Source organism: Pelobates fuscus, chromosome 4 (genome assembly GCF_036172605.1).
Source record: "Pelobates fuscus isolate aPelFus1 chromosome 4, aPelFus1.pri, whole genome shotgun sequence".
Classification (NCBI taxonomy): Eukaryota; Metazoa; Chordata; class Amphibia; order Anura; family Pelobatidae; genus Pelobates; species Pelobates fuscus.
In genome coordinates this window covers 49,414,264-49,558,442 of record NC_086320.1, presented here as the reverse complement: position 1 = coordinate 49,558,442, position 144,179 = coordinate 49,414,264, and the positions used below count along the sequence as shown (strand labels likewise).

At 41.8% G+C, this 144,179-nt stretch overlaps 1 protein-coding gene across 1 annotated transcript; it reads right to left on the bottom strand.

Annotated features, from left to right (window-relative positions):
- Nucleotides 1-46,912: 46,912 nt before the first annotated feature.
- BAALC (BAALC binder of MAP3K1 and KLF4) lies at nucleotides 46,913-124,193 on the bottom strand. The gene is made up of 3 exons (XM_063450283.1): nucleotides 123,269-124,193; nucleotides 65,452-65,615; nucleotides 46,913-47,438 (listed from the first exon to the last, which is right to left on the bottom strand). The coding sequence occupies exons 1-3, from the start codon at nucleotides 123,459-123,461 to the stop codon at nucleotides 47,328-47,330; spliced, it is 468 nt and encodes a 155-aa protein (XP_063306353.1). The 5' UTR covers nucleotides 123,462-124,193; the 3' UTR covers nucleotides 46,913-47,327.
- Nucleotides 124,194-144,179: the final 19,986 nt, after the last annotated feature.

The following is a 144,179-nucleotide window of genomic DNA, read 5'->3' as shown; positions in this document are numbered from 1 at the left end:
GCCCACTTCCTTAAACTAAACTTGACAAATTCCCCTCAGCACTCCAAAAGGTAAGGAGGCTGGGGGGATTAAATAAAAAAATTAAAAAATGCGTTAGTGTGTGTGTGTGTTACTGTGAGTGTGTGTGTGTTAGTGTTACCGTGAGTGAGTGTGTGTGTGTGTGTGTTAGTGTTACTGTGTTTGTGTGTGTGTGTTAGTGTTACTCTGAGTGTTAGTGTGTGTGTGTTAGTTTTACTGTGAGTGTTAGTGTGTGTGTGTTAGTGTTTCTGTGAGTGTTAGTGTGTGTGTGTTAGTTTTACTGTGAGTGTTAGTGTGTGTGTGTGTTAGTGTTACTGTGTGTGTTAGTGTTTGTGTTAGTGTTACTGTGTGTTAGTGTTACTCTGAGTGTTAGTGTTACTGTGAGTGTTAGTGTGTGTTACTGTGTGTGTTACTGTGTGTGTTACTGTGTGTGTTAGTGTTACTGTGAGTGTTAGTGTGTGTTACTGTGTGTGTTACTGTGTGTGTTAGTGTTACTGTGAGTGTTACTGTGAGTGTTACTGTGAGTGTTAGTGTGTGTGTTAGTGTGAGTGTCAGTGAGTGTGTGTCTGCTAGTGAGTGTCAGTGAGTGTGTTACTGTGTGTGTCTGTTACTGAGTGTGTTTGTGTTAGTGAGTCTGTTTGATGTCAGTGAGTGTGTGTTTGTCAGTGAGAGTGTATGTTTTGTAAGTGAGTGTGTATGTCTGTCTGTCGCTGAGTGTGTCTCTGTCAGTAAATGTGTGTGTCTGTTAGCTAGTGTGTATGCGTCTGTTCATGAGAGTGTGTGTGTGTCTTCAGCACTTACCTTTCTCCAGCGCCGGACTCCCTTGGCGCTGGGGATCCCTCCGCCGCTCAGCTTGAATGCGCATGCACGGCAAGAGACGTGCACACATTCAAACCGCCCATAGGAAAGCATTACTCAATGCTTTCCTATGGACGTTCAGTGTCTTAGAATCGCGGAAGCTCCTCTAGCGGCTGTCAGTGAGACAGCCGCTAGAGGCTGGATTAACCCTCAGTGAAACATAGCAGTTTCTCTGAAACTGCTATGCTTTTAGCTGCAGCGTTAAAACTAGAGGGACCTGACACCCAGACCACTTCATTGAGCTGATGTGATCTGGGTGTCTGTAGTGGTCCTTTAAGTGTGTGTGCATCTGCATGCACTGGTGTACATACCGCGGTCTCAGGCGACCAGGTGCCCGCCGCCATGTGTTGCGGTCCCGGCCTGCGCAGAGTAAGCGTGCGAGGGGGGGCCCACAGATCAATTTTCGCACCGGGGCCCCATAGGTCATGTGTACGCCACTGCTCCTGTGTCTGTCTCCCTCCAAGTCAATGGTGCTATCATCAGCTCCACCACGCAGGCTCGCTGCCTAGGTGTTCTCTTTGACTCCGACCTCTCCTTCAAGCCTCATGTTCACTCTATCGCAAAATCCTGTAATTTCCATCTCAAAAACATTGCGCGCATCCGCCCCTACTTAACGCCAGATGCGACTAAGGTGTTGGTCCATTCCACTGTACTTTCTCGCCTTGACTACTGTAATCCGCTTCTCAGTGGTCTTACGTGCTCCCAACTTGCGCCGTTACAGTCCATAATGAATGCGGCGGCGAGGCTCATCTTCCTGTCCGCCCGCACCTCCCATGCCTCACCCTTCTGTCAGTCCCTACATTGACTTCCTATAAAATATAGAGCTCAATTTAAAATTCTGGTTCTTGCTTTCAAATGTCTACATAATGCTGCTCCCACCTATCTATCCTCCCTTATACACAAGTATGTCCCGTCTAGGCCCTTACGATCTGCTGAAGACTTACGTCTATCTTCTGTCCGTAATCCCACCTCTGATGCCCGTCTTCAAGACTTCTCGAGGGCTGCTCCATTCCTGTGGAACTCGCTTCCCTCCTGCTCACCCAGTCTCCACTCCTTCAAAAAATCATTAAAAACCCACTTCTTCATAAAAGCGTATCAATTAAACTCTTAATAGCTCCCAACTGATTCCTCTTCTGCAACTGTCACTAGTCTAATACTATCCTTACCTTTTGTGTCATTTTACCCCACTCCCTCTAGCATGTAAGCTCATTGAGCAGGGCCCTCAACCCCTCTGTTCCTGTGTGTCCAACTTGTCTGGTTACAACTACATGTCTGTTCGCCCACCCATTGTAAAGCGCTGCGGAATTTGATGGCGCTCTATAAATAATATAATAATAATAATAATAATATGTTGCTGAACTACAACTCCCATGATTCTATGAATGAAAAAGATAGGCTGAGAATCATGGGCGTTGTCGTTTAGCAACATCTGGAGGGCCGGAGTTTGGGGAAGCCTGTCCTAGAACTAACAATAGCTATACTTCCGCCGTAAGAAGAGACAATTACTGGTGGACCATCTGTAGGGCATCAATGTATATATACCTTCCTTATATCTTTAATATCTTCCATCTCATTCCTGTGCTACTGCTATCCAGGGCCGGACTGGGAATAAAAAAAAAATCTGAATTCTTTTTAGACCAGTCTCATAATGGATTGCAATAGTATGTTGTACAAATACATAGGTAGAAAGAAAAAGTTAAAATTGTAATTATTTCTTCAACATGAAGGAGTGCACTCAAGGGATTTCAAACAGACGTGCAACAGCATACAGTCAACGTTTCAGCCCTGTTACCTTGACGTCTTGTGAAAATAGCAATAATGGGATTAAATAGATGATTGTATGCTGTCGCACATCCGCTTAAAATATAGAAGTTATTTTGTTTATTTGTAAATCCCCAGAGTTCCCTAATCAACGGATATATTACACAGCTGGAATTTGATACCAGGTCAACAAAACCTTGGAGACAGACAGAGGTGGTCCCTACTCTTTGATCTCAGAAATCACAAAAAGTAAGTAAAACTGGTGTATTTGTTATATTCTGTCAATCAAGGAACACATCCTTTATTTATATACTCTATATTTTCTCTCTCTATATATGTAATATCCAAGATTTTAGGAATAAATGCACTCTTTGAGAATAACAGGGTTATATACAAACGTGAGAATTCAAGGTGAGTTCAAAATAAAGGTCAAAATACTCGAACTGGAAAAGTTCTCTAAGTAGGTTATGCTTTCAGATCGGCTACTCTGTCCTTAAATTTTAAATTGACTTTGATTTCACTGTGAATTCTTACTTTAGTAAATAGCTCTGCCCAGTGGCCTCTGGCAAAGTTTTAAGATGTTGGGGCGGCAGAATCCTCCCCCAGAATTTACTCATCCCTATACAGCATAGAGATACTCATACTATACAGAGAGCTGAGCATAACACAGAGATGCTCATAAAATAAACATGTGTTTTTATGTGTGCTGTGTTCCTTAGTCTGTATTATGTATGAATTTTGGTCACTACGGCAGCACCATTTCTGCAAAATGCATGTACCAGGTGTGCCATCAATGCCTTTTTGTCTTTTCTTTGTAAGTTTGATATTCAGATCAGTAAAGCACCCCTGTCCAGTCCCCCCTCTCCCCCCTGCTTCAGAGGCTCTCCTGGGGGTGACCACAAGTATATATTTGAAGATGTTTTGGATAGTAATGTCATTTTAATATGATGTTTAGAGAGTAGATATATATGATATTTATTGTGAGTATATACATCAAAGCATTATCACTTTAATTGTTTAGTTTTGACACTGCATTTTTGAATTGCGTTAATCACATTTATTTTGAATTATAAATGTTCACGATGCTCTCACAACAGATTATTTACACTGTAGCTTATTCAGCACTAGCACTATTTAATTTGTCTCCCACGTTGGAATTAGTGTACGGACCACCAATATTGGGGTACTGTAAAGTACTGGTGGGCTTAACATAATATAGCCGTATGGTGAAACTGAATCCCCATTTTTGTTTGCTGAGATAGGTGATTTTAAGAAGCCTTGTAAAATTTTAAAAATAATTTGTATTTGTGCGCTGCTCCTTAATATGTATTACATACAATTAAACAAGCTGGGCACAACATAAAGATATTTCTAAAATACATAGAGCTGAGTACAATACAGAGCTATCGATACGACAATCAGAGCTGAAAAAAAAAGAGATAATACACAGAGCTAGGCACAATACAGAGATACCTATACGATACACAGAGCTGGGCACAACACAGAGATACCTATACAATACACAGAGCTGGGCACAACACAGAGATACCTATACAATGCACAGAGCTAGGCACAAAACAGAGATACCTATACAATGCACAGAGCTGGGCACAACACAGAGATACCTATACAATGCACAGAGATGGGAACAACACAGAGATACCTATACAATGCACAGAGCTAGGCACAACACAGAGATACCTGTACGATACACAGAGCTGGGCACAACACAGATACCTATACAATGCACCGAGCTGGGCACAACACAGAGATACCTATACAATGCACAGAGCTAGGCACAACACAGATATACAGATATACCTATACAATACACATAGCTGGGCACAACACAGATACCTAAATGATTCACAGAGCTGGGCACAACACAGAGATACCAATAGGATACACAGAGCTGGGCACAACACAGAGATACCTATATGATACACAGAGCTGGGTACAACACAGAGATACCTATACAATACACAGAGCTGGGTACAACACAGAGATACCTATACAATGCACAGAGTTAGGCACAACACAGAGATACCTATACGATACACAGAGCTGGGCACAACACAGGGATATCTATACAATACACAGAGCTAGACACAACACAGAGATACCTATACAATACACAGAGCTGGACACAATACAGAGATACCTATACAATACACAGATATACCTATACAATACACAGAGCTGGGCAGACTTCAGAGAATCCCATACAGCAGGTAGAGACGAGTAAAATACAGAGAAATAACAGACAGAGCTGGACACAATAAAAAGTGCAAAATTTTTCACTGTGTCACAGAAAAATATTATAGTAATCAATTTTCACCAATATCACTATACAGTGTTGAAGTGAATATTCAGGTGTTTGATAGAATAAAAGGTGAAATATATATGTATAAAACTTCCCTTTTAGTTATGGATTTTTTGGCAGGGCTGGTCGGCAACGGGGCCGTGCCACCAGCCGCTTCTGGACATCAGGCCCCCGCAATGGAGCTCCACAACCTTTCTACCCGCAACAGTCCTATCCGGATTCGGGTGCAAGACAATCCTATTCCTATTTCCAAAGAGGAACAGATAGAGGCCGGGGAGGCCGCAGACATGCCCGCGCAAGATTTCCCACAGGTAAGGAAACCAAACTCAAATGTGCCTTTATTAACCATGACTGCCGGCCGCGTTTCTCTTTTTTCCCAGAATTGGGCAGGTCTAACCACAGACGCGTGGGTGCTACAGACGGTCAGAGGTTACCGCATCAAACTACACAGTCATATCCCAGTCAACACCGCCCCCCCCTATACTTGGCAGACACGGACGCCCAGCTTATAGAACGGGAACTGTGCGAGCTACACAACAAAGGCGTGATACAACCCGCACACACGCAAGGGGGCTACTTCAGCAACATGTTTCTGGTCCACAAAAAAAAACGGAGACTTCAGGCCGGTGATCAACTTAAGGGAACTGAACGCCCATGTTGTATACCGCCATTTCAAGATGGAGGGCATACACCTCTTAAGGGACTTACTACAATAAAGGGACTGGTTCACGCGTCTGGACCTCAAAGACGCATACCTGTCAATCCCTATTCACAAAGGCAGCCGACCACTCCTTCGGTTCCTATGGCAGGGGTCCCCATGGCAATTCACTTGCCTCCCATTCGGCCTCAACTCAGCACCTTGGTGCTTTACAAAAATGCTGAAACCAGTAGTGGCCCATCTCAGGACTCGAGGCATCAGATGTATCATCTACTTAGACGATATACTCATATTCTGCAGGACAAGCGAAGGGGCTTCACACCACACCGAATACACCATTCAACTGTTAGAATCACTGGGATTTATTGTCAACAGGGACAAATCGTCACTGACCCCCACGCGCACTATGCAATTCCTGGGCTTCTAAATAGACTCCAGGTCTTGCACTCTTCATCTTCCAAATACCAAGGTATCGGCCATCAGGAAAGAGATACGCAAAGTCCTCAAACTCGAGACCATTCCCCTTCGAAAATTGGCATGGATAATAGGTCTGCTATCCTCCTCCATCCAGGCCATTTTTCCGGGCCCCTTACATTACCGAGCCATGCAACGGCTAAAAGCCCGCTTCCTCAGACAAGACCCCACATACAACCAACCGGTACCACTGACGGACGAGGTACGACGGGAACTCGAATGGTGGCTCAACTGCATGCAAGCGTGGAATGGACGAGCCATCTTCGGCAGCCACCCGGACTTCATCCTGGACTCAGATGCGAGCCGGTGGGAATGGGGCGCAACAGATGGGAACGCAGCCACAGGTGGTACCTGGACGAACCAGGAACTCACCATGCACATCAATTGCCTGGAACTATTGGCCGGATCCTTCGCCATCCAAAGCCTGACGAAGGGACAATCCAATTGCTGCATCCTACTGCGGATGGACAACATCTCCGCAGTACGATACATCAACCACCTGGGAGGGACTCGCTCCCAACCACTAGCCGAATTGACGAAGAAGATCTTCGATTATTGCCTTCCACGCAACATTTCGATTCGGGCCGAACATCTCCCAGGAGAATCGAACCTCACCGCAGACTGGTACTCACGACATTGGAGGGATACCAGCGACTGGCAAATAAACACACAAATATTCGCCCACCTGAACGAGATGAGAGGCCCGTTCATCCTCGACCTCTTCGCATCACGCAACAACCATCAACTCCCAAGATTTTACAGCTGGCTCCCGGACCCGGAATGCACGGCAGTGGATGCCTTCACTCAACACTGGCCCAAACAAGGGGCGTATGCCTTTCCTCCATTTGCAATGATTGCGAGAGTACTTCACCACATTCGACGACGAGAGGTGACGCTAACACTACTGACACCACTATGGCAGAGCCAACCCTGGTTCCCGGACCTTTTCGAACTAACGTGCGAAGATCCACTCCTCCTACCGACCGACCCATATCTGCTCAGGGACCCAACAGGGAACCCGCACCCCATGCTTCAGGACGACAGATTAACCCTGGTGGCCTGGACTCTTTCAGGGGTGCCTGGGACACCCACGAACTATTGTCTACAACTAAGGACCTGCTGTGGGACTCATGGGCCCCAGGGACTAGAAAAAGTTACCTATCTGCATGGAGAACTTGGCACAGTTGGTGCATGGGACGGGACTTGGATCCCTTTACAGCTCCTGTTCCCGAGATAATGAATTTTCTGTTTTCCATCTTTGAAGAAGGCAAATCATACCGCACCATCAACATCATCAGATCGGCTATATCAGCAGCCCATGTTCCATCCCAAGGGAGAGCAGTCGGTCAAAACCCTTTGATCTGCCGGTTACTACGGGGCATCAGGTTGAGACGACCCCCAGCACCAAAATACCAACACCTCTGGGATGTGGAGAAGGTACTTACATTCCTGAAGGAATGGCCTCAGAATGAACAACTATCTTTAAGACAAATGTCAGCGAAATTCACTTTCTTACTGTGCCTAGTCTCATTTCGTCGAGTCTCAGACATATGAGCTTTCGAATCAGACGCATTTTCTATCAACCCGGAAGGGGTCACATTCCAAATCTCAAGACGAACCAAAACCGACTCAACATCAATTTTCTATCCGTTCTTCACGTCAGAGCCCCAACTATGTGTAGTTAGGGCTTTGAGAACATACATGGCGGCAACAGAGACACTACGCCAGCCAACCTCTCAACAATTATTGATTTCATACGTTAACCCTCACGGTCCAGTCTTGACCACTACACTATCCAGATGGATTAGATGGCTCCTCACCCTAGCAGGAGTGGACCCGTCCTTTGGAGCTCACTCCGTGAGAGGAGCTGCAGCGTCTTCAGCTTTTTTAGCAGGCGCGTCGCTATCGGATATCTTACATGCGGCAGACTGGTCCCGAGAATCAACCTTCCGGACGTTCTACTTCCGCCAGTCTTCTAACGCCGCTTTTTCTCTTTTGCCGAAGTGTTAAAATTGCAAATACGAAGCCTCCTGTCATGTTATAAAATTGAAGATTATGCTAGCGCAGTGTACTAATAATCTTAATTTTAATAATGACAGGAGGCGAGTATTTCCCTGCCTTTATTCTTCTTGATGTTTCCACCCTCGTCTCAGGTAAGTTGGATTCAGGAATGTGGGATGATTACCGAATTACACCCTAGGTAAGGGTAAATAATACAATAGATGGACATTAAAGTGCCAACCGATAGATAATCTAAATCAGCATAGAGTTTATATAACACTCATAAAACATATGTTTCATACGGTCCATTCCGTATCACTGATACTACTTTCTCTTTCCTTTCAGTTTAACAAGTATGGATTACCGGGAAGACCTAACTCCATTATCGTTTTCTAGTTGGATCAGACACGTTACCTGTTACATTGGAACTTGTGATGTCGCATTAATCAAGAGGAAATGATGGGCTATGCCTGAACTGATATACACTCTGACTCACTGTGATTGGTTCTTTGTTTTACTGTTTTTTTCTTTGCTGCTATGGAGTGAGTAAAGAAAGTTAATGCAAATACTCGCCTCCTGTCATTATTCAAATTAAGATTATTAGTACACTGCGCTAGCATAATCTTCAATTAACTCTTAATGTGTTAATTGTGTTAATTTGAGTGAATCCATAATATAGTGAATACTTAACTTTACCTTATAAAAATTGATTTAATTCCATATTTGTCTTCTAACAAGAGATACAGTTTTGACAAATGGTGATTAATTCGAAGAAGTATACATAGTTAATTCTATGAAGAAAAATTATTATTATTTTTTTTTTTTTTATGAATTTCTAAGGAGATGATTTATCTAAAGAGATATACATACTCAATTTACTGACCGGTATATAAATTAATTTTTAATGTATTGTATATATTAATTCAAGTGGATCCGTAGTGTTGTGAATGTATGACTTTACCTTATAAGAAATCGATTTCATTTAATATTTATCTTTCAATCAAAAGATGCAGTTTTAACAGGCAATGGTTAATATAAAGAGATAACCCATTGTACAGCGCTACGGAATTTGTTGGCGCTATATAAATAATAAAATAATAATAATTATAATAATAATATATGATTAATTATAAAGATTTTTTTTTTTAAATCTTCATTTGATGGATTTTTAAAGAAGTAATTGGTTTAAAGATATACATACTTGAATTACTAGCTAGATTATAAATTAACTTTCAATGTATTGGATATATTAATTTAGTTAAGTTTTTTTTAAACTTTAATTTTAGAGGGGGGTTGACCCCTCCATATTACACATGGCCACGCAGAGAAACCCTCTTGCAATATTATACATGGTTCAATAAACTAAAAAAACTTTTAAAAAGCGCTGGACACAATAAGAATATACTCACAACTATCCCACGTAGCCAGAATCACTGTGATGGATACAAACCTGCAATACAGAGATCCCCACACAGTACATGTCTCGGTATCATGCTCCAAATTCCTCTCTTTGTCTATCTTCCTAGCCCTCTCGTAGTTATCCATCTCTGTCATGTTATCCCCTTCAGGACCGGCCTGTTTTTGCGATGTTTGTACGTTAAGGACCAGAGCAGTTTTAACACTTTTGTGGTGTTTGTGTTTAGCTGTAATTTTCCGCTCTCTCATTTACTGTTCCCATACAAGTTATATATTGTTTTTTTCACGACAAGAAGGGCTTTCTTTACATACCAGTATTTATATTATGTCATATATTGTATTTAAAAAAAATAATAAAATATGGTGAAAAAAAAACAAAAAACATGTTTTTGGACTTTTACTTGAAAAATCTTTTACTTATCTACAAAAGCTAATGAAAAAAACTGCTAAATAGATTCAAAATTTTGTCCCGAGTTTAAAAACACCCAGTGTTTACATGCTTTATTGCTTTTTTTTGCAAGTTATAGGCCTATAAATACAAGTAGGAAATTGCTGTTTCAATATATATATATTTTAAATGTATCAATAGTGACATTGTTACACCGTTATCTGTCATAAATCCCCGAAACACACCTAACATGTACATATTTTTTAAAGTAGACAACCCAGGGTATTTAAAATGGGGTATGTCCAGTCTTTTTTAGTAGCCACCTAGTCACAAACACTGGCCAAAGTTAGCATTTATATTTGTTTGTGTGTTAAAAATGCAAAAAACGCTAACTTTGGCCGGTGTTTGTGACTAAGTGGCTACTAAAAAAGGCTGAACATACCCCATTTGCAATACCTTGGGTTGTCTTCTTTTGCAAATGGTATGCCATCATGGGGCTAATTCTCATTCCTTGGCTACCATACGCTCTCAAAGGCAACCTAACCAATCTGACAAATTTCAATAAAAAAAAAAAAGTAAAATCAAGCCTTATATTTGACCCTGTAACTTTCACAGACACTATAAAACCTCTACATGTGGGGTACTGTTATACTCAGGAGACTTCGCTGAACACAAATATTAGTGTATCAGAACAGTAAAATATATCACAGCAATAATATCCTCAGTGAAAGAGCTGTTTGTGTGTGAAAAATGCAAAAAACTTCACTTTCACTGACAATATCATCGCTGTGATATGTTTTACTGTTTTGAAACACTAATATTTGTGTTCAGCGAAGTCTCCCGAGTAAAACAGTACCCCCATGTACAGGATTTAGGGTGTCATAGAAAGTTACAGGGTTAAGCACAGTGCTAGCAAATTAAATTATCTGGACTTTTGGCCTGGGTTGGCAGGCAGGTCCCTCAAATTGCAATCATTAAAATTACTTAATTAGGTAAAAATATTACATAAATATGCACTTAGAATTTTAATATATATACATATTTATATATTTGACGTCTACGTGTATATTTATGAAATTATTAATGTAATTTTGTATGTGGACATATGTATATTTCGTATTATTTGTATTTATTTATTTATACATAGATATATATATCATTACATTCTAAGTGTATTTTGATATAAATATATATATATCAATATCAAAATACTGTTAGAATAAAATTGAATATATATATATAATTTTTTTTAATTATTAAAAATTATTTTTATTTTTTGTTATTTATTTTTATTAACATATTATTTGTATTTTATAATAATATATATATATACCATATATATAGTTATTATATATATTGTATATATTCGTGTGTAATTTAAATATAAGTGTATTTTTATATTAATATACGTATATATAAATATAAAAATACACTTAGTGTGACATTATATATATATGATATATATACATATATTATATATAGGTATATATAGATATAATACATATATATATCATATATATATACACATATTATAATTTTTTTTACACTGATTTTTTTGTTTTACACTTTATTTTATGATTTTTCACTTGCAGGGAGACTGCCTGTCAGCACAGACAGTCCCCCTGCAGGCAGATACAAAGACCCCTATTGCGGTCATGTGATCGAGTGATCACATGGCCGTGGGGTCCTCATCTGCTGAGGGGGGACTGCCCGGGCAGACAGGCAGTCCCCCTGGACCGGGAGGAGAGCTGATCGCCGCCGTGGGACCGACGGCGATCAGGTAAGTTGCCCAAAACCGTTATGACGGTTCAGGACCGTCAGCGGTCCAAACGCACGTTTTACCGCTGACGGTCCTGAACCGTCAGCGGTCCTTAAGGGGTTATAGGTACGGGAACCCAAAACACCGTGATCTATGTATTACTGGACCTTAGGATGGCCGGGCTTAATATATGAATGATCAGAGAGATCACCAAGGTCAAGGTTAGGAGAAATTAGAGCAAATATTAGACAAGTCAAATATGAGGAATACAGAGAACAGAATAAACAATAATCAGGGTCAGTAACCTGAGATCTGTAATATCACAAAATCATTATTTGGCTAAACAAGAGCCACAACAATGCGATTGGGGTGAGAAAGGCAAGGTTTTAAATATGTGTGGCTCTATTAGGATTGGACCACGTCATAGATGAGCACCAGAGGATGCAAGGTCGGCGGATTGCTGATTTCATGTTATTAGTGACTTTGTATGTGTGCTCCAATTAGGCGCTCTGAGCCAGACCATTTGAATGTAGGCACAAGCGCATAGAAATAGATGAGGCCCCAGGGAGAGTGCACAGCTTAGCAGACAGGGGCACATGTGTGACGAAGTGCCCTTCGCCACTTTGTCCTGGAGAGGCCTGCTTGCCTGCCTCCTCCCCTGCGACTATGGCCCTGGAAGATTGGGCCCTTTAAAAACAGTATTCGGCCCTAACAGAGTGCATGTCACTCATTCTGGCCCTTTAAATACAGTGGGGTCATTCGGTACTTTCCCTGTGTGAGCGGTGATACCCCAGATAGCTATGCCATGGAGCCTATTCATATAATGAAAGACTATAGGAAAGACTTTAGCTCCATGGCAATTGAACTGTATGAATAGGATCTGCGCGCTATTCGGTAGTTTTGTGCACTCAGATCCCAGCTATCTGGGGATATGTGAAATGTCTGTGTGTTATGTGTAAAAGGGGACTTTATGTATTTTAAAGTGTTTTATGTCTTTTTGCAACCATGTGCTCAATGGAGTCTGTCTCTGCCCTGGGAGGTAATTGGATTACTTCTCCAGGAGAGAGGGCTCTGTAAAACCGGTCTAAGCCGGAAAGCCATGCTTCATTTAGTCACAAAGGACTTTCCCTTAACTTTTGATCCCCTGGTCTGATTCGTGCCATTTTTTAATATGTTGTTCCCCTGAATGGATTGATTATAAAAATGTAAGTTTTATTCATGTACTATGTAAAATCATAAAGTTATAAAAATGTATAAAAATGTGTAAGTTTTAGCTTGGAGATAATTGAGTAGATATAGTAGGAAACTCAATGATCTCCCAAGCAGAGGGGAGGGAAACTGTGGGCTGTACTATTATGTTATTGGTTGTTTTATACCTCCCCCTGGGTGTGTTCTGTTTGTACCTGACTGTAATAAAAACCAGGCTGGGTGTGCCAGCACCTCAGTTCTTCTTGACCCTTCAAAACGTAGCCTTGTCTCGTTATTGGAGGGAATTGCTGTATCACACTGGGGATTGCTATGCTCTGCATATTCCCCTGAGCTTTAATCACTTAGCTCTTTTAAGAGCTTGTTCCGGATACGCTCTCCTGGAGGAGAGGTCTTCTCCACACGGTCCTGGAGGACAGAAACTGATCCAGGGTGGAAGGAAGACGGCGCGGCTCCAGTTAAGCTACGGCGGTTGTGGAGTGTGCGGTGGTTGTGGTGTCCAGTGCAGTGCTTGTGGTCCTCGGTGCAAGCTAGGAAGCGTCCATCAACGGAGGGTACTCGGTCGGAGTACACGGAGCTCCGTTACATTGGTGTTAGCGGTGGGATGGCTTCCCTAGTGCGAGGAGCAGCATCCTGGGAACACCAAGCAAAACTGGAATATTGGTATAGTCACGTACGGTTTGACGCTATGCTGAAGAGGCGGTTGGCTGTCTACGGGCCCCACCTAACAGAGGAACTTGTACCGAAAGTGAGGAGAGAACTGGCAGAGTATCTGCAGATGGAAGCAGAATATCGGGCAAAGATAGCGAAGTATTCCGTCCTTGCGCCCCAGCAAAAGCGTGAGTTACAGGGGGCCGAAGGTGTCGTCCTTCCCCCCCAGCGGCAGTGTGTACCCCAGGGGGCCGAAGGTGTCGTCCTTCCCCCCCAGCGGCAGTGTGAACCTCAGGGAGCCGAAGGTGTCGTCCTTCCTCCCCAGCGGCAGTGTGAACCCCAGGGGGCCGAAGGTGTCGTCCTTCCCCCCCAGCGGAAGTGTGTACCCCAGGGAGCTGAGGGTGTCGTCCTTCCTCCCCAGCGGCAGTGTGAACCCCAGGGGGCCGAAGGTGTCGTCCTTCCCCCCCAGCGGCAGTGTGTACCCCAGGGAGCTGAAGGTGTCGTCCTTCCTCCCCAGCGGCAGTGTGAACCCCAGGGGGCCAAAGGTGTCGTCCTTCCCCCCCAGCGGCAGTGTGTACCCCAGGGAGCTGAAGGTGTCGTCCTTCCTCCCCAGCGGCAGTGTGAACCCCAGGGGGCTGAAGGTGTCGTCCTTCCTCCCCAGCGGCAGTGTGTACCCCAGGGGGCCAAAGGTGTCGTCCTTCCCCCCAGCGGCAGTGTGAACCCCAGGGGGCCGAAGGTGTCGTCCTTCCCCCTCAGCGGCAGTGTGTACCCCAGGGAGCTGAAGGTGTCGTCCTTCCTCCCCAGCGGCATTGTGTACCCCAGGGAGCCGAAGGTGTCGTCCTTCCTCCCCAGCGGCAGTGTGAACCCCAGGGGGCCGAAGGTGTTGTCCTTCCCCCCCAGCAGCAGTGTGTACCCCAGGGAGCTGAAGGTGTCGTCCTTCCTCCCCAGCGGCAGTGTGAACCCCAGGGGGCTGAAGGTGTCGTCCTTCCTCCCCAGCGGCAGTGTGTACCCCAGGGGGCCGAAGGTGTCGTCCTTCCCCCCCAGCGGCAGTGTGAACCCCAGGGGGCCGAAGGTGTCGTCCTTCCCCCCCAGCGGCAGTGTGTACCCCAGGGAGCTGAAGGTGTCGTCCTTCCTCCCCAGCGGCAGCCTGTGTTTCAGGGAGAGGAGCGCAGCACCCTCTCTCCCCAGCGGCAGCTTACCCTAACAAGGGGAGACACCAATCTCCCAGACGGCGCAGATGGGACCGTGGTCTCTGTGCCTGACCTACAGGGATGCTGGACAGCATGTCCAGATCTCCAACTACCCTCACAGGGACAACAGGAGGAGGGGCCAGGCTATGTTCCCAGCACCCCAGCAGAAGAGCTGGCAGCTGGGCAGAGTGCAGTCGGCCTCTGCCCTACCTTTGTTTCTGGTCCAGAGCCTGATGTCCTGCAGGCTACCCAGCAGAAGAGCTGGCATCAGGGCAGAGCGCCGCTGGCCTCTGTCCTTCAAGTCCCCTCAGCGTGTTACCCCATCACCACAGCAAAATACCCAGGTGCAGTAACTGTTTGTTGTGGGTGGGCTGCTCTTGTACTTTGTTGTTGTGGGGGGGCTACTCTGACATCTGTTTATTGTGGGTTGGTGGATCGACTAACGGAGGCACTGACCGACAGAAGGTCAGGTGCCTGGTTAGTCTTCCCCCCAAAGGGGAGATGTGTGACGAAGTGCCCTTCACCACTTTTTCCTGGAGAGGCCTGCTTGCCTGCCTCCTCCCCTGCGACTATGGCCCTGGAAGATTGGGCCCTTTAAAAACAGTATTCGGCCCTAACAGAGTGCATGTCACTCATTCTGGCCCTTTAAATACAGTGGGGTCATTCGGTACTTGCCCTGTGTGAGCGGTGATACCCCAGATAGCTATGCCATGGAGCCTATTCATATAATGAAAGACTATGGGAAAGACTTTAGCTCCATGGCAATTGAACTGTATGAATAGGATCTGCGCGCTATTCGGTAGTTTTGTGCGCTCAGATCCCAGCTATCTGGGGATATGTGAAATGTCTGTGTGTTATGTGTAAAAGGGGACTTTATGTATTTTAAAGTGTTTTATGTATTTTTTCAACCATGTGCTCAATGGAGTCTGTCTCTGCCCTGGGAGGTAATTGGATTACTTCTCCAGGAGAGAGGGCTCTGTAAAACCGGTCTAAGCCGGAAAGCCATGCTTCATTTAGTCACAAAGGACTTTCCCTTAACTTTTGATCCCCTGGTCTGATTCGTGCCATTTTTTTATATGTTGTTCCCCTGAATGGATTGATTATAAAAATGTAAGTTGTATTCATGTACTATGTAAAATCATAAAGTTATTGGAAGGTCATCTTGGCAGGCGCCAGAGGTGTCCAGTTCGGATTTCCCCTCTATACGGACGCGGCTGGCTCTGTCTGATTGGGGCGATTCTGGGATCACACTGGTGTGCTGACATGGTCGGCGGCGTGGTCCGCCTCCAGCTTGACCAGGAATCTTGCCTTCCTGGAGCTTTCCCATTGTGGTGGCATTGGATTTGTGGGGTCGGGAGCTACAGGGCCATCGGGTCGTTATTCACTGTGCCAACCTCGGGGTTGTCTGGGTGATTAGCCAGCTCTCGGCCCCCCTTTTCTCTTTTGGTACTTCCCCTGCTCCAGCGCCTGGTGTTCCAGTGCCCGTGTCTTCATGTGTCGTGTAGGTCCGGTTCCTCTTGGGCCAAAGTACTCCAGGGTATGGGTGAAATGGCAGGCGCGGGAGTCAGAGGTGGGTGTATTTGCGGGTTCGCCTGCTCGTTACAAGGTCTGTTGTGACTGTTGGAGCGCTGGGTTTCGGCTGATATGTCGCCCTCCGGGGTGTTCTTGCGTGTGTCCAGTTTAGTTTTCTGGTTAAGTCCCAGGGTTGGGTGGCTGTCACCACGGAGTTTTTGGTATGGCATGCGGTGTAGGGCCCGTGCAGGGCTCGGTTTCTGTGGATCCAAAGAGGCCGGTTTTGGGGGCCTATGGGCACAATTGTGCCAGGTGCTCCCAGATGTATGCCTCGTCATTTCTTCATTTCTTTTTCTTTCCGCATTGGCGCTGCGACGAAGGCCTCTTGGCTGGGTATGCTGATTCAGGATGTGTGGAGGATAGTAGGGTGGGACTCTAGGAGATTTGTTCCGTTGTGCGGGACGCTGGTTTGCTCCGTTTGCTTTTTTCTTCTCGGGGCGGATGATTGAGCACTCGATGGTGGAGGTTCGGTGGTTCAGCGCCGGGGGTGTCATGAAGTGGGTCTGGCTCCTCCCGGAAGTGGTCAGGTTCTCTCACTTGCGGGGCGGGGGGTGTCATTGGTTCTGGTCATTCCCCCTGGGGGGGGTACTCGGAGACTTGGTGGACATAGGGAAGCGGGACTTGTCCCAGATCCTTATGTCATTTCCGGGGGGTTTTTGCATGGTGTGGTCGGAGGTTGTGGCGAGAAACTATTTGCGACAAGCACACATCTGGAGTGCGTTGGAGCGCTGCCGCGAAGGGTTCAACCGTTGGGTTTCGCGGTTCATTATAGGCGTTTTAAGGGAAGCCCATTTCATCATGTGTTGAGAGGGAGGCGACTGATTTGTTGTGGCCGGATGGGGTTCATTTGACTGAGGTCGGGCTCGACCATTTTAATCTGGCCATTCGAGAGACGTTGGAACAGGCCATGGTTGCTTTGTTTGGGGTCCCCCGCTGATTTTAGGCTTAAAACAGCGGGGTTGTGGTGGGGGTGTGTCCTTGCCAAATAAGGGATGGTTTGGTAGATTAGATGAAAAAGGGGGATAATGGCCGGGTCTCATCCTCCCCCTGTCACTTATGGTGAACCTGGAGGAGGTACCAGGTTGGACGTGTCCCCACTGGGTTGTAAGTCGACCAGTGGGGAGCATTATGGTTGGGCCCCACCGAGTTGGTGGAGAGCCCTGAAAAGGAAGATGTTTTTATTATGCCGAGGGGGGGAGGTGAGAGCCTTGGGGAAGTTAAATTAGACAGTTTCTTTGGTTACTGTATGACTATATGCAAATTGTTTGTTAATTTATGATATTTAATATTTCGTTATATGTTAAAGGAGTTATACAGTATTTGGTTGTGTTAATAAATGCTGTGGCCTGTTTTCTCCAAGAAGTTGTCTGTCGTTATTTGAAGGGGAACGTTATGGTTTTATGGGGGATGAAAGGAATGTTATCCAATGCCCACTACGTACATACATGAACGAGCAGCGTGCGGCACATGAATCATTGCCAGAGTGGCAAGGGAGAGCCCTGAAATCAGTAAGTATGACACTCTTGTGTTCTCATATTCAGTAGTGTTCCTGCTATGATATCTATAGTTTTTTATTAAATATTGCTGCTGTTATGAAACATGTCAGGTACTCCGTTAGCTCTCAGCACACAGTGTGCACATGGTTAAAGCATCAAAATACTGATACACTCCAAATATAACAGCTACTCCTCACAAATAGCTCTCAGCACAAAACAGATTAAAATCAGGATCAGATCAGTCCTCAGAGTCACAGCCCCAGTCCTGCAGTTTTTCAGGTAACCACAGCATGAGTGTCTTAGATCTCAGCTATAGAGAGTCTGAGCACTTTAACCCCTTAGTGACCAGATCGTTTTTCAATTTTCCTACTGTTAACATTTCTGCGGTGTTTGTGTTTAACTTTGATTTTCCTCTTATTCATTTACTGTATCCACACATATTACATACGGTTTTACTTGCCATTAAATGGTCTTTCTAAAGATACTATTATTTTCATCATATCATATAAATTACTATAAAAACAATTATAAAATATGATGAAAGAATTAAAAAAAAACACTTTTTCTTACTTTGACCCCCAAAATCTGTTACGCATCTACAACCACCAAAGAACACCCATTATAAATAGTTTCTACATTTTGTCCTGAGTTTAGAAATGCCCAATGTTCTTCGTACATGTATTCTTAGATTGCTATTTTTCTTTTTAAAATTTGGCATAGATTGGTGGTAAAATTCTCTCTTTTGAGTCAGAATAGCACGTTTTCCCCTGTATAAATCCACCCCACAATCAGGGGCCCTGTCCCTAATCATGTCTTTGTTTGAATCTGCTGGAGAGTGTTGACTGTGCAATTGAAGACCCTTATGACTCTCCTGCAGACCCTAGTTAGGCACGGCCCCTAAGTCAAGATGAGAGGGTTTTTTGCTTTAATGCTTGTATAGCACATGAAATAGTGCAGCCTGCAATGACAAAGGCAATACATAAGAGGTAAAAAAACAATCAAACCAGTCTGTAAAACAAAGTATATACATAATGAGGTCAGTCCGTAAAACGAAATGAATATGAACAAAACAAAGTATATACATAATAAGGTCAGTCCATAAAACGAAATGAATATAAACAAAACAAAGTATATACATAATATGTTCAGTTCATAAAACAAAATTAAAATAAACAAAACAAAGTATATACATAATAAGGTCAGTCCGTAAAACAAAATTAATATGAACAAAACAAAGTATATACATAATAAGGTCAGTCCGTAAAACAAAATTAATATGAACACAGCAAAGTATATACATAATAAGGTCAGTCAATGTACAACATACACATTTCATTCTAAATGATTCAGCTAGATTAATACCCAATCTGATTCTACTAAAGTTCAGAGTTAATTAACCCCAGCTTATTGTATGATTAGTGTATATAGTATGAGTAGTGGATATAGAGGACAGTTTTAGTGATAAACAAGGCACATTTTTTTTAGACATTCTAGGAAATATTTTGCAATAAGGATTGAGCTAAGTGTTTTATTAAGGAGCCATTTAACAACATTAGAGGAGGTGAGGTCCTAGGCATGGTATAAAATAACAATAATACTAGATTGGTTCAATGTATTTGCACTGAGGGTCCCCCTCTATTTCACAAGCACCAAGATCATGGAGATTTTTGTAATAGTCTTCTTGCTCCTTAAGAAGAAGACAAGAGTGAGACTTGGAATGCAGATACCTTCATTGCTATAGTAGAAGGAGGTGGTAAGCAATAGATACTGAAAGCTGGACTAATGATATCAGTGTACTATAAAACAATACCACGACGAAAAGTTCACCTAGCTTGGTATTGTATTCCTAAACAGTGTTTTATGATCACAGCAAGGGTGGACTTGTAGATTTGGTTTCATCTGATTCACAATTCAGAGGTCAAATAGTAAATAGAAAAACCTTGTTAGGGTTAATCACGTCACTGCAGCCACATTAAGATGTAAAAAAAAAAGATCACTATGTTTGTTATAGGTGAGGTATAATTCCCAGTATGGCCTTCATGTGCTATGCTGTGAAGTAGAAGCTTGTCCCCAAGCCCGTAGCCCCTACAATTCTACATACCACCCATCACCCTAATAATAGTAAGGGGGCCCAATTAAAAAAAAAAATCATACTTACCCATTCTTCTGAAGATAGAAAGCCCAAATAAAAAGCCATGATAACAAAACAACATTATTAAAAAAAAACAGCAAAAATAAAACAAGATGCAAAAAAAAAAAAAAGACTTCAAGTGAGCCCTGTGAGAGCTTCATGCAAAAAAAGCTTTTAAGACGGGAAGCCTATAGATTGGGCCTAATCACCTCCTGTAGGTTAGGGCTGGAAGGGCACTGGCATATTTCCCCATTTTCTGAATTATAGCCCCCACAATATAGGTGGAGGCAGCAGGAGAATTTTTTTGTGTTTCCCTGTTAATGTTTAAAGCTCCCACCCTTTACTCATGGATGGGTGCTGAAGGGGACTTCAGTATGTCTCCAATGTTTTGTTTTTTTGCAGTGGCCTACCCTCTACCTATGGGCTGGGGCACGGGGTAGTTAAGTGCCCCACGCACCCATTGTTACATTTTAGAGACGTCACCCATGGGTGGAGGCTGGAGGGTGACTGGTATGTTCCCCCCTGTATTAAATAATAAAAATCAATTTTAGAGACGTCATCCATGTGTGGGGGGCTGGAATGGACTTTAGTATGTACCTTTCCACTGCCTATTGTTTGGGCTAGTGGGGGACAGTTTAGTGGCCCTACGGTTATTGTTTAGAGCACTCATCCACCACCTATGGATGGAGGCACAAGATTTGGAGACTAGAATGCTACCCCATTTATTATGTAATAGCCCTGTCAATTGCCTATGGGTTGGGGCAAGGGGGATAGTTCTGTACTACTCACATAGAACATTACTATACCTCATTATTTCTGGAGCAAAAGGGAAACAGTGATGTTGGGTGGAAGGGGATAAAAGAGTGAGTTTATTGAGTAAAACTAACTATACTGAAATCTAAAGATCAGTAGAAAACCCCTAACCCACACATAGCACTAAATATGTGGGTGCCTAGCTATTAGCTTTCAAACTATGACAAAGTGGGAAAAGTAGAAATGCCTGTTTTCTAGAAGCTTCCATGTCCAGGTTTTACATCCTATCTCTTTATTTCCAACGTGACCATAGAGAAGGAGATCTGCATGACACCTGATAACAGAATGATTCCACTGACTGATACATGACACATCTCTGGCTACTGAGATTTAACTAAAAGCAATACTGGCACTTTATAACATGGGGTATTTGGGCATGAAAATTTTATCATCCTAATCTGTGATTTCTATTTAAATAGAACTCATTCGGAGATTCTCTATTTGAGAAACAAGTTTAGGTGAAAAAATGTATATATTTTATATTACATTGCTTAAAGTGCTTCCAAACACCATGACCCCTTCAGTGGTTTGATGCAATCCCTCGGCTGCTGGAGGTGTAACTCCACCATTGGCAGCATCATTGGGGTTTTCATCAGCTAATGTTAATTCTGTGCAAATGTCAATGAACCGAATGTCAGTCATTGGCTGAGAATGGTCAGCTGACACTCTCAGACAATGAATGTTGACAGCATCAGCTTCCAGCTTCTGCAGCTATGCAGAAGCCAAATGCACGGCACTGCGGCACAAGACCACCTTGAACCCCAATGGGGACCTAGTTAATTTGCAAAATAATTTGCCATTACCTAAGGACAAGGCCATGGTACTCCAGGCATCATAACCACAACAGCAGACTTTAAATATCACCTATATCATTAGGAGCTCAATTTATTTAATAATGATTGGCCGAATTCTGAAGACGTTCAAGAGCACAAAAGCGTATACCCACGTTTATTTCAAAGCCATAAACACATTTTACTTGTATACTATTACAGTTAGTCTGTGCCACAAGTCTATACATCAGACGACAGAAGGGAGGGATCAATTCAAATGTGAACAATTATGATGTTACACATTTCTTTTTCTTTTTTTGTGTTACCATATATTTATTTCCTTACAAATAGAAGACGGGCAAGCCAGCTGCTTATATTCCATTTAATTTTCTTTTCCAGAGAAGCAGTATTTTTACAAGCTCATTTTTTAATTTTTTTTTATAATTCCACAGTTTCAATTAAAAATTGTTTCACCTATCAAGTATATCAGTTTTCTATCCTTAGGGGATAGTTAGACCACTAGAATGCAAGAAAAAAGATTATAGAATTTGCATATCCATCTAGTGGGCTTCTCACACTCCTGTTTCCAGGCTTCTTGTAAAACCTTTTTTGTTGCTATAGTAACTAGACTTTATACTCCCTTTTGACATGGATATTACTATATGTTTTGACACACAAACTGTCCTTGCGATACTTCAAGCCAGCTTGTCACAATACATTTACTGAAACCTGAGCTATTTCCATAAAAGTATTTTGAGTTGTGCGCCTTGGTTTTCCCTTACACCTTTTGCAAAAACACAAATGAAAACTCAAAGAGTTTTAAAATGACGAGTCAAAGTCTTATTTTGTAAACGTGGACTGCATAGAATTTTGTGTAATGCATGAATGTCAAATATTTATTGCATCTGCCTGAGAGGCCTCTCTTACTAACGATCAATGTACAATTACGTATTAACTATTGATTGGTTTGGTTTGTCCCAAAGTCAACATTTCTGTATGCCTTCTCACTCCAAGACAAACATTAGTTGCTATGACAGTCCATTAACGGAGAATGTTGGCAAGACCGAGAGCTCCAAGAGAGGCAATCAGAATGCAAAATGAAACGGAACAGAAAGCTGCAGATTAGATGTCCACGTGGACCTAGGACCTGCAGAACAAGTTCTAAACTCATGGTTTGAATAACCTTCCCTCCACTCATTGCAAGGATAACAAACAGTCTACTAACGTTACCATTCACATTCTCAAAGAATGTTTTCTCTGTATCAGAGCCAAAGTCGGAAATACTTTAAATGCTTATTCACTAGACTAAGAGAATGTCATTTCTTAATGAAAACGAGCTATTTGCTGTGAACGTATCTTGTAATAATCATTAAACAGTTATTGAAATTCCAAACCGTGGGAAAGTGAATTTTGTCTTTGTAACTCGATTTGGGGGCATTTGTTCAGATCAGCAGACTCATTACCTATACGAACGCAGCGAGTGCAGTTAGGTTCAGAGTTCTTAATGGGCAGAGAGAAGCAGTTTGCATACACTTTGATTCCCATTAATATCACTAGGTTCAGTTAGGTGGCATGGTCACCAGTGACCTCTTTGTGTTAATATACAGGTTATTTTTTAATGGGTTTCTGAACTGAAATATTTGCTGCACATCGTGTTAACTTACTCACCCAATGCACACTCTATTGAGTTACTCACCTGATGCACACTCTGTTTAATTACTCACCCGAAGCACACTCTGTTGAGGTACTAGCATGATGCACACTCTGTTGAGGTACTCACCCTATGCACACTCCGTTGAATCACTCACCCGATGCACACTCTGTTTAATTACTCACCCGAAGCACACTCTGTTGAGTTACTCATCCAATGCACACTCTGTAGAGTTACTCACCCGATGCACATTCTGTTCAGGTACTTACCCGATGCACACTCCGTTGAATCACTCACCCGGTGCACACTCTGTTGAGGTACTCACCCGGTGCACACTCTGTTGAGCTACTCACCTGATGCACACTCTGTTTAATTACTCACCCGAAGCACACTCTGTTGAGTTACTCATCCAATGCACACTCTGTAGAGTTACTCACCCGATGCACATTCTGTTCAGGTACTCACCCGATGTACACACCGTTGAATCAATCACCTGGTGCACACTCTGTTGAGGTACTCACCCGGTGCACACTCTGTTGAGGTACTCACCCGGTGCACACTCTGTTGAGGTACTCACCTGATGCACACTCTGTTTAATTACTCACCCGAAGCACACTCTGTTGAGTTACTCATCCAATGCACACTCTGTAGAGTTACTCACCCGATGCACATTCTATTCATGTACTCACCCGATGCACATTCTGTTGAATCACTCACCCGGTGCACACTCTGTTGAGTTACTCATTCGTTGCACACTCCATTAAATTACTTACCCAATGCACACTTTCATAATGTACACTCTATTAAAATATTCTAGTAGTAGCAGAATATTAAGCTCGCTATTGTAATGAGTACTGAATAAAACAGTGTAGTTAAAATAATAAACTTTAGACTTTACCGCTTTATGAGACTGAAAAAATACACTTTGTTTTCCTTGTGGTCTTGCAAATTTAGCTGTTGAAGACAATAAAATAAATTACTTTATTCTTTATGTGAGAATGTCGCTTTAGACTTCCCATCGGTATTTCTACAAACAAATCACACAGGGCACATACAGAAAAGGGTAAATCAATATTTGAACGTCTGTTCCACACACTAGGACAATATGTGCCGTCTGTATATTTGTAGGTAGTTGGATATTTGAAAGCATTTTAGCTCTTAGACAAGGAGAGAATGGTTAACATGTAATTTAGTGGGTCATGTACAATAACAGGTGCATAAACTACATTTATTTATTAAGTAAGTGTTTGATAAGTAATTATATATCGATATCTCTCTAGCAAAAAATAAAATAAAAAATAAAGTTTATAAAGGAAACCAAACAGACCTCACTTGCCATGTTGTATGACGTATGAATTGGCCCCAGCAGCACCCTTATAGTGTATGCATGTTCATGTGAGTGCAGGAAGAGGAGGGTAAGGACCATTAGGGGAGGGGGGGGGGGGGAAGCAAGGACCATTAGGGGAGGGGGCAGCAAGGACCATTAGGGGAGGGGGGAAGCAAGGACCATTAGGGGAGGGGGCAGCAAGGACCATTAGGGGAGGGGGGGGAGCAAAGACCATTAGGGGAGGGGGGGAGCAAAGACCATTAGGGGAGGGGGGCAGCAAAGACCATTAGGGGATGGGGGAGCAAGGACCATTAGGGGAGGGGAGGGGAGGGGGGCAGTAAGGACCATTAGGGGAGGGGAGGGGGGAGTAAGGACCATTGGGGGGGAGTAAGGACCATTAGGGGAGGGGGGAGAGCAAGGACCATTAGGGGAGGAGAGGGGGGGCGTAAGGACCATTAGGGGAGGGGGGGAGTAAGGACCATTAGGGGAGGGGGGAGCAAGTACCATTAGGGGAGGGGGGTGTAAGGACCATTAGGGGAGGGGAGGGGAGGTAAGGACCACTAGGGGAGAGGAGGTGAGGTAAGGACCACTAGGGGAGGGGGGGGAGTAAGGACCACTAGGAGAGGGGAGAGGAGGGGGTAAGGACCACTAGGGGAGGGGGTAAGGACCACTAGGGGAGGGGGGGAGTAAGGACCACTAGGAGAGGGGAGAGGAGGGGGTAAGGACCACTAGGGGAGGGGGTAAGGACCACTAGGGGAGGGGGGAGTAAGGACCACTGGGGGAGGTGGGGGGAGTAAGGACCACTAAGGGGGGGGGAGGACCACCAAAGGGTGTAAGGAGGGAGGACCACTAAGGAGAGGGGAGGAGGGTAAGGACCACTAAGGGGGGGGAAGAGGGTAATGACCACTGGGGGGATTACCACTAAGGGGGTGGGGGAAGAGGGGAAGGTTTACTTAGGGGTTTGGGAGAGGGAGGACCACTAAAGGGTTTGGGAGAGGGAGGACCACTAAGGGGAGGGATGGAGGACCACTAAGGGGGAGGGGGGGTAGTGAGAAGACCACCAAGGGGGGACTGCAGAGAGACAGGGGGCCAAGGGAGAGCACTAAGGGACAGAAGGGGAGAACACGGAGGGACAGGAGGGAAGGGGACATCAATAATTGACAGGAGGGGAGAGCACTATGAAAATGTTTTTAAAAAAATAGAGCTGCTCCCCTCTCAGTCCCTATCCTACCCCTCAAACCCTCTCTTTTATACTACACACACACACACACACACACACACAGAAACATACAATGCATTCCTACTCACACAATACATCCCCTTACATTCAACAAACACTCATTCTCTTACACACAGAAACAAAATGCATCTCTTACACAATCAATGCACCCCTTACATACACACACTGCATTCAATTACATATACAGAAACACACCTTGCACCCCTTACACACACAAATTCACACACAGAAACACACATTGCATCCCATATAAACACACTACATCCCTTACACAAATTGGCATCCCTATACACTACATTCTATAAGAACACACACACATTGCATCCTCTACAATAACACATAAAACATCCCCTACACACATACACTCCACTTCCTGTGAGAGAACTCATGGGTGGGCCATGTAGGTATTTATGGGTGGGCATTGTAGGCATACTCACGGTGAAGCCCTGGGGGCCCAGACCTTAAACTGTGTAAGAGGCCCTAAAAATGGAGCTGCTTCCTGTTTGTTAATTGTTGTGAGCACTGTTAAAAAACAGTCTCCAGAGAGCCACTTCTACACCAGACCTGTGGAGCCAGACTGAGCCCATCATCAGCCTCTTGTCCTCATCTGGTGGTAAGTAGGCAATCCAATATATTATTAGTGGCACTAATCTCACATTAAATGGATACTATAGTGGTTCTGGTGTCTATAGCCTGTGCCTGTAGGCTTTTTAATGTAAACACACTGTCTTTTCAGATAAAAGACACTTTGTGAAGACTGGCGTTGGCCCATATGGCAGAGCAAATTTTTTTTGCCTAGGGCGGCAAAAATCCTTGCACCGGCCCTGCCCAAACCCCCAGTGAGAGTGCTGGATGTTGTATGTTTTTTATATTTTTATAGTCAAAGTCTTATTTTTTAAAAGTCGACTGCATAGAATTTTGTGTAATGTATGAATGTCAAATATGTATTGCATCTGCCTGACAAGCCTCTCTTTTTAACGATCAATGTACAATTACGTATTGACTATTGATTGGTATATATATGTGAGTTATTCGTGTTGGACATCATAGCTCAATTTGAAAGAATAATGGATCTGAGAGAATAATAATATTGACTTCTAACATCAGAAAAACATACTTTAATCCTTTAACGTACCTTGAAACTTACATTTTTAGTTTTACTTCAGTAATAGAATCAAAAGCTAAAAAAGTGTTGGAATCTCAGTGGTGCATAATGGAAATGTATGTTAGTAGACATGTGGTTTCACACTGACTGCCACATGCTGATCCTGCTTATCGTGTATAGTTAGTGCAAATTCATTGTTTATCCAAGCCAATCAGAAGTGGTAATCCACCAGGTGGTAGTCATGTACAATTTTGTATCTCAATTTTTTATCTCAGACAGGTCTTCCTTTTTAAATGAAATGGCACTGAGGATTTTATTAAGGTGCCGTCCATCTATGTCATCATCTATAGTAAGCAGGGAGGGGATATCAAAATTGAGACATATGGCATAATAATTGTTTACCTTTTTCTGTAACAGGGTAAGTACAAGGGTGATGGATTTCCCCTCCCCCGTTTATTTTGTAGACAATATTAGGGACATGTTGTCTCCCAAGTCTCACCCAATGAAAATGTATCATATTTGCCATGAATTATGTGAAGTGTGCTCTCTCAGTATTTCCATATTAAAAGGCTCCTGATATTTGGGTAACTACAATCACTATTGTTGGGCATAGGTAATGCATATCAATGTATTTCAATGTATCTTTCTCCATGAAATTAGATACAGGTATACATATAAGGTATTTTTCTTTTTGAAGCCCTTGGCTTCATTATTCTGATGTAGATGGTCGCAGAACATAGAGCTCAGATATCGGAATAAGAACCACTAAGTATTATAAATACCTAGATTGTAAGTAAGGTTTATACATACACATTACATAAGCACATTACATTTTCTTATATTCAACTATATGTAAGTAACTGTTTCTAGTTGACATTGTGGACGTGGTAACATGTTTGTATAAGTTTGGGTAAGTTTGTTATGTTATTGAAGGGAAAATAATCACACTTGTACCCATATACACCACAAAGGTGGATTTTGTACTTCATTATTTGAATGGTTCACAGAGAACAATTATGGATATAGTTACATAGTTACATAGCTGAAAAGAGACATGTGTCCATCAAGTTCAGCCTTCCTTATTTGTTTTTTTCTGTTGATCCAAAAGAAAGCAAAAAACACAGTTTGAAGCACTTCCAATTTTGCAACAAACTAGGAAAAAAAATCCTTCTTGACCCCAGAATTCAGTCAGATTTATCCTTGGATCAAGAAGCTATTACCTTACATAAAATTCTATAATTGAATACACTGTTTTTGCAAGTATGCATCTAGTTGATGTTTGAACATCTGTACAGACTCTGATAAAACCACTTATTCAGGCAGAGAATTCCACACCCTTACTGTTCTTATAGTAAAAAAGCTTGTTCTTTGCCTTAGACAAAATCTTCTTTCTTCCAGTCTATATATATATATATATATATATATATATATATATATATATATATATATATATATATAGACTGGAAGAAAGAAGATAAATATATATATAGATATGGGACATATTGTCTCCCCAGTCTGTGTGTGTGTGTGTGTGTGTGTGTGTATATATATATATGTCATGGTATTTATATCGGCAGACATTTTGTGCTATGATAGAAATTAAAATGTATATTGTCAGAGTCACTCTGAACAGAGCAGACTCCATTTTGTTATGTTCAAGCTAACAAAAGACACAATATTTCTATCCCTTCTGTAAAACTAACCACTTTGCAAGAGCTAAGGAATGTTTGTATATACAAACCAAGTGATAAGAAATGAGAACAGGGGATGGACAGACTGTCTAAATGCTAATGGAATAGAATAAATTCTAAACCCAGACATTTGTGACAGAGAAGATTAAATATTTTAATGTTACTTTCGATATTGTATAAGGTCCCATTGTAATTTAGAGGTCATATTTAGTTTATAACTGTCATATTAGAAATTATAGCAGCAATTGCTATCTGGAAGGTAACCACACCTCCAGTTTTCTATTGGTCTATCACCTAGTGACGAACAGATAATTTTTCCCTTTAAAAAAAGGAGTAAGCAAGGGGAGAAAAAAAAAAGGGAAGCAGGAAGCAAAGGAGTGAGCAGTCGAGGGGAAAAGTCAAAGAATCGGAAGCAGGCTAAGAAAGAAAAGCAGAGTCAGAGCGAGAAAGAAACATTCCTTGACACTTAGCTAACTGAGAACATCTGATGAGAATGTCTACTCAACTGGTAATTATACTGGTTTCATTTAATTAATCTAAATTAATTAACATTTTTCTAATAGCACGATATATGACTGGATAAATCACGATCAGATTTCGATATTTAAAAATCTTAGTTAACTAAGAAGTATATAGTTATAACCATTCCATTCTGCAGATGGAATTAGAATAATTATGTATTTATGTGATTTATCACGTTAGCATACCGTGATATTTATCCAGGTGTATTGATTTGCTCTAAAATAAGATAAAATATCTGTTTAGGCAAGTTAAAATTCTGCTTATAGAACATGGTAGATTACTCTTATTGGATGCTTCCAGGAAATAACTAATGAGCTGGTTTAAATGTTATTTTATTTAAAATTACATGAGAATAGATCTTAATTACCTAGGAGGTCTAGCCAGCATTGAAAGGGTTAGTCTAACTGTTAGCTAAGTTTTATGGCCTTACACTGCAAGCTCTGTGAAACACCGTCATAAATCTTGTGTGACAATTGCTATGTTAAATAGTGGGCAATTCTCAACTGTTTACTATTATCATCCCATAAATATCCCCACTATATATATATATATATATATATAAAAGATAAGCTAAATAATGTCATATATATATATATATATATATATATATATATATATATATATAGTGGGGATATTTATGGGATGATAATAGTAAACAGTTGAGAATTGCCCACTATTTCAATTCTCAGATCTTTGGGATATATATATATATATATATATATATATATATATATGACATTATTTAGCTTATCTTTTATATATATATCCCCACTATATATATATATATATATATATAAAAGATAAGCTAAATAATGTCATATATATATATATATATATATATATATAGTGGGGATATTTATGGGATGATAATAGTAAACAGTTGAGAATTGCCCACTCTTTCAATTCTCAGATCCCAAAGATCGTTATCATGTAAGTGAAATAGTGTCACGAGTCGGACTAAAAAGGCAGGCGTCTGATGTCAGACGCGGAGGCAGGGTGATCGGCGAAACCTGAAAGTGCGGGAAGGGGATCGCTGATTGCGTCATGACTGAGACAATTTTATTAATTGAGTTGCAAATTAGGATCACCAAAGTTGGACTGTTTGTAGAAAAAACAAATCCACCAGTTATTATCTTAAAGAACACTTCAGGTACTACAACATGCTGCAGTCGTTATGGTTCCACCATAATACAAATTAAGTCTGATATACAAATCAGACTATTTTTTTTTTAGCACCAGAGGTGGAACCATAACGACTGCAGCATGTTGTAGTACTTGAAGTGTTCTTTAAGATAATAACTGGTGGATTTGTTTTTTCTACAAACAGTCCAACTTTGGTGATCCTAATTTGCAACTCAATTAATAAAATTGTCTCAGTCATGACGCGATCAGCGATCCCCTTCCCGCACTTTCAGGTTTCGCCGATCACCCTGCCTCCGCGTCTGACATCAGATGCCTGCCTTTTTAGTCCGACTCGTGACACTATTGAATCACTCACTCATTTTTGATTCCAGCGATTCAGTATTGCTGTTTGAGCTCAATACTTACCAACTGTGCCTGTGTACCAAACCTCTGCTGGTAACCTTGTTTCTGCCATTCTCTCCAATCCTGACCTCGGACTCCAAGACACTTCTATTGCTTATAAAACCTATAAAATCTTGCTCTAACCTAAACGTAAAGCCTTCATTTATCCAAATCCTGAATTAAGTGAATAAGAACTAAGTGCGTGTTTATTGGTTCTCCTTCTGCATATAGACATCCCAGTAATACAAAGACTTTTACTTGGAGTATTATTTCTATAGGATACTTGCACCTTTTGTTTAAAAGGACTTTTTTTTACTATTGAAGGAGGCCACGTTGTGTCTACATATCATGAACTGATTTAAAGTGATATTCCATTCCCATTAAAGAGATTCTCTTCCTCCCTAAGCATTCTAAAGTTACTGGAGACTGTTAACATACTGAGAATCTAGTCTACCAAATTAAAGAACAACTGCTTAAAAGTGATAGTCAGATAGTCAAAGTGTTGCAAATTCCTAATCATCTTTTCAAGCTGTCTAAATTGTATATCTATCTATTCAAAATTGTTACGTTTTCTGCCACAGCCTCTCAAGAAATTTAAAGTGAAATGATACATATCTAATTTCTTTAAATTAAAGAAATCTTAAAGATACAGATACTAATTCTCTACAATTCACGATTTTATTCTGTTCTTGTTAAAATTTCCTCTTCAAGTGACACATCAAAGAGTTGAACTTGCAGCAGTGTTCCAGTTTTTCATTTATATACTCAAAAGCCTAACAAAAATGCCTTTTATTGAACAAAAAGTAGAATTTTCTAATTACAATAAGAGAAAAACATACTTGTTTGAAAGTAGCCGTCTGACTCTAGTGTGAAAAAAATAAAGTCTGCTATTAGTTTCTGTTTATTTTTTATTTAGCCATAGCTGGGCAATTGCTTTATCGAAATAATACCATGTTATATTGCTTGGTGTATGTGCAGAATAGGCAATTCAAACATTATTTTCTACATTTTGTTAAAATAACCTTTTATTGTTTTAAGCCTCAGATGGAAATCAATGATTTCCAAGGTTACGTAAATCAAAAACAATTGCAGCTTGCAAAGAAAATCTATTAATCACATGCACCCGTCCTTAACCACCAATGGCATATAGGTCTTTGACGTAATGGTTGCCACCATGATAGTTCAGTCACAATCTTTTGTTATTTTTACAGCTCTGTACAGAACTTAAACTCAAACTTAAGAATGTTAGAGCATTATAGGAGTTGTAGTATCGCAAAACACTTGGGATCCTACATTTGGGGAGACTCCACTTACACCATCCATCCCGTTCCTTCTTTTATTTCTGTTCTGATACAGTTGCCAAACCCTATGGAAGCACAAAATCATTGGAAACTCTTGTCAATAACCTTTTTTTATTTACAAAATGTTTATTTGTTAGCAAAACTTTTCCCTGCAGGATGAACCCAGTGGGACAAAAAACAATATATCTACAGTTCTGCTTTTTTTTTTATAATTGGGAAAGTCACCTAACCTCCTATTGCTTTCAATCATACCTAGGCAACTCACATCATTGATTTGTTAAGGATTCATTACGAGAAAATAAAGTGTATCCAACATTGTTCTATTGTCACCAAATATATAAAAATACCATGAAGACAACCACTGAAAAAGAAAGGGAAAAAAACGCTTCACACCAGGATCCAATTTCTTTATATTTTCATCCTTGATGTTCTTATGGAGGTGCAAGTGTCATTTGTTGTCACGTGTACCAGATGAGATTCTGTTTCCTAAGACACATGGGACAGTTTTAAAAACGATCCAATATTTTCCTAAAGCTCAGTAAGAGGCAAAGAAGCGTGCTTGTTTTATGATTTTATGCTTGTTATCATCAGAACAACGGGGCTCCTATTACTTAGTAACAAGCTATTACTAAACTGGATATGTAATCAATTCATCACTTTGAAAGCAAATACAAAGCACATATACAGCTTCACAATTGGTTTAGAGTTTGTTTAAATGGGTTTCTAAATGTTTATCGGGCAAAGATAATATTTACATATGAAACAATTGTATTATCTCTAAAGCATATGACATGGACATATATATTAATATACATGTGTCTGGGTTTACGAATATTTGATTTGGTCTTTTATCACTATTGAATTCACCTGTAACAATTGATTAGTATTCCCATTTAAAGGGACACTATAGTCACCTGAACAACTACAGCTTAATGTAGTTGTTCAGGTATGATCTATAGCTCCCTGCAGGCAATCTAATGTAAACACTGTATTTTCAGAGAAAATACAGTGTTTACATTGATTGACAGGAATACCTCCAGTGGCCGTCACTCAGACGGCCACCAGAGGGACTTCCTATCATGTAGGGCCCTAAAAAGGCCCTGTATACGTCAGACATATTAAAATACGTCTGACGTGTGCAGGAGAGAGAAGGCACTGTGTGCGCGCCTTCTCTCTCCAGCCTGTCAGCAGAGGAGGGGGGCGGGCAAAGACCGCAAGCTGAGCTGGCAGTCAGAAGCTGAGCTGAGCTGTCAGTATGAAGTATGTGCGCATGTGTGGCTAGGCACAAGGGAGCAATGACGCTTGCAAATGGAAGCGTCTGATTGCTCGCGCCCGCCTATTTAGTCATTTTGACAAAATAGGGGGCACGGCTTCACGAGGCTCCCGGCACTGGAACCAGGTGAGTAAACTACTCTGCCTGGAGAGTCCCTTTAACCAATTTCTTCTTATCTAGACAGAAAGCTAAGATATAAAAACACTCATATTTAGAAAATCTTGCTGCACAGTCTATGTGACTCCCTATACTCACTCTAGTGACAGAATATTATTTTTTCATCGCTACTGATAGCATTCTCGTTAGCAACTGAGTTAAAACAAAAAAAACAACAGATTAGGAAAACAAAATAACATTTAACGTTCCCCCTTTACTTCACTTACCAAACATTTGATCTCTCCAACGTATACTTCGGTCCATAGGTCTAACTAGAAACCACCTCATTCTCACCTCAACATGCTGCCTGATTTAAGACGAGCAGTTAAAGTCTTAGCAATAAACTGATATTCTCAGCCAGTGAGCTAACTGAAGCTTCTTACAGGAGCTTCTGATTCTAAGACTGGAAAATAAAGAGGCAAGAATCAGGGTTAGAAAATGGTTTGAATAAGTACATTGAGAGAGTGCCTGGGCACTTCTGCCATTACAACCACTACTTTGTGCCTCAGTGGTTATGGTGCTTGGAGTGTTCTTATAAACATTGAATATAGAAAGCAAAAATAAATAAATAAACAAAAAAAATGTAACCTATATCAGCGGGGGAAGTTTTACGTAAACCATTTGCATTATAAAAACGAATTTGAACAAATTCATAATATATGCTCCAAGCATATTTCATGTTTACTCTTTAAATCCGTTCCGGTTTCACACAAACGCCTATAGTACATTGTATCTATACAAACCAGAAAGAAAATTAAAATTAAATAGCATGTTACCCCCACAGGCTGACTCATTCAAACTAAGATCAAACTGTTTTGTGCAAAATGTTCTACATTTATAATTCAATTTCGGCTTTTAAAAGTGTTTACTCTTTGAAGAATTACTAAAGTTCCACGACGAGCAAGATATTTTTAGGCAAAGTCTAAAAATGCTATAGAACTGTGTGTTTGATTACACAATTTAGTTAGTGTTCTAACGAAAACAGACACATATTAAAGGAATCTCTTTACTGTGACTTGTTAAAAGAAAAGAACCTTGCCTAACTATAATTGGAAAAGGAAGTAAAGACAATATAAATTGAAGTGTTAAAGTAAAATATTATTTGAGCTTTTTTATTGTTTTATACATTTTTTTGTTTTTTTTTAACATTTACAGCAATTATATAGAAGGCGTATGCCTGAAGTTGTGGGAGGGATTTTATGCCTATTTAAACCCAGCAAACCCTTACTCACCTGTCTTCGACGATTTCGGAAATTCCCTTTCCGCTTCCGGTGCACGCAGACCTCTGACGTCAGATTTCCGCGACGCACCTAAACCGACGGTCAGCAGCTTCACGCGGGAATTTGTAAGTTTGAACAAACGAACGGGCTAGTCGGCGGTTTCCACACAATTGTAAGTCTGACAACTTCTTTTCGGTTACATCTTACGATTACGCATACGTTTACATTCATTTGTTTTAGTCGTTTAGCTGACACTTCGTCCAGACCATTTCACCTAGTATGGCTGCTACACAAATATGAAATAATGACTGAATTTTCCGAGTGCAAATTATTGCAGTGGTATTATTAAACGTGTTAACCACTTCAGGGCAACATTGTGTCAGAGCTGTCACAGTAACTAGGGGGTTTTCTGACCCCGGCCCTGAGGTGGTTAATTAATTGGGTGAGCTGGGGTCCTTGAAGCTCCCCCACGCCGAGCGGTGTCAGGAAAGAGGCAGTCTGTAGTCACGGCAGTCCCAGCTTCCATTCACAACCCGCCAGCAGTCACCAGAAGCACATCGCAGTGGCTGTTCCCATGGCTTATCATCAGATCGTGGTACAGAGATGGTTTTAATGAGGCTACCTTCTGTGTATGTGAATGTCTTATTCCAATTAACCAACATGAATGATGATCTATAACATGTCCACACATATATAGCTTGGAACTGCCAACTTTAGGGACGTTTAACATCTCTCCGTTTTACAGTGCACCTAATATCTTCATACACAAATTTCTACACTCTCTTCATTTTCCTACCCCACTTTTTCACAATTTTCACATTTATGCAGATACTGAATAGCGTTAGTAACAGTGCATTCAATGTTTCTTTGGTTATTTTGTTTGATTACCAGTGCTATAACTAAATATCACTTTCTATAGAGTGTAAGCTCATGTGAATAGTTTTTGCTTCTTGTTTAATTTGTTTTACTTGTTTTCTCGCTACGATCCGCAGACGTCATTTTCATGTTGCACAGTGCTACAGAATATGTTGCATTTATAGTAACCAATAACTACGGTATATCCAATGATTATAATATTACGCTGTATGTTCATTTGGTGAGGTGAAAGAGAAGTGTTCATTTTTAGGAATGCTACTTGCTGTGTTGTTGTTACATAGTTGCACAGCAGTACAAGCTGTGTGAGCATTATGGGTAATGTAGTTCACGTAAACTGTAGTACCAGGGTTGGTGAACAATCACGCAATTGTTTCAAAGGAAGTACATTTAACTCTTCCTTCCAACTCACAAGTTTGTCATCCATCTAGGTACCAGGAAAAACATTCTTGACACCAGCTCGATATCTTTGTTATTTACTACTCTTTTCTACAATATCTCAGTATAAACGCAGATGCCCCGACTGTTATGCACATCTTACATTCATCAGCTCACGCTTGAAGGAACACAGCTATGCATACTTGACAATTATGCCGCGCATTACATTACTAAACCTATTTAAAGGTCCTGACGTTTTCAGCGTTGCATTAAGTCCTATCGTTGCCTGTTTCCCTTGCCTTGTACACCTGCGCAGACAAGCACATATGTTACCAGACAAGTACGTTTAGGTTCACACTGCGGTTCTGGTGAACAAGCCACGGCAAAGGCATGTACGCGTTTTTAACAGTACTATGAATGAGATCCGTATAAAAATAAATAAATAAAAAAAAAAAAAAAAAAAAAAAAAAAAAAAAAAATAAATAAAATGAAAAACTCTTATTACATTACAAACAAGGCTACGACGTGGCACCACGAGCCCCGAGGGCCATGCATACAATCATACACGCATTCTAGTTCATACGTCCCGACCGTCTGGACCCCGACATGCTCACAGGGCACTCCAGTTTTGGTCAAGCTGTACGATCCTAACTCATTTCCGCCCACGTTTCGTTCCGTGGTATACCCTCTCACTAACTGACCTTCCCTCTTAGTTAGCAACGGCTGGCTGTCAGGTTCCTAGGTATCCACTAGTTATTGTTCCCCCTGGCTTCTTTGCCATAGGTTAGTGGTCCCGCGAGGCCAACACCCATCCTCATACTTGGAGGTACTACGCCCCTCGGGCCAAATCATAGTTAGTCGCCTCGCATTGTGGCATAGAGAGGGCCTCATCTGTCACTCCCATTCTATCTTATGTTTAACTTTCACCGAGAGGCCGACACCCCGCCACAACGTTCAGTGGCCACACTGCCCCCTCGCGCCAACGCATAGATAGAGCCTCTCAAGCCACTTGGCAAATAGCAGGGCCTCACCTGTCACCTACCTAGAGTAATCGTTTCGCCGCTTTGCGGCACTAGCTAGTCAGCCAGCACGCACGCACACTCACACTCGCACTCCTAGTAAGCTGGGGGGAACGGCACGCTGCAGACCCATCACGCATAATCACTATGTTTTCGATCCTATATCCAAGTCAGGTATCCTGGCACTTTTTCCCGCTTTAGTTTCAATGGTGAGTTAAATACTCTTACAGTCATACAAACAGTTCATCAGAACTGTTGTACTAGGCTAATCCTGTGCTTTCAATACGTTATCTCTTTCGGGCTAAGGGTCCGCTAGGTACTTAGTTATAGCAGTACGAGGATACCAATATACATATTACCCCAACCTGTCACTCGCTGGTGATCCTTAGGTACCACATACACTACGTGCCCAGGCCAAGCTAGCAGACACCATGACCAGCGGTTCCTCCAACAACTTGTCTCAGGCTTTTCTTACATATATTCGGTTACATACGTATGTTGGGTCTCACGTTGCCTTTCACGCTACACGTCGTACAGGTTTGGCCTTGCATTGGACCATCGTCAGGTCCTCCAGACGCTGACATACATACAGTGACTGCTTCCAGACTCATGTATTAGTTATACTATTTGTTACTTCACAACATATTGGGGGGCATTTAGTACATTGAGTTCTAAATTATCATTCGTCGACTTATACTATCACTTAATTTTCACGTATAAGTCACTTATACAAGCAATGCAGGATAAGCTTTAGCAATTCGATTGGACCGGGTAAACAGAATTCCCACTTGTTTCATATCAAACATCGAGGCATCACTCTGCCTCCTTTTCGACAATCGAAGCCATTCAAATCCTTAATCTACTAATTAGGGACTTATCTGCGCGCTGGGCGTTCACAGGGTCCTCCATGCGCATTCAATTCATTCATCACACATTTGATGTTGTTCACGTTTCACTTTATTTGAGTTTAAAAAGTCCATCAGGAGTTACTTTCGGTCATGCTGGATGTTTCGATTTAAGTTGTAACGCCTTACGCATCCTATAATACAAACTTTTATGATCTTGCGCCTACCAAGTAACTGTTATAGGGTACTTGCTATACAAACACATATCGTCTTCGAATTGATACTACAGTCGAAGCTCCTTTTCAGGTTCCTCTCCTGTGCAGATATTTCCCTACGGGAGTCATGGCTATGCATTCTATTCTTCGGTTCACATCACGACAGTTTCATTAGGTGCCTGTTACAGTCCTTTTTTGCTTTGGTTTACTGCAGGTAATCACACGTGTACGGTCAGGTTAACGCTCGTCCACAAGAGGTTAATACCCTGCCACGCGTAGTTGGTACAGATCCACTTGGCCCAATTCATAGGTAGGGCCTCTCTCAAACACAGGGCTACTGGCACGGCCTCAACTCTTACGGGATAGTCCTTATCTTCGCCTATTGGTTCCCATTAGCTAGCAGCTCTACTACACGAGAATTTCAATGGGCATCTGAGTCTTGCATACTTTTAACTTTTTATGTTTCCTTCCTCCTCACAGCACGCTACAACAACTAGCTCCAGGTTTCGTATTATCTTTAATAAACGCTAACCCTGTCGTCTCAAGTCCCCCGCAGTATCCTCCGCTTTAGCCACTTCCGAAGTCCTGAAGTCGGACCTTGCTTAAATGTAACGGTTGAGATGAAAGAACACGCAGCCCAGATTTCCTCTGCAGGTCAAAAAAGGTATCGATCATGCCTGGAGTTAGAGTCTTCGCAGGTAAGATTTGTCCAATAATAATAAGCAAACGTACTCTACGGCATACCATATGTGTAAGTATTATATGTGGTTCAAGATAATACATGCGTTCCGATTATAATGGTTGCTCGTACAATTTTTGCCACATCTCTCAAACAGTTTCATGCTATACATTCGCTCCTTGTTTATTAGTCTTGGCCTCAATCCAAATTCCCACTCGGGACATACTTTCTGTTTTTGGGGCCGCCACTGCAGCCTCAAATTGTCAAGTTCCAACTCGTGTTGTAGAAGAAGATGGGACGCTCGAAGTCCTCGGCTTACAACCGGTACGTTCCAAATCCAGAGCAGTAATCAGGCTCGCTTTCTATAATATGTCTAAATGATGTTGTTGTGATAAATAAATGTTCCATACTTTTTGGCCCTCTTTTTACAGGCCTAACCTCGCGTCGGTTTCGGCACACCTCAACCGACTTTTATATATAAAACTACACACACTTTAATGTGCGCCCCTTCCATAATCCCGTACACAAATAGAAGGCGTATGCCTGAAGTTGTGGGAGGGATTTTATGCCTATTTAAACCCAGCAAACCCTTACTCACCTGTCTTCGACGATTTCGGAAATTCCCTCCCACCACACCCTCTTTATATATCATTATATCTGGGTGGGCCCTCTTTTTACAGGCCTAACCTCGCGTCGGTTTCGGCACACCTCAACCGACTTTTATATATAAAACTACACACACTTTAATGTGCGCCCCTTCCATAATCCCGTACACAAATATTATTTATTAACTCTTTAATTCCAGGCATCGGCGATCCTATTGTGAAATTCTGACGTCATCAGTTCTATATGAATAATATAAAAGGCATTTAACTAGTTCCCCATTCTGAACAAATAATAGTCTCAACACAGCATTGTACTGTTGTGACCACAGATAATACATGAATGGACTCAACTCTGAGTACCTACCTTTTTTAGTGAAACCGATATTTTAAAAAGTGGCGTAATACAGTGACACTTTGGCATAAGTGTCAAATACTATTCAAATACGGGAAGCAAATAGGTGTAGGTTTTTTTTCAAATTTCTTTATATCGAACAAATTAAGCAGACTACGGCTTTGCAGAGTACAAGAATATTTATTGGAAGATAACAAAAGCATTATATATGAATGATTGCAACTTTTAGAGATACAGCCCACATCATAATTGCATTTATTTATATAGCAGCCCTGTTAAATTACCAAAAGGGCATTCATTAGTCCGAGTTTACAGGCCATGAACATGTGAAAAGTAAAGTATACACATAACGACAGACAAGACCATGAATAGGAGGAATGTCATATGAGGTAAGGAAAATAATATAATGGAGAAAAAAAATAATCATATTTATTAGCCCTTCAAAAATAGTTGTTTAACCCCTTTGGTACCAGAGGGGATTGTAAAAATGGATACAATGCAGAAAGCTGTGGTCCCCAGAACCAAAACTAGAAGTTAAACAAAATGACAGTGGTTAACACATTGGATATCAAAAGAATTACATTAGTATGCTGAGAGAATCAACAAAGACTAGTCTTTATTGCAGGCATGATCTCACCACGTTGACTGGATCAATATCTTGATTTGGGAATCGATATCAATAAAGAACATCTGTCTTGCAAATATGACAATACAGAGTATACAATTTGACCCATGCAGTTTGCTAGTAAGGTTGCTAGCACATGTATAGATGAAATGTTATTTTAGTACTTTATTGTGTGTGTGAGTATCTGCCAACAATCCGTATAGCAAGAAAGGAGCCATGCCATCAATGGACAATGTAAGGTACAACAAAATAAGGGATGTGTCACCCCATCATATGTGCACATTAAAGATCTCTCAGATGGTGGAAAATGATTGGTAATTATCGTGTCCAGCTCCAAGTGTGTAGAAGGACACCCTCGTGCAGTGCATTAGGATGTCATTCTCTAGTTTCATAATTTAAGAAGACAGGGTGGTGGTACACAACTAGATTTTAAACTAGGACTATTGAGAGTTATCTAGGGGACAACTATGGTAATTATTGTGTGCAAAACACACAAGAGAGGCCCAGGTTCAGAATTCAGGTAAATATAACATTTAAGCTTTACTGTGTCTCCAGATTTCGCTGCCACGATCTATAGTTACCATATGTGGATCTTTTTGTCTGCACTGACCCACTCCGAATTACAGGTGAATACATACCTTGCATGTGTCCCTGTTTAGAAGGGGTAGTCCTTATTTTGAGCTCAAATCCATCTGTCCCTCTTTTCTAGGAGCATTATATTGTTGGTGCGTCTGAGTCGGTATAACAGAGCTCCTTAGCAATAATACAGTAATGTGTCTTTGAATTACAATAAATGTGTTTAGAAATCAGTCTTTATTTAAATAAGAATCATTGAAGTTGCATACATTGTTATAAGTAACCTACATTTTCTCAGAGCAGCCCACCCCTATTAACTTCCCCTGCCCCCCCCCCCCTAATATTAAAGTACCCCTGTTTGTACATTAGAAATGTTAGGAGGTATGGGTGAGAATATTACTCAAATACAGGGAAATGGTCACCACTTTTAATTACTACTGAAAAAGAGTTCATTTACTCATATGTATACAAATTATACAATAAACAGGAACTAAAAACATTCTATGCTTGATTTTAAGCAATTAAAATAAATGATGACCGTTTTCTGTTAATAGAATATTACTTAGCTAAAGCTGACTTTTTCACGCACACATTTTGGGCATGATGTCGTTAATGTCCCATTAATATTTTTACACAGTATGGACATTTGTCTTGCTACTGACTGTTGTCAAATGTAACTGTTATATACTCACAGAAAACATATTATATTCCTGCCATCATTACATCCTAAATTCCTCTCTGATTCCACACTCTACACATACACGTCACACGTTACACGCACCGTGTGAAATGTATGTGCAGTGGATTAAAACCAGCTAGTGTCATTAACTTGCAAACTTGTCACAGTGATACGGCCAACCTGTGCTTGAATTCTCTGCCATCATCTACCGTATTTATTGTATAAATAACTAGTAAACAGACCAATACAACCACAGGCTTATTCACCAAAATGTAAACTGTTAGAGTGAAATTTACATTTATAAGCCAACATTTCCAAAGAGGAAAAAAAAATAATATCCCAGTCATCTATGTTTTTAGTAAGGCTATTAAAAAATTTAAATTCATTTTGAATTTCTGAAAGTTGAAATTTTTGTTAATAATTGTAAAAATAAAATTTTCTTTGTAACATTGGCTCCATAAGCAAACTGCTCTGCATTCTCCATATATGTCTGCTAGCAGCTGACTTAGATCCCTGTGTATGCTCTGGTATGGACTACTTTTCTTGCAATGCTCAACCAGCTATTCAGTTGACTGGGCATCTTGGGAAGTGTAATCCAGAATTGCACTGACATAGCTAAGTCGATATTACCCATAGACCAGGGGTAAGCAACCTTCTGCAGTCCAGAGGATGTGGACTTCATCTGCCATAATGCTGGAAAAACTTCACAGGTGATTGAGTCCATAACATCTTGAGTGCTGAATTTTGCTTACCCCTGACACAGACCGTCAAGAACATTACAATCATATTTCTTGTATATCAAGCTTTTATTTTGTTATGAATAGAACAGAGTTAAAGATCGTCAAAACATACAATCATATTTCATCTTCATTTGCAGCAGGGACTATAACACCACACTGGGTTAAATCAGTGAGTTATCGTAAACTGAGACCCAATTCGGAACATTTAGGCCCAAATAACCCAGGGTAGAAAAAAAAGCACGTAAAATTACAGTTTTTTGTGGCCTATATATTGTTTATTTAGGAAATAAACCTGAGAGAGCAGTGGTGAGTTGACAGTCAATTACTGAAATTTAGCCCTATCCCCAAAAATGGCCTTCATTATTTTAAATTCTATAAGTTGGTTTCTCAATTCGCAACATCACTACTTAGTGAATAGACCGTCAGGAAGTGGGTGCTGCCGCCGTTGCTACCTTTACGCTGAACGTTATGGCTTTGCATTTAGCAATATAGAGATGGGATTTATTGCATGCAATGGTCACGTCACTGAAACATATACAGATACTTGCAGGAGTTTTAAGCTACAAATACATGTCTCCTTATATATTGTTAAATATTGTTATTGTTAAAGGATAGACATTTTGCTTTTAAACTTAGTATAAATAGAATGTTACAGTACTAAAGGTGTCCTTGTACCTGAAAGAGTTAAAAAAAAACAACAACCAGACATTCTCTCTCTGCCTCTCTCTTTCAATAATCCCGAACAGTTCCTCTCAGCGGCTATTTTTAATGCAATGTATTGAAGGTGTTATACTTTAATGATCAAAATCATGGCATAGACAAGGTACATTATTATTATTATTATTATTATTATTATTATTGCCATTTATATAGCGCCAACAGATTCTGTAGTTGTAGTCACATATTACAAAACATGCTATTATTTGCTAGTATAGGTAATACCTGACTCCCTATGGAAGTTGCCCGTCTTCAGTAGAAGTTGCCTGTTTTTTTAGAATCATACCAATAACTGGGGTTGTTACATAGTATTTTGAATCAAGATTCTTTATTAACAATCTATACCATTAACCATCCCGAAATTAAAAATGAAGTGTGGCAGAGAGGGGCAAATGGGTAGCCTATATTAGATCTTAGTAATTCTCGGATTGAAATTTACTGCAGTCTGATGTCCATAGATCACCTAAGGCAACTTTGCTTTACCCCTTAGGGACACATGACGGAAATGTTCCGTGTTGGCATTTTACTTCTGAAGCTGTGTTCTCAAGGGCTAAGCTAATCATATAATTATAATTGGAGATTGTCCAATTTACTTCTAGCTGTTATTTACAGAGCAAATGATAAAAAGAGGTTCCCCCTAAAGTCTACAGTCCAATATCCAAAACATTTGTAAGTAACCATATACATCCCAAATGTCCCTAATTCATCAACACAGTCTTGATATCTCTTTTTAGTTCTGCCAATTTGAGTTGATATTCTAGCGTCCCCTTCCGGGAGCACTTGAGACATATTTCCAGAAAGGCTCAGGAGGAGTGTGACATTAATCGCACTAGATTAAAATTTGCTAATCCATTTAAATGCAAATCCTACTTGCTACTTGTTAAATGTCTGCTGATTCGTGTAATTCTGGCACAGGATGCAGTTTGACGAGAGTAGGATTGCACCCCAGACACTAATCTTACACTTTAATAGGAAAATGTGCTGTATATGATATTGCAAATATGACACCCTGTATATAAATGTGTAAACTAAGAAAAATAATTGTAGTGAATTGGAATTTGAACTGCAAACGGTAGGCAAAAAGTAAAGTACTGATATTGAAATATTCTCCTATTTAGCCGATCACAGCTTGCATTTTGCTATTCAGTTTTAAATCCATTAGAATTAGGTATTTAGTAAATGTACATCTGTGTGTACTTATGTACATGTGTACTCAACTCCTTGAAGGTCATTTATAGTCTATTAATTCACAACAATCTTATTCCAAAATGAAATATATATCATTCTATATGTGTAAACCACACTGCAGAATATGTTGGAGGTATATAAATTAGAATAAATGTGTTCATTCTTGTAGCAAAACAAATCTATGTGTCGTTGATAATGTCAAATAAACAGGTTTCACACTAATATCACACGCCCAAGGACCAGTTAGAAATGATGCCAAGTCATGGCATTGGTCCTGTAGAGGTTTTTGATTTCTAAAAATATCATTGACATTCCTTGCCCTCGTGGCATGCTAGAGGGATGCAGTCCAGATTTGTCAAAAATGATTTTTATATAGTGACCTTATCTAAATTAAATAATATGACTATCTAGTTGGTATGTTGCTATATGGTCAGGACATTTCATAGCAGAATATGTGTTTAAAGGGGAAATTGAAGAACAAAAAATCGGTTGTACACCAGGATGACATAACAAGTATTACAAAAACAAACAAACAAACAAAAAAAAAAAACACTCTAAGTATAATGGTACTTAAGACCTATTCACTGAAGTGAGAATTTCCAGCAACGTGAAGTAAATTCAAAGTGGATTTTAAATTTAAGGCCATATTAGCCAATCTGAGTTCAGAATTGATCCGAAGAATTTTTCAAATTGGAAAATTTTGGCCATGTATTTTTAATAGTATTCTGACTTGTTATCTAAAGAAAACAATTTGTTTTCTTGTGGAAAAAAAAGTTCTCAAGAAATCAAGTTATCTTGAGAAAACAACAACAGTCAGAAAGTTTTTAAAAATACAGTTATCCCAACGCACTATAGAATATCTTTGCATGAACCCTAACTCCTACCATGTTACAGCTCGGTCCAGAGTAGTGACCTTTTTGATCACATGGTCGAGCTTTACGTTTTAAATAAAGTTTTATCACTAAGAACATTTAATAAGGAGCCAACCCTTACAATAACAGACAGCATCAATTCAGTATAATGTATAAGCCCATTGTGTTTGTGCTTGCGTCTATTACTTTTAAAAAGTATTGCTACATATATAGTCAAAAAGATTCTGTACAGTTCTCATTTACACAATAGATTGGTTTTGTTAAACAGAAAATTATATTAAAGGGACGCAGTCATCTTTTTTTTTTTTTTTTTTTTAGAGTAGAAAATAAGAGTTTGAAATGGAATTGCAGAGAGAAACAAAACTGCAAATTTTAGGCCAACATATGTAATATGAAAAAATAGCACAATTGGAGATTTTGCTTTAGGCAATGCAGCCATTTTGGCCTTAAATGTGCACTTCAGTTTTCAATTCACTGCAGTTCACCATTTAATCATCTTTTTTCCTCCTCAAACAAGTCAGATGGTTATCACTACTGTGAGATACTTTCATATCATTAAGGGCTTTTGAAGCACTGTGGTCTGAGTCCGCTTTTAGTGAAGTACATTGCACTTAATATCATGGCTCGATGACTGAGCTACCAGAGAGATCTTTGGTCGGGTTAATGGTCCTGACTGAAGATAGCAGCTTTCTTGGAACAAATGTGAGCTATGCAGCATGGTTAATCTATCCATAAAGCCAAATATGCAACAACAACAAAAAACAGTTGAAAAAAAATAATATATATATAGTGTACTTTAAATAAATATGGAGGCTTTGGTACTTTAGGGAACAAAGAGTATAAATATGAGGCACGTACAGAGTTTAAATGGTTTTTGTTTTTTTGCATCCTTACGTTCTCTTCTGGTTCACCAATAAATGTCCTGTTTAATTTTATTTTCACACATAGATTGTGATATGTTTAACTAGTATATTTTCTGAGTTTTTTTAAATTTGTTACAACTTCTAGAGAGTGTCAGTTATTTTACTTTTTGTTTTTGTACAACATTCTTAAATATAACATTTTAGATTTTAACTAAATAAGTCTACATTTACAATACAGCCCTGAATTAAGCTTTTTTTTTTTTTTTTTTTTTAATGAGCATGATTAAAATAATGATATGAAAGTCATGCCCTATTTAACCTGTAAAAAAAGGATACTTTAAACAAAATAACCAGTTGACCACTACACGCTAGATGCCACTAAAGCGGTTCTGTCACTTTTTGTGTATTTATTTCATAAAGAGATAATCTTTGCTAATGCTGATTGCATTTGACCTTGATTTAAATTGCAAAGTAATCTAAAGATTTCATAATATAAAACAGGGGTTACTTTGTATTTTGGCAAAACATGCAGTTGGCAAAAGTTTACAAAAGGAGGAGCTATGCTTTCAACGTTTGCCTTACCCTAGCAGCCATCACAAGGGATGGCTGTGAGGTTCAGGCATTGTATTTCTCATCACAAGGCGTGATCTATGGAGGCTCACGAGATCCTCCATAGGACTCAGTATTGTACTGTCTGATGTGGCTTTTGGCAGAATCGTAAAGCAGCTTAAGATGGACCTCAGGATGAAGATGGCAGCAACTGTGCAGGACAGCTTCAGGTAAGCAAAATTACCTTTGACTGCACTTCACAGCCATCAGGCCATAACCAGAGATGTCACTTTCAGGGGTCTTTGCATATTTTAACAGATCCGCTTTAAATTGTGAGATGACACCAGGACACTCTAAGCAATGCAACCACTACAGCAATCTATATTGGTTTTGTTGTTTAGAGTGCCCTTGTAAGAAAGCTATCATAGAGTGTTATCCCTAGCCTGTATTTAACAGTTTCAGTATCAGACCGCTCACCCTAGAGGACATAACAATGAACATTCTTCTAAGCTTGTCTAACAGATGGCTAGATTAGAACAATTATTATTATTATTTTATTATTTATATAGCGCCAGCAAATTCTGTAGCGCTGTACAATGAGAATTGCCTCTCCTAGCAAAATTACACCTCATGTTTGTTCAATAGCCCACATTTTATAAATCTCAAACAAGAGCACTCAAAATGGCTGCCTTTTAAAAAAATAGTTCAGTGATAGAGATTTTCAACACCAAAACGAAAAAATCTCTGATTTAGGCTAATCTTTCATAGTTTGCGGAACGCGTCTCCTCACATGCACAACCATTTTTGCTTCATGTAAGACAATGTCTGTCAAGGCACTCCGCAGCAAAGAGATTTTTGTTTTCACTTATTTCCCTTCTGTGTTTTTCCCTACTTTTGACTGCCATTTCCTTCGAGCGCAATCAACATTCCTGCAAAATGTTATGAGAATAAACCTTTCAATGATTTATATTTCTCTGTGGCAACCAACTCTTTAATTAAAGTGCACAAATGATTTTTTTTTTTTTATGATGTCCTTCTGAGCTTATCCCATTCCTTATTAATTGACGCAGCTCTCTGTTATTCGTCCGTCGCTATCCATTGATTTTATATTTTTTGTTACATTGATTGTGACTTCTTTCTTGGACATTCTTTTGCTTTCCCGTTTAGGCTAAAGATAAAAACACAGACAGTGGTTAATTCATTTCCATAAAAGTAACCATCTTCTTTTACAAACTGTTTTTATTTTTTTATTACAGAAGCTCAGATGTAAAATTTTGGCATTCCCAATAAATATGTATGCTTGCCAATCAAGATATCTCCACGTTTCTACACTGTTTTCCAGAAAGGGGGTCAGACATACAGGAAATGAAAGTGATATGCCACTCCCTCACCTGGAACAGCATCTTTTCCAATGTACATTTATAAAAAATGTTTTAAATGTTTTCAAATGTATTTCATTCACCTCAAACCTGTGTTAGCAAACGCAAAAGAGATGTGGGATAAATTTACTCAAGACAGAGTACAGATAATTTAAAATAAAATAAAAGAATACTTTCCCCCAACACGAAATCCCACATGAAAAGCAAAACTACCATCTAAACTAGCCAGTCAAAGGGAAATAAAGATCTGAGTGGTTCCAGAGTTGGTGGGGTGGGCTCCTGAAGCAGGCATCCTCATCCTCAATACTCCCCTCCCTCCTCTCCCCACTCTGCTCCCGTTCTTTTTTCACTGCCCCCCTCTACAATTCCTGTACTCCTCCCCATCTAGGTTTCTTCATCCCCCCTTCTTCTTTCTTTCTTTCTCTTCTACATTCAGATATCCCTATAACAAGGAAATAGTTTTTTTACGATAGACATGTGTGCTCCCTGATTTGTATATGGATTGCTCAGTGGATAAACTGCAATGTACATTTTGATACGGTGAGCCAAACTAATCTGCTGTAATTCAATCTTAACCAATAAAAATTGTCAATTTGAAAAAAATGTGGTTCATTGACAATTGCAAGCCCCTGATAGAGCCCAGAATGCTCCCTCAATGAACTGGAAGGGCTGTAGGCTCAAGCCCAGACAGGGGCTGACCGGCTCGGGCCTTAGGTGAACACTTATGCCGCCTAATGGGTAAATTTATTTTGTGTACATTAAACTCCGGACACAGTCACTCTTGACCTCTGCATTTGTAGTCATTTGTAGTCATTACCCCAATGCTATCAGAAATGACTAGGACAAGGGGTAGTATTACCTATCGGTGCAAGGTGCTGGCCAAGGGAATGGTGAACTGCGTTGGGTTTCTCTTATGACTATGTCTTATTATTATGTATCAATAAGTCATACTTTGCAACACTACGTGTTATTATGTATAAATGTGTACTAGTGTCCCTTTAAAGTGGATTCAAAGGTGCAGGTGGGAATCCATATGGGGTGTACCTAGGACAGCTTGATCATCTATTAGTGTATGACTGTGCACAGCTGATGCACAGTACTTGTGCTTGCCTGATTACTAGCAATTAGACCAGCACAATGTATACTGTAGGTGAAATGATATTCTCTAAAAAGAGATGTAATGCTCTATTTGACATGGCAGGTTCAACTTGAGCTTGTTTGAGCAGGCTTTTCATCACGACTAAATACCATTCTATATTTGTAAGATGATGTGGAATATGTTGCAGCTATATAAATATTAATACTAAGAATAATAATTTAACAGATCATTAAAATATATTATAAATGTATTTGCTTTAGGAGATGTCACAGATTTACTTCCCATCCTGCGAACCTGCGACACCTTCTTCTAGGACTTTGAACTATTGTGAAGGGTTCCTACCGTTAGCTCCTGGTTTGGGAGGAACCGTATATATTTTAATTTTGCTAAAACAATGTGCACATGACTAATTTCACATGCTTTTTTAAAAGAGTATAACTCATTGCACCGATAACTGTAAAGGACCACTATAGGCACCCAGACCACTTCAGCTTAATGAAGTGGTCTGGGTGCCTGGTCCATCTAGGATTAACCCTTTCTTCTATAAACTATGTTTACAATAGGGCTAATCCAGCCTCTAGTGGCTGTCTCATTGACAGCCGCTAGAGGGGCTTCTCACTGTGATTTTCACAGTGAGAAGACGCCAGCGTCAGGGATGTTTTAGCCGCGAGGCAAACAAGGCATTTGCCTTGGGTGGCATTTTCCAGGGGGCGGCAAAAAAAGCCACCCCCAAATGCCCAGGGCAAATGTCTTGTTAGCCTTGCGGCTAACTGACATGCTGGGCGGGCGGCTGGCGAGGGAGCACTTCCTCTGAGCTGTCTTCTCAGCTCCCTCGCGCGCCGCAGAGTGAGGCTGGGAGCCGGAAGATGACTGTGGCGAAACCGACCTCGCCACGTGTCCTTGGAGGGGGCTGATTGCCCGCCTCTTGCCTTTGGACTGCCTTTGGACTATGGACCAGACTTTATGGGAATGTGATACCCCAGATAGCCATACCATGGAGCCTATTCATATAATGAAAGACTATGGGAAAGACTTTAGCTCCATGGCAATTGTACTGTGTGAGTAGGATCTGCGCGCTATTCGGTAGTTTTGTGCGTGCAGATCCCAGCTATCTGGGGATAGGTGAAATGTCTGTGTGTTATGTGTAAATGTGACTTTATGTATTTTAAAGTGTTTTATGTTGTTTTGCAACCATGTGGTTAATGGAGTCTGCCTTTAGTCCTGGGTAATTGGATTACTTCTCCAATTAACTCCAGGGCAGAAGGGAGGAAACCAGGGTGCATTGTGGGGATGTTTTTCTGCCAGCCAGAAAGGAACAAAAGATACTTTTAGTAACTTTTGAACCCCTGGTCGGATTCATGCCATTTTTTAATATGTTGTTCCCCTGAATGGATTGATTGTGGATATGTATTTTTATGTGAATGTGATGTATGGTTTTAAAGTGGTTCCTATTCAATGGTCTACAGCATTCATACGCTTGGGAGAATTTAAAGGTTTCTCGGATTCGGTGATTATGGTGTCTGCCAGAGTGCTTGGAGTCCTCAGGAAGCACTAGGAGCATCCATTAACGGAGGTGCCCGGTCGGGGTGCCAGGTGATCCGTTACAATGACGTAATCTTCCGGCTCTCAGCCTCACTCTGCGGCACGCAAGGGAGTTGAGCAGACGGCTCAGAGGAAGTGCTCCCTCGCCAGCCGCCCGCCAGCCCAGCAGCCCAACGGCAGCCCCACTAGACCCCAGGGAGAAAGAGAACCCCCCCCCCCCCAGCATTCCCAAAGGTAAGGAGGCTGGGTTAATAAAAAAAAGTGTTGATGTGAGTATGTGTGTGTGTGTATGTATGTCTGTCAGTGAGTGTGTGTGTGTGTGTCTGCTAGTGAGTGTGTGAGTGTGTCTGTTAGTGTGTGTGTGTGTGTCTCACTGTGTGTGTCTGTTAGTGAGTGAGTGTGTGTCTGTTAGTGTGTGTGTGTGTCTGACTGTGTGTGTCTGTTAGTGAGTGAGTGTCTGTTAGTGTGTGTGTATGTTAGTGTGTGTCTGTTAGTGTGTGTGTGTCTGTTAGTGAGTGTGTGTGTATCTGTTAGTGAGTGTGTCTGTTAGTGTGTGTGTGTGTGTGTGTGTGTCTGTTAGTGAGTGAGTGTGTGTCTGTTAGTGTGTGTGTGTGCCTGACTGAGTGTGTCTGTTAGTGAGTGAGTGAGTGTGTCTGTTAGTGAGTGTGTCTGATAGTGTGTGTGTGTGTCTGACTTTGGGTGTCTGACTGTGTGTGTGTGTTTCTGTTAGCTAATGTATGCGTATCTGTCAGTGAATGTGTGTGTGTGTATTTAGAAGGCGGGGCGGGAGGAAGGGTTGGGTGGGGGGAATGGGGTGCCTGAGTTTTGTCCTGCTTTGGGCAGCACAAATCCAGGATACATCACTGGCCAGCGTCCATAGGAAAGCATTAAGAATGCTTTCCTATGGACTGGCTGAATGCGCGCGGCTCCTGCCGCGCATGCGCATTCAGCCGATGACAGCGATATAGAGGAGGAGAGGAGGAGAGTTTCCCGCCCGGCGCTGGAAAAAGAGGTAAATTTAACCCCTTCCTCCCCCTAGAGCTTGGCGGGAGGGGGGCCATGAGGGTGGGGGCACCCTCAGGGCACTATAGTGCCAGGAAAACAAGTGTGTTTTCCTGGCACTAAAGTGGTCCTTTAAAGTTTGAAGCTGAGATAATCTTAATGACTATAAATGAACCTGAAAATAAATGTAAACATTGTAACAATACTATGAAGCATTGCAAATAATGGATATATGCTCTTCTGTTCTGTTACAGCAATCTTTCCTATGATATTGCTAGCTGTATATTGATTTGTGGACCCAGGACATACTTGAAAACGGGAGAAATCTCATTGTATCTTTCCTGGTAAAATATTTTATAAATAAATATTGTGCTTGTTGCAAGATCGCTTCATGATTGCAGCACTATTTGATAGAGTGCAATGACAGTTCTACACTGCTGCTGTTTCATGTCAGGTTGTAAATTGGCTGTTGGGTCACCATGGGAGTTACTTCTAGATCACTGAACACAGAATTCTAAACAGAATGTCACAGAACTCTTCTCCCCGATGGATTGTTCCTCTAATTATTTGCCCAGATTTGACAGCTTCAGAAATAGTCAGCCAGGTTTCAATTCCCAACTTGTTCCACCTCACAGGAGCCGGGATTGTTATAAAAATAATGACATTTCATTTGTTTATACTGTACTGAAGACAGAAAATTAGCCATAAATGCAATCATTAGGACAAAAGCACATTTATTCTACTGGTTTTACGTACACGCATATCCTCCTATGAATTACCCTTTGCGCATCTAACATACGCACAGACTAGTTTTGTAAGGTTGTACATACCTACCAAGTGTACATTTTTCGGAGGCAAACATCTGTAAATAAATATAAACACGGTAGCTGCTATATACAAATTAGGCCCCCTATACACTGAAATCATTACAAAACATAATAAAGTAACCGGAGCTTGTCGGAATATTTCACTTGGCCCCCAGCCGGAGGTGAAATTAGATACTCTCTGTCTGTTTAATGGGATGGTGAGGTAAATCTCTGATTCCCCCTTTGGTCCATACAGGGACTTGGTTACTTCTTTGGGCTGCACTCAATGAGCACAGGCCCTGCATGAGCCAGCCGGGAAAATCTTTTGATCTCCCTGGTCAGTTTCGGCCCTTGGCCAGTTTGGGCCTGCCTCTGAACGTATACTGTAGTATTTGCCACCAAGACATTAGCAACAGATCCTTTAAGTCCTGCAAGTTGGGGCCTCCATGGATAAGATTTGTTGTTCAAGCAAATCCCACAGATGCTCAATTGGATTAAGATCTGAGGAATTTGAAGGCCAAGGCAACACCTTGAAGTCTTTCTCATGTTCCTCAAACGATTCCTGAACAATTTTTGCAGTGTGGTAGGATGCAGTATCCTGAGGCCACTGCCATCATACCATCGCCATGAAGGGGTATATGTTATGTTACAAACTGCCATTTGTAACTGGCCCTTTAAATTACAAATTGCCCTGCTTCCCTGGGTTGTGGAGAAGCCTATTTGCCAGCCTCCTTCCTCATGACTATGGCCCCTGGGAGATTGTGCCCCTGAAAACTTATGGACTTTTATTGGGTGTGTATGGCCCTTTAAGAACCGTCTGGGGACATATTGTGACTTTGTTGAACAATGCCCCTTTAAGACGGTGTCCCCAAACCTTTAATATACTGTGTTCCTGGCTTTCTCCTACTTGGTTCAGTAAATGGGGCTTACTGAACCAAGTACCACACAGGCGGACCACCCAGAAGTGGAAGTGTGCAGGCAATTTACCTCCCAGGCTGGGAGCCTGCTATAGGTAAATTTCCGACCGCTCGGTGGCTGCCGTTCGTATGGGTAATTTTTCTGTGTAAAATAGACCTGCCGCACAGCCCAAATCTATGGAACTGTTTTGGGCAGGAAAATGTGCTTGCGGTCGGTCATAAAGGACTTCCGTCTAACTTTTGATCTACTGGAGGGATTTGTATGATTTCTGGTTATGTTTATATTTAAAGTATGCTGATTCTAAATATGTAATTTTATATTGTAAATATGTAATTTTTTTATGGAGATTGGATGTATGGTTTTAAAGTTATGTAACTGTATTTTTCCTGCCTGTGATAATTATGTTAAGTATTGTGTACCATAATTATACCACAGGCAGAGGAGGATGATTTTGTATGTAATTGCTGGGAGTGTTTTCTGTAATGTACGTGTGTGATTGGCTGTTCTGTAAAACCCTGTGGGTGGTCCTATCTAAGGGAAACCTGCATAAAAGAAAGCCCTTTGGGTGCCAATAAACAGAATGACTTGACCCTCTAACTTGCAGCCTTGACTCATGTTTGTAGGAGACAGCTATAATCACTACAGGGATTGCTATGCTCTTCATACTCCCTTAGCTACTGAGCTCTTGTAAGAGCTCTTTTTCCTGATCCTGCTTCGCTCTACAGAAGGAAGAGGTTCACCTACTGGAACCTGGAGCCTGGTCCAGGGCGCAGAGCAGACGTCGAGATACCAGCCCAGCAGCGGTGGTTCGTGGAGCCTGCAGTACTTATGGTGGCTACGCAGTAGTTATGGTGTCTACGGTGCTGATGGTCCTTTGGTGAGCGCTAGGGGCATCCTTCCTATGGTCCAACTTCCAGCCCGCCTGGAGGCAACCGTAACATTTGGTGGCAGCGGTGGGATGGCGTCCTAGCGCAAGGAGCAGCACCCCAACAGCACTGGTATCGTATGAGAGTTATTGAGGGCAACGCTAGCCACTGCGCAGTGCCCCTACCTACAGCAGCATGGAGCCAGTGAGTCCTTGCACAGCATCTGAGAGTTTCCTCGACCGATTGCATGGCTTCCTAGCCCGGAAGTGTTGAGCGGTTTCAGAAGAGGAGATGTTGGGGTACAGAAATGAGGTCAGAGCCGAGCTGTGGGAAGAAGCCTTAGAGGAGGTCCAGTGTTGGCGAGGTGATCATAGTCTCAGCAGAAGGCAGCGAATCCAGGCTTGAATGGCAGAGTGGATGCCCCTCCTGGGCAAACAACCCCTTCCAGTGTGGGTGGCTAAACTAGAGGCTCTAGTATATAGCAAACTGTGGTTTGACAACGCATACCAGGCGCTACAGTGGTACGCGACTCAGCTTGATTCAGAGATGGCTGAGTATGAATTCCCTGAGTGTGGGGATTACAATGGCCCTGGTCTATTCTGGGAGAATATAGACGATGATGACTTTGGAAGGGCTACAGACTCACGCTTCTGGGACCTGTATGACGACCGGGAAGACGTGCTGGGTCTCCCTAGAGCTATTGACCTGGAGGCAGTCCTGCGGTACCTAGTCACCCAGGAGTGTGACCTAGAGTGGAAGTACCAGCACCTCATCAATGGGTCCCGGGAAGAGACAACCGGTCCCCTTTCTCAACAGCATCCAGAGGTCCCCCAGGAGAGCACAGCAGCAGAGCCAGGTCGAGAGCCCTTCAGCTGGAAGGATATCGTAGAGGTATACTGGGAGGAACCTCTGATGGCAGGTAGAGATGGGACTGAGGTCTCTCTACCGGCCCTACAGGAATGCTGGGCAGTCGGCCCAGATCCCCAACCCCTGGGTGAGTTACAGGGAGCAGAGAGCATCGACCTCCCTCCCCAGCGGCAGCCTGAGTTACAGGGAGAGGAGAGCAGCGACCTCCCTCCCCAGCGGCAGTGCTTCGTGCAGAGGGAAGAGACAACTGGTCTCCTTCCCCAACCACAACCAGAGGTACCCGAGGCAGCGGGCCTCATAGACTGGTCCTGGGAGGACCCCCAGCAGGCAGGTGGAGATGGGACCGCAGTCTATCTACCAGCCCTACAGGGATGCTGGGCAGGCGGCCCAGATCCCCAGCGGCAGACCCAGCTACAGGGAGAGGAGAACATCAACCTCCCTCCCCAGCCGGAGTGTGCCTTCCAGGGAGAGGAGACAACTGGTCTCTCTCCCCAGCCGCAGCATGTTTCACAGGGAGCGGAGAGCATCGACCTCCCTTCCCAGTGGCCGCAGGAGTATCAGGAGGAGGAGGTAAGTCAATTCTCCCCTCCCCAGTTAACACCTAACTTGGGCCCAGGGTTAACAGTGGAGATGTTAACCCCCACTGACCACCATGTTCCCTTTGCCACCGGGCAGGACTATGCCCCAATTCCTCCAGCAGAAGAGCTGGCAGCTGGGCAGAGTGCAGTTGGCCTCTGCCCTCCCTTTGACCCTTGTACAGAGCTTGACATTCTGCCGGCTATCCCAGCAGAAGAGCTGGCATAAGGACAGAGCGCCGCTGGCCTCTGCCCTACCGACCCCCTTGTTACAGGACTGGCCTGCAACCCCCTCACCCCAGCAGAAGCGCTGGCATCAGGGCAGAGCCCGCTGGCCTCTGCCCTCCAAGTACCACCAGCTATTTGCCCAGCTGCACCAGGAAGGCAGAGGATGCTGCATTTTCATCTACAACCTGGAACCTACAGGCCAGTACTATTTATTGTGGGGGGGCTACTTTGCTACTTGTTATTTGTGGGTGGGCTGCGAGACTAACTTAGGCACTGACCGACAGGAGGTCAGGTGCCTGATTTGTCTCCCTCCAAAAGGGGAGATATGTTACAAACTGCCATTTGTAACTGGCCCTTTAAATGACAAATTGCCCTGCTTCCCTGGGGTGTGGAAAAGCCTATTTGCCAGCCTCCTTCCTCATGACTATGGCCCCTGGGAGATTGTGCCCCTGAAAACTTATGGACTTTTATTGGGTGTGTATGACATATGTGGTCTACAATATTTAGTCCAAAGCATAAAACTGCCTCCAAAGTCCTGTATTATTTCATAATACATGCTGCTTCCATCTTTTACCCAGTTAAATGACGCATCTGGCCATCCACTTAATCGAAAAGAAAATGTGATTCATCAGACCAGGCAACCTTCTTCCATTGCTCCATTGTCCAATTCTGATGCTTTCAGTGGTGGACAGCGGTCATCATGGGCACTCTGACTGGTTTGCGGCTCGGCAGCCCCATACACAGAAAACTGTGATGTGTATTCTGACATCTTTGTATCGTGGCAGCTTTTCTTCTGTGTGATTGGACCAGATGGACTAGCCTTCGCTCCCAATGTGGTTTAAGAAATGTTGGGTGCCGATGACACTAACACCAATTCACCAGTTGTCCTTTCTTGCACTACTTTTGGTAGGTATTAACCACTGCCTAATGGGAACACCCACAAGACTTGCCGTTTTGGAGATGCCATCATTATTTGGCCCTTGTAAAAGTCACTCAGATCTTTTTGCTTGCCAATTTTTCCTGCTTCCAACACATGAAATTCAAGAACGGACTGTTCACTTGCTCCCTAAAATATTCCCCACCCTTGGCAGCTGCCATTGTAACGATATAATCAATGTTATTCACTCCATTTTTACTTCACCTGCCAGTTCTTTTTATGTTGTGCTTAATCAGTGTATGGCATATCATCATACTATTTACAAATCTCAAGCAATGTTCAAAATTACCAGGAAACATATGTAAAACAAAACACAATCAACAGATAATAAAATTGCAGTTAGCTACAGAACAGCATAATTGCATAACAAGTAAATTAACTAAGTAATTTACATTTAAATATTGTAGTTTAGTTTGACAGATTAGCCGGAAGATATCATTTTAGGTCAATTGTGTCCATCAGGTCTGCCACTATCATAAACTAAATAGTTATAAAATATTTTTTTTTAACAAATATTAAGAAGCACGCCTGTTGTGTTGTAAGGGTGACACGTCTACTACATTCCCATTCTGTGATATAAAACATTTACTATTTTTTAATAAAAACGGGTTATTCTTTCGTTGGAAGTTGCGTTTTAGGCCAACAATTCCAGACTTCTACAATGTCTGCTGTGTTGAAAAGTTTTTGTAGAAACATCTCACTAACTGCATTTTTTGAGAAATCTATGGGAGTGATGCACTTCTCCTAATACTCAACATAGCAGTTCTTAATGGAAGAGGTATACAAGGGTTACATTACTATAGTTCTACTAGATGTTGTTTTTTAGAGTTTCTTTAAAAACCTTGCATCCGTCATTTTGCAAAAAAAAAAGAAACGGGGGGGGGAAACAAGACGATTATCTCTGATGCTTCATATCTGCAGAATATGTTCTGCTACAGTAATATAGGAAATGATCTGCTGTAAAAGGTCTTAAATCACATGTAGCTGTTGCAAGATGTGAAATCCACTTATTAGCTATTAGTATAATGATCAGTCCATCACATGATTCTATAATTAGAATAAACTTGTGTATTTACTACATTTCTGCTTAATTAGCCCATTATTGTTATACATTTTTAATTTAAAAATTGTTATTACTATTTTAGTCTATATTTTATTTTTTATTTTATTACTATTTTAGTTTATATCAGCCAAAGAAGACTGTTGTACATTGAACATAAAGCACAGTTTGGTGCCGTATAGTTATATTAACTACAGATGGAGTAAGTGCATAAACATACACAATGTCCTGCACACCCTTCTGTTAAATGAATATGATAGACATGAGATGCCATCTGACAAATTTTCTGTTTAAATCATGTTAACCTCATGTGACTTGACCGGCTTTACACCTGGCTTGCAACGTTTTAACAGATATTCTGTTTTAACACTTGGAGTGCTCCTTTAACCCATTACATGACAGGTCCCCTGACCTCCGGAGTAAAAAGAGAAAAAAAAGTTTACTAGACGTGCATTTAGTTTTGGACAAATAGCAATTTGTCCAAATTTTGGACGACTGGCGATTCATCTGAAATTCTGAATTCTGAAATGGCCAATTGACATATTATGACATATTAAACAAATGAAACTGCTGATGGACAAAACAAAAACTTGATGTTTATTGGAGTTTCCTTTGGACCCTGAAACACTACATAAGACTCAACATGACATATCGTTCTACCAAGTTTTATCAATAAGTACTTGTCCGGTTTATGCTTCGGTTATTTTGGTCACTTTTGAAATACAGTATTCTTTTAACTGCATTTCGTGTCTCTTACCATTTTGCCTAAAGGTTATCACTGATGTTAACCAGTGCAATTACCAGGATTACCGAAAAAATTGATGTGTCTCTGTGAAAGGGCAGTAATGGATTCCAAACTTGGAGCCATGCTGGGTCTCTGATAAATGTGAGTGACACAACAAAAACCCAATTTTTAATAGTTACTAACGTTTTGTACTATGCACACAATACTAGAATCTGCAACATATTTTCAGTTTTTACCATTTATGCCTTTTATCACAGAGTATTTTCTCATTAAGTATTACATGCGCTGTACTCTTTTTCAAATTTTTATTTTCCATTATCATTTTCTCTAGTGCCAAGAAGTTAATGGAAATTTTAAATAGAATGTTAATGATATGGTTGGTATTATTGACCTATGAATCCTTTTTAAATCCAGACAGTTATTATTATTTATGAAGCTGTAATGTGTTCTGTGTTGTATACAGCAACAAAATTACAAAGAAGCCAGCAGTGAATAAGGTACGTAGTTTCAGCCTTGCTTTAATCCTTTAATACGTGATTCTGAACTTTTCCTGAGAAAGCACACGAGAGATGTGTCTGTCTATATCAGTCAAACGTCCTGGGGAAGTGAAAATCCATTGATAATGAAATAAGCACATGGTTGCAATGTATTGCAGACAATCAACATGCTACGTCTTATGTAATCACTGTTAACAAAAAACAAAGCTTAGCTTGCACGAACAGAGATGATAGTTCATCCGGTTCATTACAAATCCTTTCATGTGCAAATATAATTTTGTTAATTAGTAACCACATTGCTACACTTTTCCAAACTACCTATTCTGGGGTAAACTTTTCAATTTCTTTCTTTTTACATTTTTTTTATGTTTTATTTTTACTTTACCACAATTCACTGATTAGTGAACATATTTCTATTGCTATATACGACTGATACAATAATAAAGACTGACCATTAGTGATGTCGCGAACGTAAAATTTTCCGTAAATGTTCGCGAACGGGCGAACCGGGCGAACCGCCATAGACTTCAATAGGCAGGCGAATTTTAAAACCCACAGGGACTCTTTCTGGCCACAATAGTGATGGAAAAGTTGTTTCAAGGGGTCTAACACCTGGACTGTGGCATGCCGGAGGGGGATCCATGGCAAAACTCCCATGGAAAATTACATAGTTGATGCAGAGTCAGGTTTTAATCCATAAAGGGCATAAATCACCTAACATTCCTAAATTGTTTGGAATAACGTGCTTTAAAACATCAGGTATGATGTTGTATCGATCAGGTAGTGTAAGGGTTACGCCCGCTTCACAGTGACAGACCAAACTCCCCGTTTAACGCACCGCAAACAACCGCAAACAGTCCATTTGCACAACCGCAAACTCCCCATTTGCACAAGGTTGGATACCAAGCTAGCCATGTTCCTTGTCCTCACTGATGTCATTGAAGGTCTCTTCCGCCACCCAGCCACGTACAACACCAAGGGTCCCCGAAAGGTGACAACAAGCCCCCTGTATTTATTTATTTTTAAATGTACACTACTGTTACACCAGATATGAGTTGCACTGGTGTGACACTGTGCCCTGGCAGGCCCTGAAACGCACACGTGTGAAGGAAACTGACTGCTATTATATTACAGTCAAAAAAGTTTTGTTTTTTTTAAAATGCAAGCTATTGTGACACCAGATATGAGTGGTGGCACTGGGCAAGTGGACACAGTATACGCTGTGAGCCTGACACACACGCTGGCAGGCAGGCAACTGCAATTAGATTACACAGGAAAAAAAAAAGCAGACTGATGTTCTAGCCCTAAAAAGGGCTTTTTGGGGTGCTGTCCTTACAGCAGAGATCAGATGAGTCCTTCAGGACTGTAGTGGACACTGAATACACTAGCCTAGTTATCGATTTCCCTATAAAATCAGCAGCAGCTACACTGTCCCTCCTCTCACTAAGAATGCAGATTCCGGGGGGCAGGGCCTAGCTGTCATGGAGGAAAGACGCACTTTGTGTGAGCTCCCTCAATATCTCACTTTAAGCACCTATCAACAAGCGAAATTCACCCCAGAAGGGGATGACCCAGCAATGTTGCTCCTACCTGACCGACCCGACATGCTTAATAGCGGTCAGCAACTCGACAGAGTCTTACTTACCTCCGCGTGGCAAATGTGGCCTGGTGCTCACCGGGCGGGAGAGGCGGCCGATCTCCCGATTCTTGGATGCCCAGGAGCAGCTATGTCCCGGCAGGAGCTCCGTTACCCCCCCCCCCTCGGACTGGTGGGGGTTATCCCGGTCCACCCCGAGAGGCTGTCTGGAGCTAATGGACACACAGAACACAGCCGCCCAGGATGACATACTCATCTGCGACTCTCCCAATATGGCGGCAGCCGCGTGTCCTCCTGGTACCAGCAAAGCATGGCAGGATATTGAGTCTAAGCTGGACAGAAATCAATTTTGGGAGCAAATAACAAGCAGAAAGCCCCAACAAGCTCCACCACAGCCCCCAACAAGCTCCACCACAGCTAAGCGAAGCAGTCCCCATTAAAATCCACCAACGCAAAAGGCGTCGAAGACGGGACCGGAGGCACAAACAGAAATGCAGATCCTGGCCCACGTCAAGCACTCGCCTCCACCTTAAGCCACCACAATCCCGCACCGGACGTGAAGCACCACCGGGACAGATCCGACCACCCGACAAAACAAGCTTCCACCACCTCAAGCCGGCACTCAGCCAGAGACTTGCCTTTGTTGTTCCAGGTATCAGGGACTCCCAGGGTCTGCACCTGGCGCCCAGAAGGGATCGGATGAGCACAAGCAGTAAACAGCAGCCTGCCAAGCATGTCCCACTATAGCCGATCCTCCACACCATGCCTTTGATCACATGAACTGCTCTCTGCACATTAACTAATCGTAAAGTAGCAAGCGTTTAAACATGTCATTATTTCACCTCCTAAAGAGTTTATTGTCGTAGTTCCTTACATGCCTTTACCTTAACCGTCCATGTATTATGTTATTCACTAGTCTCATCTCATGGGGCGACTCACACTTGATTTATAACTAGTGGTGGAGCTGCTGATATAAATACACAGTTGATAACGTGCAAGCTACACCCTAAACATGACAGCCATCTTTCACAACAATGTACTGCTATATACTCATACCCTCAGTGCAACTAGCCATGATATACGCACGTTCAGCCTAGCATGCTCAAATATAACACACTTCTGTCTAAAAAAAAAAAAAAAAGAATGCAGCTTCCGAATGAATCTAAAATGGATGCTGTCCAGGAGGTGGCAGGGTCTGGGAGGGAGGGTCTGCTGCTGATTGGCTGGAATGTGTCTCCTGACTGTGAGGTACAGGGTCAAAGTTTACTCAATGATGACGAATAGGGGTCGGACCAAACATTGCATATGTTCGCCATCCGTGGCAAACACGAACAAGCTATTTTGCTCTTATTGATTTTTAACCAGTAAAACCTTTTTTACTTTACTTTATTCTGCTGTTGTCCTTTGTGGGGAGAGAAAGTGCCTTATCACCAAGAACCAGTGGAGATAGCTTGAATAAGCTCATTATTCACATGCCTTTACAGCCAGAGCCTGCTTCCTAAGGCTCTGCAGATTGTGAGTGACCCATTACCTTTGTTTTCACTCTGCTTATTAAGTGTAACAGTATTATACTATGCTTTTTTCTTGAATTCCAGGTCAAAATCAGGATTCACTGAATATAAGTATAATCTGTTTATTATTTATTTTCTGTTGCACCTCCCAAAATCCAATTTGCTATTTTCTACGAACAAGCTATGTTCGCCAGGAACTATTCGCCAGCGAACCGTTCGGGACATCACTACTGACCATGTACACTGCTCTTTGCATTTATTACTCTGCCCATCTAACTATCAGGTCTATTATTATTATTATTATTATTGCAATTTATATAGCGCCAACAGATTCCGTAGCGCTTTACAATATTATGAGAGGGGATTTAACTATAAATAGGACTTACAGGAACAATAGGTTGAAGAGGACCCTGCTCAATTGAGCTTACATTCTATAGGAGGTGGGGCGTAAAACACATTAGGACAGGAATTTGCAATCAAATAAGGTGGACTGTCCTTTAGGAGAGGGCAAGAGACAGGTATGTGAGGTATTGGTTAGTCTTGGAGGCCATAAGCTTTCCTAAAGAGATGGGTTTTAAGGCACTTCTTAAAAGATGCAAGACTAGGGGAGAGTTTGATGGCGGTAGGCAGGCTATTCCATAGGAAGGGAGCCGTCCGCGAGAAGTCCTGCAAGCGCGAGTTGGCCGTACGAGTGCGGACAACGGACAGGAGGTGGTCACGGGCAGAGCGGAGAGACCGAGAAGGGACATACCTATGGATCTGTGAGGAGATATAAGAGGGGCTAGAGTTGATCAGTGCTTTATAGGTGTGAGTTAGTACCTTGAATTGACTCCTATAGCATACAGGAAGCCAATGTAAGGACTGGCAGAGGGGTGAGGTGTGAGAGAAACGACTAGAGAGGAAAATCAGTCTAGCAGCAGCGTTCATTACGGACTGTAGGGGTGCAGTACGGCTTTTGGGAAGACCAATCAGGAGAGGGTTACAGTAATCCATGCGGGAAATTACTAGAGCATGGACAAGCTCCTTGGTAGTATCTGGTGCAAGAAAGGGGCGGATGCGGGCTATGTTTTTAAGATGGAATCTACAGGATTTGGCAACATGCTGGATGTGAGGCTCAAAGGTGAGACCAGAGTCAAGTAGGACGCCAAGACAGCGCGCTTGCAAGGATGGACTGATGTTGGTACCACAAACTTGGGAGAGCGAAAGAGGAGGATCAGTATTAGGAGGAGGAAAGACAAGGAGCTCAGTTTTTGAGAGATTAAGTTTCAGAAAGCGGGAGGACATCCAGTCAGAGATGGAAGAAAGGCAAGCAGTGACACGTTGCAGGACGGCAGGGGAGAGGTCCGGGGAGGAGAGATATAGCTGGGTGTCATCAGCGTACAGGTGGTAGTGGAATCCAAAAGAGGTAATAAGTTTGCCAAGAGCGGCAGTATAAAGAGAAAATAGAAGGGGACCAAGGACGGAGCCTTGGGGGACTCCAACCGAGACAGGGCGAGGGGAGGAGGTATCATTAGAAAAGGAGACACTGAATGAGCGTTGGGAGAGATAAGAGGAAAACCACGAGAGGACAGAGTCACAGAGACCAAGCGATTGAAGAGTTTGAAGAAGGAGAGCATGCTCAACGGTGTCAAAGGCCGCTGAGAGGTCAAGAAGAATTAGTATGGAGTAGTGGCCTTTGGATTTAGCTGCGATTAGGTCGTTAGTGACTTTGATAAGGGCAGTCTCTGTAGAGTGGAAAGGGCGGAAGCCAGATTGAAGGGGGTCAAGGAGAGAGTTGGAATTGAGGAAATGAGACACACGGGTAAAGACAAGTCTTTCCAGAAGCTTTGAGGAAAAAGGGAGCAGGGATATGGGACGGTAGTTAGAGAGGGTGGATGGGTCGAGGGATGGTTTTTTTAGTATAGGTACTACAGTGGCATGTTTAAGGTCAGCAGGGACGATGCCAGAAGAGAGCGAGCAGTTGAAGATGTGTGTTAGAGAAGGCACGAGACAAGTGGAGAGAGATCTGATAAGGTGAGATGGGACAGGATCGAGCGGGCAAGTGGTGGGGAGAGAGGAGCAAAGAAGAGCAGCCACCTCTTGGTCAGTAGCTGGGGAGAAGGTCTGAAGGGTAGGAAAGGCATGATCTATGTGTGATTGAGAAACAGAAAGGCAAGGAGGGGAGAATTCTTTCCTTAGCTGTTCAATCTTGTCAGTGAAGTAACATGCAAAGTTATCAGAAGTAAGGTTAGTTTTGGGGGTGGCCACAGCAGGGCGAAGAAGAGAATTAAAGGTGTCAAAGAGACGCCTGGGGTTGCGGGAACATGAACTAATGAGAGAGGAAAAATAGGACTGTTTGGCAAGGGCAAGGGCTTCTTTGTATCTACTCAGTGACCCCCTTTCAAGTTGCCATTCAATTCTATTTCACTCTCTTTTCCCTGTGTCTCTCTCCTTGTGATTCCCCATCTCTTTCTTCCAGTCTCTTTCCCACTCCTTATTAGCCAGGGATGGACCCTATGTAGTGGCTATAGGGATTCACCTATTTACTACTCTCCTATCCTGAGTTATATCTGTCTTGTCTATTATTGTTATGTATTTTTGGCCACCTGACCTTGGGCTTGATGTGTGAGTAAGTAGGAAATAATTAATTAAGTAATGACATTCTAAGGACTGGTAATGTGAAATTATACCTCTTTCTACCTTTTTCTGTCTTTAATGTTAGGGTAATTACACAGCCTGACAGCTCTATGACATCCAACAGATGTGTAAGTGATAGAAAATAACTCAAGAAACCTTGATTCCAAGCCATGTGAAATTTGAGACATGCAATTGCCTTGGTTTAACCTTGGCTATATTTGGGTTAGTATGGGGGTTAACATAGACAATGTCTTTTCATTGTGGCCATGTGGCACGAATATAATGTATGCTCCTGGCGTGGATAAAAACTGTCTACATGTGTGGTAGCTGCAGTGGACACGAGCAATCCTACACCTGTAATCCTGTAAGTAGCAATCTGAGCTGTCCAAAATGCCCATCAGGTATTGCACTGATGTGTTTATTATGTGTGTAGTAACCACAAATGGAGAAAATACCAAAACTTCAGGTACCTATATAGTCTACATGCACACATAATGATTATCATAATGCAGTACAGATTAAATAATTAAATGTGAAGTGTGTCTTGTGCTGAAGCAGGTGCAAAATTAATATGTGGAATGGAAGATTTTAGTAAAAAGGCTGCAAAGACCGCATTCTTTACTTAAAAAATTGTAACTCAGTGAGGATATGATAGCACTGCACAAGTATATACAGAGGCTTTCTGGTAACCTTTTCATTAACCATAATGTACAACGTACAGGGAATTATCCATTGAGACTCTAAGACAGGGGATTTTACCTAGAGCAGAGGAAAGAGTTATCTAAGTAAGAACAATAGAAATGTGGAACTCTGACTAAAGAGGTTGCCTTTTACAAAAAAGAATGAGGATTTCAGGGGCTTTGCTACCATTTCATAACTTGGCAATCGTTTAGAAATTTGCACTTAGATAAATATTGATTCACATTAAGAACTTACATCTGAAGACCTGGACACACTCTTTTGCTTCTGGCTCTTGCTTCCAGTGGAATAGACAGTGGGCTTTCCACATTGAGTCCCTGAATTTGTTTTCTTCAGCCCCTCTTTGCCAGTACATGACACAGGGACACATGTCTGTGTTGATTTACCATCTTCAAGAATGCCTTAAAGTGGAAAAAAAAAAAGTCAGAAATGAGTCTATTCGGTCTTTTTTGCTACAATTATTTAACATTTTGTTTTGTTTCTATGTAGTTCCAGAAACTAAAAATACATTTATTATTTAGAGATTATGGAGGGAGTCTAGAGCACACTAGTAATCCAGCAGCTGCTCAACAAAACTGGGAAATATAAAATCTTTCATTCACAGCTGGCAGTAATTTATAGCATGTCTTCCTCTGAATGAAGTCCCTGAACACATGATATCAAATATGTCATCTGCCATCATACATATTCAACTGGGGAATAGGAGGAAGGCTGATGCTCACTATACAAATGGAGTGGCGTAGGCCGTCTGTTACCTGCCACTCCACTTGTAGTAAACTTAAGCTCCCATCATGCTTTGGAAGTGTCAAGAGGCTAGCAACCTGTGACACTCATCTATTCTGAAAAGTCTATCATGCCTAGTTTTTTTTATCAAAGATTGATGTGAGAAAGAATCTTCAGAAAGGTATCCTCATGCATTTGTCCAAACCTGTTCAATATACCATATATGCACACACACACACTCATTCACACTTTCCTTTCCTATCTTCTGTTATTACAAGAGGAAACTGGTACCTGATAGATTACTGTCCTATGAATGCTATTCCTTTGCCGTAGAGGTGTTAATCTCATTGTGAAGTGTGCTAGAGGTTTATGGTTGAGAGTGGCTACAATAGAAAAATTACATTGTGATGACATTTCACACGAAAGCAATTACAGTAAAAGACATGCCTGCATTTAAATGTTCTTACGGATCACAAAGAAGGGGATCCGTAGGATGGAAAACAAAAAGCAATAATTTTGTACTTGACAAAATGAAAGAGAGCATGATTGAATAACTAAATTCCAATAGGATTGAATAATAATTTATTATAGATGTCTTACATATGGTATATAACACAGGAAATAAAAATCTCTTGTTGCATAGTAGGGAATTTCTTTTAACCAGTTTATCTGACTATCTGTTTCTTTAATTTAATGAGAAATTAAAACTGTTTGAGATCCAACTATTTAATTTCAAATATTTCGATTGATAATATTATGTGTTATTTTGGTGATTTTTTTTTTAACTCTGCTGTTTTTAAATGATGCAAATATGCTTTAACATTCGACAATTAAGTTAGACACAAACGAATAAATTGTATAAATAGGAGGCTCTTGGAGAATGAACAGATACACTTGGGAAAACTCCAGTGGGGAGTGCGAAACGCATAGTGAGTGAAGTCAGTGTTACTGGAACTAAGAACAAGTACGCAAGAGAGATTCCGGCAACACACGAGAATTGTTCTAGAGCTGCACCACTGTAGGATACTCGCAATTTATTGACTGTTTCACGGCTTACTAATTTGAGTCCAAGTTGCTTTTAATGTCTTTTTATGGTATTATTCTGTATTTGGGGAATTGGGTGATTAATTCCCACTTTAGTTTTTGGTGGCTCCTTCATAGCGTCAATTTATTGCACATTCTTTGTTTTTTCTAGATAAGAAAATTAAAAAATACTGAAAAATGATCAAAACTCATTCCATTATGCAATTATACTTTGATATGTCTCCTCCATCATGTCACTGAATTTACTACTGAATATACACAAACTGTGTTACAATTCAGGGACAATGTACAAAATGTGGGCCAACCAGCAGGTATAAGAGTTCTGCATTGAGTTTTGAACAAAGCGCAATTTGTCTAAAATCGCCAGGTTGTCTGAATTTTCGAACTCTGCACCGCCAAATTGACGTATCATAAAAAGGTGACCCGCACCACGTACAATAGTTGTGTTTGTTTTGTGATTTTGAGTTTCATCTGTGGCACAAGAATTTGTTTTATTTTTTGGGTGGATGGGGGCAAATAAGCAACTTAGTTTTCCATGATGGAAAAGAGGTCTGCCCAATGATGCGGGCTGCATCTCCTGTTTAATCAATTGGTGAAAATAAAATAAAAAAACCATAGCTGGTTAGGTGACAACTATCAAATGTTGATTTTATTTAAAGTTCAAGTGCAAAGAGGTCAACAGAGAGGAAAAAAAAAGAAACAGTAAAAAAATATATATATATTTACATATGATATATTTGATGAACATATAATATATTAATATAAATAGATTACTGTCCTATGAATGCTATTCCTTTGATTCTCCTCTTTTTTTCTTCATTGGTTACTTCGCCTCACTTGACCTGTGTACCGAATGGTGTGTATATATTTTGCAGTGAACTGCAAACTATATACTTAATATTTATAATTTGCAGTAAATGTATTGGCTAAATCTCGTACCTATCTAGTTCGGCTGAATCTTGTCCAAGAATATTTTGCATGGACAGTATTCGGATGAGTCGAACCGCCACATGGACACATAACGGATAACCTGAACAACATTTTTTTTTTCAGACCAATTGATGTGGCCAAATCGAAATTTTCTGCCATGCACAAGAGGTGTGTTCCATGTGTTACCATGGTTTCTAACATAGCGCTATATATCACAAGTGCACTTTATACATATGACCCTGAATATCTGATGCAAAATAAACAGCCTCAAAAATAACCTACATACACGTCTAAGTGCAGTGGTTTATATGATTATGCAGTTTATGATTTCTTTGAGTATAAATTTAATTAATACAAACAAAACATTTTAATTAACTGTACTTTCATTATTCATTAAAATGAGATGGTGGTCATTTTATTTTGGCAATTGTTGGAAGCTCAGTTAGATATTGCATGGATCACATAATTAAAATAAGTATAGCATTCCCCTTTTTTCCCTTTTTATTGTGAGAAATAAAGATAGATGCAAAATAAAATATGTAAATACAATTATCCGTAACACGTTGAAAAGTGGTTATTAAGACAATGAAAACCTGCATCAAAGTTCCATGTTTAGGATTAGCATAAGATATCACAGTATCGGTTTAGTAGAATTCTAAGCTTTTTGTATAAAATGGAGTGTTTCCGTTATAAATGTCCCATTTTTTCTCTTCTCATTAACATGATTACGAACTGAAGGAATCATTTGACTAGAAAGTATTATTAATTATATACCCCCATTGGTTGGTGGTGAGTTAACTGCAAGGAGACACTATATACTCAATATTATTTTAGAAGAATATTGAGCATATAGTGTATTATACTGAATATTATAAACTTTTAACAAATGTAAAGGCTGTCTGTTTTTAAATGTGCTCGAACCATTAGACACAAAAAGAATGACATTTGACACTATAGTAATGCTAAATATAAGGCATATATACCTTTCTTTCTGAAGTCTCTAGTGCTATACTGTTATACATACTTTAACCCACATTTTCATTATATCTCTTATCAGTGTCATGGCCCACCTAAATATGAACTCAGTATAGCTATTCGGAAGAAGTTATCTCTAAATTCCTCCTCTCCAGCCAAAAATAACCATATATCTCAACCCCTCGTAACTGTTATATTGCCGGAAAGGCAACAGCAAATCTACACTTAAAATTATTCATATAGCGCCAACATGTTCCGCAGTACTATACAATAGGAAACAAGACAAACATTAAATTCTAACAAAACGTGTGTGACATACGGGAACAGTAGATGAAAAGGGCAAGAGCTAGGTAAAAAGGGCCCAAAGAAACAATATACAAGAATGAGAGACAAATACAGAAAGGTATTAAAATTATCTGTATGTACCTGAAGGATGGGAGAGGAGTTTGGGACGAGTTAGCACAGTACACGGAAGATGACAGAGGAAGGTTAAATGGGATGAGAGGTTAAGGGGAAAGCTGCCTATCTAATTTTCTCTTATCCAACTCCGCACAATCCATGGTAACTCATGTCCTTGACACAACCAAAACTAAAGTCCACTTCTTGCTTCTTATCCTTCTGGATCTTCCTCCTGCCATTGATCACTAGCGATAGTTGTATAGTGTCTCAATTTTGTTGTATTGTTATTTATTCTGTGTAGCTGAGCTCTTGACGCTACAACCCTTGTCGTTTCATATGTACAGTTCCAGTGTGAAGTGACAATATGCCATCATGATAATGCACTAAATTGAATTTTAAGCTTTAGAACAAAAAAAAAGCAAGTTTTTCTGTAGGACTATTTTGGTCTAAAAAAATTTTATTGAAAAAAGTCTGCACAGACTGAAATGTTGACTATTGTGTTTATCACTGTGTTTGCTTAATAAAGCAGCAGTTTGAATTTACTTTATCAAGACTCCAGAGTGCTCTCTACTATATATATATTTTGGTTGGAGATTGTGCACCGGAGCACAAAAAGACCGGGAACATCGAGTGCTGGCACCTGGAAATATATATATATATACATATATATATATATGTATATATATATATATATATATTTCTTTATTGATTATATTTCAGCTACATTAATAACAGATAAATAGCTACAATTTTTTATACATAAATGTTACCAATCTAAGTTTTCTAACTCTTTAATGGCGTCATTCTATCTGAATAAACATTTTCTGTAATGTCTGGTTCAACTGCTCTAGTTGAAAAAAAAAACATGGTTCTGAGATTCTGACCTTTTGATACATCACAAAGCCATGGTGGAGAATGGCAGCTCAACCTTTCATTGTAGCTAAACATGTCTGAGTTAAAAAAAAATAAAAATACTGTTTGGTTTGATTTTCCCATTTCAATAACAATTTTAATATCTTAAAACTAACCTATTTGTATTTGATCGACTGGTTTATACCTCAAGGATTGTTGTTGAGGTAACTTACAAAAAATATGAAGTATTATCAAGCTGACTCTAAAAGCAGAAGTGGCCTGGTGGTGGTTGGAGTAACCTTTTAATTTAAAAAAAAAAAACACTAACAGTGTCATGTAAAACAATACTTCCACCCTATCCACAGAATCCAGCCAGGCCCTGGCAGAAGTGACAGTAGAAGAAATGACTGTTGCCCTTCGATCTTTTAAGCCCAACAAAAGCCCAGGCCCGATGGATTTGTTCCGCAAGTCAGACCTCACCTTCCTACAGTCTCCTATAAACAATTTTATATGGAGTAGTTCAAGGCCCAGGGTTCACCGGGAAACTCTGTATGTCCCCAGAAAATCAGGAGGCCTAGGCCTCCCCAACCTACTACACTACAATTACGCAGCCCACCTAGCCCAAATACAGATGTGGCAGTAGCCACCCTCAAAGAAAAGATGGGTAGACATTGAACACTCTATCTTTAGATGGGACTACTCCTCCCTATATATATGTGGCTCCCAAGGCAATTACGACCCCTACCCCCACCAACAGCGCCCACAATTACTCCCTCCCTATATCTATGGGACAAACTACACATCAAATTCGACCTATCCTCATACTTACAGCAGAAAGGCAGCGGGAGATTAGAGAGGTCAATGCGTGGCTGAAGTCTTGGTGCAGGAAAGAGGGTTTTGGGTTTTTGGAGCACTGGGCCGATTTTGTGCTTGGGTACAACCTGTATAGTCGTGATGGATTGCACCTAAAAGGAAGAGGGTCTGCTGTGCTGGGGGATAGGATGGCTAGAAGGTTGGAGGAGATTTTAAACTAGTAGTGGGGGGGGGGGGGGGGGTCAAAGCAATCTAGAAAATGGAGATAGGATAGAAAGGAGATGGGCTTTAGCTCAGAACAAAGGGGGTAGAGATGGGGGGAGGGGAAAGCTCAGAACAGAGGAGGTATGTAATATTGATAATTCACAAAAAGTACAAATGACTCTTGGTAATATTAAATGTATGCTTACTAATGCAAAGAGCCTATATAACAAAATGGGGGAACTAGAGGCAATAGCATACACCAAACAATATGATATAATAGGCATAACAGAAACATGGTGGGATGAGACACATGACTGTGCAGTTAACTTAAATGGGTACACGTTATTTAGGAAGGATAGGAAAAACAAGAAGGGTGGTGGGCAGGGCCGAACTGGGGATACGAAGCAGCCCTGGAAAAAAATCTATCAGGATCATGATGAAAGTCCACAAGAGGGACTGAAACGTTGATCTTCTCTTAAATATTTCAATAAAAGTTAAGTTTTAAGGAAATCTGAGAGCGCAGCCAACTGTTTCACTTGCCTGGATACTGGAGCCCTGGTGATGCACCCGGTCATACAACTTTGAAGCCTGAGTGCAAGGTACAACAGTTTATATATATATATATATATATATATATATTTGTTTTTTTGTTTTTTTTGATACGTTTTTTCTTCTAATTCAAAATATTAGTTCTTTCAGGGTAATTAAATTATACAGTAAAGCATGCGCACATGCAGACACAGACAATCTTACGGATGCACACAAATAGGCTCATTGACAGACAATCTCAATGACACACACAGACAAGGTTACTGGCACACACACAAATTTAGTACAGACAAACTCTGATACACACACAAGCTTACTACAGACAAGCTCACTGTCACACACACACGCTCACTACAGACAAGCTCACTGATGCGCACACACTCTCCCTACAGACAAGCCCATTGACACACACATGCTCCCTACAGAAGAGCTCACTAACACACAGATTCACTACAGGCAAGCTCACTGACACACACAAACTCACTAGCAGGCGCACACACACAGAGGCTCCCTCACTAGCAGATTTGCATGCACACACACACACACACACAGATGCCTGCTCGCCGACTCACTAGCAGATGCACACACACAAAGGCAGACAGTCACTGACACCGAGGCAAACATCCACACATACAGAGACAGGCAGACAGTCACTGACACCGAGGCAAACATCCACACATAAAGAGACAGGCAGACAGTCACTGACACCGAGGCAAACATCCACACATACAGAGACAGGCAGACAGTCACTGACACCGAGGCAAACATCCATACATACAGAGACAGGCAGACAGTCACACACACAGTCACACACACAGGCAGACAGTCACACACAGACAGTCACACACACACGCAGACAGTCACACACACTGACAGTCACACACACTGACAGTCACACACGCAGACAGTCACACAGGCAGTCACACACAAAGGCAGTCACACAAACAGGCAGTCACACACACAGACAGTCACAGACAGTCACACACACAGGCAGTCACACACAGACAGTCACACACAGGCAGACAGTTACACACACAGTCGCACACACAGTCACACACACACACACACAGGCCTGCTTCTTACCTCCACATCCCTTGGAGCTCCTGGAGGCTGGGTGTTGGGGAAGCAGGGACTCCTTCCTGCTTCCCATGCTGCATTTAGCCAGGCCCCTGCCGCATGCTAAGCTCCGCCCCTGTAGCACAGCAAGCTCTGCCCACTAAGCCCCGCCCCCGTCACAATTTTTTATTTTTATTTTTATGATCCCGGCCGGCCATGTGTGAGCTGTGCCGGCCGCCTGGCTCCCCCTGCTCCCATGGGACCCTATGCGGGCGCACAGCTCACACATAGCTGGCCAGGATCACAGGAGCCTGAGTAATTATAAGGGCTGTCAGCCCAGCCCCAGGTGCCGCGGCCCACCGGGAAATTTCTCGGTATCCCGGTGGGCCAGTCCGGCCCTGGTGGTGGGGAATGTTTGTATGTCAGCCATGAGTTAAAGTCAAATCTTAGGCATGTGGAGTGTGACGAGGAAAATGTGGAAGGTTTATGGGTAGATATCTGCTTGGGGCAAACAAAGGGAAATAAATTATTGGTTGGGATATGTTATAAACCACCAAATGTAAATATTAATGAGGAAAAACTGCTGTTAGAGCAAATTGGGAAAGCTGCAAATCGGGGTAACATGTTAATGATTGGAGATTTTAATTACCCGGACATAAATTGGGATAGAGGGACTAGTACTTCAGCAAGGGGAATCCGGTTTTTGAATGTGTTAAATGACACCTTTATGTCACAACTGGTACAAGCACCAACAAGAAAGGATGCTTGTCTGGATCTCGTTATAACAAACAATATTGATCTTTTAACCAACATTCAAGTAGGGGAGCATTTGGGAAATAGTGATCACAATATGGTAACTTTGAAATAAACTCAAAAAAGCAAAAGCACGTGGGGTATATTAAAACGTATAATTTAAAAAAAGCCAATCTAATAAGATTAGGGCAGCTCTACAACATATCGACTGGCATAAACTCCTTAGTGATAAAAACACTGAGGAAAAATGGAAACTATTCAAACAAATATTAGAAAGGTACATTTCACAGTATGTACCATTTGGTAATAAATATAAAAGAAACAAATTAAAACCAATGTGGCTTAGTAGAGAAGTAAAACAAGAGATTAAAAATAAGAAAAGGGCATTTAAAGCATTTAAATCGGACAAATCAGAGGCATCCTATATAAGATATAAGGAAGCCAATAACACTTGCAAAAAGGCAATTAAAGTGGCTAAACTAGAAAATGAGAAATTGATAGCCAAAGAATGCAAAACCAACCCCAGCATTTTTTTCAAGTACATCAATTCTAAAAAAACAAAAAATGAAAGTGTAGGTACACTGAAAACAGAGATGGGTCTGTTAGTTAATAAGGACCAGGAAAAGGCAGAAATTTTAAATAACAATTTTTCTTCAGTATATATTAATGAGGATCCTATGGCAAGAGACAAGCAAATGATTGCTGCAACAAACTTGCAGATAACTTGTAATTGGATAACTCGAGACAAGGTGCTACAGCTATTAAAAAAAAATTAATGTAAATAAAGCTCCAGGGCCTGACGGCATCCACCCACGAGTACTTAAGGAGCTAAGTGGGGAAATAAGTGAACCTCTGTATTTAATTTGTCAAGATTCTTTTGTTTCAGGTATTGTACCAGAGGATTGGAGGAAGGCGGATGTTGTTCCTATATTTAAAAAGGGTTCAAAATCCTTGCCTGGAAATTATAGACCTGTGAGCTTAACTTCTGTGACTGGGAAATTATTTGAACGGCTATTAAGGGATAATATTCAGGATTCATTGGGAAGAACTGTGTTATTAGCAGTAATCAGCATGGTTTTATGAAACATAGGTCATGTCAAACTAACCTAATTGCATTCTACGAAGAAGTAAGTAGAAGTATAGATCAGGGTGTTGCAGTGGATGTGATCTACCGGTACTTGGATTTTGCCAAGGCATTTGATACGGTTGCTCACAAAAGGTTAGTCTTCAAGCTAAAAGAAATTGGTCTAGATGAATATTCTTGTTCTTGGGTAGAACATTGGCTTAAGGATAGAGTACAACGAGTTGTCATTAATGGTAAATTTTCAAGCTGGACAAAAGTGGTGAGTGGTGTCCCTCAGGGTTCTGTTTTGGGACCGCTTCTATTTAACATATTTATATAAATGATCTTGAAATGGGCATTGAAAGCCATGTATCAGTGTTTTCAGATGACACAAAACTTTGTAAAGTAATAAAATGTGAGCAGGATATTGCCTTACTGCAGAGGGATTTGGATAGATTGGGGGACTGGGCACTAAAATGGCAGATGAAATTTAACGTAGAGAAATGCAAAGTTATGCACTTTGGGGTTAAGAATGCACAAGCAATTTAATCCTAAATGGTAGTGAACTAGGGATAACCACACACGAGAAGGATTTGGGAATTGTTATAGACAACAAATTAGGCAGCAATATGCAATGTCAATCTACCGTTGCTAAGGCCAGTAAGGTTTTGTCATGTATAAATAGGGGCATAAATTCTCGAGATGAAAATATAATTTTGCCTCTTTATAAATCGCTGGTAAGACCACACCTTGAATATGCTGTGCAATTTTGGGCACCTGTTCCAAAGAAAGATATCATGGTACTAGAAAAAGTGCAGAGACGAGTTACAAAATTTAAATCTCTTTAGTTTGGAAAAACGGCGCCTGAGAGGGGATATGATAACATTATACAAATATATTCGGGGCCAGTACAAACCATTATCTGGAAATCTATTCATAAACAGGGCTATACATAGGACACGAGGTCACACATTTAGGCTGGAAGAAAGGAGATTTCATCTAAGGCAAAGATGAGTTTTCTGTGTATGTAATGTAATGCAGTGTGTGTCTGTAAGGGGTGCATTGAGTGTGTGTAAGAGATGCATTTTGTGTCTATGTGTGTGTAAGAGAAGCAGTGTGTGTATGCGTAAGGGACACATTGTGTGTTTTGGTGTGTCTGTGTGTGAGTAGGGATGCATTGTATGATTCTGTGTGTGTGTGTGTAGGGATATGTTGTGTGTTTCTGTTTATGTGTAAGGATGCATTGTGTATGTGTGTAGTGTGAAAGAGAGGACTTGTGGGGTAGGTTAGGCACTGAGAGGGGAGCAGTGAGCACTTCCTGTCAGTTCGGCTGGGTACAGGAAACAGACGCTCCTGAACCACGGTCCGTGCCGCCTGGCCACGCTACATTAAGTGACTGGCAGAAGAGAGCGATGTGCGCTTCCCTCCTGCCGGGTCACACAAATCTGGTGGCCCCCGGCCTGGTGCACCCTAGGCCACTGCATAAGCTGCCTAAAGGACCCACTGGTCCTGTCCAAACATATCTAACATCAGAAGAACATTTACTTTCTTTACAATTTAACGTAAAATCGTTAACATTCCGAATTAACATCACAAATCAGTTTATTTCAATGTGATATTTATTTTACTGCCGAACCAGAAACATATTGCTTGTTATATAATATTTTGTTTGACGGAAAAAAAATAATCTGTTATTTTAGTATAAGTAATTTCAAATAAACCTGTTATTGCTACAACACTCATGCAATTCCATGAGAAAGAAAAACAGAGGAATCTGCTGCATCCATATGTTTCTTAAGTATCATTTGCATTATCATTGAAACTAGAAAATAGATGGCAGAATCTATTATTTTGTTAGAGATATACACCACTATGTACATCTTTTTTGTTTCTTGTTTCTATATAGCTGTTCAATAGATATTTAAGGTCTAAAGGCTTAACAAAATAAAATGCAAGTATATTATATTTTGTTTCTACTTACACATTTTAATTTTATTTTAGTTTTATGTTTTTAGTTATATAATTCATAGAAATGGTGCTTAAGCACAGACTAGATTCACTAGAACATCCACTTAAAGGTCCCAGTGGTAAGGTTAATCAATACTTATGGCATGATGTTTTCTAAATGACCAGTCTTTTCAGACAGAACGCACTCTTGATCAGTAATGGTTCATTTTAGCAACCTGGATGTTAGCAAACTATTTTTTCCTTGACGTTCTAGGCCATTGATGCCCAAAGGGTAGATCCCCAGATGTTTTAAAACTACAGCTTCCACAATGCTTTGCCATTCTAAAGGAATTCCAAAGACATGCAAAGCATCAGGGGAGATGTAGTTCTCCAACATCTGGGGTCTACCTTTTGGGCACCCCTATTCCAGGCTATGTTCACACCATGGGGAATGTATGATCCTTGTTGAAGGACATTTTTGGATCTTCTCTTTCCAAGTCTATCTGTATTACTATCTTAAAATAATGTACCTTTCCCTTATCAACCCTTCATCATCTTTCTATGCTCACTCTCTGTAATACATTGTACAGCGACCACGTCATTCATCTGAGTTCCAGTTTCCCAGTACTACCCAAATCAAATGATCTACTAGCTGTTCCAGAACCCCTACCAACGCAGTCCTCAAAGTGAGTTGGTTACAGCAGGACGGCCAGATGTAACCGATGCCATGGCTTGAGTTGAATTTAAAGAATATAAGAATTTTTTTAATGGATTCCTTCTGTAATAGACTCTATATCCAGCTCACAATGAATTACTTTAATTGCTTCATTTTGCCTGAACATCTAATCATGTATTGTTTCCAATTAATTGTAGGCTGCCAATTTACAGGATAGCAGGTCTGGCCGACGGTCAACTTATTAACAATTGAAAACTAATATGCAAATACTAAAACTGCATTAAAGTACAGACCATTTGTATGTATGGTTGGAATTAGGAGTCCACACAAAGAACAGGGGCTGCAGTATTTATTTATTTGTTTCAAAAAGCCTACTTTCGAAAAAGCATACAATCGCAATGCATATATTTATTGTATTTTCTATATTTCTCTCTCTCTGTCTTCTACACGCCTGCCTAGAATATGACTTGATTGACAGGATGATTTTAACTTGCGAGCATATTCTCTCTAAATGTTTAAATAATTATAGCTTTAAATCGGAAACATAAAATGTTAAATTCATGAGGCTGAGATATCTGACACCACACTGTGTTTCATAGATGAGAGACATCAAATTATTAAGTTAACCCCTTAAGGACCAAACTTCTGGAATAAAAGGGAATCATGACATGTCACACACGTCATGTGTCCTTAAGGGGTTAATATACATATTTCCTCCAAGACATTAAATTGTCACTGTCATTTGTTTGAACACAAAATGTTACAAATAATTAAGTTGTGCAGTACCTATAAAAGTGCAAAAATACAATGTGCCCTAGGTTGCATTATTATGCCTATAAAATAATGCAGTAATGCTACAAAGAATGACAGTTTTTTTTAATTGTTAGTTATCAACGGATTCTGAAAGGGTTAGAATATCATCAGTAAGAATAAATCTGCTGCTGAACCAAAATAAAATATTGACTTTTCACTTTTCTCAAGGTTGTATGTTACTTAATTATAAACCACAGTACATTCCCATCCTGTTTTCACCTGCCTATTTGTGAGGGTCTTTGACCAAGAATAGTCCTGTTGTCTACCCTTCTGAAGGCCTTCGACCTATTTCTAGTGAGGAGTAAAGAATAGAAGTATAAGGGTTGACATGTAAACATATGGAAGTAGTTATTTTTATATCCTGATAGAACACTTGCCAATGCCTTGTTTCACTGGACACAATTAAACCTCAAGGCTAACCTAACTGAACATTCTTTTTATCTTAAAAAAATTTTTATCTAACGGTTTTAAACAAATTGACAAATATTGTAACTCCTTTATTCTTGTGTGTATCCTTTCAAGGTTAAGAAGCTTTTGTCCACATTCTGTTGCAAGCCTATACAAACTGTATACTTACACATAATTGAAGTAGTGACTCAGCGTACCTGAGTTATTGCTTCCGGGCGCTCAAGGATGTGGCACAAGCAAGTTAAGCTGCAGATGATTAAGTCTTCCCAGGTCGAGAACAGAAGTCCTGCAAAGTTGTGGCATAGGTGGGATCTCCAAGGATGCAGAGTAGATATGTTTATAATCCTTAATCCTTACCATCTCTGGGTATATACCTTAATTTGGGTTTTAAGGTGTGACCCAGACTCCTCCAGCGTCAGTAAGGGTTAGAGTCGCCCAACTGACAGGAGGACGGCTAAAGTCCCTCTCAGCAGTAGGAGAGTACACCATTCAGGCTTGATTACTCACCCGAAATTTAAGTTTTTGTTTTATTCCTAGAACTGTGGTAACAGCATCTTCTAATTTGCTATTTTGCATTCTTAAACTCTATTGCTTGCGACAGTCTAATTTAGTGCAGTGAAAACGAGAACAGATGATGGTAAAGATTGTAACAAGAAGGGAAGTGAATTTAGGTTAAGTATCAATTCCATTGTAAAATATGTAAAAGTGCATAGGCAATATCTAAAAGTACAGGAAGTTCTAGTGTAAGAGTGACTACGTTGTTTCCACTTCCAAGGGAAAACACCTAGGGTATTTGTGAGTCGAATAGTTACCCTTTTGTAGATAGAGGCCATGGAAGACCCTAATCTGTTTCCACAAGAAGGTGCCTTATGTCAGTAGAAGAATGTGTTTGAGGTAAAGTTTATAACTAAGTAACAACAGCGGAAATGGACCATGGTAGCACAAGAAATTACCAAATGTAGGGGATGCATTTTACTAAAGGCGAGAGTGAAGTCTTATGAAGTTGGAGTTATCACAGGCTTTGTAAATTGCTGAGGGTTTTCTAATCTTACATGGCCATAAAGGTCTATTCATTTTTTTAAATTATTGTCAATACCAAAACCATGCATTCTATGTAAACTATTTGCATGGCACTCTTTGAGCAGCAGAAGGCTTGTCTGAAATAAAGAGTTACAAAAAAAACATTGAATCAATTAAATTAAACTTGGCCCCATATTTATTTGAGAGCTGCATTGCCTATATTGCTCAATTCTTGTAGAGGCCTAAATAATTTGACCTTTATGCTGAGAGAAGTGAGATGGTTTAATTCATAAAATTTCACTTCCAAGAAAGACAAATGTTGGACAATGTATTCACTGTAAATATTAAATGCTGTTTAAATATATGATAAAAGGGGGCAGGGCCTCATATTTACGCTATTTGGTAAAGGTTCAGAGTCAAAAAGTGCAACAAGCCCAGCAGACAGACCACCAAATAAAAGAGATAAGGAGTGTGGATACAGCGCAGGTACCATGGGAGTGTTCTCTGTCTCATCTTTTGTGTGCCTACAGGGGAGTACTGCAGAAATCAATTGGTTTCTTCCCCTTAGAGCTTCTACATGGGAGCAGTGGGTGTGGCCCAAGAGATGTGACCAGAGAGCAGTGGGAAATGGAAACAGGAAAATCAGGCATGTGTGTTGTGGATATGGCGTAAGGACTAAAGGCAAGCCTTTTTGGGGGAGGTGTATGTTTTTCATCTTTATTTTTGTATGCACTGTGACTATTTTTTGCTCTCAATAAACATTAATTTATTAAGTTCTTCCTTTGTGTCGTTAAGAATCACGTTACCTGAAAAGACTAATTAGTATTTTGCAATTACATAGATATTGTGCTAAGTAATATTTGGTGGATTTTTAGTATTGATTTACCTGGGGGACCAATTCACCCATTTCTAAATTGTCTTGGTGGTGGTAGCATTAAAATAGTAATAGTTATATTATTATTTTTAAGTGTTGATGGTGCTAAGGGGGATTTTGTCATTAAGTCCGGTCTAGTGCAGACAAATAGTGAGCTGTAACCCTTTTTACCACCCCAACTACGTCACGCACACTCTTGAAGTAGGGTGCGTTCATGACAGCTTCCCTTGCCTGGTTTCACCCAGGTATCCCACGAACAGAGGCAGTTACCATTCAGGGGGATCCCTGAGATTGGTGGGGACACTCTTTTGTGGACAATGGTGGTTTTGCGGGATTTCTGGGCCTGAGAGGCCAGGAGGCAGGAATCTTTCCCTCGCTGGGACTCCCAGGCACAGATGGTCCTGGGAAGAAGGCCCCTTGGCACGGAAGTGGGAAACCCTATATTTGACTAGGAGAACTGGAGACAAAGGGACTAGAACACCGGTGTAACGCACAGGACCCTGGAAGGGGGAGGACCCTGAGAGGGGACACTGAGTGGTGGGAACAAGGGACAAAGAGACTGGGGTTCCGGTTCCGTTGTGCAACCCCTGAGAGGGGGAGGACCCTGGAAGGGGACATTGTTGTCATGTGTGTTCCTCCCCTTGCATGGGGAAAAATATATGCCACCTGTGGCCAATAAAGTTGTTGTTGTACCCCTGGAGCTGTGTGTCATCCAGTTACTGGGGGGGAAATTATTCTCTTTCTTCCTTACTAGGAGGTAACCAGCCGAAATACCCAGGGCCCGCTACAACTGGTGGCAGTGGTGGGATCCCATGTCCCTGTCAACAGACCCATGGAATATAGCAATCTAAAAAGACAAACCCAGAGGACTTGCTGGAAGCAAGAGGGAAATCGTCAGGCAACTGGAAAAAGGCTGAGCTGATTGCCGACCTTATGGATGACGATAAGCAGAGACAGGAGTTGGCTACCCCACAGCCAGAGGGGGAGGAACAAGCTTTTGAAAAGGCAATAAAGCAGCGCTTGGCCTTTTTTAAATAAACTGTCAGGCTACCCCTGCATGCAAGCCAAAGCTGCCATGCCTTCAAGGAGTTTCGGGAAGCCAAGGAGGGCATTGAAGACTACTTGCAGGACTTTGAGCAGCAATGTTTCCTGCTGGAAGTCGACCAGGGAGACTGGGTCGCCATCCTGGGCAGTAAGCATTGTTGAAACTACTTTAAAACATAAAATGTGCAGTGTTCAGATATGCCAAACAATTGTCTTTAAATGTTGACCTAACACTGGCAATAGCTGTTGGCTTCTCTGTATTGTGCACGCACGACAAAATAAAGAATAATAAAAATAAAAAATTAGACTGTTACTACTAAGAGTCTGCTCTATTAAGCTGTGTATATCATAAGTAATGTCAAACTTCCTTTCTTTATTCTGAACCCTCTAAACCTAAAGTCTCTATAAAATAAAGATTGACAAATATATATATATATATATATATGAAACATGGGGGGATGGTTGCACTCACCTAAACATGCTTAAATGGGGTGCTGCTGGGGGCCATATTATACAATAAACAATACACAAGATCCAGCGCACTCTCCTATCTACTAAACAGCAACTTCAATGTTGACAGATTTTATTAGTTTTTAAAAGTTTTTTTAAAAACACCTAATCTAGGCAAAAAAAATAATGGGGATTTAGTTACATTATATGATCATACATTGCATAAGCCTGCCACAATATATATATATATATATATAATAAAAGTATTGAAGATGGGAAGTAGGACAAACCAGTAAAATGTAACATGAAAAACAAATGAAATGAAAATGTTTTCCTTGAAATTCACAAAGTCTTCTGGTGGAAACATGCAGAGCAGAACATGAAAGGAACAACACTTAAAAGGATGTGTGGTAAAATGTGATAAGTACATGACAGCTCTGTGATCCTGTAATCAAGGCGCCATATTGTTAGCAGGTAGCTTAGCAGAAAAATGCAATGATGTTTCTTAAAAGAAATACGTTTGAAATTGGTTGTGGATTAACATAAAAATGTTATGTAAATTTAAGGAAGAGGTAAAAGTGTATTCTTATTCATAGCTGAATTCTCTACATTATATGTGTATATACATTTTTATGTAGGTTATATTGGCTGAGTTCCTGGTGCCATGCAATATTTAGGTATATAAGGTCTACCTCTAGGTGTCACTTGGGAACTAGTGATGATATCTACCGGTTTGACTCCTTAGATATTCAGCTAATGATGACCTTGAGAGACTTTTTTGGGGGGTGGGGGTGGGAAAGGGGGTAATTCTCCAGTTTTGCCCAATGAGTTGATTTACAGAAATTATATTGATGATCCCAATTTGACTAGAAATGGTAACATTTCTGTAATGATATGGTGAGCTAATGGGATAAATTTAGACGGATACCGACCAGACAGTTTTTTCGTTAGTTTGAGACATAATGGTTCTGATGATTTTCATTACTTATAATATACCTTAAGAAAAAGTTTTTACAAAGGTGTTTCCCCTTTCATACGGTAGACAACACCTATTTTTGGAGGGCAACATATAAATCTTTGAACGTTTCATGTCCTCGCCTTCATAACTGGTATATAGTTGATAATTTCATGACATCCTACACTTGAGTTTGACATGGTCAGAAAAGACACAGAATCAGACATGACTTAAATATTTGGGTAATTTCAAATTTGTAGCTAGAAAGTGTAAAACCTCTTATTTTTGGTTCACAGACCAGTGCACAGCTAGTCATCTTTCACAGTGGTTTTCATTTCTCCTCAGTGGAACTGAGTATGAGTATCACAGGCTCAGCTCAGAGGCCACTATAAAAGCTGCCTATCTGTGCCCTCCTCACTGGGCAATGTCGGGTGAAGTAATCTGAATGCACAGCGGGCAAAGAGATCTTGGGTCACACTTGATGCTGACACAAGATCCCTCAAATTGGACGCTCAGGCGGAAAAAATAAGTTTGTGTAAGAAGAAAGTGACAAAACAAAAATTTACTGTGCATGATTAAATAACAAAAACACTTCATAAAATGAAATTAAAAGCATCAAACTTAAACAAAAAAGATATAATAAATGGCATAATTAATTTCAATTAATAACATGTCATGGCAACCATCACCCAAATAAATATATTCTGGAACATATATAAAATAAACATAAAGAAGCGTTAATATTTTGCACCTTGTCTGGTTTATTTTAAGAATATCTAAAATCCTTAATTTATCAATAACTCAGATTTGTCTTTGGTTAAAAATAACATTCTTCTTTATTAAATCTTAAAACTATAATTGATCTGTTAAAAAAATGTACAGAGATGATTTAATTGTTACAGAGCTGCATGTTCCTTGTGAAAAATCTGAATATCAATAATCAGAAAAAAAAATAGAAAAGCACTTTTCATGGTCATTTTGCATTGTATCCACATTGACAAATCAGCATCTGGCTTTTTAAAAGCCAATTTATATCATATATCCTTCCAAGGCTAGATTCATAAGTGTAATATGCCTTATCTGAATTACGCTATATGCAGATGTCCTTTGAGTTATCCAATCTGCTCTCCAATGTCTCATAAAGTTAAGTACGTTACGAGTATTAAACATTAAAGAGCTAAATGCATGTAGACAGACACTGCATGTAATGTGTTTGCTTAAAAAAGTCACATTATTTTTTGTAAGAAAATCTACCTACGTTAGACATTTTATGTGCTGTTCTAAAAATATATATCAGCCTCAAACCTAAAACCACTGATAGGTCTAGTGAATAACACTGATTATATAATTTCAAGGGGTGGGATAAATTAGGTAGCTAGTGACCAGTCAGTTCATGAATTTCATGTTTTGGACGTAGGGAAGATGGGCAAGTGTAAAGATCTGAGTGACTTTGACAAGGGCCAAATAGTGATGGTTAGACGACTGGGTCAGAGCATCTCCAAAATGGCAAGTCTTGTGGGTTCTTCCCAGTATGCAGTGATTAGTACTTGCCAAAAATGGTGCAAGTAAGGACAACTAGTGAAGGCTCAGGCTCAGGGTCAGGGTCATGGGCGCTCACTGATTCACGTGGGGAGCAAAGCCTAGTACGTTGCTGAAAAACTTATTTTTGGCCATGGTAGAAGGGTGTCAGAACACACATGGAGATGTTACTTAAACATGTACAACATAGCTAGAGATTGTTGCAGATCACATCCCTTCATGACAATGGTGTTCTAATTCCTGTACCCAGCCGGACTGACAGGAAGTGCTCTCTCAGTGAGCACCTCCTGTCAGTCCAGCTGGTTATAGAAAACAGAAGCTAGAAAACAAAATGCTTGCACCGGCCCAAATGGGAGTTATGATATACGAGTTACATTAGTAAAAAGAAAACCCCAAAAAACACATTATTAAGGGGGTTGGGGTGACACCGTGAGTTACAGGTCTGCTCCGCTCGGCCAGGCTACACTGTATCAACTGTTGCTCGTAGCGTATCACTGGCTGCCTATTGGGCAGCCTGTGGTAGGCTAAAAGCATCAAATGGGCTAAAGTACGAGAGGAAGCATGCTGTCTAGCACCAAGGGACCAACATTTAGGTTAAACCATTGGAAAACATTGAACGGTAAGATGATGCCCTGACACTGTTGACTCTATAGCAACTTCGTTGAGATGAAGCTTTTAACCCCTTAAGGACACATGACATGTGTGACATGTCATGATTCCCTTTTATTCCAGAAGTTTGGTCCTTAAGGGGTTAAAGGGTGAGAGTGTTCCTTTAAAGAACTGGCTATTAAACTTCTCTTCCCCTGCATCATCTACCATCTAAAGGGCCGGGTGTAAATCTGTGGTTAAGGCCACAGAAAGTTTTTTATTAAACATCAACAAACGTTTTATGCCATGAACACATTATTAGGAACATATTTTGTGCAGGTTCGTCAATGGCAATGGTGTTATTTCACTTATATAATTCAGTTTTGTGCAGTTTGGTCAATGGTAATGTTGTTTTAAACATATATAGCTAGATATTATAAAATCCATTATCTATGATGTTGATGAGATTATTGGAATTGACAGAAAAATATTAAATGTGCATTAATAATTATGTCTTTCAATTAAATCTATGCCACATCTGCCGCAGACAAACTGTGAATAATTTCCTATTAGTGAAAAATTGTTTAATGGAAATTGATTTTCCATCTGTTAAGAAATTATTAATGATATGTCTAATGATCTTGTTTGAAGGACAAAATTGAGGGCTAGGCAATATAACTTTCGGAACATTTACTGAACCTTGTGAGGAATGACTCACATAAAATACAGAGGACTACAAAGTTCTTAATCAACAGCCAAGGCCGGATTTTCAGCACGAGCACGTGTAGATGCAGACTTCTCAAGTGCCCCAGAATCTCCCTTATATAAGCTACCGTAATTAAAAAAAACTAAACGTTTAAATACTTTAAAAATGGTTGTATATGCACACACATAAAAAGTGTGTGTGTAAATGTCTGAGTGTATATTTGTGTTTATATGTATTTCTGTGTACGTGTGTGCAGTATTGCATGTATGTAACAGTGTGGATACCAGCGTGTTGTAGTGTGTATCGGTAGCAATGTGTATGTTAGAAATATAAAATAATAGGGTGCGCCAAGGGATGAGGGGTACAATATATGTAAATAGGAGCAAAGTGGAACAAAATATACAGAGTCCTTGAAAAACAATACAAGTGTACCTAATGGTAAAAACAGGAGTCCAAAATAAAGTCTTACCACTTGAGAAAGCCCATTGTGGGTGAAACACATTGTGGACTGTTTTTACTGCAATTTTTTTTGTCACAATAAAGGTTTTTCGCCATTTTATAAGTATATTGTGCCATAGACCTTTTTTTCTTTTATTACCTGGCATCCTGATTTTATGTTCCCAATGAGGACCTCACTAAGAATCCCAGGTGGGGATTATACCACCTATGCTGATTATGCTGAGCCGGTTATCTGCTCAGAAAAGTGTGAGTACATTTGATCTACTTTTACTCCTGTTTTACTATATTTTATCCGGAGAGCACTATTGTCGTACTTCTTATTTTAGTTCTTACATATACCCTGCTGCTACAATATCTTCTGATTGCACCTTCCTTCGATATCCCTGAAGTGGGGGATCAAATCACTATACTAGAGCTGGTTTTAGCTCTATTCCATGTGAGTAGGTCATTGGGAATTTCTTTTTATCTGTTATATTTTATTTTAAACGTATTACACTATTTGAGCCCTTTTCTCGTTTATATATGTTCCTGGATACTGAACATCTTGGTGGTTTACAAACCTGAGCATGCAAGCAAACTTTACCAGGCCTTAACGTACTGTTACAATTAAGACTTTATTTTGGACTCCTGTTTTTACCATTAGGTACACTTGTATTGTTATCCAAGGTATCTGTATTTATACTTTTACTGTCCTATTTACATATATTGTACCCCTTACCCCTTGGCGCACCCTACTATTTTATATTTCTACCATTTATTCAGGGTTTATAGGAGAGAATTTACCAATTGAGGTGTGCTGCCTCTTGCCTTGTTATTTAGCCCTGTTCCATCTCTCTTCTTCCTTTTTTTTAGCAATGTGTATGTGTTTGTGTGTAACAGTATAGGTAGCAGTAAGTGTGGGTAAAAGCAGTATGTATTAATACAACTTCAATAACAAAATAAATTAAAAGAAGATATTAATCCCAAAAGCTGGCTATAACCTAAAAAGAAATTAATAGTCAGCCAAAAGTTATACTAAAAGAAAAATGAGGAGTAGAGAAATGGGAACTGCACTTAGATATAAATTCTGAAAACTCTTAGAATGCACTGTAGATGGTGTTTGCCATAGGGATCAATGCCAATAACGTTTTCTTAGTTATTATATTGTACTCAAGGCAGGATTTACATATGAGGTACATGTAAGCTTAGAATTCCAAGACCCCCAGAAAAACAAATACAAAAAAATAAATAAAAAAGGGAAAAGGCAGATAATACAAGTTTGTGAGGATTATAGTTATGGTATACAAGGTGTATAGGTTTATCAGTTCATGGTTAGAGTAGGATTAAATTTAGTACTAAGGTACCTGACAAAGTTGATTCACACAAAATTCTAACTAACATTAATGTAACCAGAATCATTTGATTCATCAACACAACAGCTTAGGATGCCATTAATAAGGCACATTTTAAGCCTTCGCCCTTACGGAAACCTTCATTGCCTTTCTTTTAGCATGGCTGAGCAGAGCGGACTGCCTTACAGGAGCTTCTGTTTCCTATACCCAGCTGGACTGACAGGAAGTGCTCACTGAGAGAGCACTTCCTGTCAGTCCGGCTGGGTACAGGAATTAGAAGCTCCTGTACCACGGTCTGCTCTGCTCAGCCATGCTAAAAGAAACCATACCTGATGTTGAAATGGAAATGGAGAGGAAAACTAAGAGGAGGAATATTAAGAGGGATGGGGGGAGGCACTAAAACACAGGGAAGGCAGGGGAGAGGACCACTATGAGGGGGAGAGGAGCACTAAGGGACAGGGAAGGGAGGAGAGAGGAACACAAAGGGACATGGCGAGGAGGAAAGAAGAACACTAAGGGACAGGGAAGAAGACCACTAAGGGAGGGGGGAGAGAGGAGCACTAAGGGACAGGAAGGGGAGAGGTGAGGAACACTAAGGGACATGGAGGGGAGGGGAGAGGAACACTAAGGGACAGGGAAGAGGACCACTAAGGGGGGGAGGAACACTAAGGGACAGGGGAGAGAGGGGAGAGGAACACTAAGGGAGAAGTAAGGGAGGGGAGAGGAACACTAAGTGACAGGGAATAGTGGTGTCATAAGTGGGGTGCAGGGGCTGCAGACTGCACCAGGGTGTGCATCACGGGGGGTGGGGGGTGAGACCAAGGCCGACGATTCCTTTAGAGCGCACCGGCTCTGGGGGGCGCAGTATATGAGTGACCCGGCAGGAGGGAAGCGCACAGCGCACCCTCCTGCTAGTCACTCTGAGTAGCATGGCTGGGCGGTGCGGTCCGCAGTACAGGAGCTTCCTGTACCCGGCCGGACTTGCAAGCTCCTGTACCGTGGTCCGCGTCACCCGGTCACGCTACACAGGGTGGTAGGAGGCACAGGGGAGATACCACAAGGGGAGAGGGGCAGATGAGGGGAAATATTACCAGGGGGAGAGAGGGGATATACCATCAGGGGGGGAGAGGGGAGATATCACCAGAGGAGTGGGGGGGGGAGAGGGAAGATGCCACCAGGGGGGGAGAGGGGAGATGCCACCAGGGGAAAGGGGAGATACCACCAGGGTAAAGGGGAGAGGGGAGAGGGGAGAGACCACCAGGTGAGGGGGGGGGGAGAGAGATAACCAGGGGAGGGGAAAGAGAAGAGACCGCTAAGGGACAGGGAAGGGGTGAGAACTCTAAGGGAAAGGCAAAAGGAGCAAAGGAGATTGCTAAGGAACAGGGAAGCAGGGGAGAGCACTAAGGGACAGGAGAGGAGGGAAGTTTACTAAGGGACACACAGAGGGAGGGAGACGCACATAGGGACCTGAGAGTGTGAGGGGAAAAACACACAGAGGGGCCACAAACCCTCTCTTTCACACTACACACATACACAAAGCATCCTTACACACACACAGAAACACAATGCATCTTACACACACTCAATGCACCCCTTACATACACAAAAACACACCTTGCATCCCTTGCACCTTGATTTTTGTGAGCAGAGTTACAAACAGCTTCCAGATTGCCTGTTCTACACCTGACCAGTGGAGCCAGATTGCAGCCTGAGCCCATCATCATCCTCTTGTCCTCATCTGGTGGTAAGTAGTCTCCCTAATTTCTCATTTACATTAAAGGGACACTGTAGTCACCAGATCCACTACAGCTTGATGTAGTGGTTCTAGGGTCAATAGCCTGTTCCTGCAGGATTTTTAATGTAAACACACTGCCTTTTCAGAGAAAAGACACTGTGTGCAGCTCTGGCATTAACTCATATGGCATATCATATGGGTTGGACATTGTGATGTCACATGGTGGGCAGAGCATATGAGGGGGCAGCAAATTTTTGTTTGCCTGGGGCGGCAAAAATGCTTGCACCGGCCCAAATGGGAGTTATGATATACGAGTTACATTAGTAAAAAGAAAACCCCCAAAAACACATTATTAAGGGGGTTGGGGTGACACCGTGAGTTACAGAACCTGGTGACACCAACCCTAGTGATGCCACTGACAGGAAAGAGGACCACTAATGGACGGGGAGGGGAGAGGAGCACTAAGGGACAGGAAGGGGAGGGGAGAGGAACACTAAGGGACATGGAGGGGAGGGGAGAGAAACACTAATGGACAGGGAAAAGGACTACTAAGAGAAGGGGGGAGAGGAACACTGAGGAACAGGGGAGGGAGGGGAGAGGAACACTAAGGGACAAGGAACTAAGGGACAAGGAAGAAAGGGGAGAGGTACACTAAGGGACAGGGTAGAGAGTAGAGAGGACCACTAATGGATGGGTAGGGGAGAGGACCACTAAGGAACAGGAAGGGGAGGGGAGAGGAACACTAAGGGACAGGTAGGGGACCACTATGGGACCGGAAGTGGAGAGCAGCAGTAAGGGACATGGAGGGGAGGGGAGAGTGGCACACAGCAGGTCCTGTGTGGGGAGAAAGACACACAGAGGGACATGAGGGGGTAGAAAGACACACAGATGCAGCTGGGGATGTAAGAGACACACAAAAGTTCCTGGTGGGTGGAAAAATAAAGGGTCTGGGGGGAAAAGAGACACGGGGGGTTGGTGGGAGACAGACTGAATGGGGGTTAAAGGGAAACACACAAAGGAGCTGGGAAGAGTGAAATACATTAAGGGGCTGGGAGAGAAGGAGACAAACAAAGGGGCTGGAGGGAGTAAGACACACAATGGTGGGTAAGAGATACACAAGGGAGGTGTAAGACACACAATGAGGACAAATAGGGAATAAGATACACTGAAGGGGGTAAGACATTTAAAAGAGGGGATAAGACACAAAAGGGGGGTTAAGAGGCACACAGGTGAAGATGCTTTTTTGGGGGGCGGGGCCCAAAATCATCCTCGCCTGTGTACCCAAAAATCCTTGCACCGGCCCTGTGTAAACGCACGTGTGTTGAAGTGCAGTGTGTATATTCCCTTGTGAATTTGTGTATATTCTGTTTCTATACATGTATGCCTTTCTATCAGGATTATTCATTAAGTACCAATAAATCCCAGATTTGCAAAATTATGTGAAAAGTTAATTTAATACATTTATTAAATACAATTCAGGGGTTTATTCTGCAATTATACATGTTTATTAGTTTTGGAGCAAATTGATTACTTCTAAGACAAAATAGCCAAGAAATGACATGAATGCCACTCAAACTATAGTCTCTACATATTTATAGATCACAGTTTACTAAATTGTCTTCAAATGGTGTAGTAGAATTTAAAATGAATTTACTTTGAATTTCCCAAAAATTAACACTTTAGTGACAAATCTTGTGGGTTTATTCACTAAATATATCCAATCCAATCCAATATATGACTACAGCTCACTTGGATATTTTTTGCATTTCTGCTCGTATGTGAGTGACTGTGTTGTATAATGTGCAATTTTGTGAATGTTTTTGTGTGAATTTATACATGTCTGTAGTCCTGCACAAATGCAAGTGTGTATTTCAGTGTTCATGCATATGTGCATTTGTCAGGAAAAAAAAAACATATGCATAATGATGTATTCTACAGACTGTACACACCTTTCATGTTACTGCTTCCCACATCTATTTAATATACAAAATATACTATATAGTAACTGGATCTTTTGTGCCATAAATAAATATTTATTTGGCTGTCCTCATAGCAGAGGGGTGCATATATTTTGTCGGTACCTTAAACACCCCCTGCCTAGTTATATACTTGCAGAGTATTTCAATATGGTGGCAAGTGATATACATCATTAAGCTGTGAATATAGACAAAACCTACATTAAATGAGCAATACATGCTGATAAATAGATTTCTTTCTTTTAACCTGCTGCCTTATAGTGAAATTACTTTAGAGATATATTGATTTGAAAAAGAGTTTTGTAAACAGTGTTAAATGCATTCTCCACTGGAAGTAGAAAGCAGTAATTGTCGCTGGATTGGTGGTGATGGTTAGAACTTTGAATGCAAGCATCAGGGAGTAGCCATAAAAAAACAAAATATGTAAATTTAATGAAAAGGTAAAAGTCACGCTGTGAATACAATAAAATGTACTCTGTACACAGTACGGGATTACAACAAAGAAAATTTAGTCATACTAGCTTCTAATCTATATGGTATGTAAAACTGCAGCAGAAATAGCGTGGATAGTTTAATTCAGTGCATGTTTTCACACCACAAAGAAACAAAATTGTACCAGGGCTCCATTCTGTCCTTCTACATCTCTGCAGAGGGATTGTATGTAGCAAAATTATTAAGGGAGTGTCAAGCATTACTAAGAATAATTTTTGGTAATTATTTTTTTTAAGTATGATATTGTGTAACCTGTAAAAGTATAAGAATAAGATTGGTAATAACATTTATGGGTGATACACCTGCTAGAAAGGCTGTTAGGTTTAGTATGTGTTAAATAATGGTCTGGGTGTTTGCTTTTTTTAAAGTAGGATTCTCAAGGATATTATAATTATCGTGTGGTAATAAAAAATAAAATTGTTTGTCAGTTTGGTGGCCAAATGTTTTTATTTTACCTTTTTGAAAATTAATCAGAGTTTCAATTAGATGACTGGCAACTTAGTCAACTCCAATTTAGCTTTTTCTGCCTAAATTTGCAATTAATTGGTGAATTAATGACAAGTCATTGCTGCCAGTCAATCACCATCCATAATATATTTTCCCATAGAACGTTTTAAACTTTTTAATAAGGTTTTATATGTACAGATCCTAGGATGAGGTTTAGCGGTCAGTAAATTAAGAATATTTCCATCTTTCTTTTATTTATCAGTTATATTTACAATTATTGTCAACTGGTTGCAAATTGTAAAATTTTAAATTGAACACAGAATAAACACTTGTTTCTGTGGACTACAATGACCAAGGTATTGACAGCCATTTAAATTAGGCACCTTCAATGTCTGAAACTTGAGGGGATTCTGAAACTGTCTTGCATAAAGAACTAGAACAGTGGTTTCCAAACTCTTTAGGTTCAAGGTGCCCTTAATATTTCAGTATTATTCCAAGGCACCCCAAGCAGGGCCCGACTGGCCCACCGGGATACCGGGATATTTCCCGGTGGGTCACGGCACCTGGGACTGGGCTGACAGCCCTATTAATCACTGGCCAGGCTCCTGTAATCCCGGCCGGCCCGAGCAGTGCGGCCGCACAGAGCCCCACGGAAGCAGCTCGCACATGGCCGGCCGGGATTGGAAAAAAAAAAATATATATATTGCAGCGGGGGCGGAGCTTACCGGGAGGTGGGGGCGGAGCTAAGCGGCAGGCGCGGGCAGAGCTAAGCTGCAGGCGGGGGCGGAGCTAAGCGGCAGGCAGGGGCGGAGCTTAGCGTGCGGCGGGGGCCCTGGTAATTGCAGCATGGGAAGCAGGAAGGAGTCCCTGCTTCCCCAACAACCAGACACCAGGAGCTCCAAGCAGGAGGTAAGAAGCAGGTCAGTGTGTATGTGTTTGACTGCCTGTGAGTGTGTGACTGTCTGTGTGTGTGTGTGACTGTCTGTGTGTGACTGTCTGTGTGTGTGTGACTGTCTGTGTATGTGTCACTGTCTGTGTGTGTGTGTGTGTGTGTTTGACTGTCTGTGTGTGTGTGACTGTCTGTGTGTGTGTGACTGTCTGTGTGTGTGTGTGACTGCCTGTGTGTGTGTGTGACTGCCTGTGTGTGTGTGACTGCCTGTGTGTGTGTTTGACTGTCTGTTTGTGTGTAACTGTCTGTGTGTGTGTTTGACTGCCTGTGAGTGGTTGACTGTCTGGGTGTGTGTGTGACTGTGTGTGTGTGTGTGTGTGTGTGTGACTGTCTGTGTGTGTGTTTGACTGCCTGTGAGTGTGTGACTGTCTGTGTGTGTGACTGTCTGTGTGTGTGTTTGACTGCCTGTGAGTGTGTGACTGTCTGTGTGTGTGTGTGTGTGTGTGTGTGTGACTGTCTGTGTGTGTGACTGTCTGTGTGAGTGTGTTTGACTGCCTGTGAGTGTGTGACTGTCTGTGTGTGTTTGACTGCCTGTGAGTGTGTGACTGTCTGTGTGTGTGTGACTGTCTGTGTGTGTGTGACTGTCTGTGTGTGTGACTGTGTGTGTGTGACTGTCTGTGTGTGTGTGACTGTGTGTGTGTGTGTGACTGTCTGTGTGTGTGTGTGTGACTGTCTGTGTGTGTTTTTGACTGCCTGTGAGTGTGTGACTGTCTGTGTGTGTGTGACTGTGCGGAGCATGTGTGCAGGGCCAGCCTTTGGGGTGTGCGAGCTGTGCGGCCGCACAAGTAACCATGGCAACAGAGGCGCTGGGGCGGCCGACACAGCTCGCAGTTGATCACAAAGAGGCCAGTCTAAGTTATGAGGGAGAGACGAGCCGTGGCCAGAATCCGTTGCAGAATGAAGAGGTCTGTAGCATGGAGGAGGAGGAGCGTGGGGGCGCAACGTCCATGTGCTCCGCCTTCACAGGGAGCCGCGGCAGGATCCACTTGGTGCGTGTGAGGTCGGCGGCCGGAGCTCTTAAATCAGCGACGCGGCGGAGTGGGAAGCGCAATCCAGGGAGCAGCAGCCATTAAAGTGAGTCCTAGTTCTTATTGCTTTTCCTTTTACTAAATATATTGCCTTTTATTGAAGGGGTGCAGGGTTGTTCGTGAAGGGGGTAGGAGATTGATTAAGGTGGCAGGGTCTGATAAAGGGGGCAGGGGATTGATGATAGGGGGCAGGAATTGATGGAAGGGGGCAGGGAATTGGTAAATGGGGCAGGCATAGATTAAGGGGGCAGGGTCTGATGAACGGGGGCAGGGGATTGATGAAGGGGAGCAGGAGACTGGTGAAGGGGGGCAGAGGACTGGTAAAGGGGGGGGCAGGGGATTGGCGAAGGGGGGCAGAAGATTGGCGAAGTGGGACAGAGGATTGGCGAAGGGGACAGAGGATTGGCGAAGGGGGACAAAGGATTGGCGAAGGCGGGCAGGGGATTGGTAAAGGAGGTCAGGGTCTGATGAAGGGGGGTCAGGGGTCTAGTGAAGGGGGCAGGGGACTGGTGAAGAAGGGCAGAGCATTGATGAGGGGTGCAGAGGATTGGTGAATGGGGGCAGGGGACTGGTAAGGGGGTCCAGGGGATTGATGAAGGGTGTCAAGGTCTGACGAAGGGGTGCAGAGGATTGATGAAGGGGGTCAGGGCATTGATGAAGGGATAGCCAGGTGTTTTGGTGAAGAGGGCAGGGGTTAAGTGAATAGGGGCAGGGATTTTGGTGAAGGGGGGGGGGGCAGGGTTTGTAGAAGGGCGTGGAGGCGGTAGATTGTGTGCCTGAAATTGTCTAGAGGGGCCAGAGACATGGGGTGAATAAATGAGGGAGAGGGTATACATGATTTAACACTTAAATAGCAGAGAATTGAGCAGTGACATAGCAGGGACATGCTCTATACACCTAAACTGCTTCATTAAGATAACGTTGTTTTGATGACTATAGTGTCCCCTTAATGCACGTTATTGTTACCAGCCTATCCAGTTATTTATTATTGTAATTGTTTGCACTTGCACTTAAACGATCTGTAATTAAAACAAATTATTTCTTACAAAGGTTTTTTTATTCTTTGTGTATGTCTAGGTGACCGGGGCAGAGGAGGGCGCCACAAGATTGGCTCGCACAGGGTGCCTAAACACCTAAGGTCGTAAGGTGGGCCCTGTGTGTGTGCAGTGAGCTTGTCTGTAGTAAGCATGTGTGTGATCATGAGCTTGTCTGTAGTGACCATATGTGTGTCAGTGAGCTTGTCTGTAGTGAGCATGTGTGTGTCAGTGAGCTTGTCTGTAGTGACCATATGTGTGTCAGTCAGCTTGTCTGTAGTGACCATATGTGTGTTAGTGAGCTTGTCTGTAGTGAGCATGTGTGTGTCAGTGAGCTTGTCTGAAGTGAATCTGTGTGTTAGGGAGCTCTTCTGTAGGGAGCATGTGTGTGCCAATGGACTTGTCTGTAGGGAGAGTGTGTGCGCATCAGTGAGCTTGTCTGTAGTAAGCTTGTGTCTATATCAGAGTTTGACTGTACTAAATTTGTGTATGTACCGGTAACCTTATCTGTGTGTCATTGAGATTATCTGTCATTGAGCCTATTTGTGTGCATCAGTAATATTGTCTGCATGTGAGTATGCTTTACTGTATGATTTAATTACCCTGAAGGGACTAATATTTTGAATTAGAAAAAGAAATATACCAATAATATATATATATATATAATGGACAGAGAGTGATGTGTGTGTATATATATATATATATATATATATATAAATAACACACACTACATAGCACAATGACTTATGGGGCTGGCATAGATTTATTTTTCCAGGGCTGCTTCGTATCCCCAGTCCGGCCCTGACCCCAAGACAAAATTTCTAGGTTGTATATCTGTACAGTGCAGCTGCATTTACTGGCGCTATAGTGTAATACAGTGTTGGTGTTTGAAGGGGTGCTTGTATACATTTATTGCATTTAAATATGGATGTACATTTGTGTGAAGTACTTGTGTTTGAGTGAAAGGTTGTGTTTGTATATATATTTTATATTTTTATATATTTTTTTGTATGAATGCAGGGGTGTGTTTGTATGTAATATTTGTGTTAGATTGCAGGAGTGTGCTTGTATGTTGTGCTGGTGTTTGCTTGGATGTATGTTCATAGATACATACTTAAACAGATATTCATGCACATTAACACACAGATGCATATAAATGCACCGACACATGCACACAAATTAATATAGACACCGACAGATACACACATATAGATACACACTGACACAAACACACACATAGATATACACCGACATTTACACATGCACCCTGACACACACAAACATTGATACACCCCCATACCATAACACAGATACACACTGACATAAAAACACACACCCTGACACACAGATGCACATACACAGATGTGTGTGCGCACACAGACACAAGCACACTGACCATTATATATATATATATACACACACAGATGCACACCCTGACACACACACTCATACACATACACACACACTCATACATATACAAACACTAATACTCACACACTTATGCACACACTCATATTCATACACTCAAACTCATACACTCACACACTCGTGATTTTTTTTTATTTATTCTTTATTTTAGTTGTGCATAGATTAGACATGTACATTAGCAATGCCACAATAGCAGTTGTGAATTCAAGTGACAGACATATAAAAACAGTTGTTGGCATTTGAGAATACTGCACTTTTTTGTTAACGTATATATTTCAAGAAGGTATAACTTGTCCCAACTTATTGTGTTGCAGATATCTAGTAAAATTCAACAGAGTGTATGGCTAGGCTGTATAGTTATAAGGTGTCCCTTTTGTGGACTTGTCTGCTGGTATGCGCATTAGGTGCTTTCACTATGTGCTTTGAGTATACAGGCATTAGAAGAAAGAAAAGCTTCTATGGCTAAAGATGGAGCCTAGTTAGTGTTAAATGTACATCTGTGTGATATAGGCTTACTGATAAGTGGCTAAAGGCATTGCAAGAGAGTTAGACAAGACAGTCTATAACAAGTGTCAAGTTGCTAGATGATATTAACTAATAGAAAAGAAAAAAAAAGAAGATTAAACATGCTGACTTATCTCATAGAGCTATAAAGCTATTCTTCCACTGGGTCCCATTGATATGTATTGGGCAAGTATGTGAAATGGCGTCAGCTATACTCAAACTGTTATAGGGAATAGCATAAGTTAAGGAGGGAAACAAAAAGTGAATTCACTCTGCCCTCAGGGTCTATCTATCTCGGAATGGATGGTTGTCTACGTTTGCTTCTGTGAGTGTGGGAGTATTGGAAGTAGCCAGTCTGATATTATAAGTCCCACAGAGTTCCACTCTGCCCGAGCTTCAGCCTATCCCCTGAACAATCAGCTTCCAGGCTTGCAATGTACCGGTCTGACCTTCTTGCCAGGGTGAGAGTCGTTCAGTGCGTGGGCGGAGGAGGCATGTGTGAAGTCCGGTTAGGCCTGCGGGAAGTTGCAAGTGAGTGCTCTGCGTGGTGAGATGCGGAGTGGCCGTCGCGGCCTTTCTGTAAGTTCCATGAGTAGGCCTTCCCCTGAGTCTTGCGTTGGGGAGAATCGGGCACCTGAGTGCAGTTCCTTGCGTGGGTGTGGTTCACTTCTGCCCCCCGGCCCGTGAGAGGACCTGCGCTGGTCGAGGAGTTAAGCCCTGCAGGTCGGGGTGAGGTTTGGCAGCGCGGAGTCTCCAAGATTGAGGTACTTGCCGCTTCTTCCTCCTCCTCCTGCTTGTTACCGGAGCAGTGTCATGGCCCTGCAGAGCAGGCTGTGGGTTGGGGGTATTTCTTGGGCTTGTAGGAGTGGGGCTTGCCTCTGCCTCCTTCTCTGTTCTTTGGCCCATGTTAGACTAGAATTGGGACCAGAAGCGCTTGAAGGCCTTTTCTATCCGCGCCTCGTGGAGGGCCATGGATGGAGCGGCGGCTATCTTGCCAAGTTGGTCACGGTGAATTGGGCGCACAGTTACTGTTTGCTCTTGACGATTGCGTTCCACTGTAGTAGGTTGGTCCACCAGTGGGGACCGGGATATCCCCCACCGGTCCAGAGGGGGTGGGAATCAGGGCACAGCAGTGAGCAGGAGCCGAGTGAGGTGGAGGAGCGGCCGTCCCCGCCACCTCAACGCGGTAGGCCTTGAACGCTGGCTGTGCTGTTTTTACACAGCCTGTTGTCTTCGGCTCGTTCTGCTTGCCTGCCTCCCGTGGGTAAGTAGTTAGGGCAGAGTTGTTGTCGGAAATTAGGGTGAATACTTTTACCCTAATACTTTTGACCTTTTAAAAATCATTTATACATTTATACATTAATATCAGAATTTCCATACTTGAAACTACAGCATTAATGTGATTTAATTATGAATATGTCAGGCTTAAGAAAAAATGTAGAGTTCCCATGAGAACCTGAATCGGAACCATTTGGCTACCACAATTAACTATTTAAAAAAAATCTCCAACACTGATTTTTAAAGAGTCATATTTTGAAGGTCTCAAAGTCAGCTCACTTCCTTGTTTCCCAAGTGTGTTGGTTTTTCTGCGATGACAGTCATGATCACAGTGAGTAGGTGGAGATCTGAGCTTGGCACACACGGCCCACCTAGCTCACCTCACAGGAGGAGCCGACAGCTCATTCTAACACTAATTTAACGAGCAAAAAGTCTACTTTCTTTATTTAAGTAGGCTGAGTGGGATCCTTTCTTTGTAATAAATTTTCTAACATGTTTAGCTTGAAGTGTTTGGAACACTGATCACCGAAAAATGTAAAAGGAAACAAAAATTGTATTCCACCTACACAAGCAAGGAGCGCGTTTATTCAGACCTGTATGTAATGTATCACTTCTATGACTAATAGGGTTGGTGACTTCATGAAGAAAGGAGCATGTTGATATAATAATTATGTGAACATAACACATCTAATAACAATATAATAAATTCAAAGGAAAAAGGGGGATGAATTATATTGGAAAAAATGAAAAGCAAATAAAAAAATTTTTCTATAACTTAAATAAGTGTTTAATATGGTCATAACAGAGATTATATACAAAAGTTAGACCTATTATTTTAAGTGAAGGAACCCTGTCAGACATAACTGTTTTAAAGGGACACTGTAGGCACTGTGTCTGCTTCTCTCATTAAACTGGTTACAGTGTATGGAGTGCTTTGGTGCCATTATTTCGATGTTTTTATGTTTTAATGCTAAATGAGAGTCTCCAGCAGCCCCTCCCCTCTGTGCTGCTTTGGCTAATGAAGAAGTATTTGCCTGAGCAGCAATAGGCAACTGTGAATGGCTGATCATGTCAGCTGACTTCTTTTAGCCTATCAGAGCTCCAACTGATGGTATGAGGGGTATGATTATAAGGAAGTGTATGATCTTTGCCTTAGCCACACCTCCAGAATGGGCCAGGCTGAGGGTGGCCAGAGACCTTTAAACTGCTCTAAAATGGCTGAACGCTGAATGGAGGGACACTGCCAGGGGACTCCAGGCACTATAACCAATTCAAATAGATGGAATGTTCATGGTGACTACATTTTCCCTAATAATTCCAAATAATAATTAATTGAGATTTTCATTCACTAATCTCCAAAATTGGAGCTGAATCACTGAATTTGGTTAATTTAGCCAAACTGGATTTAAAAAAATCCAGTTAATCTATCCATTAAAGCAAACCAGTCTGTTTAAGCTGAACAGCAATTTGTCTTCAATTTGGTTTTGGTATTAAATAAGCCAAATTTCTATTCCAGACATGCTAATTCATGCAATTCTTAAAAATATGATTTAAAGCGGCACTGCCCTGTCTTGTTTTATTTTCATTCAGTTTTCATTTCCTTATGCCATTTGTATCCTAAGTGATTATTATTTTCACTTGACTTTATTTTTAATATCTCTTTTTTCCCCAGTATCTGGACACCACCATTTTGTTCAACTCTTTCCACGATACTGCCCATCTGTGGGATAGGTTTTGAAAATATACTGGATTATCTAAATTAATTGAATTGGAACTTAAAGGACAACTGTCACCTCAAAAATAGTTTCAATAAAATAACGCTTTCACCAAGTTTTGAAAAGTCATAGATTTTTTAAAATGAAGTATATGTACACAAAAAAATTAAAAAACATATCAACTGCAAATTGAATGCTGTGTCAAAGCATTAAGAGGGCGTACAGGGACCCAGGATCCTTAATAAACAGTATGAAGCCTTTCGGGTGTAAAGGAATACCAGAGACATTGCTAAGGGGCATGGCTAAACTGAGCTGGTGCCTTGAGTTGGGCCCTGAAACGTTCTGGATCTGATTTTTGTCATTATCTAATTGTTAACCTTTAAGCCTCCTGTAATATTGAGAAATAAATAAGACCCCTAGTTACATATTTTGTGATAGTGACACTTAAATACACTTTAAGACGAACATAGAGCATGGCATGGAAGGGGCACAGATTTGAGTTTTGGCCGGAAATGAGTTATACAAGTCCATGAGATGCTCCCAGGCCCGGACTGGCCATCGGGCACACCGGGCAAATGCCCGGTGGGCCGCGGTGGCCATGGGCCGAGGCCGGCAGGGGAGGTCCCAAGATCTCCCCTGCCGGTCTTTGCAGGGCCGGCACTATCCGAGCGCCGGCCCCGCTGTTTGCCACGATGGGCCGGTGGGGAGATCAAAGCTCTCCCTCACCGGCCCACTTTCATAGACCTGTGGCTGGGGAGGAAGGTAGAGGACCCGGCGGAGCTCTATCTTGCAGCTCCGCCGGGTACCTCTCGCGAGATCCAGCGCGTTGCCATGGCAACGACCGGATCTCGCGAGAGTGAACTCTAGCCTGCAGGCTAGAGTTCACTCACCACGAGGACCACCAGGGATCCACCAGGGATGATGTCACCGTGCTGGTCCCCCCTTCCCAGACTAAAGGTAAGAAGGGAGGGGGGGACATAATGCCTACTTAGATCACCCTCATCACCCTCAGCACTTTATCTCTTATGTGTGCCCTACCTATCTTCTTCCCACAATTTCTTTCCACTTTTTTTTTTTTTTATGTATGTCGAATTGCTTGTAGCTAGATTGCATTATGTAGTATAGCTGAATATGTGGCTTATTTGTAAAATTACATATTTATATGTTTTATTTTATTTTCTTATTTTTAAAATGTTGATCATTGCACTGTGTAATATATAGCTCTGCTATAGTTCTGCATCAGTCAATACACTGCTAAAATTATTACTGTACAGAGCACGTTCCTACTTTCTGGGCTGCATATTTAAGATTTATGGAAGGATCTGTCAACAGCACATGTCAAATAGTATCATCATCCACAGCACTATCACACACATCATCCACAGCACTATCACCCTCAGCACTCTCACACACATCATCCACAGCACTATCACACACATCATCCACAGCACTATCACCCTCAGAACTCTCACACACATCATCCACAGCACTGTCACCCTCAGCACTCACACACATCACCCTCAGCACACACACACATCACCCTCAGCACTCACACACATCATCCACAGCACTATCACACACATCATCCACAGCACTATCACCCTCAGCACTCTCACACACATCATCCACAGCACTATCGCACGCATCATCCACAGCACTATCACACACATCATCCACAGCACTATCACCCTCAGCACTCTCACACACATCATCCACAGCACTATCACACTCGGCACTCTCACACACAGCACCCTCACACACATCACCCTGAGTACTCACACACATCATCCACAGCACTATCACACTCAGCACTCACACACACATCACACTCAGCACTATCACACACATCATACACAGCACTATCACACTCGGCACTCTCACACACACATCAAACTCAGCATTATCACAAAACACATCACACACAGCACTCTTACACATCATCCACAGCACTATCACACACAGCACCCTCAGTACTCACACACATTATCCACAGCACTATCACACTCAGCACTCTCACTCACATACACATCACAATCAGCACTATCACAAAACACATCATACACAGCACTCTCATACACAGCACCCTCACACACATCACACACAGCATCCATCATACACACATGCTGCACCCCTCACATACACACAGAACCTCCCCAACACACTGCACCACACACAATACTTCCAAACATATGTATATATATACACATATATATATATATATATATATATATACACACACACACACACACTACATTCCTGACATACACACTCTGGATCCCCTATACACACACTAGATTCCTTGTAAGCAAACACATACTACACCCCTAAACACACACTCTCTACAAACACTACATCACCTATACACACACACACACTTGCTACATCCCCTATACACACATTCTCTACAGCCCCTAGCCACATATGCATTACATTACACCACAAACACAACACGACTAAAACCGACCTTATTACATAATACCACACCACAATCAGCTCACTCTATACACACACACAATCCCACAAGCAGGCTCCAAACACATGCACAATACTCTTTCCTGGCCCTTTTGTCTCCTGGTATCCATTTATAGAGACACCAGAGACAAGTTGCAAGGAAACACAGTGCAAGCATTTTATTAAATTTGCTTGCACTGTGCAGAACAAATACAGGGCTTTTTTCTCATGCTAGAGCTCTTTAGCAGAGCTCTGCGCATGGTCTGCCCTGGCCTGCACTTTGAGAGGGGGCGTGTTTGTCGTTAGTGATGACAAAACACACCCTCTCTGCCCCGCCCCCTTCTTAGTGGGCCGCTGTGATAACAAAATGCCCGGGCCGAATTTTTATCCCAGTCCGGCCCTGGATGCTCCCCATATTTATTTATGGATTCTGCTGAGTAGTATAGGGAATGATGATTAATCCAATTTTATTTTTGAATATTTTAATAATGTTTCCCATTCAATCTCTGTAGTGACTGTTGATAATGACTGACTGTGATATTCCTGTGAAGATTAAGTTATTTTTAATTTGCCAATGACTGCGTCATTTTTTGTTCTTCTGATACATCTATCAGTTATGTCTAGTTTTATCTCATCGTGACACAGCAGGATGAATTCAATAAATAAAGAAAACTGTTTTGTTTTTTTTTAAGATACATTTGAGAGTTCAGATAATCTCCTCTAAATTATATTTCGTATAATATTTTTAGTTTTAAAAAGCCCAAACTATCCAGTATCCTGTGCCAGAGTTCACTTTTTTGAAATTCTACATTTTCACTTGTTTTATAGGCATATTTGAATGAAATACAGAAATGTTTATATAAAACATAGTATAGTTACAAAATAGTTCAACAATTATAGTACAAGGCATTCTCTTTTCAGTTTGAAGGTTGGGAATTGCGAGACAGACTTCAAATTTTTATTACCTTTTTATAGTATAATTATAGATAATAATAGATAATATAATCAAAGCTTTTTATCTTCAAAACCACACATTTGCTAACCATGCCACTGCAACAAAGTATCTACAAAATTATCTGCAGATTCAAATAATTCTGTTTAGATTATTGTGATTTAAGCTGAGCTTGAAGATCAGTTGCAAAATAGCTCCTTTAAAACCTAATAATGACAGATCATATTCACGCTTCAAGTAGTAAAAAAGATCTGGCAATCTGTCAATCCAGTAGAAACGTGAAACGCGTTCAGTTTCCAGTTTCGTTTAGTTTTTTTTTTCTGTTTTTTTTCCCCCTCCCTCTCTTTTTTTGCTGCCCAGAGCAGAGATGTGCTAGCCACAACTCCTATCATTGCTGCTTATTATGGTGGGTGTGAAGAAAAGAGACCTCAGCTGACCTTTTCTTCTATTTTGTGTGTATTTAATTTCCCTTTTCTGCCTATAATGGATTATTCGTTCGGCAGTTTGCAACTACCGAACCACGATCTCCCTCCTTGCTTGTTGTGATCTGAAGCACCGACAATTAAGTGTTCCCTGGGTGGCCGCTGTTCGTATAGCCGAACGCCAAGAGGAAAAGAAAACGGCGGCCATCTTGTTCGCACGAGGCGAGTCAGCGGGACTTGGTCGTCGAGTGTCTGGAACTAAAATCGGACACTCGACCGTGCGAAGTTCCGCTGAAAACTACCGAACGGCCGGTTCTCCCACTTGCCGAACACCCAGAAGAGCGGCATTCGGTAGTTATGTTCGTATGAACCAGGGGAACAATCGCTCCTATAAGCCAGGAGGGTATTTTCGGTATTTTGACCGCTTTCGCCTTTTTCCCCAATTGACCGACCCCACACACTGAATTCGTGGAACTGTTTTGGGCAGGAGCCTCGTGTGTGGTCGGTAAACTAAGACTTCCACACTTTTTAAGAAACCCTGAACCAATCTGGGTGAAATTTGGATATGTTTGCCTCCCAGATCGGGGCTATCAGGGGATATGTATTTTGTGGGGATACCTTGTGGGGAAAGGGGTGTTCCAATGTTTGGGTAAAATGTGAGCCCTCTGCCTGGAGATAATTGATTTAACCTTTAACTTATCTCACTATCTTCCAGGCAGAGGAAGGGCGTGTATTAAGAAAATACTGTACAGTGATTGGTGATATGTTTGTTTGTTTTGGGAGGTCCTCTTGCATGAGGATCCCCATAAAAGCCAGCCTGTTTCAATAAAGCTTTAGTTCTGTTACACCCTTCATGAAGTCTTGGCTCATGTTTGGGGAAAGGGTACTCTAACTACTGGGAAGGATCGGCTGTATTCATCTCTACCCCCTGCTGGAGCTATGATCACTTATACTCAGCAGCTGGAAAAGGAACAAGGGACCGCAGCACCATCACCCCTGCAGGTCTTAACAACTGGTGGCAAGCGACGGGATTGAATGGAACGCAGAAAGACAACTGATGAATGGCCCAGCAGTACGAGAAACTAAAAAAGACGACGCTACAAGATCTACTGGAAGCCCGAGGCCAGGTGGCAAGCAACAAGAGAAAAGCTACCCTCATAGCAGAACTAATGGAGGGCGACAAAACCAGCAGCGTGATGGACGTCAGCCGAGAGGAAGCGGAGTTCCAGCGGAAGGTGATGTGGAGGCTAAATTTATATGGGCCGAACCCACCACCGGAGGCGATAACGCAAATCCTGGCACAAGTGAACGCAGAGCGCAGTGCCCTACAGGCCAGCTTGAACCAAGCAGACAATGCATCACTAACAGGATCTATAAATGGAGGGCAGCGGAGAAAAATTAACTATGCTGCATTTAAAAGCTTTGCGGACGGAGAAACAGAGATTGACGCATATCTACAGGATTTCGAACGTCAATGCGCTTTGGAGGGTCTGGAATCAGAGTAATGGGCATCGATCTTAAGCAGCAAGCTCACGGGCCGTGCAGCCGAGGCCTACAGAGCAGTTCCTGACACAGCCATACATGACTATGCCAAGGTAAAGGAAATTCTGCTAGCTAGATATGCCGTGACCCCAGAGACTTACAGAAAGAAATTTCGGGCCTTACGGAAAGGGGGCCGAGACTCCTACACTGAGTGGGCTTTTAGGCTGTATCGAGCAGCCCAAAACTGGATACAAGGCTGCCTGGCCACCACATTGGAAGAGGTACTACAACTCTTCTTACTTGAACATTTTTTTGAGCACACCCCGACAGACACCAGGGATTGGGTCAGAGACCGAAAGCCGGCTACCATCGAAGCCGCAGCCAAGCTGGCGGACGAGCATCATGAAGGCCGAAAGGGGGAAGCTGGTGGGAACCGTCCTCTGGTAAGGTCCAGTGCTCCACCACCAGGACCTGTGACCAACCCCAGACCACCCACACCCCAGCCTGGTTTTGTCCGGAAACCTCCACCGGTATGTCACCAGTGCAATCAGCCCGGGCACTACAAGATCCATTGCCCTCAGCGGAGCCGAACCAGCTGGGAACGGCCCCCACAAACCCCGAGGGCGGCCGCTCACCACTATCAGCACACCCCTGTGGGAGAGCCAGCACCCGACTCCGAACAGTGGGCTGTACTACATGAGGTAGACCTAGCCCAAGCTGAAATCGACAACCGAGTCCACCACAGACAGTTGGTCACCGTAGACGGTCAAGAAGCAGAGGGGCTCCGAGACAAGGGCGCCACCCTTACACTGGTAAAACCACACACCGTAGCTGCCAAGGCCCGCACCAACAGGACTGTAGCAGTACGAGTGGCCGGGGGTGCCATCCACAAGATACCCACTGCTCGGGTACAGCTAAATTGGGGCCATGGTGACAGGCCGATGGAAGTAGGCATTATGGCGGGACTACCAGCGGACGTTTTGTTGGGGAATGATTTAGGGTGCCTGACTTCACAGCTGGTACAATCCGAACCTGCTGGAGCCTGCGCAGTGACCACTAGGGTGCAAGCCCGCCGAGCTGGACCAACACACTCCGAGGAACCACAGGTAGGAACTGAAAACCCCGTATTCACCCCTAACCCTATCCCCTTCTGGGGTACCCCCCAAGACTTTGGCCAAACCCAACAAACAGGAAGGTTACAGGAAGGCAGTAGGGACACCCAGAGAAGGGAATAACCACAAGGGATTCCAATGGGATAAGGGGTTGCTGTACAGGGTTACCGGGGGAGTGGGGAGGGGGGCAGCACAAGTGATAAAAAGGCAGCTGGTAGTACCCCGGAAATACAGGGCAGAGCTTCTAAGGCTCAGCCATGATATCCCGCTAGCCGGACATCTGGGTATCAAAAAGACTAAGGACCGCCTTACCCAGACGTTCTTCTGGCCAGGGATATCCACCGATGTGCAGTCCTACTGTAGAACCTGTGATACCTGTCAAAGAATAGGGAAAAGGGGGGATCACCCTAGGGCCAAGTTAAGACCCCTACCTATAATTGACGAGCCGTTCTACCGGGTAGCAGTTGACCTGGTGGGGCCTCTCAGCAAACCCAGCTCCTCCGGGAAGCGCTACATACTCACGGTGGTGGACTATGCCACCAGATACCCTGAGGCGGTGGCGCTCTCCAACATTGAGGCGGAGACGGTGGCAGAGGCCCTAGTTAAGATCTTTTCCCGAGTAGCGTTCCCCCGGGAAATACTTTCCGACCAAGGGACCCAGTTCACGGCAACTGTAACGCAACAGTTGTGGCAGAGCTGCGGGGTTAAACCCTTATTTAGCTCCCCCTATCACCCACAGACAAATGGTCTCTGTGAACGGTTTAACGGCACGCTTAAGCAAATGCTCACAGCGTTCACAGAATCCTACGGTCAATGGGAGAAGTTTCTACCTCACCTCCTGTTTGCCTACCGGGAAGTGCCTCAGGCGGTTCTCCCCCTTCGAACTCCTCTATGGGAGAAAAGTTCGGGGACCCCTGGACCTCATACGAGAGCACTGGGAGGGCAACACAGGAGAGGAGGGAGTCCCAGTCCTGCCATACGTGCTGGAGTTTCGGGACCGCCTGCAAGCTCTCACCGAGTCCGTTCGGGCGGCCCAGAAGCGTCAGAAACAATGGTATGACCACGGGGCAAGGGATAGGAACTAGCTCTCAGACCATCCAAAAAGAACAAGCTCCAGGCAGCCTGGCAGGGGCTATTTAAAATAGTAGAGAAGATTAGTGACACCACGTATATCGTGGCCAAATGTTCGGATGAAAGGGTAAGACGGGCCTTTCATGTAAACATGTTGAAACCCTATCACGGACGCTCTGAAGATGTGGCTGCCATATGCGCCCCATCCACGGACGACAGTGAGGGACTCCCCTTACCGGACCTACTAGCAGCTAACCCCGGGACGGTAGAACAAGTGGGGTTAGGAGACAAGCTAGACCCCCCCCAGCAGGCAGACGCTAAGCACCTGCTACAGGAATACGGTGGGCTATTCTCCTCTCTACCCGGATACACGTCCGCCGCAGTACACCGGGTAGAGACCCAGGGGGAAAACCCCTTGAGACAGCAGCCCTATCGTATACCAGCAGCAGTACGCACGAGCATGTGGAAGGAACTCCAAGAAATGCTCGAACTAGGGGTTATTGAGGCTTCCCAAAGTCCCTGGGCGTCTCCGGTAGTGTTAGTACCGAAGCGAGACGGCACGACTCGCTTCTGTATTGACTACCGGAAACTGAACGACAGGACAATCACGGATGCCTACCCTATGCCACGGATCGACGAATTGCTCGATCGCATGGCTAGTGGACACTTCCTGACTACCCTAGACCTGTGTAAAGGCTATTGGCAAATTCCACTAGACCCGGCTGCCATTCCTAAGTCAGCCTTCGTCACCCCATTCGGGCTATACCAATTTAAGGTTATGCCGTTTGGGATGAAGAATGCCCCGGCTACATTTCAACGGATGGCGGACCGACTTCTGGAAGGAATGCAGGACTTTGCATGTGCCTACTTGGATGACATCGCCATCTACAGCGGCACATGGGAAGCTCACCTGGGACACTTGGCTTTGGTATTTAGCAAGTTACAGGAAGCCGGCCTTACCCTGAAACCCGAGAAGTGCCATGTGGGCATGGCAGAAGTCCAGTATTTAGGGCATCGGGTAGGTTCGGGTAAGCAGCGGCCCGAGCCTGCCAAAATAGAGGCCATAGCAAATTGGCCCCAACCCCGCACTAAGACCCAGGTCCTAGCTTTCTTAGGCACAGCAGGGTACTATCGCAAGTTTGTCCCCGAGTATCTAACCAAAAAAGCCCTACCCAAGCAGGTATTGTGGTCCCCGGAGTGTGCAGCAGCGTTTCAAAGTCTTAAGACAGCTCTGAGCAAAGCTCCAGTATTGGCGGCCCCAGACCCTAATAAGACATTTCTCGTTCACACAGATGCCTCCATGTTTGGGCTGGGAGCCGTGCTGAGCCAGGTGGGGGAAGATGGCATGGAACACCCGGTGGCATACCTCAGTCGGAAGTTACTACCTCGGGAGGTCAGCTATGCCACCGTGGAAAAGGAATGCTTGGCGTTGGTATGGGCCTTAAAGAAGCTCCAACCATACCTCTACGGCCGAGCCTTTACGTTACTAACTGATCACAACCCCCTCATTTGGCTCAACCGAGTCTCTGGAGACAATCCCCGGTTGCTACGCTGGCGTTGCAACCATACAATTTTACACTGCAGTACCGTCCGGGCAAACAGAACGGTAATGCGGATTGACTTTCCCGTCAGACGGACTTGGACTCGTAATGCTACCACCCGGACATCCCCTAGCCAACCCGGCAGGGTCTAGGCGGGTATGCCGACCCATGGAACTAAGGGGGAGTAATGTGAAGAAAAGAGACCTCAGCTGACCTTTTCTTCTATTTTGTGTGTATTTAATTTCCCTTTTCTGCCTATAGTGGATTATTCGTTCGGCAGTTTGCAACTACCGAACCACGACCTCCCTCCTTGCTTGTTGTGATCTGAAGCACCGACAATTAAGTGTTCCCTGGGTGGCCGCTGTTCGTATAGCCGAACGCCACGAGGAAAAGAAAACGGCGGCCATCTTGTTCGCACGAGGCGAGTCAGCGGGACTTGGTCGTCGAGTGTCTGGAACTAAAATTGGACACTCGACCGTGCGAAGTACCGCTGAAAACTACCGAACGCCCGGTTCTCCCACTTGCCGAACACCCAGAAGAGCGGCATTCGGTAGTTATGTTCGTATGAACCAGGGGAACAATCGCTCCTATAAGCCAGGAGGGTATTTTCGGTATTTTGACCGCTTTCGCCTTTTTCCCCAATTGACCGACCCCACACACTGAATTCGTGGAACTGTTTTGGGCAGGAGCCTCGTGTGTGGTCGGTAAACTAAGACTTCCACACTTTTTAAGAACCCCTGAACCGATCTGGGTGAAATTTGGATATGTTTGCCTCCCAGATCGGGGCTATCAGGGGATATGTATTTTGTGGGGATACCTTGTGGGGAAAGGGGTGTTCCAATGTTTGGGTAAAATGTGAGCCCTCTGCCTGGAGATAATTGATTTAACCTTTAACTTATCTCACTATCTTCCAGGCAGAGGAAGGGCGTGTATTAAGAAAATACTGTACAGTGATTGGTGATATGTTTGTTTGTTTTGGGAGGTCCTCTTGCATGAGGATCCCCATAAAAGCCAGCCTGTTTCAATAAAGCTTTAGTTCTGTTACACCCTTCATGAAGTCTTGGCTCATGTTTGGGGAAAGGATACTCTAACTACTGGGAAGGATTGTCGGGAAGCTGTATTCATCTCTACCCCCTGCTGGAGCTATGATCACTTATACTCAGCAGCTGGAAAAGAAACAAGGGACCGCAGCACCATCACCCCTGCAGGTCTTAACAGTGGGCATGTAATGCTTGTAATATTGTAATAAATGTGCACTACAAGGATACTCGTTCTCCAGATATATTTTTATTCCATTAAGTTATTTTGAGTGCGATACTGTTGTATTGTGAGGATTTTCATAATCTTTTTATTTTAGTCGACATCCAACACCAGTTTAAAACCTGAGGATGTTGTATTAAATTGGAGAAATTATATAGTTTTAGTCATCACATATATCAAAGAACTCCAGTACTTGGTGGTGCCATCTCTCCCACCACACACAAATCCTCCTGCTGGCAACCTTCCTGTCACGATTACTATATGACCCAACACACAGAACGATGTAATACACAATGAACAAGGATAACGTATACCGGGCCTTAGAATGGCGGGACTTAAATAAATAATAACGTAAATAAAGAATGGTCAAAATACTAGCCGGGGTAAGGGACACAGAAAGAGACATAACGAGGAAATACGGGAAAGTCAAAATACAAGCCAAAGTCAAATACCAAAAAGAACTAAAAAAGGAACGCACTCTCTGTTAACCAACTAGTGGAAACCACAACAGGGCACTGACCAAATGCTATTTTGAGTTTTAATAATCCTCCTAACACTATGATTGGTTGTACATAGCCTTTAAGACCAAAACGTGTGTGCATGTCGTTTGTGTGACGTCACACGCACGTCGGTGACATCTTTGTTGAGGACGGAGGCGGGGCTATATTGTTTCGTGGGACCCCATTCATTAAAACACCGCACTGGTCGGGGATCGCTCCACGAGGGTGCTGAATGGCAAGCTGACTTGCCTTAGGTAAGTTTTTTATTATTTTAACAGCGTGAACGCAGCGATCGGATGCGGCTACGCTGTATGGAGGTGGGGGGGATGTGACACTTCCTTGCCAAGAGCTGCCTCACCCCTCCATTCTTGGCATTTGCTAGATTATAAAATGAGCCTCTATGGAAGATCGTGTTGATGCCTTTCCTTTTTAATCTTTAGAACCCTCTATTAATATGAAGGTCCATGAAATCCACAACTCTGTTTTTCATGTTTGCACCTTTCCCATGGTGTGGATTCATATGATGCAATATATTTACATGCTTCATATTTTTTTCTTTCCAGTAGATTTCTAAGAACATATTTACCATTCAATATTGTTTTATAGCAACAAAGTGTTATTGTATATTGCAATACATAACAATGCAAACATATTTTATCCCAATAACCGCATTCAGTCCCCCTGCTGGCAGCTATGCACTATAGCATCCGAAATGGTATTTTGTTACTCTTATTTATTTATTATTGCCATTTATATAGCGCCAACAGATTCTGTGGCGCTTTATAATATCCAACAGTCCAGTGGAAAGTCTCCTATCATTGATCTCGTATGTAATCTGTAGATCTTAAAAATCTGAGAAATACGTATTTAGTTAAACTGAAATTGTGTACGTAAAGCTCTTGGTATTGTTTAATGAAATAGCACAAAAAAAAGAAAAGCATTTTTTACTCACAGTGCATTAATCATTAAAAACACACTTGAGTGACATAGATTGTATTCAACTGATACTTCTGCTAAAACAATTAAAGGGGCACTCCAGGCACCCAAACCACTTCTGCCCATTGGAGTGGTCTGGGTGCCAACTCCCATTACCCTTAACCCTGCAAGTGTAACTATTTCAGTTTTTATACACCGCAATAATTACCTTGCAGGGTTAAGTCCTCCTCTAGTGGCTGTCACTAAAGGGACTTCCGGGTTCTTAAAACCCAAAAAGTGTTTTAAACGACGCTGGACGTCCCCACGCTATGCATGAGGACCTCCAGCATCTCCGGAATCCCCATAGGAAAACATTGAATAATGCTTTTCTTATGGGGAGGTCTAATGCGCGTGCGCAGCCATTGCCACGCATGCACATTAGGTCTTCCCTGCCGACGTAAGCGGTGGGCGAAGCCTAACCCAACGCCGAGGAACATTGGCACTGGATTCAGGTAAGTCACTGAAGGTTTCTTAACCACTTCAGCAGCATGGGATGGGTGGTGAGAGGGAGAGGGGCGCTGCCGGATCCTGCAGTGCCAGGAAAACGGATATGTTTTTCTGGCACTGAAGAGTCCCTTTAACGCACAAGTTGAACAAGTGCATTCCGCAATAATGTTCTATCGTACGGGGCTCATGTATTTCTTTGTATAGCCTTGGAAAAGGGTAGTGCAATCCGCCGTAGGACTGAGTGACAATGTATTTAAACCAACAAATGAATAGTAGTTATCTCTGCAATCCCTAAACTAGAAAATAAATCGAGATTATTTCCAGCAGACCCTAACGACAAGCAACAAAACATTAGATTGATGCAATTACCCATTTGCTTGTCAATTAAATTTAGAAGCGTATTAAAGTGACATAAAGAATCACCTGCATTTTCTTTAAACACTTAATCCCCTTTTTCATTCTAATTAGTCAATGTTTCGTTTGCTGTGTTACTGCCTCTCCAAATCAACTGGATAACTGACATTTCAGTTCAGTGTTATTTTATATATATTTCTTTTTTTATACTTTTGTTCATACTTTGCTTGAATATAACCTGTTGCTATATTGTTTTTTGTTTTTTTATCTTCTTCCCTATTTTGTGCTCTTTTTTTTTTTTTTTTATTTGTTCTACCACGGTACAACGAGAAACATAAAACAATGTAATACAGAAACATTATGTGCAAAATCTGTTCCAAGTTCCAAAATGTAGATTTATTCATTTACGAAAAAAAGGCAAGAAACGATATGAAGGTCTATAATACTATTTGCAAACATAGCGTGATCAAACCATGCAGCTGTCCAGAAATACGAGATAATACTGTGTCTTGCATCAATAGTTGACTCCTTGTACATTTCCATATTTGTAGTGTTATAACCTCAATTTACCCAAAGGTACTGCATGTCTGTGTGTATTAAAGAAGTATTAACCCATTCATTACCAAGCACTTTTCAGCATTTTCAAAACATCTGCAGACACTAAATGAGTGCAAAGGGTGTAGGTATCAAAGTAAAGATTGAATATTCATAAATATTAACTGCATTGGAATTTCATTGAAATGCCAGCTAAATCAAGAGATGTCATAACACAAAATAGGAAGCAGACTTGTCAATGGGTGAAATTTAGTTTTTTCCGAAAATAGATTTTTTTTTTCCAAATACCCACATTTTGTCCAAATTTCAGTTCAGCTCTGCAATTAGGGAACCAAGATTCTGATTCAGAAACCGAATCAGTAAAACGACAAGAAAGGAACAAAAAGGGGTCAATCAGTGTGCTGCAAAATATATACATTAAATAATATTATATATATATACTTTGCAGTTCACTTATAGGAGCATCCTCTCATCATTTGGTTCACAGATCAAGTAAGAAAGTAAGTAATAATGAAAAAACCAGGAGAAGTGAAAAAAAAATATATGTATATATGTATATATTGTATATTATTGTATATTATATAAACATGGATTTATTTTGTTTTAGTGCTCCCCCTTTTTCCCCTATATTGTTTACTTCTCAATTGATCTGTGAATAATATCAACATTTAATGATTGTACACTAGCTATCAATTATCTTTTTTTTTTCATCAATCATGTCTGATTTTTTTGGGGTACATGTGGAATTTAGAATCATGACCATGAACCGATGATGTTCGGCTTTGCGATTTGGTTGGTCCATGATTTGGAGTCCAATCAATGAATTACTCTAAATTTGGACAAATTGCAGTTTGGGGCTAAATTAATATCCAAGTCTAATAGGGACTATTGTTTTATGGATAAGACAAAGATGGATATTAAATGTCAGTAAAAACATGCTCAACACTGTAATGATGAAGTCAATAGTATTTGTCAATTTATGAACTAAAACAAAACCTAGAATTTGTTTATGTTTGTCCCACTGTAATTTAAGGATTTTTCTTTAAGTGCTCCCATAATTTTAAAAGACAGATATTGCTTTCTGTTAATATCCCATATGTATATCTAACACACATTAATTATGAATAAAATGTTAAAAATGTGGAGAAATGGAAGCAAAATGTTGCTTATAATAAAGTTTACACATCCACTGCAGCTTCATAAAAAGAACCCAATATAGATTCAGATAACCCTACACTAACACTAATCCTACCCTCATGCTAACTATAACTCAGAGATTTAAATCCCATTTAAAGGGTAAAATGCAGCACTCACTTTGAGCCACTTAATATCAATGGGCAAAGAAGAACCACAGGTATTGATTGATACCTGGGACATACTGGTGTGAGAAGGTATTTAATCCTGCTCACACCAAGTCCAAGCCACAAGGCTTTAAATGCCATTTGAGTGCTGCATACAGCTCATCTGTCAGACTGGGACCAGTAAATAAGGCTACGACAGAGGGGAACCTTTAATATTGATTTAACCCTGCTCACACTAAAATATTAGGACACTCCATGCTGTCCTAATGCTGTTAAAGCTCACTCTATGGAGGAATGCATGGAACCTCCTGTCTTTGTTAAGTGATAAAGTATAACTTGCTTTCAAACAGATTTAGTTGTTATTATATATATATTTTTTTTAAAGGGCAAATAAATAACCAAGTTTGAGACCAAATCAAATTTCCTTTCTTAACTTTATGTTCATTTTTTTATTCTGATACTGCAAGTAAAAGAAAACAATAACAATTAAATAAAATTTCACATAATATAATTGAGTATTGTGCTGTGAAGCAGCAGCCTCCATCCTCTCTATCGTAGCAGTCCAAGTGGGACAATTGCCCCCTGGTCACCATAACCAGCCCTTTCCTGCCAATGAACCTCCATTTTATTCTCCTCTCTCTCTCCATGGTGTCTGCTGTTTTCCCTTCTAAGGGATTCATGTGACTGATGGATTGTGGGTAAATTCGCTTTGCAATTGAAATGAAATATCATACACCCTAGAAGAAAAAGTATTCTTATGTATAACTAAAAAAACTAATTTGAATTTCAAATGAAAGAAAAACAAAGGAAGAATAACAATACCAACAGACTGCACTGCTATAACCCTAACCTATCCATTGCCTGTCATATTAACAGCTCATTACACCTATCTAAACTCATCGGTATGATATGAATCTATGAATAGAAACATAAACCTCAATAGTTAAAAAAAGAACCCATATCAGTACAGCTAGGTGTTCATTTAAAACTCCAACAAAATGGAAGATTTCCAACGCAACAGTGCTGTTTGGGCAATGCGTGAAGACATGCATTCAAACTCACTACACAGGTATTTAAAATAATGTAGTTCTAAAACTTGCTGCTCAGTTTTGGATTGAGGGGATGTAGAAATTACAACACTAATCTGATATTAATCCCTTCAGGAGCACAAATATGTGACTGTGTGTGTAGGTATGTATGTGTATGTGTAGGTGTGACTGCATGTGTGTGTATGAAGGTCTTTGTATTTATGCGTGTTTGGGTGTAGATTACATGTGTGTAATGTGAGTAAATGTCTTGTGTGTTTATGTGTGCATATACATGTGTGTATGTCTATGTGTCTGTATGTGTTGGTGTGACTACATGTGTGTATATGAAGGTGTTTGTATTCATGCCTATTTCTACACCCAAACATGCATAAATACAGACCCCTTCATACACACACATGCAGGCCCGTCTACACATACAGACACACAGACATACACACATGTATAAACACACAAGACATTTACTCACAAACAGACACACACAGACACACAGACATACACACATATTGTGATCTAGAAGAGATTAATATCAGGTTGGTGTGTATGTGCAGGTGTGTGGGCATGCATGTTGTGACGAAACCAACCTCGCCACTGGGCCCTGGAGAAGCCTGTTTGCCCGCCTCCTACCTGCTGACTATGGCCCCTGGATTATTTGGGGCATATTGTATTTTATTGTGCGACTGCTGGCCCTTTAAGTACAGTGAATGGTATTTTATTGTACTGCTGCTGGCCCTTTAAGAACTGTCTGGGGACATATTGAGACTTTGGGTAACAATACCCTTTAAGACTATGGCCCCTGAAAACGTATGGACTTTTATTTGGTGTGTATGGCCCTTTAAGAACCGTCTGGGGACATCTTGTAACTTTGGTGAACAATGTCCCTTTAAGACTATGTCCCCAGACCTGTAAAATAACTTGCCCCTGGCTTTCCCCCACTTGGTTCAGTAAATAGGGCTTACTGAACCAAGTACCACACAGGCGGACCACCCAGAAGCTAAAGTGTGCAGGCAATTTACCTCCCAGGCTGTGAGGTTACTGCCGGTTAATTGCACGTGGCGGCGACCATCTTTGTTCAGTCGAACGCGGTCAGCGGTGTATGCTAAAGATTCTGTGGAACTGAAATCGGCTACACATTTTACCGAACACCGCTGACCCTTACCTTCTTCCATACTGAACTTGCAGCTCCAGAGACTAAGTCCCGTTCGAAATGGGACTTCGTCGTTTTTCGGCATGAAATTGACCGACCGCACAGCCCAAATCTATGGAACTGTTTTGGGCAGGAAAATGTGCTTGCGGTCGGTTATAAAGGGACCTCCAGCTAACTTTTGATCCACTGGGGGGATTTGGCTGATTTTTGGAAGGGTTTATGTTTAAAGTGTGCTGATTCCAAATATGTAGGGAATGGGTTTTTAGGAAGATTGGATGTATGGATTTAAAGTTATAGCACATGTATAAAAACTGTAGTTTTCCTGGCTGTATAATTATGTTAACTGGTTATCTGAGGGGAGGGGATGTGTGGGTTGTACCATGTATGTGATTGGTTATTTTATGCCTCCCCCTGGGTGTGGCCTGTAAGTGTACAAGTGTAATAAAAGCCAGGCTGGATGAGCCAGTCGGGAGTTCCTGCTTAACCCTCAAAGTGGAGTGTCGTCTCATTATTGGGGGGAGGATTCGTGGTATGCTGTTCCAGTTTGACTGCTAGGAGTGTAAACCTATCGTATGGTTTTTCCTATTCGGCTGTATACAGCATTCATATGCTAGAGAGGATTCCTATGCTTCTCAGAGTCGGTGGTTGTGGTGTCTGCTGCAGTGCTTGAAGTCCTCAGGAGCGCTAGGAGCATCCTTCAACGGAGGTACCCAGTCGGGGTGCCAGGCGATCCGTTACACATGTATATGTGTATTTGTGTAGATATGCATGTGTAGGTGTGTAGGCAACCACAGCCATTTATATTGAACAGTATAAATCAGAACCCTGGTAACTCAGTATATATGTAATGCAGAAAACATCTATTCAAAACATCAATATATCTTTTTAAGGGATATGTTTTTAAAGAACTGTTTCCTCCACTGTGTGGATACAAGCTGGTTGACTTATGTATATAATTGGGGGGATTTTTCTGCCATGATATATGATTGTGTAGTTGAGGGGTTCCATCTTCTGTCTGTCCTTTTAATACAGCACTGTAATAATAAGCTGGTATTATAATAGCAGATATGAAACGTGAAACAAGCATGCTATGTTTAGTCATACTTCTCAGAACACTGAGAGATTATTGGAAATATATTTAAATATATTTCAATAAGTCATTTGTAAAACCGGTTTTAGAGACCCAAGCATTCATCAACGAGAATCTTCAGTTTGTTTAAATTTTGACAGTAATGACCAGTTCAAGGACTAAACTCGTCACTACAGATACATGTGAATCCTTTTCTCGTTATGCAGAAAGCTGACTGAGCATCATGGGGAATGTAGTCAATTAAAAACCAGCAGTGCCAAGATTAGAAGTCAGTTGATTATAGGAATCACTCCCCATAATTTGTACCTGTTGTTACATGTTTCAAAGCAAACAATGCAAGTTATCTGTAAAGATCTACAATCACATCAATATTAACACTACTGTATGGAGGGAGGATTCTAGAACTTTCCTATAGAACACAAATAAAAGGTTCTCATTCTGTACTGCACTAGGGAATTATGAGAATCCAGTCCTCTCCTATACTAGGACATTGAGGGGTTCCAATACACTCTGCTAGGTGAGAATTAAAGGTCCCAGCACTCTCCAATACTAGGACATTGAGTGGTTCCACTACACTCTGCTAGGTGGGAATTAAAGGTCCCAGCACTCATGGGCGTAGGAACCCCAAAAAATCTGGGGGGGATAGCATTTTTACTCGCCGGGTATATTCTTATTCCGTAAACTAGGAGTTGTTTATCCCATTGTACAGCGCTACGGAATTTGCAGTCGCTATATAAATGATTAAATAATAACATTAAAGAGTCACTACAAGGAAGGGGTTTTACTTACCCGTATACAGCGCCGGGATCCTCCTGATTAGAACCACCCCTACCCTTCCCATGAATATTAGAACCACCCATACCCCTTCCATGCACAAAAGAACCCCACCTACCCCTTTCACGCATTTTAACCCCCTACCCCTTCCATGCATATTAGTACCCCCCTAACCACTTCCATGCATATTAGTACCCCCTAACCCCTTCCATGCATATTAAAACCCACCCTACCTCTTCCATTCATATTAGTACTCCCCTAACCCCTTCCAATAATTTTTCTACCTCCCCCCTCCTCCCATCCATATTAGTAGCCCCCCCCTAAACCCTTCCAATTATTTTTCTACCTACCCCTCTCCCCCTATCCTTATTAGTAGCCCCCCTAACCCTTTCCAATTATTTTTCTGCCATGTTAACTAACGCCAGTGCTGGAGTGCCGCCGTGTTTACATTAAAAAGTCTGCAGGGACAGGCTATAGACACCAGAACCACTACATTAAGCTGCAGTGCTTCTGGGGACTATAGTGTTTCTTTAATGTGAGGTAAATTAGAGATTAGTGCCACGAATAATATGCTAGATTTCCTACTTACAACCAGATGAGGATGATGATGGGCTCTAGCTGCAGTCTGGCTCCACTGGTCTGGTGTAGAACAGGCTCTCTGGAGGCTGTTTGTAACTGTGGTCCCAAAAATCAATGTTCTGTGAGAACGGGAATCAGCTCCATTTTTTGGGGGCCCTTTACACAGCTCAAGGTCTGGGTCCCAGGGTCCACCTTCACGTTCCACCAATGAGTTTGTTCACAGGGGGTGGAGTGTGTAGGGGATGTCCTGAAATGTGTGTAAGGAATGCATTGTGTGAATCTGTGTTTGTATGTGTAAGGGCTGCAAGGTGTGATTCTGTGTATGTACGGGATGCAGTGTGTGCGTCTGTAAGGGGTGCATTGAGTGTGTGTACGGGGTGCATTGAGTGTGTGTAAGGAATGCATTGTGTGTTTCTGTGTGTGTAAGGATTGTGTAAGGATTGCATGATTGTGTGATTGTGTGTGTGCCCCCCCCTCCCTCCCTGTTTCTTTCTCCCCCCCTCCCTCCCTGTTTCTTTCTCCCCCCCTCCCTGTTTCTTTCTCCCCCCTCCCTGTTTCTTTCTCCCCCCCCCCTCCCTCCCTGTTTCTTTCTCCCCCCCTCCCTCCCTGTTTCTTTCTCCCCCCCTCCCTCCCTGTTTCTTTCTCCCCCCTCCCTGTTTCTTTCTCCCCCCCTTGCTGTTTCTTTCTCCCCCCCTCCCTCCCTGTTTCTTTCTCCCCCCTCCCTCCCTGTTTCTTTCTCCCCCCCTCCCTCCCTGTTTCTTTCTCCCCCCTCCCTCCCTGTTTCTTTCTCCCCCCCTGTTTCTTTCCCCCCTCCCTGTTTCTTTCTCCCCCCCTCCCTCCCTGTTTCTTTCTCCCCCCTCCCTGTTTCTTTCCCCCCTCTCCCTCCCTGTTTCTTTATCCCCCCTCCCTGTTTCTTTATCCCCCCTCCCTCCCTGTTTCTTTATCCCCCCTCCCTCCCTCCCTGTTTCTTTACCCCCCCTCCCTCCCTGTTTCTTTATCCCCCCCTCCCTGTTTCTTTATCCCCCCTCCCTGTTTCTTTATCCCCCCTCCCTGTTTATTCCCCCCCTCCCTCCCTGTTTCTTTATCCCCCCCGTTTCTTTATCCCCCCTCCGTTTCTTTATCCCCCCTCCCTCCCTGTTTCTTTACCCCCCCTCCCTCCCTGTTTCTTTACCCCCCCTCCCTCCCTGTTTCTTTATCCCCCCTCCCTCCCTGTTTCTCTATCCCCCCCCTCCCTCCCTGTTTCTTTATCCCCCCCCTCCCTGTTTCTTTATCCCCCCCCTCCTTGTTTCTTTCTTCCCCCCTCCCCTACCTGTGTTGTAGCGTGGCCGAGCTGTGTACTGTCCGCGGGTACAGGGAGCTTTTGTTTCCTGTATCCGGCGGACTAACAGGAAGTGCACACTCAGTGTTCACTTCCTTTTAGTCCGGCCGGGTACAGGAGACAGGTTCTCCCTGTACCGGCGGACTATACAGGGCTCGGCCACGCTACATTGAGGGAGTGACAGGAGGGAGCGCTGAGCGCTTCCCTCCTGTCAGCCCCTCTCCTCTGGCTGCGCCCGGGCGGTGTCCCTCATGGACGCACCAGCCCGGGCAGAGCTGCAGCCGCCTGAGGCTCTCTGCAGAGCGCTCGGGCGGCTGCAGCAGAAGGGGGGCCGGCGGAGCTGGGGGGGATTTCCCCATTGCCTGTCCCCCCCGCATGATTTGCTGGGGGGGATGCGTCCCCCCCATCCCCCCGGTTCCTACGCCCATGCCAGCACTCTCCAATACTAGGACATTGAGCGGTTCCAGTACACTCTGCTAGGTGGGAATTAAAGGTCCCAGCACTCTCCTATACTAGGACATTAAGTGTTTCCAATACACTCTGCTAGGTAGGAATTAAAGGTCCCAGCACTCTCCTATACTAGGACATTGAGTGTTTCCAGTATCCTAGTATAGCATGAAATGAAAATTATTTCCAAATGAGGACAATAAAATGTCCCCACTAACCTCTACTGGGGCATTTAAATAGTCTGCTAGACTAGGACATTTATATGGGGCAGGTAAAGATAACGTTTACTTACCTGAACCTGTCCCACAGCGGCGAGGCCCTCCTGATACGGCGGGTCCTCTTTGAAACCGGAGTCACTGCTGTACTCTTGCTCATTGAGGTCTTTGGAGGATCCTCCATAGACACAGCATACTCCCTGCAGCCCTCACTGGTGACGAATGTCGGGATTGACTCTTAAACTCCACAGTGAGTCTAAGAAAGTCAGGTGGAGGAGAAATACAGCGACAAAGTAACTCCTACTTTCTCTTTGTGTATCTCTTGACTGGGCTGGAGTTTCAGTGACAGTGCCACTTTAAGAAAGTTCCTGCATTAGTAAAGGAGGCGACGAGTGGCACCTGACGCTAGATAAGAAGTAAAACCGTTAAAAAACTATTTGATTACTTACAATGCGGGTGCCAAGGTACTCCTGGCACCAAAGCCACTATAGCTTGTTGTAATGGTTCCGATGCTTGGAGTTTACTTTAAAAGTTTCCAGTACTCTCCTATACTAGAAAATTTAAATGTTCCAGGATTCAAGAACTATCTGTATATATAAAAAATAATTTAATTATTCCCGTGTTCATCAATAAAGGAAATTAAAACATTTCCCTTCTTTACTATACTAGGGAATAAAAATGTTTCAGTACATTTATACTGCGACATTAAAATATCCCAGTATTCTACCATAGTAGAATATTAAAACGTTTCAACACTATACTATACAATGGCATTAAAATGTTCTGCCTCTCAGGTAAAAAAAAAGAGATTAGCCTTCTATACTAGGGAATTAAACAATAACAGTTTTTTCCACACCAACAATTAGAACAAGGTTCCAGTTCTATCCTATTGTAGGGCATTTAAAGATTCCAATACTGTTATATAATAGCAAACAAAATGGTTCAAACACTGTCATGGAAAGCATTGAAAGATTTTAACGTGATCCCAAATAAAAAGCAACAATTAAAATGTTTCATTAACTTCCAACACTATGGAAAGTTTCAATACTCTCCTATACAAAGAATTATAATACTACGCTATACTAAGACTAGTAACGGTAAAAATCACACTTTTATGTCTGAAATCACAAATATGCTTTTGCCCTGTCTCCGCCTTCCTGCCACAAAAGAAACATGTACAAAGGTATATTACACATTTCCCAATCTTTCAGTACCCACTGCCACCTTACATCAGAATGTCTGTTTTCTCTGTTAACCCCTTAAGGACGCATGACGGAACTATTCCGTCATGATTCCTTTTTATTTTAGAAGTTGTGTCCTAGTATTGATATACTTGGACAGCTCCTAATATTTTGTAACATACGCCAAACATTTAACAATGGTTAAAACCAAGAACAGTGATGGCTTGTTGGTTTATTCCAGTAATGCGGATGTTTATGAATTGCATTTCACATGATACAGAGTGAGCCTTGGCTTGCAGAGCATTAGGGGAAATGTAGTCTATGTACATCTGCAGCACCAAGGCAGGCCATTACTGACCTAAAAATTATTTTACTGGCAAACCAAACAAAAGTTTAAACTTACATCCAGGAAAGATCATGTGAATGGTACTTTTTTTTTTTTCATATGCTAGCCTATGATGGTAACCACGTAATAACCACATAATATCTCTTACCAAATAATGTCGTTCACAAGAAATGAATAATAAAATGTCCCCCTTCCAAAAGTAAATAATATTTACATTATCGGATATTACTAGCAAGGGTTGTATATATTTTACAAAATAAAGGCATTATGCTTCAGTATACTACAGGCACTACATTTAAAAATATATATTTTTAACTGTATATTCTGTCTTAGACCTGTATGTAATATTTTATCTTTTTATATAGTGCGTATACAATCATTAAAGAGGTATTAGTTTATACTCTTTCAGAAATGTCAAATAATGCCTAAACGTGCTATTTCTATACAGTGTTTGTGATACTCTTTTGAGAGTTGAACCTATATTGTACATATGGATGGTGTGTGTGTGTGTGTATAGGTATGTACAGTATGTACACTTATATGATTAACCAAAATGTATAGTTTATTGGGAAAAGTCTGACTTTCTGTCTTGAGCTGCTCCCACTGATACAGAGTATCTGATACAGTTCTTCTGCATCTATTCCCAGAACCCCAAGATGGCATGAGGATGGCACAGTATGGATCAGCATCTGGGCTGTGATGAAGATGGAGTGTGGTTGTGAGGGTCTCACCAGGATGAACGGTTCCTCTCTTGTCTTTACCACCAGTCTCTGACGTGCTATGGTCCTCTTGGCAGGGGAAGCCCATTCCTGCTTGTGGTACCTCATTATCAGTACTCGTCAGCCAAGTGGACTCAGTCTCTCGTGTCCAGCTCTCGTAGTAACGAGGCTCAATGGCATCTGCCCTGCTCCCTCCACAACCCATGTTCCTCTTGCTGTCCCAGCAGGCGATTAATATCTGTGGGTCAAATCTCTGATCAATTGTTTCAATCAACGAATGGATCTGCAAACCTGTGCACTTCAGCTTGCAACTGGACTGGTATGTCAAGTGTTACAGGAAGAACAACATGTAACAAGCCCTTAAACGAAAGAGTACCTGCAAGCAGCTTACTGGGGTGCAGATAACACCCTGTCTGTTCCTAAAGGGAGACAGTGACACCCCAAAATAATAAGGCACATAGTCAGAGTCGTGCTTGCAGAAGACAAAAGGTTTCACAAAATAAAACACCAGCTTTATAGGTGAATGGGGTTAAGCTTATGCCTGCGGATATTTTTTAAAACATTCCAGTAAACGTATCAATGTAGAAGCTCTGTGCCCATTATTTTCTGCCTCTTTCCCATGGCTTGTTTCTTTTTCCTCTTGTTCTTGTCCTAACTTCCCATCTGGTTTTAGTACACAGGTCTCATGTTGTCCATCCTCACGCTTCCCCTATGCTCTCAGTGAGCAGGTTCTGCTGGCCCCCCACTCGTTGCTTAGTATGAGTGGGCTAGCTGCTGCACTGACGTCTGTAGCCTGGCTCTGGAGCTGTGAAATGCTCCCTGGCTCTGCCTTGCAGCCCTGATTGCAGTCTCTGGATTGGTGATGATGCAGCTCTTTGTGTTAAGAGTCACAGGCTGTTCACAGCCAGGAACACATGATGAGGAAGGTGGAGATTCAAAGACTGTAGCTTCTCTGTGAAATCATGTGCAGCAGTGATCCTGGAGGGTGTGTGTGTGTGTGTGTGTGAATGTGTGTAGGGGGGATGGGGGGCTTTCGTTGCAGTCCCCATAATGTCACTGGCTGTTCATTACCTCTGATGCACATGCTGAGCCGTAATATTGCCGTGCCAGCACTAGGGAGAATCTTGCGTTTCAGTCAGTACACACTGATACTGATACATGATTCATTATTTTGGCAAGATTCTAAGACGTGCATTGTGCATGAATCTATTTTATTCTATTATTATTTATAAAGCGCCAACAAATTCCGCAGTGCCGTACAATGGGTAGATTATGAATTACATGCAAATAGTGAACTTTTTTTGCTCACTGTATGTATTTAGCATTTTATTTAAATCTCCAGCTGCAATTTAGCAGCATGGTATAGCGTAATTCATTAGTGTAATTAAGCTGTACGTAATAATTATTCTAAAGATAGAAAATTGGCTTACAGCATGCATTTAAGTCATCACCATTAAGACTTTACATTTAAAATGCTGATTCACTGCAAAGGCTATGGTGCAGAGAGTACCCTGCTTCCCATCTTCTTTCTACAGTTTACAAAAAAAATCACTGCGGGTATAAGTCTGTCCCTGGATCATTGATACCAAAAGAGGAAAATTTGTCATTCCTTTGCAATCTAAGATTTGCCCAATTTGTTCTTCTTTTCTAGAAAAAGATTGATCTGCGGCCCAGACAGGTTCACAAAAGTACTGTGAACAAACCTGTGAGTAGAGTGACAAAGGTGGCATAGCTGCTATTAACTTATTCAGCGATTACTCTAATCCATCATGTTAAGTGGAGCTGTGTCTGGGGAACAGAATACATATCTTTATAGGACGAGAAAATTAACATAGACCGGGATCAGAGGTTTATGATTGAGGGAGCTACTTCCTGGTCTGTAGGAAACAGCTTGCTGCAGAAAATTTAAAGGGGCAATCTAACCACTATAACCACTTCAGATCAGATTTGATTTTGATCATGTACAATCGACTGCAAGAACAGATAAACTGACAGCTGTGTCAGACGTGTGAGGACAGAGCCAGAGCAATCAGGTTACATCAGCTCATTTTAATAAAACAATAATTTTTACCAGGAAGGATACACTGAGATTTTCTCTTGCGAACAGGTGACTTCTGGTGCAATAATATTACAATTATACTCAATGGTAGACATTTTATTGACATGGAAAAATTAAAGGCTAATCAAATCAAATCAAAATTCTTGTTTAATTTGAAAAGTTTTGATTTGAAAATTGCTGTGGAAGATCTAAAATGAAGAAAAATAGATGCCCATAATGTCACTTCAACAACAGAAAAACAATCAATGTAATTTAGTGATTTGAACTTGATAAGTGGCGGTAGCTACTAGACTTGTTCATGGTTCTTCAGAACTGATAATATTCGGATTTTCAAAATTTCGGGGTTGTAAAGTATTTCGGATGAAGTTCGATTTTAAATTCTGTGATTATAAATCTGTCGAGATTCTGCCGAATTTTGGTTCTGACCTATCCGAATCTCCAAGTCTATAATATAGATGTATTTATTTTATATTGTAACTCTCGCATTCCTGAACAGATTAGCAGGTATCCCACCGCTTTAAATGTCACCACTGATAAGTAATTATGTCTCAGACTTGTCTTTATCTAACAGAGCTGCAGCTATAGCATGATTTAAGTGTATTTATCAGATAATCCTGCTCTCAGGAGAAGAAGAGATCTTCCAATAAGCCCAGACATTGTCACATTGACAGTTATATATACTTTATTGTGCAATGTATGATCATATAATGTAACTAAACCCCCATTATTTTTTGCCTAGAGTAGGTGTTTTTAATGAAACTGTCAAAATTGGTCAGCACCAAAATAATGTTTAGTAGATAAGGGAGTGCGCTGGAAAGGTAGGTCTCCAGATTTTTTTTTTATTATTTAAACTACTGCTTTCATGATGCTTTGCCATTGTAAAGACATGCAAAGCATCATGGGGGCTGTAGTTCTACAACATCTGAGGGATCTACATTTTGGCACCCCTGCTCTATTGCATTCCGTTGCTTTTATGTTGCCTCCATTACATACAGAGGATTAAGCATACATTGTGACTGTAGCTGGAAAAAAAATGAAGAATCAGCCATTTTAGCCTCAATATTGCATTTCATTTTTCAATTCACTATAATAGGCCATTTAGTGATTAAACCCCAAAAACCCAAATGTGATTAACTCGCTCTATGATTGCACTAACACAGTTTCAGTATTATTCACACAAGCAGTAATTGTGGAGACTTGACAATGGAATTACATTTTTAAGATATAACAGAGTTAGAAAAATAGCTGAATTGGGGATTTTTTCCTTTATGTGCAATTGCATTGTCTTATATTCCTAATTATTTTGTAAGTTCATCTTTGCTTCCTTCTTTGGACAATCTTCAAAATTACACAAAACAATTGTTTTTGTTAGAAAAAAATATAAATTGTCTGAAATCGTGTTCTTTTGTGTGGTGTTTTATAAATAGCTTATATTGTGTAATTGAGTGTTCTCTTTTTGTTAAAGTGATCGAAACATCTTTTATTTTTTGCCAAAGTCTCATAGAGAAGGCTTTGATTGGACCAATCACTGAGCCAGCAAAAGGAGGGGCAAAGGGAGGGAGGGAAAAAATATATAAGCAGAGGTGATAGGCAGGGATGCTTTAAATGAGAGGGAAGCCCACGACAGCCCGAGTTCACCACCAAAGTGACTTCATCTGGGATGTGAGTGCCAGAACTGGACCATGGAACAATGGTAAAAGGTTGCCCGATCTGATGAATCACATTTTCATTTTAATCATGTGGATGGCTGGTTGTATGTACATCGTTTACTTGGGGAAGAGATAGCAGCAGGATGCACTATGGGAAGATGGCAAGCTGGTGGAAGCTGTGTTATGCTCTGGGCATTGATCTGCTGCGAAAACCTAAGATCCTGACATTCATGTGAGTCATATGAGTCAGTAATTTAATAAATAAAACGGCTTTTATATACATTGCAATAAGCATTAGTGTTTATGGTACTTCTTTCGTTCTTCCTTTGAGCTAATATGATAGAGAACGTATAGAGAAGTTTACATGAGAAGAGTTTAACACTTGCTTTCTTATTTGTTTTGTTATGTGAACTCTTCATTTTATAGAAGGCAGAGGAGCCTCCTTTAGTTTATTTCTAACAGGGCTATTCACGAAATTGGGAATTCTCACTAATTAAAATAAATTTCACATTGTAGGACAAAACAGCCGTGTAAAAAAACAAAGCTAGTTAAGAGAATTTTTTTGTGAATTTGGTTATTTTGAGAAAAAAATTGCAATTATTTCATCAAAATAGGACAATTCACTGTTTAAAATAAGATTTTAGTTGCATTTAGATCATCCAAAAAACAAGCAAAAAAAAACATGATTTAGATTGATGCCTTCAGACTTCTTTAGCAATGTTGTGATTCCCAGGTCTTTCCCTGAGCACGGTAGAGATCGGCCTTGTGTTCAAGGGGAAACCCATTAAAAAACAACTTAAAGAGCAGCCGGGGATCTATTCAGATAATAATGTATTTTTTTGAAAATAAATAAATAAATAGAATTCGCTATTCACAATATGTAGAAGCGAATGGTAGCTGAGTGCCATTTGGTGGTCCCCATTTGGCATTTTTACTAAAACTAAACAATTTAATTATTCATAAAAGCTGAATTATATGAATTTGCCCATTTATTTGCCTGCTGCTCAGCTGTCTTTAAATCAGCTGAGTATCTATAAAACTAATCCAGCTATTCACAAATTGTAAATATATATATCTTACAATGTAAAGAAAAAAAAAACCCAACACATTAGGGATGTTCGGCTATCCCACCCTAATATTAGTAATAGCACAAATTGCAATCGTAAACCAACAAGCCCTGTTTAACTGTACTGTGTCATTTTTCTTGCAGGTTTGGTTACCTTAGTAACAAGGCAGGTTTTATTGACACTGCTGCATAACACGCTTAAGGGAAAGAAGTAAGGTAACTGGCCAATCAGAATTCAGCGCTGCAAGACATTAACCAACAACAGTGTCTGCCCTTTGTTCTTTTGGGACTGTTTTGTATTTATCTGTGTTATTATGTATTTTCTACAGAGGTCTGTGTGAAGTACGAAAGTGTGAATACATTGACTTGTTTCTCCATCAGACGTTGCAACCTTTGGAAACTGAACTTATTGTAGACAAAGTTTCAAAAAGGGCTGGCTATGGATCATGAGAGATGTAGTCCTCCTCAATAGTTTCTGTACTGACAATGAAGGAAACCGTTCACAGCAAACAACTGGCTGGCTGAGAATCATTTAAAACAAAGTCTACAATTGTTGTTGACGCAAAAGGTTACCATTTCAGATCCAAAATCTAATTGGTAACACCTTCAGTTGGTACAGATTTTAATGATCCATGTCAAATTCTGCATTGTGTTCAGGACTGGATTTACATGTCAGGTGCCGAAAGGCGCAGAATTCTAAGGTGCCCCCTCCCTCCCACCTCCCACCTCCCCCCTCCAAAAAAAAGTGAATGTAATAATTGTATTAACTGGACATTGCAGGCAAAAAAAAATCTTTAAAAAACATTGAAATTAGACAACTGCATATACTGTATCTCACAAAAGTGAGTTCACCCCTCATATTTTTGTAAATATTTTATTATATCTTTTCATGTGACAACACTGAAGAAATGACACTCTGCTGCAATGTAAAGTAGTAAGTGTACAGCCTGTATAACAGTGTAAATTTGCAGTCCCCTAAAAATAACTCAACACACAGCCATTAAAGTCTCAACCGTTGGCAACAAAAGTGAGTACACTTGTCCAAATTGGGCCCAAAAGGTCACTATTTTGTGTGGCCACCGTTATTTTCCAGCACTGCCTTAACCCTCATGGGCATGGAGTTCACCAGAGCTTCACAGGTTGCCACTGGATTCTTTTCCACTCATCCATGACAACATCACGGAGCAGGTGGAGGTTAGAGACCTTGCGCTCCCCCACCTTCCGTTTGAGGATGCCCCACAGATGCTCAATAGGGTTTAGGTCTGAAGACATGCTTGGCCAGTCCATCACCTTTACCTCCAGCTTCCTTAGCAAGGCAGTGGTCGTCTTATTATTTATTTTGTTTAGAGTCGTTATCATGTTGGAAAACTGCCCTGCGGCCCAGTCTCCAAGGGGAGGGGATCATGTTCTACTTCAGTATGTCACAGTACATGTTGTCACTCATGGTTCCCTCAATGAACTGTAGCTCCCCAGCGCTGGCAGCACTCATGGAGGCCCAGACCATGACACTCCCATCACCATGCTTGACTGTAGGCAAGACACACTTGTGTTTGTACTCCTCACCTAGTTGCCGCCACACGCTTGACACCATCTGAAACAAATAAGTTTATCTTGGTCTCATTGGACCACAGGACATGGTTCCAGTAATCCATGTCCTTGATCTGCTTATATTCAGCCAACTGTTTGCAGGCTTTCTTGTGTATCATCTTTAGAAGAGGCTTCCTTCTGGGACAACAGCCATGCAGACCAATTTGATGTAGTGTGCTGTGTAGGGTCTGAGCACTGACAGGCTGTCCCCCCACATCTTCAACCTCTACAGCAATGCTGGCAGCACTCATATGTCTCATACGTCTATTTCCCAAAGACAACCTCTGGATATGACGCTGAAGACGTGCACTCAATGTCTTTGGTCGACCATGGCGAGGTCTGTTCTGAGTGGAACTTGTCCTGTGAAACCACTGTATGGTCTTGCCCACCGTGCTGCAGCTCAGTTTCAGGGTCTTGGCAATCTTCTTATAGCCTAGGCCAAGCATGGCAAAGGAGTAGCCTACTCTGCTAAAAATTTACCAGGCCGGGACTCGGAGAGGTCGCTGGAAGAGCTCAGTCTTCCTGCTCCTCACTGCTTCCTCTCGAGCGCCGTCATATTGATATCATATTCTGGCACATGGCATCACTAAACTGCGCACGAGGGAGGAGTGTGGAGCATGAAGACTGAGATCTACATGTAGAAAATCCCCACCCCAGCTCCCAAAGGTAGGGAGCAATAAATAAAATAATATGAGTGTGTGCAAGAATGTGGAAATGTGTGTGTATGTATTTGTGTGTATGTCTGTCTGTCAGTGAGTGTGTGTCTGTCTGTCAGTGTGTGTGTGTGTCTGTCAGTGAGTGAGTGTGTGTCTGTCAGTGAGTGAGTGTGTGTCTGTTTGTCAGTGAGTGTGTGTCTGTTTGTCAGTGAGTGTGTGTGTGTGTGTGTGTTTGACTGTGTCTGTCTGTCAGTGAGAAGGTGAGGTCCCTGTATGCATTATGATACTATTGTGTGTCTCTGTCTGTCTGTCAGTGAGTGTGTGTGTGCCTGTGTATGTCAGTAAGTGTTTGTGTCTGTCTGTGTTTGTCAGTGAGTGTGTCTGTCTGTGTGTGTCTGTCAGTGTGTTTGTGTGTGTGTGTGAGTGAGTGTGTCGGTCAGTGTTGTGATAGCAGCGGCTTGACAGTGGAGGACCTGGAGGTGCACGGAGGCTCGCACCGCCACGTCATTCCGACGTGACGTCGACGTGCTCCACCTTCACAGGGTTTCGAGAAGTAGCAGGAGGATACACTTTGGCATTCTGCACCATTTGGGGTATACCAGAGGCGGGACTCCGGAGTTGCATATTGGCAGCGGCAATGTGAGTGGAGTCTGCTTGTTGGCTGCTGGGATTTAGTAGAAGGGGGACTGGGATTTAGTATAGGTGGAGGACTGGATTTAGTGTATGGGGGGCACTAGGATTTAGTAGAGGGGGATGCTGTTTGTTTTTTTCTACTGTACTTTTCAAAATAAACCTAAGTTTCTATGAAAATGTAAGTTGTTTTTTTTTTGCGGCCCACATAAACAATAAACCTTGTTTATTTGGCCCGTGCTAAACTTTTAGTTTGATGTGGTTGGCCTAGGCCATCTTTATGTAGAGCAACAATTCTTTTTTTCAGATCCTCAGAGAGTTATTTGCCATGAGGTGCCATGTTGAACTTTCAGTGACCAGTATGAGAGAATGTGAGAGCGATAACATCAAATTTAACACACCTGCCCCCCATTCACACCTGAGACCTTGTAACACTAACAAGTCACATGACATCAGGGCCCAATTTGGACATTTCCACTTAGGGGTGTACTCACTTTTGTTGCCAATGGTTTAGACATTAGTGGCTGTGTGTTGAGTTATTTTGAGGGGACAGCAAATTTCCACTGTTATACAGGGAGTGCAGAATTATTAGGCAAGTTGTATTTTTGAGGATTAGTTTTATTACTGAACAACAACCATGTTCTCAATGAACCCAAAAAACTCATTAATATCAAAGCTGAATATTTTTGGAAGTAGTTTTTAGTTTGTTTTTAGTTATAGCTATTTTAGGGGGATATCTGTGTGTGCAGGTGACTATTACTGTGCATAATTATTAGGCAACTTAACAAAAAACAAATATATACCCATTTCAATTATTTATTTTTACCAGTGAAACCAATATAACATCTCAACATTCACAAATATACATTTCTGACATTCAAAAACATAACAAAAACAAATCAGTGACCAATATAGCCACCTTTCTTTGCAAGGACACTCAAAAGCCTGCCATCCATGGATTCTGTCAGTGTTTTGATCTGTTCACCATCAACATTGCGTGCAGCAGCAACCACAGCCTCCCAGACACTGTTCAGAGAGGTGTACTGTTTTCCCTCCTTGTAAATCTCACATTTGATGATGGACCACAGGTTCTCAATGGGGTTCAGATCAGGTGAACAAGGAGGCCATGTCATTAGATTTTCTTCTTTTATACCCTTTCTTGCCAGCCACGCTGTGGAGTACTTGGACGCGTGTGATGGAGCATTGTCCTGCATGAAAATCATGTTTCCTGAAGGATGCAGACTTCTTCCTGTACCACTGCTTGAAGGTGTCTTCCAGAAACTGGCAGTAGGACTGGGAGTTGAGCTTGACTCCATCCTCAACCCGAAAAGGCCCCACAAGCTCATCTTTGATGATACCAGCCCAAACCAGTACTCCACCTCCACCTTGCTGGCGTCTGAGTCGGACTGGAGCTCTCTGCCCTTTACCAATCCATCCATCTGGCCCATCAAGGCTCACTCTCATTTCATCAGTCCATAAAACCTTATAAAAATCAGTCTTGAGATATTTCTTGGCCCAGTCTTGACGTTTCAGCTTGTGTGTCTTGTTCAGTGGTGGTCGTCTTTCAGCCTTTCTTACCTTGGCCATGTATCTGAGTATTGCACACCTTGTGCTTTTGGGCACTCCCGTGATGTTGCAGCTCTGAAATATGGCCAAACTGGTGGCAAGTGGCATCTCGGCAGCTGCACGCTTGACTTTTCTCAGTTCATGGGCAGTTATTTTGCGCCTTGGTTTCTCCACACGCTTCTTGCGACCCTGTTGACTATTTTGAATGAAACGCTTGATTGTTCGATGATCACGATTCAGAAGCTTTGCAATTTTAAGAGTGCTGCATCCCTCTGCAAGATATCTCACTATTTTTTACTTTTCTGAGCCTGTCAAGTCCTTCTTTTGACCCATTTTGCCAAAGGAAAGGAAGTTGCCTAATAATTATGCACACCTGATATAGGGTGTTGATGTCATTAGACCACACCCCTTCTCATTACAGAGATGCACATCACCTAATATGCTTAATTGGTAGTAGGCTTTCGAGCCTATACAGCTTGGAGTAAGACAACATGCATAAAGAGGATGATGTGGTCAAAATACTCATTTGCCTAATAATTCTGCACTCCCTGTACAGGCTGTACGCTTACTACTTTATATTGTAGCAGTGTCATTTCTTCAGTGTAGACACATGAAAAGATATAATCAGATATTTACAAATAGTGAGGGGTGTACTCACTTTTGTGAGATACTGTATGTATTTATGTCCGCGCATATTTCTACTTGTGATGTATGGTGTTTGAGTCTATGAGTGTTGAGGGGTGGGGGGGGGGTAGGCTTTAGGTTAGACACAAGTTAATCTCAGAGTTAGATTTTATAGAGTGTTAAGATTAAAAGTTTGAGAGGGGGTTAAAGTTGTGGTATAAGGTATTCTGTTTAGAATTATTTGGTTTAAGGTTAGATTTAAATTTAGATTTAAACCTGAGATAAAGGTAAAAGAGGTAAGCAACAAATGTTGTGGACTGCATCCACCTTGTTGCATTGCCAGCATTATGGTTGTAAGAGTATTATGGGATATGCAGTTCACAGCACATGGAGTGCTGAAGTTGCCTACCTCTGGTTTAGTCTTTGAGTGCTTAAATTGGGACTAAGGAAAAAGATTGTTTAGGTCTGGGGGGAGGAGGGAGAATTTAGGGGTAGGGAAAAAGGGGTGTTCTGAGTACAGACATGTGGAGTTTGAAGGGTTGTTTGCAAAGCACTCACACTCCTATGATAGCAGATATTACACAGTAGGTATTACACAGCTTTTACACAGTAGGTATCACTCAGTGTCATGCCTGCTCCTCCTGCAAGGCATTTCCTGTGTGAGAGGCTGTTAACAGGCAGATAGGAAATTATCCCTTTGACTTCCTGTCCAGCCTCACGCACAGTCAGTGGAGGATGTTTGTATTCATTTGCACTATAAGGAAGGCAAAGCCACATATCACCCAGTTTACAGTCCGTCCTTATAATTATTTAAGTGACAAATAGACAGGTGAGATATGGTCTGTCTATACAATATGACTAGTGAAAAAAGAAATATGGGGATTGTGGCCTACAAGTACTTTTTTATTTTAGCAAAGGACAATTCATTTTAGTTGGAACACTCCTAAAAGTACAGTCTATGCTGTTCTGATCACTTGTCCTAACCAATGACTTGATTGTGCCCATGCGCAGTTATTCACATTTTACCCAATGATAATTGCACACACAGACACAGGTGGGGCTATTGTGACAACATGGGTATAGCCGAATGTAACCTAAGTATTAGAATATACAGTTCCGGTATGAAGTCTCTATATCTTCTCACCTTTGTGTGTGCCCTATACAAGTCATACCACATTGGTAGCCTTTCACCTGGAAGGCTTGCACCAATTTCCTCCATATTATTGACCTTGCAAACCTCCTACTTTCAGGATTAAAGGAAGGATTACATAGTAATTAGGATTTTGGCCATGTTAGATGTGCATGGTTCAAAATGTGGAGCAAACACAATGAGATTGCATTAACAGGAAGGGCTAGGGACAAAGTTTAGCTTAGTTCTACAGTGAAATAAACATGTCTGAGACTCTGAGGCAAAGATCATAAGCCATAATGAAGAATATAGCTTTATTTTCCAAAGTCAAAAACACAGACGTGTAACAGCTGGCTTAACAGAAGACACTGTTATTGTAACATCCACTAAGCTATGTGAAGTTACCTCGTGAAATGTGAGTGACGTTTATACTTACAATGCAGAGCAAAGTGTTACTAATAAACCTTAAGCCTTATTGTTTGTTCTTCATAATGATGGTAAACGCATTTCCAATTGATATGATCTCTTCATAATAGTCAGCCAATATACCCCAGAATACTGTCAGCCATTAAATATATGACAATTACATTTTAGATGACAGGGATAATACACAAATGAACCTTCTTCAAGTCATTTTTAATTTCAAAATGTGCAATATCTAACTCACTTTCAAGAAAGGATGTGGTAATTCTTGACCAAAAATATAAATGGTTAATGGTTGGAAAAATATTTCCAGATTCTACAGAACGGCATATAACTCATTTCCTTAGAAGTGAGAACCAGGCATTTTTTTTCAATTACTGAGCAAAACAACAAAATAAGAACATCCAAATAGAACGTTTTGTACATACATATGTCTTCAACCCTGGCTAAAAAACAACTTTATTCAAGATGTATCCAATCCCATGAGTTCTTATAAATCATTTTTATTGAATATTCCATTGCTTATTAAAAATTAGTCACCACTCGTGAATATGAATGACAAATTATTTAGTAATTGTCCAATCCTTTCAGCCTCATCGAAAGCTTTCAAGTGAGATATTTTGATCCATTTTAAACAATGTACTCCAATCAAAGACTCCCAAAAGCATTATCATAGGAACACAAAGTACTCTTTAAAAGCTCCTTATGTATGAATGTTGGGTTTTTCTAATACCTAAAAAAAGAAATAAAGTGAGAATAATGCACAGGCAGATATTGCATAATGGACAATTATTTCTCTTCTAGAACAATATACATAATATGGGATTTAAAGAAAACATACGACATTTTAAGTTCTCAAAAACTTATATGACTCTTGTTAGACCCTCTTTACAATTAGTTTGGTAGGAACTGAAAATCCCTTTTAAAATCAAGAGTCAAGATTATTCCCTGAACTAACATTACTAGATCTGAACCTTATTGTCTTCACCTTGTACCTTTAGAATAGTTTACAGTAATTTTTTTAAGGATTGACTGATTAACCAAATGCCACTTAAATGAACACTAGGTCAGGAACACAAGCATTTATTCCTGACCCAATAGTGTTAAAACCACCATCTAGCCCCCATGCTCCCTCTAAATATAGTAAAATCGTACTTCTGTTCAAGTCCGCAGCTGCTGGCTCTGCCCCTGATCTACCTGATTAGCTGGCATCATCAGAAGTTGTGTTTTGAGCCAATCACAATGCTTTTACATAGGCTTTGATGAGACTGTCATGTAGGGAGATCAGGGGCAGAGCCAGCACAAGCCAAACACCACCCTGGCCAATCAGCATCTCCTCATATAGATGCATTGAATGGCAGTGCTACACACTGTGCCCCAGGAGGCACCTCTAGTAGCCATCTGAGGAGTGGCCAGTGAAGTTATCACTAGGCTGTAATGTAAACACTGCATTTTCTCTGAAAAGACAGTGTTTTCTGCAGTAAGCCTTAAACTGAATGATTCTACTCACCAGAACAAATACAATAAGCTGTAGTTATTCTGGTGACTACAGTGTCCCTTTAAATAACACTCAACACTGGAAGATGATACTATTTTTTTTTTAAAAATCCATTATAATATTAAAAAATAATAAATATGAACTTTGACGTAGTACATAACTGGGGAACTTCAAAGGAACTTCAAAGAAGGTAAAAAAATTAACTATAGATTGGGAGCGCAACCTAATCAAAATGGAAATGCATGAATATAGGTGAACTTAGCTACAATTGCTGAGCCTATGGTAGTTTATGTTCTTTGAAAATTCTATTTCCAATTTTCTACTGAAGAAAGAAACATATTTGTCTTCAGCTACAATTCAATTAAGCTCTCTGTTGGGAATTTCAAACTAATTAGTTAGAAGTGGATTCAATGCTAAGGATATTGAGGCTGTGAAAACCAGCTCTGCTTGCACAGAATTATTATTTCAGTATTATTTATAGCAACAGCAACAAAAAACACAAAACAAAATGTTTTCTTTCACTCTCTCTGACAGATTATTCAAAGTAGTAGTTAAAAAACAAGATTAGTGACATCTTCGTTTAGGACAGTGTAGCCATCTCCTGTCTACCCTCTCCTATGTGTTCGGTGCAGGATATTAGGCTATTTCCCTCAGGGGGATGTAGAGGTTGGCGACTGGTGCAGTAGAGAGGGGAACAGGAGCTGTAGAAAGGAAGGCAAGGATTGTAGAAGGAGGGACACAGGGACTGTAGAGGGGGGATACAGGCGTTGTCGATTGAGGCAGGGGTTAATGTGGCAGGACAGGGGATGTAGAGGGGGACCGGGGACGTAGAGGTTGGTGACAGGTGCAGTAGAGAGGGAGGCAAGTGATGTAGAAGGGATACAGGGACTGTAAAGGGGGAACAAAGGGACTATAGAGGGGGGGACAAAGGGGCTATAGAAAGTTTAAAAAAAAAAGTATATTTCCCCCCTTGTCCGTGTTGGTCAGGTGGGACAGGAATAGCCAGCAGCCAGCACACAGAGCAGCCAGTGAAGTCGTCCGGCCCCTCCTGATGATATCATGAGGAGGGCGCCTGATTTCCACTTCTCTACATCAGGACTCCACCGCACTCCACTGGGGAGTCTAGAGAAGAACAGTGAAAGTCACGTCCCCTGACGAATTTCCGAAGTTCCGAATTTCCGAAGTGCTGAACAAAACCGAATTACCGAAGTGCAGAATTGCCAAAGTCCCGAATTGCCGAAGGGCCAAATTTCGGAAGTGAAGAACTGAAATGAATTGCCAAACGCGTTTCACCAGAAACGCGTTTGGCTGTTTTTAAAATGTATTTTATTATTTATTATTAAAGGAGTATTGGCCCCTAATAGTGTGCTAGTGCCATATACCTTTATTTTTTTATGTTTTTACCTGGTTACCTTTTTTACCTGGTTACTGCATACGTTGGATTATTCACTCTCTCAAGAATCTCAGGTGGGGATTATACCACCTACGCCTATATAGTGAGCAGTATATTCCTGCTCACTTATATGTGAGTAGTATACCTTTCTAATATTCTTATCCGTTATTGCTATATACAGAGAGCACTATTTGTTTTTATCTTCTTCTTCATACCGAGGACCTGTACCTACCAACACCTATTCCTACCAGTGGGGGATCAACGCCATTGAATGCTATACACTCCTGAGCTGGTTAAAGCTCTACAATAGGCTTCCACATCATCCGGATACCTGATTTCTTTGGATCCCACAAGCCCTATCGATTCCACTTACTTATCTCTTCAATCAAACTTGGACTACTGTTAATTTTATACTTTTTTCAGGACTTTATTCAATTTTTACTAATTTTTATTTAAGTACACATTGTTTTTACTAATATTGTTTTTACTATTATTGTATTACAATTTTGGCGCAACCTATTTTCTGGTTTTTACTAGTGTACTATTTGTTGATGTATTGTGAGGGAACATCATACCCTTACGTTGCGGCCCATACATGATTAGTATTTAGCTGTTTATTGGTCCCTAAGCACTGATCCAATTGCCACTTAAACTATACTGCAGCCACTTCAAGCAACCAAACAACGTACTTGAGAAAAATAATCCAGAAAATATTTAATTTAACGTGTTTAGTCCACGTAGTGCCTTGCATAAACTTGATTTTATTTATTTGTTCTTGAATCTGTTCATTCTCATGTCTAGTTGTCTACTACTAAAACATGCCTTTTCACAAAAGCCTTTCTTGACCATAATCGTACAGTGGTTCTTAGTTCAGCCCATCTGACCTCATTTCCTCAATCATTTATCCATGCTCCTCACCATTGTACCCATCACCTTGAAGAGATAATCGTATCACCCGAACAACTTTAGATGGAAGAGAGATTCTCAGCACCAAAGTGTAGCAGGACCAACTGTAGCAGGATTGTTACTCATGCAGCACCGACCTTCTGGGACACACTTTCCTACGCTGTCAGATTTTCTCCTAGTTTGCCTTCGTTTGAACGCTCCCTAAAGACATTTTTGTTTAGAGAAGCCTACCACTCAACTAACAAATTCCAATTAATCAATAAAAGCCCTCATCTCACTCTGACTGCATTAGTGTCATTCTCACTTTGCAGCCCCCACCTCCTGTTTTTCACTCATCCCATCCATTAATAAGGCCCTCAACTCCTCCCTGAATTTGCTTGTCAAATTTTGTATTGCCTCTTACATGTACTTGTCAGGAGATGACTAAGACCCAACAAGCAGAACTTGAGTTAACAAATACAATATACCTGAATACTAAAGCGTTTTACCGGGCCTTAGAACGACCGGATTTAACAAGCCTAGGCCAGGGATACAGAGAGTATGTAAATGGTAAGACAAGCCAGCTTTCAAGGAATACAGAATTACAGAGAAAAGAATAGTCAAGGTACAAGCCTGGGTCAAAATACAATAGAATCAATAAATATAACACACACTTGGATAACCACTAGGGAAATCATGTCAGGGCACTGCACTAATGTCCCAATGAGCTATAAATAATCCTAGGAGGACATTTATTGGCTATGCACAGTCATGTGACGTCAGAATGTGCGTGATGTCTGCATGATGACGCACACATGTTCATCCATGCGGGGATGCACCATGACAGTACTCCCTCCCTGAAAATTGGCCACCAGGTGGACAGGAGCAGGAGCAGTATGCCTGTTCTATTAAACATCGCAGGAATGATAGAGGGATGTCTCCCATGGGTAATATAGAATGAGTGTACGTTGAGGACTCATGTGTTGAATTATTGTGGGTGAATCCTGCCCAAGGAGAAGACCTGACCAATTATCTTGATTGTGGGATATGCAACAACACAAGAACACTTCAAATGATTGGTTTGCTCTCTCTGCTGCTCCATTAGTTTGAGAATGACAAGAGGAAGAGAAGGATAGTGTTGTACCCAGCTTAGAACAAAACGTTATCCAGAACCTCAAAACAAACTGCATGTTTCTATCAGATACTATTTCTTATGGGTGTCTGTGTAATTAGTAGATTTCTTTAATAAAGATCATGGCTAGCTAAGCAGATGTAGGCTTAGAGAGGGAATTCAAATGAATCATTTTAAAAGGTGATTAATAATCATTACGATGGTGGTGTGTCCTCAAAAGGAGGTAAATCTACAATGAAATCCATCGCCAAATGGGACCATTACACTTCCAATACTGGAAGTGGTTGGAGGAAATCACAATGTAATTGAAGAGTGGTTTTAGTCATGGCACTAGTTGTACAGGCTTTAATGTAGGCATGGATATCAAGACCTAAATTTGGCCACCAAAATTGTCTTGTAATAAAATACATTATTTTAAAGATGCCTGGTTGTTCTACAGATTTGCTGTCATGAAATGAAAAGAGTACTTAATTTATTTCTGTGCACGGAACAAATAGCTTATTTATAGGTTTCTCAGCAGGCGACCACGCTTGAGCTTCCTGTATTTTTTCCAACAACGAGAAAGACATGGACAGTAATTTAGCTGTTAATATGCATTCTGGTGGAATGATTGGTGTTATATCTTGTTCATATTCTGAATCGGTATCAAATTGTCTTGGTAATGCATCAGCTTTCACTTTGCGAATATTTGGTCTGTACGTTAGAATGAAATTGAAACGAGCAAGAAACAAAGACCAGCCTAGTCTGACAGGAAGATAGACATTTAGCATCACTGATGTATACCAGATTCCTATGATCTGTGATAATCATAACAGTGTCAGGATCGGGACAGGGATCCAACACGCAGAGTACAAACAGTAGCCAGATACGTATACCGGACCTTAGAATGGCCGGACTAACGTAAGTAGTACAGTATAGAATGGTCAAAGACAAGCCGAGGTCGAGGGTAACAGAAGACAGGTAAGCGAGAGACAAGCCGAATCAAGGGTAACAGAGATAAGCAGAGTAAGGTAAACAAGCCGGGTCAAAACCAAAAGGGATAATAGAATACACAAGCACTGAGTGACTAGAACAAGCTAGAACCACGACAGGGCAATGAGCTAATGAACGAAGCTCTGTTAAATACCCTGTTCAGAGCAGTAACCGCGCCTCCGAGGCGTCCTGATTGGTCCTGCAGCAATTGAGTGACAGGTCGTTCCGGAGGAGTGTCTTGATGACAACTTCCTGCCTAGATGCTGTAAAAGGCAGTCACTCCCTCGCGGCCGGCCTTGCATGACCGGATAGACCGTGGGGAAGGGAGCCATCAGGCCGTCTGGATGGAGGAACAGCTAAGTCTCTACCTCTTTCGGAGGTAGAGACCGCAGGTACCCTGACAGTACCCCCCCTCTCAGATACGCCCACCGGGCGGAATACACCAGGGCGAGAAGGGAATCGAGAGTGAAACGCCCTGCGGAGACGGGGAGCATGCACCTCCTCCTGAGGTACCCAACTTCTCTCCTCAGGACCATAACCCTTCCAATCGACCAGATATTGCAGTTTCCCCCGGGAGATTCGAGAATCAACGATGGAATTGACCTCATACTCCTCCTGACCCTCCACCTGAACTGAGCGGGGAGGGGCGATCGTGGAGGAGAACCTGTTACATATTAATGGTTTTAGCAAGGAAACATGAAATGAATTAGGAATGCGTAAGGCATTAGGCAACGCTAAACGATACGCAACTGGGTTAATTTGAGACAGTACCCTGTAAGGTCCAATATATCGAGGAGCAAACTTCATGGACGGCACTTTTAACCGAATGTTTCTAGTACTTAACCATACTCTATCGCCTGGAACAAACACCGGTGCTGCCCTTCTACGTTTGTCAGCGTGTTTTTTAACTAGCGTAGAATTGTGCAGAAGGATTTGTCGAGTTTGATCCCACAACTCTCTTAAATTGGCAACATGAACATCCACCGACGGTATCCCTTGAGAAGAAGACTCCGAAGGAAGGATGGAAGGATGAAAGCCATAATTCAAGAAAAAAGGGCTAGAATGCGTAGAATCACAAATGAGATTGTTATGTGCAAACTCCGCCCAAGGAATCAAACCGACCCAATCGTCCTGGTGTTCTGAAACGAAACAACGTAAATATTGTTCAACTTTTTGGTTAGTGCGTTCAGCAGCTCCATTGGACTGAGGATGATAGGCAGAGGAGAAATTCAATTTGATGCCTAGTTGGGAGCAGAATGATCTCCAAAAACGGGAAACAAATTGGGAGCCTCTGTCAGAGACAATTTGGGAAGGTATCCCATGCAAACGGAAAATCTCCCTGGCGAATATCTCCGCTAATTCGGGCGAAGATGGGAGTTTAGGTAAGGGAATGAAGTGAGCCATTTTAGTAAATCTGTCTACCACAGTGAGGATGACAGTCTGCTTTTTAGAGATAGGCAAATCAACAATGAAGTCCATTGCCAGGCAGGACCAAGGCTTTTCAGGAACCTCTAAAGGGTGCAGAAATCCGCATGGAAGCGAATGGGGTAGCTTGGTCTTGGTACAAACTTCACATGCCCCGATGAATTCTTTAATATCCTTGCGTAAGTCAGGCCACCAAAAATCTTTAGAGACCAGCGCATAAGTCTTGCGGATGCCAGGATGCCCAGCCACCTTGCTGTTATGGAGACAGCGTAGCACCTCCAGTTGGAGAGCGGCAGGAATGAAGTGTCGATCCCCAGGAGTCTGTTTGGGTGCCAAATGCTGAAACTTCATGATCTCAGAAAGCAATGGAGAGTGAATCCTGAGATTCATGTTCGCGATGATATTCCCCTTAGGAACTATGGAGGACAGAAGTGGTTCAGTTATAGTGGATGGTTCATATTGACGAGACAAAGCATCGGCTTTAGAGTTCTTAGAACCAGGTCTATACGTAAGTACATAATTAAAGTGAGTGAGGAACAAAGCCCAGCGAGCCTGCCTGGCGGACAAGCGCTTAGCCTCCCCAATATAAGACAAGTTCTTATGATCCGTTAGGATAGTAACAGGGTGTAGTGTCCCTTCCAGTAAATGTCTCCACTCCTTTAAAGCCTTAATGACCGCTAACAGTTCCCTCTCCCCGATGTCATATCTGCTCTCAGGCCCAGAAAATTTTTTAGAGAAGAAACCACAAGGGTGTAACGGTTTATCCACCCCTAACCTTTGAGACAGAACAGCCCCAACTCCTGTCTCAGAAGCATCGACCTCGAGCAAGAAAGGCAGAGTCGTATCAGGATGAACTAGAATGGGAGCTGAGGCAAAAAGTTCCTTGAGAGTCTTAAAAGCACCAAGAGCTTCCTCAGACCAGAACTTAGTATCAGCCCCTTGTTTGGTCATATTGGTAATAGGCGCAATGATAGAGGAGTAACCCTTAATGAAGCGCCTATAGTAGTTGGAAAAACCAATAAACCTTTGGATAGCCTTGAGTCCTTTGGGCAAAGGCCAGTCTAAAATAGATTGGAGTTTACCAGGATCCATTTTAAAACCTTCCCCAGAATCACGTACCCAAGAAAGTCTACCTGAGACTGATCAAAACTGCACTTCTCCAATTTGCAGTATAGACCATGTTGCAGAAGTTTGTGTAACACCTTTCTGACCTGTCTATGGTGAGTCTCAATCTCCTTAGAGTGTATTAGTATGTCGTCCAGGTAAACAATAACACAATCATGCTGAAACTCCCTAAGTACCTCATTAATCAACTCTTGAAATACTGCAGGAGCATTGCATAGTCCAAATGGCATAACAGTGTATTCGTAATGGCCATACCGGGTATTGAATGCCGTCATCCACTCGTGACCTTGCTGGATTCTCACCAAATTGTAAGCCCCTCTGAGATCTAACTTGGTGAAGATTTTGGAGCCCTTAAGACGATCAAATAACTCGGCAATCAGTGGGATGGGATAGGCATTTCTGACAGTTATTTTATTCAAGCCTCGGTAATCGATACAAGGTCTCAGCGTGCCATCCTTCTTCTTAATGAAAAAGAACCCCGCCCCGGCCGGAGAAGAAGACCTCCTGATGAATCCCTTTTCTAAATCCTCCTGAATATACTCCTCTAGAACCGAGTTTTCCTGAACAGACAAAGGATATACATGGCCCCTCGGAGGCATAGTCCCGGGTAGAAGCTTAATTTTACAGTCAAATGACCTGTGTGGCGGCAAAGAATCGGCATTCTTCTTGTCAAACACTGCCCTTAAGTCTAGGTAAAGGTCTGGTATTTGTCTTTCTGTGGACTGAGTAGGATTCTCCTGTATGTTAATATTAGCTAATGGAGAAACCTTGCACAAACACCGATCCTGGCAGCCCCGGCCCCACGAGAGTATCTCCCCTAACTCCCAATCAATAATAGGGTTATGTTCTTTCAACCATGGGTACCCCAGAACTATGGGAACGGAAGGAGACGAAATGAGCAGAAGAGATAAATTCTCCATGTGTAGGATACCAACATTTAACTCAATGGGTATGGTCTCACGAAAGATAACAGGGTCTAGTAGTGGTCTACCATCTATGGCCTCAACGGCCAAGGGTGTCTCCCTTAGCTGGGATGGGAAATTGTTTTTACTAGCAAAGGCTTGGTCGATAAAGTTCTCAGCAGCACCGGAATCTATCAAACTT

What these genes read in the sequence shown, in the direction of transcription:
- BAALC (XM_063450283.1), bottom strand. Translation starts at nt 123,461, where the DNA reads ATGGGTTGTGGAGGGAGCAGGGCAGATGCCATTGAGCCTCGTTACTAC. An exon ending in GAGAGGAACCGTTCATCCTG is followed by an intron (nt 65,616 to 123,268) that starts GTGAGACCCTCA and finishes TTCCACTTTAAG; the next exon opens with GCATTCTTGAAGATGGTAAA. An exon ending in GTGTGTCCAGGTCTTCAGAT is followed by an intron (nt 47,439 to 65,451) that starts GTAAGTTCTTAA and finishes TTTTATCTTTAG; the next exon opens with CCTAAACGGGAAAGCAAAAG.